Source organism: Xyrauchen texanus, chromosome 34, assembly GCF_025860055.1.
Source record: "Xyrauchen texanus isolate HMW12.3.18 chromosome 34, RBS_HiC_50CHRs, whole genome shotgun sequence".
Classification (NCBI taxonomy): Eukaryota; Metazoa; Chordata; class Actinopteri; order Cypriniformes; family Catostomidae; genus Xyrauchen; species Xyrauchen texanus.
Window position 1 is genome coordinate 20,830,918 of NC_068309.1, and position 144,179 is coordinate 20,975,096.

A 144,179-nucleotide genomic window follows, 5' to 3' on the forward strand; every position below is an offset into this window, starting at 1 on the left:
CACCCTCAAGGTTTATGTTGCTGCCATTGCTGCCCACCGCGATCCTGTAGGCGGCAAGTCTTTGGGCAAGCACGACCTGATCCTCAGGTTCCTGAGAGCGCCGGAGGTTGAATCCCTCCCGGCCAGGCCTAGTTCCCTCCTGGGATCTCTCGGTAGTCTTGGGGACTCCAGAGACCTCCCTTCGAGCAGCTTGAATCAACTGGACACAGGGCCCTCTCTCTTAAGGCGGCCCTGCTGATCGCCTTCGCCTCCATCAAGAGGGTCGGGGGACCTGCAAGCGTTCTCTGTCAGCGACACTTGCCTAGAGTTAGGTCCGGCAGATCGTCTGTGATCCTAAGACCGTGACGGGCTATGTGCCCAAGGTTCCTACCACACCATTCGAGATCAGGTAGTGAACCTGCAAGCTGCCCGGGAGGAGGCAGACCCAGCCCTTTCATTGCTGTGTCCAGTCGCGGCGCCCTGCGCATTTACCTGGACCGCACACAGAGCACCAGGCGCTCTGAGCAGCTCTTTGTCTGCTTTGGGGGCGGCAGAAAGGGAATGCCATCTCCAAACAGAGGCTCGCCCACTGGGTTGTCGATGCCATCACACTGGCTTATCACACCCAGGCGTGCCCCTACCCTTGCGGGTCGAGCTCACTCAACAAGGGGTGTTAGCGTCCTCGTGGGCACTGGCCAAGGGCACCTCCCTAGCAGTCATCTGTAGAGCAGCGGGTTGGGCAACACCCAACACCTTCGCGAGGTTTTACAACCTCCGCGTTGAGTCGGTTAGCGTCTCGTGTTTTCTCAGGTCGAGCCCGTAGAACTTCGGTAACCGCGTGAGACCGACCCGGCGGGTGGATCGCTTGGCCCAGCGCCCTTTCCTGGCGTCAAGGTAAAGTAGTGCGCCTTCTTCCCAGGGCGCCCCACTCCGAGTCGGGACCCTGGTCGATTCCTCCCCAGCCCTCCGGGTCCGCGGTTCAGCGGAGGAACTTCGCCGACCCAAGCCACTCGCGGGTACCCTGGTGGCCACCCTGTACTGGTATAGGGGCTCCACAGGTAAAATAAGAAGGCCTCCTGTTCGGACTCCCCTGTGTGTAATTCCACGGTTCTGTCTCCTTCTGGCGGACCCCGTGTCTCCCTTAGGCAGTTACAGCTGCCCGGTCGCCGTGCTGTAGCAACTCCCCCCTTTCGAGGCTGGATCTACCACCGCGCCATACTTTCCACACGAGCCCTAAGACGGCTGTGTGACGTGTGGAACAAGAAAAAGGGCAGGTGTGGTCTCCGCAGGGTCTGGGTAAGACCCCCTTCCCTATATGCGTGTAAGGGCCCGGCCGTGATTGCTCTATCGCGAGAAACATAGAGAAAAGAGGCCCAGCCAGGCTGGCCCGTTCCCATGTTGGCAAACATCGCCTTGTTCCCCTCCCAGGGTAACTAGAAGGATCCGATGTTCTTATGGGGCATTGGGGAAGAGTGCGTGCAGCCAGGTACAGGCGATCGCGCGGCACTGGATGAAATCCCTGCCCGCCTCTGTATCGGCGGTTCCACGTACGCGGTTCAGCGCATGGCAAGATTGGAATGGGTCCCCTAGTGTCAGCTTCTCCGACACTAGCGTGGAGAGAGCGACAGAAGAGGAACGTTTGGTTACGTATGTAACCTCCGTTCCCCGAGGGAGGGAACGACACGTTGTGTCTTTCCTCCACCATGTCGCTGAACCGAGCCATTTCCGGCTCCTCAGAAAAATCCTGAATGAACTCCCGTATTTGCCCCGCTTAAATACCCGTATGTCCGGGGGCCGGGTATGCAAATACTGACTGCCAACTCCCATTGGCCCTTTTCAATAGATCAGAGGTGAATATCGGCGCTCAAGAGAGACCCCCCTAGTGTCGCTTCTCCGACACAACGTGTCGTTCCCTCCCTCGGTTTACAAAAGTTTACTCATCCTCATCCCAGATGTGTATGCCTTTCATCTACTTCCAAAATTATTTGTTTTAGTTCAGAATATGTCAGCTCTGTTTAATCCATTCTATGCAAGTGAATAGTGGCCAGAAATGTAAAGCTCCCAAAAGTGCATAAGTGCAGCATGGATGTAATCCATAAGACTCCAGTGGTTAAATCCATGTCTTCAAAAATGATATGATAGATGTGGGTGAGAAACAGATCAATATTTAAGTTCTTGCTATAAATGTCCACTTTCACATCTAAAAGAAAAAATAAACATGTGCCAAGTGACTCTCAGATGTGAAAGTGAAGATTTATAGTAAAAAAAGAAAAAAGAAAGAAATAAGGACTTAAATATTGACGTGCTTCTCACTTTTTCACACTTTCACAGACATGTAACCACTGGAACCATATGGATTACTTTTATGCTGCATTTATGTGCTGGTTGAAGCTTCAAAGTTTCAGTCACCAATCAGTTGCATTTTATGGACCTACAGAGCTGAGATATTCCTCTAAACATCTTAATTTGTGTTCTGCAGAAGAAAGAAAGTCATACACATCTGGGATGGCATGAGGGTAAGTAAATGATGAGAAAATATTCAATCACAAATAAAAAGTGAATCTACTGTCATTTGTGTGCCATTATAATGGATGCTACGTCCATCAATGTCCTAATACTTATAAAATGAAAACAAGACTGATAAAAATAGACCATGACAAAAATTTTACAGAGAGTGACAAATAAATAATTTTTTTGGGCAACCTCTGAACATGATGCCACACAAACACATCCCTGTTAAATTAATCTCAGCACAAAACACCACTAAGACATGCACATCCACGTCAAACAGCTCAAGTGACCATGAAAGTAAACCAGAAATATTCAAATTGTGATGTTCAATTAAAATGATGAACAGTACTTAACTAAATCAACCAACCGCACATGTAAGAAGAAAAAAAACTTTGAATACATAGACCTACCTACGCTGGTCTTCATTCAAGTGCGGTAACTTCCGATGTCAACAGTTTGACATAACTATGATCAAAGTTTTTGATTGGCTCAGGGGCAAAGGCAAACTAGCCCCTCAGGCCATCGTTAAACCCTCGTTGCACATGCGCATGACGTTCTCCAGATCTCCGTTGATTTACATTGAGGATGAAGGTCTAGCCCCATGCATTGAAAATGAGAACGAGTAAATGGCTTTTACGCAACATACCTTGATAATAATATCATTTCTCAAAAGAATATATATATATTTTTCTCGTATAATGGACATATAACATGTTTAAGTTGCGTAAAATATGTTTTTCTTAAAATAAATGTGATGATGCCAACAGTGTCAGCTCTGGCGGGGCTCAGCCCCACTTGCCCCTAGAGACGTGGCTGCATGTGAGCTGTCCAGTTCTGATTAGGGAAAGGTATCTTTGGATTTTTTTACAGTAATGATAGTATAGATAAAAACACTGACAAAGTCCGTATTTCACCGAATAAATCTTCCAGTTTGTCAGGGCTGAGAACAGCTAACTACTGAAAATGATCCAAAAAGCCCCGTCAGGTAACTCATCAGCTAGGTTGTCGCTTCGGGGTGGGGGAGGGAGGTGTGTTGCTATAGTTTCAAGTGTCAAGTGAAAATGACCCATCCACTAACCCAGCGGCTGGGTTACACAAAACTACCCAACAGACTGAGAGAAAATAACCCAATAAAATGACCCAACAGGCCCAACCCAACGTTTGGATTGAAAGAATAACCCAGCATCTTTAGAGTGTTCCTTTTCAAGGCTATTTTAATGAGACAATATATTCATGTCGTTTACATCTGCAAGATATTTTCAGCACTGGACAGCACCATCTCCCCATCTGGGGAAGTGTTTTTATTGCTGTTGTCTCATTTACATGCAAGTCCACACGATTCCTTTCTGTGGAGTGTTTACTAGAGGACTTCACTGATTCACTAGCCTTTGGTGCTCCAAATGTTCCCTCTCTCAGGGTTTATTTGGCCGAATGAGGCGTCAGAAGCTCATGCGTCATTAAAAATAAATGATGAAAATAATTAGCGGATCACGCAATTGCTCGTGGATTAATCGGAACGCTCTCTTGGGCCGGTGATTATTTGGCGTCTGAAGGGATACGTGAAGAATACAGCCTACGTCAGACATCTGTGGGAAGTCATGTTTCCAAACCAACACCTTATTCTACACCGACCCATGAACTAACGGGACCGTGCAGTTTTATCAGGTACGGGTTTAACATTTAGTTAGTTTTCCGCTGTTAAGATCTTTATTTTATAAAAACCAATGTCGATTTCTGAAAGTACATTTTTGTTGTATTGTCCGTCATTAGGCTATATACATTAAATCAGATGATTTACATGTGTCATGTTTCGATTTAAGTTGATCACATTTTCTAATTTCTCAATTTTGTAATTATTTTTTAGGATTGTCACAAGAGATGTTCCCCTTGAATGGCTTAAATTAATCCAGCGACAAAAGGTTTTTTTTAGCGGCAATTCGCATGGACTTCTACCCGAGGACCAATCTTAAATTTGTACCGATAATTACATTTCGCGAATAATGAGGTCTAAGACATCCGAGATTCCGTGGGGTGCTTTTAAAGGGGCGCCCGAGATTAATGGGACACGCGTGGAGAAAGTTCAGCACGTGCTCCAGCCTTTCTCATCCACTCTCGCTCTTCTGGTACTCGGGGTGGTCATCATAGGGATTATATTACTTTCACTGACCACATACCACTTTCACAAAATCAAGATGAAGAAGAGGAAAATGCAAAAGGCACAGGAGGAATATGAGCGGGATAACACTGGCCCCTCCATCCCGCCCAGGGTGAAGCCCACACTGGGTCGCTGCGTGATCGCGCGCCCCGCTCCGCCACATCCTCTCAAACAACCTCCTCCGACAAACACTGCCGCTAAACACCGAGAGGGAGCCGAGTTTGAGGGAGTAACTGTGTCTTCATAATGGGACGACTCAAAACGGTGGCTTTTGTAAATATATCTATAAATAAGATGAACGCCATGGAGTGTTGACATTGGGAGAATTTCTCTAGATTATTTTAGGGACCGTTCACAGCAAACGCGTTGTGTTTGCGTCCTTTTTTAAAAGCGTCTCGAGACTCTTGCGTTGTGTTCTGTTTTTTGCCAAGCTTTTTCAGCGCAAAAATGCGTTCAGTCTGAATGACCACGTAAGGTGTACTTTCCTTGGTTTGTGTAGGCTACTTGTGTACTTTCCTTGGTTGGAACGATGTCTCTGAACAATGACTCTTCTTGTAATTTGATAATAGGCGAGCATAATGCATTGTAAGTGGAAATCGATTCATGGATAAACACAACAGTGGAATGAATAAATGGCCAGTGGTTAATAAGACTTTGACAGACTGAGGAAATCTTGGATTGTGATCCAGAGAGAGAGATTTGGACTGCTGTCCAGGGTGCTGATGTTTTTTCTTTACTCATTGAAAGAAATAGTTCACCCAAAAATAATAATAATAATAATAATAACTTTATTTTGTATAGCGCTTTTAAAAGTTAATTCTCAGAGCGCTTTACATAGCAAAATTAAAAAAATTAAAAAAAAAAAAAAAAAAAAATGTATCATCATTTACTCACACTCTGACATCCCAGATGTGTATGACTTTTTTTCTTCTGTAGAACACAATTGAAGATTTTTTGAAAAATGTTTCAGCTCTGTAGGTCCTTACAATGCAAGTGAATGGGTACCAAATCTTTGAAGGTCTAAAAAGCACATTAAAGGCATTATAAAATAAATCCACATGTCTCCAGTGGTTAAATCCATGTCTTCAGAAGCAATATGATAAGTGTGGATGAGAAACAAATCAATATTTAAGTCCTTTTTTGCTATAAATTCTCCTCCCTGCCCAGTAGGTGGCGATATGCATGAAGAATGCAAATCCTCAAAAACAAAAGAAGAATGTGAAAGTGAAAGTGGAGATTTACAGTAATAAAGGATTTAAATATTTATCTGTTTCTAACCCAAACCTATCATGTGGATTACTTTTATGCTGCCTTTGTGCTTTTTGGATTCACTTTCATTGTATGGACCTACAGAGCTGAGATATTCTTCATTCAATTGTGTTCTGCTGATGAAAAAGAAAGTCACACACATCTGGGATGGCATGAGGGTGAATAAATGATGAGAGAATTGTCATTTTTGGGTCAACTATCCCATTAACCTTGTGAGGCACATAAAGATATGAGATTATTACCATTAGTTATTAGTCATTTATAAGACTGTGTATTTATTTGTAAGATAAGGTAATACTGAAACAGTATTACAGAGCTGTATAAAATGATGGACAAGTTTATGTACAATGTAGGCACTCAGTCCACTTTTTGTTTAGCCTATGCATATCCTTAACCAAGTATTCTGCAGAAATGTGTATTAATTATACCAATATAAAAGCACCTTTTTAAGGCTACTTGAAACTATAGATCAAAGGTTGCTTTCAACTTCAAAATTCAGATTCATTTCTATTGTGTTAATAAATCATCATGTATATGTTTCTGGTGGTTCTCCTGTAAAAATAAAGCTTATTTGACTACAAATCCTGCAAATGAATCGAGAATTCCACTCATTCTCTATGACAGTGAGATAAAGATAAAGACAGATCTTGTCAGATCTTGTCAGAGATAAAGACTGTTCTGGCAGTCCCAAAATCTCTGACGATACACATTAACAAACATACAAATCTGTATTTACTACTCCATCGTATCAGGGCTACGTTAGGCATCAGATTACCTCCAAAGATACATAAGAACGATAGCATGTCAGGGTTAACAGCTCTCCTGGGACAATATGCTTTTGGAAATAACTCTTAGTGTGTTCTCAGTCTCAGTCCTTAGGATGCAGCTGGCTCTTACAGACTAATTTTGTTGATGTCATAAAAGGGGCTGCCCTCTATTGTAGCTGTTTACCTGGAAAGCAGGGCCAAAAATTAATTGACCAAGGACATTTGTAAGTGGGCCCCTGTGCTTCCGGGTTTAGTGAGTAGGCTCTACCTGAAGACATTTATGGGCCCTGATGACGACGCAACTTGCAAGTTCATTTTAAGGAGAAGCGTTGAACCCAGATATGAAGGGCTCAACTGATTAAGTAACAGTAAGGGTATTACCTGACCCAGCATTATTCTCTGAACTCTGTTACAGCACGCTGCATACCTGTCAGCAATTGTGCAGAAACTGCTATTTATCCTTTGGGGTAAGAAAAAAATAATTTCACCTGCCTCTCACTGTCACAGTCATCTTGATTGATGAGAGGCTACTCTTGCACATTTGTCAGCTCAGAAACATGAAATTCAGAATTTATCTCCCATGAATGTAAGACTATAAAGAACATTTTTACCTGTCAATCAAAGGGTACTCTCTTTAAATCTTGTTAATGTAGCCGAAGGTTAAGGTTTCTCTCAATTCCACATGCCAAGGCTATTTAATTACCTCTAACATGTTTCAGAGAAATCAGTGCCTGCAGGGGGGACGCTTGCCTGTCTATTCGCCTTGGCATATGACATATGAGCAGCCACAGCAAATCGTCAGCAGCCTGTTTGTCCAGCCCTTCGCAGAGCTGTGTATTTAAAGCACAAAGTTGAAGTAAGGCAGCCTGACTGAGCACCAGGAATCCTCAGCAAAGACCTGTACCACAGTTTTGAGTGCAGACATGACAGAGTCAAGCTTACGTATCAGTGGGGGAGCTGTCAGATTTGGAGCCACCTATGGAGGCAACCGTCTGTTCTCCGGATCCAGGGGCAGTGGAGGTGTTAGTATGGCTCTGTCCCGCTCGCTTGGCTCAGGAAGGGGAGCAGGAGCTGGCTTGGGAGGAGGCCTTGGAGCTGGTTTTGGGGCTGGAGCTGGTGCAGGAGCAGGGCTGGGCTTTGGTCTAGGAGGAGGGCTTGGCTTTGGTGCTGGAGGAGGGCTTGGCTTTGGTGCTGGAGGAGGGCTTGGCTTTGGTGCTGGAGGAGCCAGAGCAGCAGGGCTTAGGGCTGGTGTGGCCCCACTGAGTGCCCGTCTGGGGGGCAGAGTCTTCAAAATTGGAGGCTATGGTTTCAACCCATCCTTCATCAGCTCTACCACCACAGTGGATGCAGGCGTCGGTCCAGTCCCCAGCATCGATCCAACACTCCCGTCCTCAGGCACAGTGCAGGTCACACGCTTGAAGGAGAAGGAGGACCTGCAGGCACTCAATGACAAATTTGCATCTTTCATTGATAAGGTAAGTTAAAACGTTCAGTCACAAGCATTCTAAGGCCACATCCACACTAATACATTTTCGGTTGAAAACACATTGATTTCGATAGGTTTATGCCTCTAATCTACACGAGAACGCAGTTATCCTTACTCGAAATTTGATCATTTACAAAATGCTCATACTTTTGAAAACAATGATTTTAGGAAACGGAAAACTGATTAGTGTTTTAGTTTGAAGTAATCAGTTCTTGATTGAAAACTTTTCAGTTCAGTGACAGTCAAAACATTTTGAGTTTTCAAACGTCATCATTTTCCGAAGTATGCGGCCATGGAGAATGTTTTCGAAATGCTCCATTTTCAATCAATGAAAACTGCATTTTAGCATTGAAAAAAGCATGAACATTGCGGAATCAATGCTTTTCTTTTTTATTAAAATGTATAATTGAATATGTTGCCCACATTTTTTTTTTTTACATTTTGTTTTTTTTAATTACATGTTAATTTGAAGCCACAACTGCCCTCACAAAAAAAATCTAGAGTTCTGGCAAATTTGCAACAAATTAGCTTTTACCCCTCTCATCCACACTTGGCATTTGCTTCCACTGAAAACTAATTATTTTGAATTACTTAAACGGTCTGTATTACTGTACAATTTGGAAAACAATAACATTAGAAACTTAAAATGGATTAGTGTGGATGTGGTCTCAATTAACTCATGCTCAGAAAATAAAACTAAATAGACAAATCCACTGCTTTCATGAACTAGAAACTGAAAACAATTCACAGAGGCATGAACATAGTTCATAAAACCATAATGAAATATAGCAATGGTGCAACAAAATCCTCATCTCTTCCAATAAATCAAGATATTCTATCACTGGATAGAATATCTCTGTTAGGTTTTTCTTACTATGACTTTGACACTGACCACAGGCCCGGTCTCTGGAGCAGCACAATGCAGTGCTTAAAGCCAAAATTTCCATGTTTACCAACCCAGAGCAGAGTGGACCTGCAAGCTCTTCCATCCTTCTTACCTCTGCCATCGGAACATATAAATCCCATATTGATGGCCTCACAGCTACTAAAGAGGCCATCATTGCTGAGATAGAGCACTATAAAGGCATTTTTGATGATGTGCAGGCCAGGTAAGTCCATCTCGCTCTCTGATTCTCTCTACATGGAATAATAAACCTGCACTCATGAATAATGAAGATGTGTTTTTTTGTTTCAGAAACCCCACAATGTTCACCCTAGCCATAAAAGCACATTTTAGAAGCACTTTTATCTATCAATGAAAATTTTCATTACATTCAAGTACATTAGTAATTACATTTGTAATTATATTTCACTAAACTGCTGTACTATTTTATTAGTTCTGGTTTCTTAATGGCACTTTGTGGTTTGATTTTAAGACTCAATATTAATCTAGTGTTAACACCCCATCTGTACTGGAAAAGTAATTTACTGTAATGAGTAAAGCATTTGAAATTTCTCAAATTTGTATTAGTAATTAGTAATATCAAGTGTTGAGTAAGATACTCAAAATAAGTAATCCACTAAAAATGACTACTTCTTAAAACATTTATTTAGATGGCTTTACTGATTACTTGGTTTAAAAAGGAATCACATTACTAATTATTTTACTTTTAAGTTACTTTCTAAATCACTTTTCAGGAAAAAAGTTTTTGGTTTTCTGCTCAAATTCAAAACGTTAATATTTCCTCATTCGTTGTAGCGCACCCTTCAGCGGTCAAAAGCGCTAACAGACATACATATAAATTAATATTTTAAATGTTGTATAAATATTAATTTAATGCAAGTATTGTATTTAAAATAATTACTTTCATTGAAAGTCAGTCAATTTAATCTGATTACAAGTTAAGTTAAAATGTAAATTAAAACATAACTTTTTTGACTAGAAAGTAATTAAATTACAGTAACTAATTACTTTGTTATCGGATACACCCAACATCGGTTATACCACTTGCTTAGGTGGACCAGCCAATAACACATTTATACACGCACCTGCACATTCACTCCTTTTCTATCTCAGGTATGAAGAGGAAACATCTCAAACCAAAAATCTGGAAATGGATTGGACTACATTGAAAGAGGTATGAAAATATGAAACTAATTTCAACCTCACCTTTACAGTTCTAGATTGTTGAGTTTCACAAATTTCCTCCATTAGGATGTGGACAATCTTTACCTTTCCATCTTTGAGTTGCAAACCAGCATTGCCGGGTTGGAGGATCAGATTGCTCTATCCAAGCAGGTGTATGATGCTGTAAGTCAAAAGCTTTTACTGTCTGCAATACCTCCATTTAATACAACATGCTTCCCTTTATTTCTGCAGCATTTTAGTCAGTTTTTAACTTTACCAGTGGCCTAAGCTTGTGTATGTGTGTGTGTGTGTGTGTGTACTTGTGTGTGCTAGAAAGTGAAAGAGGTGAGAACCATTGTGACTGGAGGTATGAAGTCAGCAGTCTCCATCTCTGTGGATAATGCAGCCCAGGCACAGGATCTGACCATAGCGCTGACTGAAGTCAAAGGTCACTATGAAAGCCTAGCTCAGCGCAGCAAACAGGATGCTCTTCTCTCGGTGCAAGACAGTGTATGAAACTTCAACCCTTCAATAAGCAAACTGTGCAAACTCATATTTAGAATGATACCTAATGAATTTAGAAATGCTAATGAACAGAACCTTATTGTAAAGTGTCACCAACTTTTTTAATGATGTAATGCATTCTTTCATGATTATTTGCATGGCTTGGTTACTCAATTCACAAATCTTTTGCACACTGCCTCCTCCAAGTGGAGAGTCGTTGTATGGCAGCTGTGTAGATGCTGGCACATTTGCTTTTGGACATTTTTAGGTCAAACCACAACCTATTTTCTCTTTTTATGGGCAAACAGCTCTCTATGATGTCAGTATCCACTCAGCCTAGTTCTCAGACGCTCACCACAGCCATGGAGGAATTGAGAGTTTACAAACTGCAGATCGACTCTGTGCAGAGGGAGATCGAGAGGCTCAAATCTCTGGTTTGTCAATCCTGTTAATTCATCACGATTGATTCGGTGCAATTAATTATAAGTAAAAGAAACCAAACAATAAAAATGTATGCATTCAGTCACACCCCTGACCCGTTAAACCAGAATGAGTAGAAAAAACAAACAAACTATATAGAGAACTGATTTCAATCGCATTGTGTAATGTCTATTTAATGGTTTACTCATTTACAGGGCCGTAGCCAGGTATTCTGGACCCCATTCTTATTAAAACATAAAGCTTAGAATTTATTGTGGGGCCCTTCTGGACCTTCATTACCACCTTTCACCCCACTAGATACGGTCCTGCTCATTTACCACAATGAAGTCGTAGCCAGATTTAATTTGGTGGATTTTCTGTTTGCAAATGTTGATAGGGCCTATATTTGCAATATCGTGTTCATAATTTTGCTAATGACTTTATTTTAATTTATTGTAATTTTGAAACATATATATACAATTATGACCACACACTATAAGATAAGATGACACCAGTCATATCAATAACCTTTTAAGAGCAGTTTTATTCTATGTGGAAAGGCTCCCTTCAAGGGTACTGCCATGTTAAGATCACATGACCAGCCAAATATCACTAGCTTTATCTCATTTATACTAACTAATTAAATCAATCATTGGTAACTGAAATCCATCCATGCCCCTATGTGCCAGTGTAAGTCCAAGATGACATTAAAAATAATACTATGTGCACCTTTAATAATTACATTTAGTTTTAAACTGTAATTACTCTGGGACATTTGTGGGAGTAATTGATGTTCTCTCCACTGACAGAACTTACAGATGGAGTCTCAGGTGGAAGAAGCAGAGTGCCACTCCAACTCTCACACAGAGACATACCAGGAACAAGTTCTCATTCTCAAGTCTCAGCTTGATGATATCAGAAAGGTAATATATCAATCAATTAAGACAAAGTGGAAATCTCTATAAAATAAATACATTATATTATTATATGGCATATAATCTAATTTAAATGAAAACAGTTTTGTCTTATTAATCTCATATACATGTCACTTACACTCCTCTAAATTTTTCTTCAGCAAATTACTCAGTACGGTCAAGAATATCAGGAACTTCTTGCCAGCAAAATGTCCCTGGATGTTGAAATAACAGCCTATAAGAAACTTCTGGACAGCGAGGAGAACAGGTGAGGAGATTAGAGTTGAGAAAAGTAACCTTTACTGACTCAACAATCACACACTTCAAATGATAAGCATATCTGTTTGGTCGACCAGACTCAAATCTGGAGGTGGCATTACCGTGCACATGTCAAAGACGTCAGTAGGAGGAGGAGCAAGTGGAGGAGGTCTGGGCCTGGGAGCAGGAGGTGCAGGTCTGGGTGGAGGTGCAGGTCTGGGTGGAGGTGCAGGTCTGGGTGGAGGTGCAGGTCTTGGAGGTGGATTTGGCCTAGGAGGAGGTCTTGGTGGAGGCCTAGGACTGGGCCTTGGGGGAGGACTGGTCTTTGGAGCAGGTGCAGGAAGTTCCTTTGGTGCAGGAAGCAGTTACTCCAGCCTGAGCAGCAGTGCTTGTAAGTATTCATGAACTGATGAATGATTAAAATGAATATTTATATCAATGCACAAGGGAAAACAGATCACCATTTTTAATCCCCATAAAGAAATCTGATATATGGCCATACATGGCCAGAGCTAGGGGGACATTGCCCTCAGAAACTTCTGATGCCCCACCCTGACTGACAGTGGAAGGATCAAGGTGCACTCGATCAATGATGCCCCCACTAAACATACTGTACAATTGCCCCACCAAGGAATGCATCCCAGTACCGGCATTGTGGCCATACATGAACATATATGTTTGCGGTTTCACCTATTTGGACATATTAGAACATATTCAAATGCCACTATGTAAACCGCTTTTATTTTTTATTGTATTTTGAAACATATATGAGTCACCTTTTGCCTTCAGTAGTTCAATGGTCCTGCTGTGACATATTATAAAAAGTACAAATATTCGTTGTAGTCTCTCAATTAATATGAGGTCATAAAAGCTAGATGGAGTATAGCAAGTCACATAGCAAGACTTTCCAACCCTTTCCAAAACTATTTTATGTCCACCCATATACCAATGGCTACTGTCCATCACTGGATCAGACTTTAAAGGTATATTCTGGGTTCAATTCAAGTTAAGCTCGACAGCATTTGTATTTTGACTTGTCCCTCCTTTTCTTAGGGATTCCAATGAGGCACTAATAATGGAAGTAAATGGGTCCAATTCATAAATGTTAAAATACCCACTGTTTCTAAAGTATAGCCACAAGACCTAAACAATATGTGTGTTAACACGATTTTAGTGTGATAAAAATGCATACTAAACTTTTCTGTGTAAATTTATAGCCAATTTTTTAACTGTTGCCATAATGTTGATAATGTAATGTCAACATACCCTAAAATGACAGTAAAATGAAAAATTGAACAAATTTACAGTTTAAATCATACATGAGTTTTAACAGAAGATTTAATGTAAGTGCTTTTATAAAAGGATAAGCTTCGCATCATGTCATTTGTAACGTATTCCGTTAGATTACTCAAGGTCAGTAACATATTGTAAATACTTTGGATTACTTCTTCAGCACTGGTAGATTTTTTCACTTGTTTTGACTATAAAAACTCTGCCAGTACAGAAAGACAAATAATTACACATGTTAAAAATACATTCTCTGAAAAACCTAAATATCTTATGCAGTGTTGTTTCTAAAACAAGATCAATCAAATTGATCTTGTTTTAAGAATGTTTAGATATTTTTACAGGAAAACAGTAAAAAAATTATTATCAAGAATACGATTTTTGCCCTAATATCAAAAGTCTTCCTAGAAAAATAGTAATTATGATCCAAAGGTAATTTTCTTGATAAAAAAATATGATTGTGCCTGGTAAGGTGCATGTAAAATGGCTAGAAATAGCATTTTAGCTTAGCGTAATAGTTAACAATTCACTAACAATTCACACAAGGCTTATTAGGGGTCAAGTCCCGAAGGGTCGAAGACCACTATTTTTATTGTTATTGTTACTGTTCCTATTATTATTATTATTATTCCACTCTTGACTCTATGGCAGCCCATAGAACCGCTTGCGGGAAAGTTATGAAATTGGTACACAGATAGAGGACCTTAAACCCTCTAGTGCCACCAAATGTCCAAATTTGCACTCATGTTTGTTAATAATTTTGGAATACTTTTGTTAATAACCCTATGATGGCATTTTCCGTCATGAAAATTTTTCAGCATATTTAATTTTCTGAAAAACCTACTTTTTCTAACTCGTCCTAAGCCATCTGTCCGATTTGCATGAAAATTGGCCTGCATCATCTAGAGGCACACACGACAAAGATAAATTCACTGAATTTTGATAAACCACACCATTTTCGAATGGTGCTTCAATGAATGACATGCAAAATTGAACTTGAGGCTGTATCGCCGCAACGCTTTAAGGGAGATGAAACTTGATACGTGTCATCAACATTAGGGCCTGAGGTTACCTGCAGCATTTTGGCGCACTGTCCCCTATTGGTCACGAGACATGAAAAAAGCAAATTATTGCTAATAACTTCTGAACAGTTTGTCATAAAATAAGTCTCATTAGATTTAGTGGGGTCTAGCGAGTCCAACGATATGAAAAATTCCTATGTCGGCCATTTTGGACGTCGGTCATTTTGAATTTAGTCATAAAATGCTGTATTTTACGAACAACTTGGCGTATTGTTACAAAACTCGGTATGTGTCTTTAGCACCATGCTCTGAAGGAACTCAAAGTTTTGAGACAGTGCCACCTTGTGGTCAAAAATTATAATGCTATTTCCAAAAATGCTAATAGCTATTGACTCCTTTCGTCTATTGTCATAAGACTGGTCTTGATAGATACCATGGTTCATGCCGAGAACAACGATACCAATTATGTCATGATCGACAATTTTTAAATGTTTTGAAAACCTACTTTTTTGAACTCCTCCTAGACTGTTTGTCAGATTTGAACGAAAATTGGCCTGCATCATCTAGATGCACTCATGACAAAAAGTTATTCACAGAATTTTTATAAACTGTACCGTTTTTGAATGGCGCTTCAACTAATTTGACGAAGAATGCGCAAAATTGCACTTGAGGGTGTATCTCCGCAACGCTTTGAGTGATTGAGACGAAACTTGGTACGTGTCATCACCATTAGGCCCTGAGGTTACTTGCAACATTTGGAGATAGAAAAAATTATATGTTGGCTTATAACTATTGAACGCTTTCCTGCATGTTAACCATCATGCCAAGATAGTACCTCAGCAGTTTCAGAACAGTGCCACATACTGAACACAAATTTTAAGAAGTAGCTAAAATGTTTTGTTATTTTTAAAACAAATGGTTTTTTTATGATTGAATGTTTACATTTTCTAACGCCTCACACACTGTTCATCGGACTCTAACCAAAAACATGTCACAAAGCTTCTTTTGCTCCTCATGGTGCCGATAATTGGCTTGAACCTGGTATCACTGCTTGCAGCTATATTTTCTATTTCTTCTTCTCCAAACTTTCTTCAATCTTACTTCTCTGTCTGCTCATATGAATGTAACACATCATAAGAAAGTGTTTCACCACTGTTCAAATGCACTTTGGATCGCATCATTTATCATAAATATTAAATGAAACAAATGACAATAAAATGCTAAATAATCTCTTCGGTTATCAAAATACTTTTTGAATGTAACTGTATTCTAATTACCAATTATTTAGATTGTAACTGTAGTGGAATACAGTTACTTATATTTTGTATTTTAAATACGTAATCCTGTTAAATGTATTCCGTTACTCCCTAACACTGAAATTACTGTCTTTAAAACCTCCAAAAATTGGCCCCATTCATTTTCATTGTAAGTGCCTCACTGTAACCTCGATTTTTGCTTTTTCTAAAGAAATGAAGAGACGAGTTTAAGTAGTTTTTTGTGAAAATCAACATTATGCCACAAATGCTGTCAACTGAGCCTAATTTGTACTAAACCTGAAATAATCCTTTAAATGTGATTCACATCATCACTGGCAAAGATGACGCTCAAAGGAACATAGTGCAGTGAAATGTCACAATCGCTTTTGAAAATGTATATTCACTGTTTCCACTGTTTTCACCCAGTATCCTCCACTGTTTACTGAAGATTCACAACCTCCACTCATCAAGCCACAACATAATGCTGAGCATCAACGTATGGGGCAGTGAGGAAATCAACTACTCAGATTTCACTCATATAGAATTGTGAGAATGATTTTTATTATCTGTATTACCTGTGTTCTATTGTATTGTCTAATGAGGCCCCACATTCTGTTTTATCAAATTCTGTGTACATTTTAAACATCAGTGGAATTGCAAAATTGTTAATTGATATTGTGAGGTTTTGTTTATTTTCATGCACCACTTCCTGCCATAATAAAAATAATTCCATACTGGTCATTTGTGGGGGAAACAGTCATACTGTGGTCTTTAATCTTTATTCTAATAATGAATTAGTGCTTACACTAATTCATACACTAATAACAACAGACAAAAATGTTGTATATTTTACAAAGAGAGTTCCACTACACTTTTTGACCAATGAATTTCCATGACCTCTCCATTAGTTTTTGTGATTACTGGATAAGGACTTTTTTAAATAATTTTGATTCAGATTGAAATTAAATATTAGATTGATTTGAACCGGTTTGGCAGATTAAATGAAAATAACTGGTTCAAAAGAACTCAAATTGGACAGCACTGTGGAATCAGAGAAAGTTTTACTCTACAAAAGAGCACAATATCTTACTGATTGGAAGATTTTAGAGCAGAATTTGCCAAAATGTATATATTCACAAGACATTTCCATGATTTTTAACATTATATTCATATACATAACTTGCCTGGAAAACACTTTCAAATTATTTGATATTTCTAGATTTTCCATGACCATGGGAACTAAATATACTCACCGAGCACTTTATTAGGAACACCATGGTACTAATAAAGTGCCTGACGTGGTGTTCAGCTGTTTTAGCCCATCTGACTCAAGGTTCGACATGTTGTGCATTCTGTGATGCTATTCTACTCTCTACAATTGTACAGAGTGGTTATCTGAGTTACTGTAGACTTTTTGTCCGCTCAAACCAGTCTGGCCATTCTCCGGCCTCTCTCATTTACAAGGCATTTCCATCCGCAGAACCTCAGCTCACTGTATGTTTTTTTACTCACACCATTATCTATACACTAGTGATTGTTGTGTATAAAAATCCCAGGAGATCAGCAGTCACAGAAATACTCAAACCAGCCCGTCTGGAAACAACAATCATGCCACGGTTGAAATAACTGAGATCACATTTTCCCCCATTCTGATAGTTGATATGAACTTTCAGTGAAGCTCCTGACCCATATCTGCATGATTTAAGCATTGCACTGCTGCCACAGGATTGGCTAATTAGATAATCACATGAATAAGTAGGTGTACATGTGTTCCTAATAAAGTGCTCAGTGAGTATATATGCAAAGTTTATATTGTACAAGTAGCTTTATAAAATACATAGATGAACATATATAAAATATATTTTGTATACACTAATTAGCCTATATACTTTCTTTTTAATAAATAATGAATTAAATTAGACCACAGCAATGAATGTCTTAAAATGCTTAGCCTAACATCACTTAAATCTCTAAATAAGATTATTTTCAAATCCAACACCATTGTTGTAATAGGAAAACAATGTTGTCGTTAGTAAATAGCGGAAAAACCTACCCACACAACACCTACATACTCAGACGCCTTAAATGTCATTATATTGAAACATTATCTAAGCATATTGCAAACATTAAACAAGCTTTCACAGTGATTCAATAAACTATTCAACGTAAGTCAGTTAATTATAATGAACAGTTAGAGTTTGTAAGATGCAGCCATTGATTTTACTCTGAAATCACATTCTGCCCTAATTGAGGAAACAATGAGAGAGTTCTACATACTTTCTGTCTAGCTGCAACTTTTTCTGCCAATGTTAATGAAACGGGCTGCATTTCAAAGACTATTGAGTAGGTTTGACATTTAATGTATGACATACACAATACACAATACACATTTAGCAGGTCGACTTTGAACTATGAGATTTCCCCTCTGAGCATTGTGTTACTGTGGGTATGTGGTGGACTCTTTACTGATGTCCGGCGTGTTTCTGCACGGATGTGGTTAGATTTAGTTCGAAACAGGAAACACACAGGTTCAATGTGCTCTCCCATTAGTCCTTCAAATTACTTTTTCATCAGAATGGAAGTGGACTGAGGGCTCGCTCAAGGTAACTGCTCACTTATTTATGTTCCTTTATTCATGTCAATTTGATTGAAAGAGAACTGTGCGACGAGTCTTGTGCTTATGAGTGGAAAACCGTTTCTCTGTGGTCTTAGTAATATGGCTGAAAAGGCTATAATAACAGAATTATTTGCAAGTGACTGTAATGCAACTCACTAAGATGATGGTTTAGAATGTCTAAAATATATATATATTTAAAAAAACAATTCACATTAAAAAACCTGTCATTAAGCAAGACAAGTTACAAAATTAAGGAAGAAAGAAAAGACAAACGTTTGATGATGACATAACTCTCATCCAGTGGTTAAATTAGCTACTGATGAAAAAAAAATGAAAAAAAAAAAACAAAAAACGTATATTTACACATAAATAACAAATTAACCAGTATATACAGACACACAATAGGCTATATGACCAAAAAAAAAAAAACAACAGCAACACAGCTCTCCCAGCATCATAATATATATACAACAATCCAAAATCAAAGAAAATGTCATCAAGACTAATTAATTCCTTTTAAAATTAAAAAAAAAAAAACTTTTTTTAAAACCATGGTTTTTAATCTGACACAATCTTGCTTGTTGATTCATTCCCAGCATTAAATAATTCCTATAACTTGTGCTGAGACTTTGCGCCATTTTGTCATTCATGGTTGTTTCTGTGATAAAACATGATCTGTAAGTGAACATATAACACTACAATTCCTCATTTCCTCACTATCTATGTGCGAGAAGAAAAAAACATTCCAAAAAGTATTTCTTATTTTTCAGGACATGATTGAAGCCAATAGCCAGCAAGGAGCTCTCCTTGCCATCGCTTCCTTGGCCTGCCTTTGTTGTATTTATTCGCTTTGTATGTGTCGTAAAAATAAATCTAGTAAGTGGTCTATCATTACAACCATCAACCCTCAAAATAATCTCTCATTTGTGGGTTTTGAAAGTAACCTTTTACAATTGCTCAGACGTTCATTCTGTAAGACACTATACATTTGTGTCTTTTTTATTTTGAGGAGTAATACAAGAGGACAACATCGTGTATGACCAAGACGTATTGTAAGTAAAATGCTGTTGTTTTTCTTGGAGATATATACTGTAAGGTACTAATTCAAACAAAATTTACTGACTGGTTTCATATTTATTGTTTTTCACTTTCAGCAATCAAGATCACAGCACATATGCTGAAAGACCAGGTAATATTCTTAAAATTAAACTTAATAAAAGTGTGAGCCAATTATCATAATGAGTTCTTATGTATATTACGCACGGTGCTCAACTTTCAGAATATTACTGTTCTACAGTGTTCGAATTGGGGGGGCCCCTTAACGCTTAACCGTGAGGCACACTTGGACGTGTTTACAATTTTCAGACTGAAAAAATGTAATTTGGATTATTTATAAAAACTTGGACAGATAATGGACAATGTTGTGTGGTGTTGCCACAAAAATATGAAGATTTCTAGTTTTCTGAGGAAACACCATGGGACCCCCCAAATCCATTTTTTTTGGCCTTATTGTGGGTCCAGAACCCAGCCCCCTTCTCAATCTGAACAATGGTTTTACAGAATTAATTTTTTTCTTATAAAATATCTTATGTCAGAAGAAGAGTGAAATTAAAAATGCACTCTTCACCAGGCAAAAATGATATTTTATTTGCATTATGTCTGCTTTCCAGTTAAGAAACCAAACCAGATGTCTAAAGAGAGTTCTTCCACCTCAAGGTAAGATACTCTGAGCACTAATCAACCCAATGTTTAGTCATTTTTAGCCTTATTTTCATTATTTCTTCCCAAAGCATCTTTGTCCACTTTATCTAAAATTGTACACAATTGTATACATTGATAGGCTGTGATGCATAAATGCCAAATAGCATAAACTTAAAAAAAAAAAGTTAAACTATTAACTTACTTTTTACAGGCTATCGACATCTATGTTAAATAGGACTCCAAATAGTAAGAATTTTCTTCATTCAAATGTGCATTGCTCAAATTAGTATCTTTATGGTGGTAATTTAAGAAAATTCACTTTAAATGGATGGCTGTTATTTTGCCTGTTTCCCTGGAGGTCATAGCCGTTATCAGAACTATCCAAATGGTAAGTGTCATTGTTAAGGCAATCATTAGACTTTACTTACAATAAGTATTATGTTTTAAATACAATAATATAATGTACCATGTTTTGCTTATGTGGCAGATGGCAGCTTTGAACCGACATACGTGTGAGTATTTTTTTCCACATATGGGTAAAACTAGTCAGATGCTAATCAAACAATTTTGGCACAAAAGCATTATATAAGCTTAATAAAAATAAGTTACATTCCTTTTGACATACAGTAGATGCATTATGTGCATACATTTAGGCCTACCTTACACAACAATACATTTCTTAATATCTATACATGCTTTAAATATAATACACTGTTTTTTCTTTTTTTTCATAGGGACCCAATTCCAGGAAACCATTACGTAAATGAAGACGACCCAGGTAAGCGCATGTGGATAATCGTTACAAAGTTGTCTTAATACTTTTTGCAAACCACTTGCATTTTCAGTTCTGTAAACAGGAAAAAATTATGCCACTTATAATGGGCACATATGAACCTGTGAAGACATAACCCACTAGGTGATGAATACAGAATGTCTATTTAAAAATCTGTTAAAAAAACAAGAGACCACAAGTCACACACTTACAGCTAAAAAACAAAGTGCACAAATGGATGGCAAGGTAAATATATGCAAAGAATTTCTTTTAATGAAATGCTCATTCTCTTACCCCAGATACGGATCCGGGATCATATGAGAATGTATTTCCAACACAAGTTATTCAACATGACTCAGGTTGGTGTTTTAAGTGATTCCGACATCTTTTCCTTGTGGAAATACTTTAGAATAACTTTCATTAATAGGTCAGTATTAACAAATTGTGTATTATGCTTATAAGATCAGTAGTTCATGTACATTCAATTATAACAACATAGATAAAATATATGAATCAAAGTCTCATGACATACTTTTGAAAAAATATTAAATAATCTGTTGTTTCATTTGATTCATGAAAGTTATTATAAATGGATATTATAAATGTTTAATAAATAGCATGGTGTTACTGTAGTTTTTTTTTTTTTTAAGCGACAGCTAATAGTATTATTATAGTTATTTATATTGGTAATAATTTACGTTTAATGCATCTTTAGCACTGCAATTACATGTTATTCATGTAGAAATGTTTTTTCCTCATCAGATTAGCCGTGACAAAGGAATATTCCGGATTAAGTACAAGTAAAGATCAATAGACGGCATTTGTGGCATAATATTGATGACCACAAAATCGAATTTACAGTGAGGCACTTACAATGGAAGTAAATGGGGCCAATTTTATAAGGGTTTAAAAATAGAAATGTCAAGCTTATAATTTTATAAATGTGCTCACATTAATTCTTAAAACTCATGTACTATTTGAGCTGTATATTTATTTAAATAGTCATTTTAGGGTTTGTTGTCGTTACATTGTCATTTCAACAAAGATGTAAAATTGTCTGTTACTTTATACAGAAAAGGTTAGCAAGTGATTTTATCACACTAAAATCATGTTAACACATATATTGTTTGTATCTTGTGGCTATACTTTTGAAACAGTATTTTAATGTTTACAGATTGGCCCACATTCACTTCCATAAGTGCCTCACTGGAACCCAGATTTTTGCCTTTTTTTTTTTTTAAAGGAGAGATGAGTGGAAATGAGTTTTTGTGGTAATCAACATTATGCCACAAATGCTACCGATTGAGCTCAACTTGTACTGAACCTGGTATCCTCCTTTAAACAGCAGCATTTATAACATTTCTTGTATTTAGAATTTTTATACAAATAAAATTCAGTGAATTTGTTGGTTTAATTAAAAAATTTTTTAACTTGTCATTTGATGACATGGAATCTACATATTTGTTTTGTGTATAAAATTAATCACTGACTTATTGTCCGTTATGTTTCCGCAGATAGCTGCGATTATGAAAATGCTGAATTTCTGAATAACAAATCTGATGAAGGTAATTATTCTCTTTGATTAAAAAATTTTGCTATTCATTTATAATGAAACCAAACTGCTCACTTTTTTCTGTCCCTTTTGATACAGATGAATCAGAATATGTGAACGCTTCCACAGAGTGACAATGAATACTTTTTGTATCACGGAATGAATGCTGCCAAAAAACAAGACTGTAGCTGAAATTAGACTCCAGCGGAGTTTAAGTTAAATAATTGGCACACACATTTATGATTTAATACATGTAGTAATAGAAAGAGTTTTGATCATATTTGTATTTTGAGACAAATTTAATAATAGCATGGCTCTGTGTAGACACTTTCCATCAATAAATATTAAGGTTCAAACCAGCTTCAATGAACATTGTAATTTAAAATACATTTTTGATATCCAATGATAACTTTAGCGGTCAAGATATATGGGTTTTTCCTATGGCAGATACCAATATCTGAATAACACCTACACATGCACGCACAGATCTGTTTGTGCTTGGCTAAAATATAAGTGCAATATGACCTACAACAAGACAGTAGAATATAAGTATTTTACTCAACACAAGCATTTCATGTATGGAGGCTGTAAACAAAGAGCTGTACCATAAAAATCATGCAGATATTTTACATAGATTGGAAAACTGAGTCAGAGTAGCAGCCTGCCACTCCCATCATATAGAATTGACCAAAACGTGTGAGGAGGAAGTTTGATTGGGGGAAACATTATATAAGCACAAACCAAAAGGCCAAAACAAGCTCATAAGGCTTCTAAATGTACATCTGGTAGCGTGTCTGTCTCTGCTCTTGATTTCTACCAAATTTGTAGATGCAAGCACTTGGTATAAAACAACAGTGAACAACATTAAACAAAATGTTTAAAATTTTTATTACGGCGGATTCTCATTTTTACAATTATGATTTTTTTATAGCATAAAAAGTCAAAAGTTAATATAAGTACTGGTAGTTTAAGAACAATAAGGAAACAGAAGACGTGTGTAATTATTTGGTAAATCTGCTCTTGACCTTAGCTGACATCAGGTGCTGCAGTCTTGCTGCACAATCGGCCCAGTAGACCAGCCATCTGTAATAGAGAGTTCACCCCTTCGGCCACTTTCATATGGGTGTAGCCAATCTCCTAAGGAATCACAAGTATGATTACAATTACAGTGGATGCTGTTTTTGTTGTTTTTTTAAGATGCAAGAAACGTAATCCAAACCATACTTGTCATGAAAATATTGAGAATATAGAATCAATAGGTGTGCCCAAACTTTTGAGTTGTTGTGTATTTAACAGAAACACTACAACTGCATACCTTAATATATTCTAGCTTCAAATATTCTGGCATCTGCAATGTTTTACAAACTCTAAAGATGTTTCCGATTATATCCTCTGGGGAGTATCCTAGGGACCAAAGCTGTTCAATAATCTGTAAATAGAAGCAATATATTTCAATTTAACCAGTGACTGTTAGTTCTTAGTCTGATTATTACAAGTAAATATTTTGTAGTACCTTGTAGGCTTCCTCAATGTTGGCGTTTACACAGTGTTCTAACATGCCTTTAACCAGCAGAGGATGTGGCTCATCACACACCTGCATAAGGAGCACTGTTTGTATTTCACCAGATAATTTTTTATCTAAATGGTTAGAAAATAAAACAACATATCCAAATATACCTTGAACACATTTTCGCTGTTGATGTAACCAAATCCAGAATTTGTTGACTGCAGGTTGTTCAGAGCCTGGTTAGACAGATTAAATATATTTATATTTGAGCAGATCCTGGCAAGAAACTATAACCATTGGTCAACCAGACTGACCTGTCTCATGTCCCCCTGAGCGGTGAAGATGATAGCCTCCAGGCCGTCATTGGTGACATGCAGGTTCTCCTTCTCCACCACTTCCGTCAGACGCATCATGATCTGATCGTCTCGGAGTTTGCTATAGCGCAGGACGGCGCAGCGGGACTGAATGGGCTCTGCAACCAAAGATCACCGTTTACTCAAAGGATAATCTGAACTCTGCATTACTCATATTTGAGCTGTGCTGGAATGTACTTAACTGCAATGGGTTTAGAGTGGATTTGGAGCATATCATCAAAGATTTAAAGGGGTCATGTCACGCAATGTGTTTAACTTTAATTTTCTTTGAGGTTCACTTATAATGTTAGTAAAGAATATTGGCCCTCTGTCTGAAACACTCAGTTTTCAGTACGGTCTCAAAGTCTTCAATATTTAAAGTGCAAATTCTATTTCTGATTAATTTCGGCCAGAATGCAGGATGTCCTAGCTAATACAGGATAGATGAGACGGTAGCAAATATCGTATACAACACCATTGTCTTTTGTTGCACTCTGCTTTATGCTTCTTACATAATAAAATAATTTAATAGCACATCAATATTTCGTGAGCAATTAATAATTTCTTTGGAAAGTAACCGTGTTTATTTCATGATAAAAACGACTATACAATTTCTTACATATCAAACCAACACACAGAAACAGTAGTCCAATTTGTTATTCAGTGGTACATCTTTCAATATAGGTTTCTTTACAAAGTCATAATAGTTCTTAAAAAATCCATGGAGAAATGTCCACTCATTCCTAACATTGGGATCCTTCGAAATGCTATGCCGAGATGCAGTTTTCCCATAACCAGGAACACATCATCATCTGGAGACCTTTACTTGGCATCATAATATTTTCAATGGTTACAAGAAAACTACAGTAGCAATAGTACCACAGCTGTCAAAGCTGAATACAAAGCTCTATCAGTTCACCACAAAAATTGCGTATGTCCTGGTGGAAGTGCTCTTTAAAACAACACTGCATTGTGACTTCACAATGTAGCCAATTTCAAAACTAGATTTTTTTTCTTTAGAGAAGCAACAATAAAATGCTCTTTTCAAACTGGAGAGGAATTTTTGAGTTCTGAAACTTGCAGTATGTTTTTTAATAGTACAATGACCTCTTATTAAGCGTGGGATCAATGCCTTTCTCATGCATCTATAATCTGAAGATTTCCCCAATGATTATCAATATATATCAGGATATTTTTCAGATATAATTAGGGCTGCTTGTTGCACAACAGTCTTTGTTTTTTCTCATCACAATGTTGGTAAAGTGTGGTAAAGTGGTAAATTAAAGGGGTTGCACATTGGACGCATATTGCGAAAAACATGGGGTGGTCTAAAATTCGAAACAATTATTTCTATGAAGGTAGGTATATACACACATCGCAGTCTCCAAAGGCTGTTAAAAATTATATTAATAATCATGCTCAACTTGCATAGCTTTCCAATAACTTTGACCCAAATCATTATCAAAGGACATAGATTATTTACTCTAGTCATTACTAGATGATATATTGTGTATAAGTATCTTTCATAGAGCCTACACAATGTATTTTCAGTTACAAGTATGACCAGTTCTGTGCTACATATAGGGAAATTACATAATAAACATCGCCATTTCCAATTGTTCAGTTTGCACAATTAGGCCAGTTTCATACACTAATACGCAAACTCCTCAATGTCACTTTGTTCATTTTTGAAGAACTACAAAATCCTTTGTAACTTTGTACTGCCATCAGCTCGTAATATGTGTCAGATCTATATCTTGTCCATGCCGTGACCAGCTTCAAAAAGCACACAAATTAGGCATCTAATATTAATGCTGGCTGATGTTAATATATCGATGCCTCGAATATAACATGCCAATCAATTGATATTTTTATATTTTATGACAAAAGAAAAATTTGACATGGCCTCTTTAAATTACATTATCTATTAAATAGCATTTTCTGTTCCCTGTGCTGGGCAGCTCACCTATTATCTTGTCTGACGCATTACATGCCAGGGCAAATCGTGTGGTTTTTGAATATATCTCCATGGTTCTTCTCAAAGCCTGCTGGGCTCCATCAGTCATGCTGTTTTAGAAATATAATAATAGACTTAACTAAACAGGTATTTTTCTACACAAATACATTTATTGTTTCCATTGTAAATACCCAGTCTCCCCTTACCTGTCAGCCTCATCAAGAATGATGATCTTGTGGCGACCTTTAGGGAGTGTGACTTTTTGCTGGGCAAACATTTTAATCTTGTTTCTCACAACATCTATTCCACTGAAATTAAAAGACATTAGAAGACATCCATGATGGTTCCAGGGGTGCAGTAAACAAAATATTTAGCTGGAAGTACCAAAACAGAGATATTAACCCTTAAATGCATAGGTATTTAACAAAAACATTTTTTTTTTTTACATACTAACGTAAAAGTACTACGAATGGATCTAAAAATAGCGCTAATATACACTCACCTAAAGGATTATTAGGAACACCATACTAATACTATGTTTGACCCCCTTTCGCCTTCAGAACTGCCTTAATTCTACGTGGCATTGATTCAACAAGGTGCTGAAAGCATTCTTTAGAAATGTTGGCACATATTGATAGGATAGCATCTTGCAGTTGATGGAGATTTGTGGGATGCACATCCAGGGCACGAAGCTCCCGTTCCACCACATCCCAAAGATGCTCTATTGGGTTGAGATCTGGTGACTGTGGGGGCCATTTTAGTACAGTGAATTTGAAATGATTCGAGCTTTGTGACATGGTGCATTATCCTGCTGGAAGTAGCCTTCAGAGGATGGGTACATGGTGGCCATAAAGGGATGGACATGGTCAGAAACAATGCTCAGGTAGGCCGTGGCATTTAAACGATGCCCAATTGGCACTAAGGGGCCTAAAGTGTGCCAAGAAAACATCCCCCACACCATTACACCACCACCACCAGCCTGCACAGTGGTAACAAGGCATGATGGATCCATGTTCTCATTCTGTTTACGCCAAATTCTGACTCTACCATCCGAATGTCTCAACAGAAATCGAGACTCATCAGACCAGGCAACATTTTTCCAGTCTTCAACGGTCCAATTTTGGTGAGCTCTTGCAAATTGTAGCCTCTTTTTCCTATTTGTAGTGGAGATGAGTGGTACCCTGTGGGGTCTTCTGCTGTTGTAGCCCATCCGCCTCAAGGTTGTGCGTGTTGTGGCTTCACAAATGCTTTGCTGCATACCTCGGTTGTAACGAGTGGTTATTTCAGGCAAAGTTGCTCTTCTATCAGCTTGAATCAGTCGGCCCATTCTCCTCTGACCTCTAGCATCAACAAGGCATTTTCAGCCCACAGGACTGCCACATACTGGATATTTTTCCTTTTCACACCATTCTTTGTAAACCCTAGAAATGGTTGTGCGTGAAAATCCCAGTAACTGAGCAGATTGTGAAATACTCAGACCGGCCCGTCTGGCACCAACAACCATGCCACGCTCAAAATTGCTTAAATCACCTTTCTTTCCCATTCTGACATTCAGTTTGGAATTCAGGAGATTGTCTTGACCAGGACCACACCCCTAAATGCATTGAAGCAACTGCCATGTGATTGGTTGATTAGATAATTACATTAATGAGAAATTTAACAGGTGTTCCTAATAATCCTTTAGGTGAGTGTGTGTATATATATATATATATATATATATATATATATATATATATATATATATATATATATATATATATATAGATTTATTTATTCTGATGTTTTATTTTTCATCGATCAAAAAGACTGCAACAAATCACAGAACAGGATACATCTACACTGAAACAACTGGCTGTCAAACACATTGAGCTACACATAACACAATCTACACAACAGCTACACGATCTACACAAAAGGCATCTCAGGCATTTTTGAGTTTAAATAGACCCAAATTTTAGTAGTGGATCTAAATGACAATAGCCAAATCATACCATTCATGTGTTATACTTGCTATAGATTACTTCCACATTGCTGCTTCATCAAATAGCAATGTAAAATGTAAATAAATTCAAATCGATGACACAGAGTCACCTTGAATAATATAAAAAAAAATAATAATAATTTAAGTTTAAAAAAAAAAAAAAAAAAAAGCTTTTTTGCTTACACTATTCAGAAGAGAAAGGTTCAGGAATACTAAAGATGTGTGGGGATAACTCAAAAAATGGATAAGCTACAGGAGGTGGAATGAGGTCCCAAGTCACTAAAGACCTGAAGTATGCATTAACTTTAATGCATACTAGTGCATTATTATCGACCGATATTAGCCTTTCAAAGGTACATCGGTATCGGCGTACATGTTTTCCGATATGCTCAGATATAAAAACGTTTTTTTCAGAACATAATGGAGAAAAAATACTTGGAGCGATTTAGAATTGGAGTCATAACATAGTTTGTTTTTTACTCTCAGTGAAAATGAGCTTAAAGCTAACTAGCTAACCACATAAATACTTTCATACCTTGTCAGCTGAGTGGAAGCTAATGTGTAAACATGTATTTACCAAATGTTTTTGTTCGGGATTCACAGTTTGGTACCCCCTTTAACCAAACAATTCCAGTAGTTGCATTTATAAAATGTAATATTTAAAAGTATGGTTTCCACCATTCAAAGTTTCCTCTGATCCTGTAAAGCAGAATATGGTGGAACACCACTGCTGCCGTTTATTTCTTGACTCGGCAGGTGTAAATGTAGGGCTGGGCGATACAGCTAAAAATGTATCACGGAATAATGTTTCATATCATTCGGTATTGATACATTTTAATAACCTTTTTTAAACAAAGAGTAGAAAAAAGGTTTGAATTTATCAACTGTATTTGTAATTTACCCACTCTATTAAGGCAAACTTTAAAATTATTTTAGATTTAACAGTCAAAAACAAAAAATTGTAATAATATCTTCTTATATATTATATGACGCTTAAATAAGTGTTACAGAAACTATTGAACTTAGTAAATAAAATGTTACAAAAATCATTGGAGGATTTCTCACAAGGCATTGTTGACGAGGATCTCTCCATCGTGGGCTGCTTGTTGGTTGTTTGCTGAGGTAGATGTAGGTTGTGGCATACAACATGCTGCATATTCTTTTTTTATACACTTTATATTCCAAAGGGTGGAAGCGGTTAATGCAGAGTTTACACTACATGATTTTAAGCCCGTTTTTTGCTCGCCGACAGTTTTGTGGAGATCGCTGTCAAAAGCGAAATCGTAGGCAAATCGGAGCTCGCTCCTGTGAGCGACGATCGCAATGTATGAACTATCAAAGATGCGCTGACGCATCGCAGATGTCAGTGCGATATCTAGATGGTTAAATATCTGGAACTGTCTATGATTCCAAATCACACAATGTGAAATATGCAGAAAAACTGCAGCGCTGACCTACAGCCAATGAGAGAGAGCAAGAAACGGGGCACGGGAAGTTTCCGTGGGAGGAGTCCTGATGTACCAGTAACAGAACATCAAGTAGCATGGCTGCGGTATCAAGAAAGTCTCATTGGACTGAAGAAATGGAGGAAAAATTGGCAGGAGCACCGGTGCATACTTGAAGTTTCCTCTGAACTGTACCACAATCTCAGTGGTGAAAGAGAAGAGTTGGAGAGAAATTGCCAATTCTCTTGGAAAGGTAAGCAAATAGGTAGATTTTTCAGGAGGTAGGAACTTTTTCAAATTGTAATGAAAAAAATATATGATTAAAAACATACACAGCATATTCTGAAATGCATAACATATGATCATGCATTTGTTTTCGTATCACTTTTCGCATGTACTCTGCCTGGACTCTAAATTACGTTTCACAACAGAGATGTCGGGGATTTGTCAATATTGAAAGGTTTCGTAATGTGTTCACCCCTGTCGCCGATTCGTCGGGTAATTTGAAAACGCTATGACTTCCATGACAAACGGTACCACGATCCGACATCTTTGAAAGTCGTGTAGGAGGCAAAAGGTGATGAAATATGTTGCTTGTATTTCCGTACGTGACCGTGAAGTTTTTTTTTTGCAAAGCTTACACTCAACGGTGTTCTGATGTTGGTAAGATGTAAAGAAACCAAAAAACTGCCACACTGGCAAGTTGACATGTCCTTTTTTATTCATAGTCTCCTCATCACCTGCAGGCATGGTACTCATTTTCGCAATTCGCATGTGTTCGTGTGTTCTGAGGTCACATGGCAATGGCACAACCGAACCCCAAAGCAACGCAACTTGTTATTGGCTTGTGACTCGTAGCATGCTCCTTTATCAAGGGATGATATAATCCAAGGATGGTGCATGCTTGAGGGTTGTTTATGCAACCAAACTTCATGTCTATTTACATTTTAATGCATTTACGTGAAACTATTGGGCATTATATCTAACATTTTTCATATCATTATCGATAAAGGTGTACCGTCGATAAATACAGATACCGTTTTATCGCCCAGCCCTATGTAAATGCTTCTTGTTTTAACAATACTACTGCTGTCTATTAAAATATGTATTTTATTTTTATTTATTCTTTATTGAAATTATCAGAAATTTACTGACACTAAACAGTACTGATGTTTATTGAGCTATTTATTTTATTTTAAATTATTCTTCATTTTCTCAGTGTTCAGTTTTAGAATTTGTTGACAATGTTTAATAATAATGTCAAATATACTTTGATAAAAATATTTGTTTAAGAAAGCAGCCTTCCGAGTACCTTTGCATAGTCATTATCAGTGCACAATCCATATAGAAAAGGTCAGTTTTCATTCCAGCTCAAAAATTAACTATATCGTTAACCTGTGAATTTTCCGTGAAAATCGGTATCTGTCACAAAAATCCCATATCGGTTTGGCTCTAATGCATACCTCAGGTCTTTAGTGGCCTGGGACCACAATGCTTCTAATTCTAACTTAATCAAAAGCATTATATTCACCCAACACAATTTTTTTATGATGAGAAGCATTAGAAAGCATTGCAGTGTGGTACTTACCGGTCATTGGAGGCATTCAGCTCAAGCACAGCATCTTTCATGGCTGGACCCAGAAGAGCTCTTGCCAAACATAAAATGCTGGTAGTTTTTCCAGTGCCAGGAGGACCCTAATACCAAATATGAACATAGCTGTATTGCATACTGGCAGTTTAAATCTGAATTCATATGTCATGTGGCAGTGAAAGCTTGTTTTTACTGCCACGTGACATGTAAATTCACGTAGCAGTGAAAGATTGTTTTAACTTACTGCAATGATGATGTTGGGCACGTTTCCTTCTCTCGCAAACACCTGCAACAAGTAAAAAGGAAATGTGTCAGTATTTCCACAAGTCATTTCGAGAAACATCAACTTTTGCCATACTGACCTCCAGTCTGCTGACAGTCTCCTCATTTCCAACAATTTCATTCAACTTCAGAGGTCTGTATTTTTCAACCCTGAAAGTAATAGCACAATGATGTCATAGATAGTTTGGCATATTAAAGATGCAACTGTTATGTGATTTTGACAAAATTTAATGTAAGAAGTTTGGCATGAATACAATTTTTTTTTAAAAAGATGCAACTTCTCAGGAAAGGAAGTCAGTTAAGTTGCTGCGAAACACTCTATATAGGTTGGAAATAGCTACACATAATTTGTCACCAATGGACATATGAAATATGCTATTTTTAAACGCTGGGAGATTTCAAAACTGAAACCTAGTGAGCTGCATGTCATGGCCATCATAGTACTGCTAAAAATACTGGTTGGTAGCCCACTAGTTTTTGAGACAAACAGCCTATGGCTCGCTAGCTTTAGAGACACTAAATTCACCCACGATAATGCTACAAACAGTACCATGGTAGTTCATATGCAGTCGTTGATTGTTTGAGTGCAGTGTCATCCTTTTTAGGCTGTCCATCGACTTGTTCACTGTCCGTCTCTTTCATTTCAACTTCCATGTTGTCTGCAGTAACGCGTATTCCCGCCACGAGAGGAGCGAATCAGAACCTGAAATGACATAACTTCCGTCAAAATTAGCGTGTTACGACAGTTAGTCAAGGTTTGGGGATACCATATAAATTAATGGGAAGAGCCGTAAACTGACACCTACATGTCGCAATATTGTCCGCGTTTTCTCGGTGAAATGCATTGTAGTAAACTGCACATATAGTTAATTCCAAAGGGATTGTTTATTGTAAAACATGTTTCGGATTAGAGTACAGGTGGTCAATTAATTAAGTGAGAAGGTGTTTTCTCTCAAAACAATTTATTCAGCATACTAAAGCATCTCCTCCATTGACATCTATTTAAATAGAATGGCCTTTTGTCTCCTTGCCCGAGTACCGCACATCGAATGTTGAGTTATCCAGTTTTTTTGCTTACTTTGTAGGCTGACATTGATAGAGGGTCTCTGATTTTGCTTGTAGTTTATGTTTTGTGACGTTTTCAATCAGAATTTGATATAATATTCATACTCATTATATTTTTATAGAACTTTTTTAATGGTTTGACATGTTTGCAGAAAAGCAGTAGAGGTAACATGGAGGCTGCTGCTGTTAAGCAATACTTTTTTTCTCTGTCACATATTTAATTATTGGTCATTCTTTATTTGGGGTGGCAAACAAGAGGCAAAATTGTTAAAAAAAAAAAAAAAAATATTGTTTATTTAAAAATACACTTTTAATTGCTACGAATTTAAAAGTAGCTTAGTATGTTTTATCTAGTAAAATGGAAATTGTATGACTTTTTGGTTTTTAAATAATTTTAATCAAATACTGGTGACACAACCGCTTATGTCTGGGTTGTAGAGGAGGTCAGTAAATGAGTAGGTAAATTAATCTTTAGGAATTTATTAAGAAAATTAAATAACTTTAAGACTTCAATTTATTTGTGGTTTAAATTTATTTATTTATGTATTTTGAATTTTTCAGCTTAGACCCATTTCCATCAAGGAAGAAATGTTAGATAGAATGTAAAATACACCACAGATTTAATGTAACACCACATGAAAAGTTTAAAGAACAAAATCATAAAATTCATACAAATATTACAAAAACAATATACTATATAAAAAAAAGGTAGCATATACAAATAAAAATTGCAGATTCGCAATGAACAGTTTACTGAGCAATATCATGAAATTCATTCAGAGTAAGAATACAAAAACAATCTACTTTGATAAAACAGCAACATTATTATGCAATATTGCAATGAAAACTTTCTTGAACTGTCATTAAATTAACACTCTAAAGGTGTTTTTAAAGATTTCCTGTTTCAGTGGCATGCCCAAAATTAAAAGCTTATAATGCTGGGGATTGTTTTAAAGAAAACTTAAAAAATGTTTAATGGTATAGGATGTGATAAATTATGAGAGTCTCTGCCTAAACAACTGCTGAAAAAAAAAAAAAAAAAAAACAAACCAAAAAAAAAACGTTTTGTCTTATTTTTCTAATTTGACATTATATATCTCAGGGTCAGTGTCACAATCAGAGTTTCACCGAACTTGCAGGTTGTGTATTCAGCACACAATGGTAGAGGTTAAGGGAAAAAAAGGAAATTGTGGCTACAGAAATAAATCCATTGAGACACACAAAGGACATTTCCATGATCGAGATGAAGGACAGTGTGCTCTTAGTGGAGAGACCACTTGGGACACCATGGCAGTTACAGCCGGTGAGTTTCAATGCTCATTCTTGCTTGATAGCTGATGTTTATAAATGATATAAACTCAATATTCTAGATAACTTGTTAACATGATACCTCAGCTTGAGCTTCCTTGCTTGTGAAATGGCGGGGTGTGTGATGTTGGAACCAGGGCGGCATGGTAAGGGTAGGTTTTAGGGCAATGCTCGGGGCTATTGGCCCGATGGTGGGAACGCAGACTGATTTTGGTCTCACGGCTTCAGGTCCGAGGCTGTTGGCTCCGGCTGGCCAGTTGATAGCCCTGTTTTTCCCGGAAGTGCGTGATGAGCTGAAGTCTTCATGGAGGGCACCCCTCTCCACATGTCACAAAGCCACCCGCTCATCCGCTCTTGCTACACTCGACAGTGGAGCGGCCCACGGGTACACGGCGATTCCCCAGGTGGATAGGGCTGTTGCGCTCCACCTGTGCCCCGAGAACCCTACCACCTGGCGGGGTCGCCCTGTGCTACCCTTCAAGGCCTGTAGGACAACGTCTGCACTGACTGCCAAAGCCTACAGCGCCACCGGACACGCCGCTTCCGCCCTGCATGCCACAGCCCTCCTGCAAGTCCACCTGCACCGGGTAGCCCTGATCCCGACGTGCTGTAGGAACTGCGCTCAGCAACCAACCTCGCCCTCAGAGCCACAAAGGTCACAGCGCAGTCACTCGGGCAGGCGATGGCCACACTCGTGGTCCAGGAACGTCATCTGTGGCTGAACTTGTTCGGGATGCGTGAGACCGACAAAGTGCGCTTCCTCAACGCCACTGTCTCCCAGTTCGGCCTCTTCGGCAACAACATTGAGGACATTGCGCAGAAGTTCTCCGCAGTGAAGAAACAGACGGAGGCCATCTCGCACATCCTGCCCCGCCGCAAACCTGCCGCCATGGGCCATGCCCCGTCTGCTCGCCGAGGGTGTCCTACTGCGGCAAAGAAAACGCCCTGCTCCACCTCAACCCGGCCCAGCTCTCAGCCCGTGCGTCGAGCACTCCACAGGAAGCAGACGCCCCCCGTCTCACGGACACCCTCGAGGACCCGGAAGGCTCCCAGGTGCTCCTGAGACGGTCGACTCAGGGACCAAGACGTTCACTCTGGAGCGGGTAAGCAGACCACTCCGTCACCCGGTGGAGGGCCGGGAGGAGAATCTTTTGTTGAATTTATTTAATTTGCCCACATTCTCATTTTCCCACATGCGACTTGAGTGGCCTATGTGATGTATTTTGCCACTTTACCTCCCCCTTCCTGGGCAGGTGTGGTCTCCGCAGGGTCTTTTCCCCCTGAAAGAATAGGAAACTGGGTTGGACCCCCTTCCCACGATGCGTGTTAGGGCCCCAGACGTTTTTTGGCTCTATGCGAGAAACATAGAGAGGAAAGAGGCCCGGCGAGGCAAGCGTCGCCTTGTTCCCCTGTTATGTAACCAGAAGGATTCCGACGACTTTTATGGGGCATTGGGGAAGGGTACGTGCAGTCTGACACAGCTGGTCGCCTTTGCACATTAAATACCTGCCTGCTCCTGTGTCAGCAGTACACGTACACGGCTCACCGCATGGCGTGGTTTAAATTGGACCCCTAGTGTCGCTTCTTCTACACAACGTTGAAGTGAGCGACAGACAGGGAACGTTTAGGTTACGTATGTAACCTCCGTTCCCTGATGGAGGGAACGAGACGTTGTGTCCTCCCGGCCACGTCACTGAGCCGAACCACTGTGGTGGCCAGACCATTTCCGGCTCCTCAGAAAAATCCTGAATGAACTCGACGTATTTCCCCACTTTTATACCCGTATGTCAGGGGGCGGGGTATGCAAATACTGTCTGCCTACTTCTCATTGGCCTTTTTTCATAGATCAGAGGCATATTCAGCACTCAAGAGAGACCTCTAGTGTCGCTTCTTCGACACAACGTCTTGTTCCCTCCATCAGGGAACGGAGGTTACATACGTAACCTAGACGTTCTTTTGGGGGGGAAAATGTTTACGTTAATGTACTCTCAATTGATATTACAGTCATATCAGTAGCCAAATAAAAGTTGATTTATTGTACATGGAGATTTAATATGTGATGTTTTTAACTGAAGAAAAACTTTTTAAACATTTAACTTTTTAAACAATTAATTTCTCACAAATAACAGTAGACCTACTTTCTCAAAGTAATGGATAAGAAGTGGCATGGATAAGAATATTTCCCAATCCTAACAGTGAAAGTGTTGAAACTGTTAACCTTCAGAGCATCTGTTGACCAACCTAAAGTTTCTCACATGGACAAGTGGAATGTATTTTCTCTTTTCATTCAAATCTGGGCTTATGATCCCATTTCACTCAATAGACTGAAAACATGAAGGTGATCATCACTTTTTCAGCTGATATGAGCTTTGAAGGCCTGAATGCACAGTACCCAACCTGAATTGATGGCAAGATGATATTGATTACATCAAGATCTGTGCCTGCATTACATACAAAGCAGTCACAAAGCTGAGCATTAATTTAAAGCTAATTCCAAAAATAAGGTCCTGGCTAGAGCTAATTAGTTAAAAAAAACTGTACTGTAGGTAGAACCAGAAAATGATTAATTATGATATCTGCAGTGAACTCAATAAGCAGTTTTTTGCTTAATTATTCCTGTAATAATAGCTACATGGGTGTCAGAGGGCCAAACACCCAACAGCAGTTTTTTCTTTCTTTGCCTGAGTCACAGTCTGCTGGGGGTGATTCATATCAAAAGTACATGTTAATAATTTTTTGGAGCACGCTCCACTAGTAATTTTTTAGGTGGTGCTGTCAACATTGTATTGATAGATATGGGTAATCTGATAATCTGTTTGTTGAAATGGCAATGCAGAATGTAAATGTGCAATCATGCATATTTTGGTGCCTGGTTTCAATTGTACATCCCCATGTCTAATTTAGGCATGTTTAGAAGAAGGACACATCTAATGATGCCTCTAGAGATGTAATCCTTAAAAATAAAAAAAGAAAAAAGAAGATGAATTAAATTAGATTTCACAGTATAAAACAATTTACACAGTATAATGTCAAAAAAGCATATGTAGACCTACAGTATGTGTTCGCCAAGAATGACAGAATAGAGCCTGTTCTCATATGAAACTTGTTAACTGTTCATTTATTCAGTCAAAGTAAATTAAAGCTTCACCACCTGATAGGCAAAGCTGTTTAAATTCCCAACCTTCAGTACGTCTGTTGGCAAACCTACCGTTTCTCATTTAACATGTATTAACTCTGTGTCAGGGCAAAAGCCTTTCATTTTCTTTCTCTAGCTTTTTTAATTTTATTAAATGCAAAATGTTTCTACTCGTGATACTAAATGAGTTTATTAGGGCCCCAAGTTCTTATTTTGCAAGTGAATAGGACACAACATAGTTACATATGTGTTGTATGTCAGCTATCTAGTTTTGAAAGATAACATTTATTTCTCACTTCAATGTTGGTTAGCAAGGATATGTAAGGTTAAGTACCATTTTTACCAAGTACCAAAAAAAAAAAAAGTTTAGCAATACTGAACATTCACTGGAAATACAGGTGACCTGACCAATGTGATTACTTGTCATTTTTATGGAGCCATAACCTTAAAAATCATTTTAATTTTGTCACAATATAATGTTAGAGTTCATCACAAAACATTTTATTTACAGAGGTATATTTTTTGCTAAGATAGACATCACCAGCTTGAGGTGCTTCACTTCTTTGGTTTGGACAGTTATACTGTTTCTGTAAATCTTGCTAGCTATTCAATATTCCATAAGTTCTTAGACAACAATCTTTGCCCCACCCAAGATATTGGACCGAAAAAAAAGTTTAGGGAATTACTGAAACTTTTTTTTGTTTGGTTTTGGACCACTATCTATACTTTTCTACATTTTAGGAACTGGACAGAAAGTCGATGCTTATTCATGGTTTTAATACATTTAAAATGTGTTTAAATAACTTTTAGGCTATACAAATATTAACAACCCTGGCTCATTGGAAATATGTGACTCTGCCTACATTTCTGCAAAACCTGAAATACGTTGCTCCAGACACAATTCGCTGCACTTTTCAGGTGAAATGTCCACTAGTGGCACTAAGCGATTATCAGTTTTTCTCAGGGTTGAATATTAAAACCTGTAAAAAGGCTTGCTGTGCAATATTGATAAAACTACTCAATCCATTGAGTTGTGCATGAAAGACATTCCCATACATTATAATGGGAAGCTCATGTCAGAACCTTTTAAACCATCTGCAGTGTGATTACAACCTTCAGAGCATCTGTTGGCAAACCTGAAGTTTCTCAGAAGTCATTTAGAGCAGCTTTTATATAATTAGGGCTACTGACCTTAATTCACTCAACATACTGAAAACATGAAGGTGGTCATCGCTCATCTTCTGGCTGCTCTGTGCTTTGAGGGGATGAATGCACAGTGTCCTGACCCAAGCACACTGAAAGATAATGAGGGAAACAAGCTCTGCACCCGTATGTTTGAACACAGCAGTTACTACTATGACATGAGCTGCTATGGCGGGTTCTTGGATGTTTATCCTAATGACGATGAGCCCATCATTCCAAGGGCTTGGAATGACCGTATTTCCTCACTTGTGGTCGGCAAGTCCTGCAGCCTGACAGTGTGGTCTCGATCCAAGAAGCAAGGAACGAAGAAGAAGTTTTCTGCTGGTATTGTGCACCACCTTAAAGAAGTGAAGAAAGGCCTGTTTGGAGACTGGAATTGATTCAGTCTCTGGATACTACTGCACATGCTAGACATGAAACCAGGCCAAGGACAGAAACTCAAAACACATTTACAGTTAATGAAACAATGTTACGGCTGTAAATGCTTGTAAATGTATGTTTTCAGATGTTCAAGTTCTGCACAAGAAGTGTATTAAACCACTCGTTTCTGTGCAAGTGATGCAGAAACCTTTTAAAGTGTATCAGTCTTTTTATTGCATGAAATGTTAGACAAGAGGCTACCACTGACAATGAAGCAATCTCACAGGGGTCTTGCATATCAGTTGAATAGAAACAGAATGCATTTGTTATATTCCAAGTTACAGTAAAGTTTGAAACTCATTTCAAGTTTAAAGAAACGGAAACAACATCATTTCTTGATACTATAAAAACTAAAGAAAATGTAGCCTGATTAGTTTTACTTTAATAAAATAGAAACAGTTTTGTGAAAATATTAAATGTAAATATCAAAACCTTTCCATGCAAATTATTCTGCAAACTTAAAACAAAATAATCAATTGAGTTTAGATTTATCATAGAAACCTGTATTTATTAACACCAGGTGTCCTCTGTAAGAGTATGTACAGTAAGTACCCAACTTTTAAAACTCTCACCTTCAAGAGCATCTGTTATCCAACCTGAAAATGTGCTCACACTTCAGCATGTTTTAACTCAGAGCTAATGTATATTGTTCAGAACAAATTAAGCCTCACTGAAATTAGTTAGCTAGTTAGTTCTTTCTGGTTTCTTTCTTTCTTTCCTTACTTCTTTCAGACAGTGCTATGTTTAAATATTTACCATATATATTGTGTCCTAAATGTTCTATGCATTTTCTGTAACCGATTTAGAGATGTATTTTATATTTCTCACATTTGCACTTGTAGATCAATAAATCATGTCTAAAAACAGCAGCTAATGAGGCAGTTGACATTAAACCCCTGGAGAAGAGCTTTGAACCACCTGCAGAGAACTTAACAACTGGTATTTCCCCAGGTATTAATGATAGGAACCGCAAGAGTGTCAAAAAGCTAAACACTTAACCACAGGTTCAGATGCTCTCCTTGTTTTACACTCCTCTGGGTTTGCTTCATATCAGGAGAAACATGTTACTGGAATCAGGTGTGCAAATATTTATTTTTCACAAAAAAAAGAAAAAAGAAAAGAGAAGCATGCACTAAAATTTTTTAAAACAAGGTGCATGAAACAAGGTAGGATAGTAACAGTCTTGTCACATGTTTCACAGTTTCCAGAAAACATTAGTTGGAGGAGAGCATGAAAAACATCATTGGGTGTCTCTGGTGACTTAAAAACTTATTTATTTATTTATTTCATCTTATCTTCCTCAGATCTATAATTTGTTGATTAAATGAATGATTGTCTGTTGAAATATCATATTTTACTGAACATAAAAGCACAATGCTGCACACTTCGGTGGCAGGTATCACTCATCCGCTATTATGCACGACTGAGATTCATTCAGTAGAAGGTCACACCCCATGATGCCTGTGACTTGCCTCTTCAGCCCAATATGGGGGAGGAATGAAAGCTACTGTAATTATGAGAGGCAGCCTTTCCCATCCCAGCTCTTCACTCCACTTCTTACTTTCTCTTTATTCAGTCCTGCAGGTTGTACTGTATACAACAAACAATTAGGGATAACAAGACGTTTCATCTAATAGCATCCTAGATAAATCTGGATCAACTGAGGTAAGCCATTAAGAACTTGCATATAAAACATACCAGTAGAAGACAGAATTAAATATATGTTTTGCTTGAAATCATTTAGCAAAAAATATTAATATAATACAAATACTATATACATTTATCTAAATTAGCTCTGAAGTACACTTTATTTTAAAAGAGAATTTACATAAGGTGATCATTTATTTTACTGCAATATATATATTCACTGAAGGCATATGATGAAAGGTTACATCATTTGTTATACATCCATATACAACTACATAATAACAATTTTGGTGGAGCTATGTTAGGATTTTAATCTCAACAGAACATCTAAAAAGGCAGTGCCTTGTTTTTCAGCTTTTGAGCCAAAAGTAAAATTAAGAAGAAATATGGTAGTCGAAGTGTCAAGTACATAACATTACTTTATATTTATAAGTGAGCAGATTAGTTCTGCTCTCTAGACAGCGATCCTCTAGAGTCTAGAGGATCTCTGCACTTTCAGCTCTCCCACTGAGCCTCAACCAAAACACCAGCTGAGACCCAGCAAAACAATTACTGCTACTCTGCAACAGAGATGTCTTTAATATCCTAGAGGACATAAGTAACATTGTGTTCTAGAGAACTAGAAACAGCAGACATCTGCAAAACTCGTGTTGAGATGTTATCTACCAGATGCATTTAGCTGGATTCTCATGGGGGTTCACTTTGTGGTTTTCCTGCAGGGTTCATTCGGTAACTACAAGAGAGCAGAATGTCTAACAACATGGCCAAGATTGCAGATGCACGAAAGACCGTGGAACAACTGAAGCTGGAGGTTAATATTGAAAGGATGATGGTAAGACACCTGTATAGAATTTAATTATTCATGAATCAAAGAAAATTATTTAAACCACTTAAGTAACAAGTTACAATAAGTTTATAGGGTGCAACGGGGCTAAAGACACACCTTAAGGAAATGTAATGCTTTCTGATTGTAACCGGTCCCTCAACCGGGGTCTCCGGCATGGGAGGCAGGCGCGCTAACGAGGAGGCTAAAGTCTAACACACACTGCACAACATGTACCTACTGGCTGCCGTTACATGGTCACAAAATGTATCAAGATTGAAAAATATATTTATTTTTATTAAATATTGATGGAGTAATATAATTTGTGTGAAAATAAATCATAACAGAAGATTTTTTTATTACAATTCATAAAAATATAGAAATAATAATAAAAAAGGTGGCGAGGAAGGCCCCCAGGGGGATTAAGGTGATATTGTGTAAATATAGGGACAGTAATGAAACATTAGGAAACATAACAAATAAGGAAACATTTTTCAATTTAGGCAAATACATTTGTGAGAGCAATATACTTTTTTAAAATAACAAATGAAGATAATACTTATTCAAAACAACCACTACAGAAAAGAGTAAACGATTTCATAATCGTATGTATAATACATATATTATATTTATATATTTATGCATTTGGCAGACGCTTTTATCCAAAGCGACTTACAGTGCACTTATTACAGGGACAATCCCGCCGGAGCAACCTGAAGTTAAGTGCCTTGATCAAGGACACAATGGTGGTGGCTGTGGGGCTCAATCCAGTGACCTTCTGATTAACAGATATGTGGTTTAGCCCACTACACCACCACCACTGCTTACTGTGCTACTTTTTGTAGCTTTTTAGTGTTTTAGGAGAAAATGAAATCAAAATGGCCCTTTACACCAGAGGGCCTTTAGAGCCATTGTACCCTATGTGACAGGGGTCGGCAACCTTTTTGACATGAAGAGCCATTTTTTTTCCTGGTCAAAAACGTGCAAATGTATGTGATTTTCCCAAGTATAAGTCCACTTGTGAAAATGTTTCTATTTTGCATTTTTCTAATTGAATCGTTTATTTATCGTGTATTTTCAGCATAACAGTTTGATTTAAATTTTGTGCAAAACCCGATGATTATGATATAATCTTGATCCTGAATGTGAATTTTCACTGAGCATCTTGTGAAAGTTCTTTAATGAAAGAAAAACAGTTCTTTAGTACAAAATGTGTTAACACAAATTTGTCACAAATTTGCTTATTAAATTACTCATCACAAAAGTATGTGGAATCTTAACTATTTCTTATATTAAGACAGACAGTCCGACTGAGCTGATCCACCAATAAGAACATTCATATCAGACGTGATTGGATATATGCTAACAATTATATTTTCCAATTCAGTAAGGGGCAGGACATTTCCAGCATCTAAAGCTAATGCACAACCCTGGAGTAACCATAATTTGCTCTATAAATGTATTTCCCAGCTAAGCATATATATATATACATATATATATATATATATATATATATATATATATATATATATATATATATATATATATAAATTTAACTTATGAAATTAAACTTGAAATTAAAAATAATGCATGTTTTTGCACAAGTGCTAGTTTTGATGCTCTTTGCAGATGCTGGACAACTGTGTCCCTCCCTTATGTAAAATATATTAACTTTTTTTTTTTGCCAATTACTGCTGTCCGTGGTGCCTTTTTCTCGTGATATCAAATCAGATCAATTCATATTTGTAAGTAGAAAAGCATATTATACATAGTAGGCCTACACAAATAAAACATGAATTCTTATGTAGGTTCTATGGTAACGTGTTCACGGGGTCCTTCATAAATTCACAGTATGCCCACCTCTTCAGACATATCTACACCACTGTGTTATTGTAATAATGTAATCACAGCACACAAGCATCAGCACGAGAAGAACAGGCTATTTTTTTACATTACGTTTTTCGCATCCAATCTACATCTTATGTAATCCTTCCTCAAGATCATGCGGCATGATTTCATTAGCTGAATGGGAGACTAAACACTATTAAAGTGTGACGAGATTTAGCCCTTTTCAGTGAATCGCACCTGCAAAATCCTAAAAGGTTATTTACATGTTTAATTAATATCTGAATATACTTCAAAAGATTTTTGAACCCCACGATGTGGGTTTATGTATTCTCTTTTAACCGTTTAATGTAATTTTGAGTGTGACTATGGTTTAAGGACAATGTGCCTGTAGGCCTATGCTGGGTTGGAAATCTCAAGGATTAATATTGGTGTTTTTGTTATTACATCAGGTGTTGTTCTGAAAGCAAAAAGAAACAAATGAAACACGGAATGTAGGAAGTTATCCATGCCTGACCGAAGCAAAGGGAGGCTTTTTGTTTAGCCTCCCATTCAGCTCATGAAAACATGCTGTGTGATCATGAGGAAGGATTACATCAAGATGTAGATTAGAATGCAGTATTAAGTAAGCAGAATTTATATAAATAAAATAGTCCACTCCACTCTTTCTGTTACTGGTGTGCCATTGATTACCCCTCCTCATGACTATGCTGGCACGTGTGCCATAGGTTGCCGACCCATTTTGTTTAACGAGAGAGTGCATGTACTTTTTACTGTAAATTATTGTTAAAATTACCGTTAAAAAATATATAATTGGGCGTTCCCAGAATTCCCTGCTTTACCCATCAAAATTTCATTATATTTTATGAGAATAGTTGTTTCTTCTTATATTTAATATCGCTTATCTACATTGGAGTGTTCTGTGTTAAATTTTATGTAGTTTATTTCATGTTTATTGCATTATTTTAATTTCATATGTGTTACCCTGATGGTGTTTAGTGTTTGTGTGAGTGCAACTGAGCACTGTATCTACATGTTCATTGGTCATTGCTCTTGGAAAGGCCACTATATGAACTTATATCACCATGTGCCTTTCTGTAAATACTACAGTAAGTAACAATACATTATAAAGTAAAAAGCAGATTTTGACAGTTTTATAAGGTTTAAGTATAAAGTTTATATAATTTAATAATATAAACGGTAATGCACCGTAAAATATACAGGCATCAAAATTACATCCTGTAAAGCCTGAAGCATGGTTACTGTATTTTTTTACTGCCAGATTTTTACCATAAATTGAACAGGATTTTTTTTTACAGTGAGTAGTTCACCCTAAAATGAAAATTGTCTTATTATTTACTCACCCTCATGCCATCACAGATGTGTATGACTTTCTTTCTTCCTCTGAACACAAAAACTGATTTTTTTAGAAGAATATCTCCATACAATGCAAGTGAATGGTGACCAAATCTTTTAAGCTCCAAAAAACACATAAAGGCAGCAAAAAAGTAATACATACGACTCCAGTCTTTAAATCTATGTCTTCTGAAGCAATCAAAATATAAATAGTTTTTACATCATGACATCTGCAATGATTTAAAGCTTGATTACACTTCCTAGTGCCATCTAGCTCTCTGTGCACATGTCAAGCACAGAAATGTAATCAAGATTGAAATCATGATCGTGCCAAGAGAATGCAATGGCAAGATACAGTGATAATATTGTTATATTTTGGTCTGTTCTCATCCAAAATTGATTGGATCACTTCAGAAGTCATGGAATAAACCACTGGAGTTGTATGTGTTACTTTTATGCTTTCTTTCTGTACTTTTTGGAGCTTTAAAGTTTTGGACCTCATTCATTTATTGTAGGACATACAGAGCTGAGATATTCTTCTAAAAGTCTTTGTTTGTGTTCTGCAGAAGAAATAAAGTCATTCACATCTGGGATGGCATGATTGTGAGTAAATCATGAGAGAATTATATGTGTATTAATTGTTGCATTACATGAACTAAAAATGAACAATAGTATATTTATAAATTAAATTAAACCAAACGGTAATTAATAAATGATGTGAAAAATATTGTGTATATTGTTTGTTCATGATACCAAATGGAAGACTTTTTATGTCAAAGATTTCATGATGATTTTCAACATGTTAGCTTTATTTGTTGTCTTATATATTTAGAAGGTCCAATTAAAATGTATTCCAGAGTAAAAAACAAAACAAAAACAAGGTACAAAGGTATATGATTGGCGGCTTGTCTCTCTTTGCACAGGTATCTAAAGCAGCAGCTGAGTTGATGGCATACTGTGAGGCCCATGCAAAAGAGGACCCCCTGGTGATGCCCGTACCATCCTCAGAAAACCCTTTCAGGGAGAAAAAGATTTTCTGTACAGTTTTGTAATTTTTTTTCATAGGGCACACATTTTACTGTATTCTTTTTTAGGATAATTCCAAGCAAAATGCTTTGCTGAGTTCCTAAACTTCACACACGTTATTAAATGTGTCACCTACCAGCTGTAAAATGTCGAGCTTCCTTATGTTTGGTGATTTTCATCAGTGTGTGTTATAGAATGTAGTCATAAGCAGCTAAACCGCGTTCAAGCCTCTTCCTTCAAAACTGACAATATATTATTTTACCTCATGGTGGCGCAATTTTTTTTTTTTTTTTAATAACTAACACTATGTCATGAGCTATTCATCCACCACCCGCTCAGCTGCTTTTGAGCGTCATTTCACCTACATACTAACAGCAATAAAATAAGAGAGTGCAAAGTTCGTCCTGCCTGAGGTTGTTTGTTGTATTCTCTTTTGTGTCAGCTTCCGTGAATGGATTATACATTAACTGCCAATAAACTCCCTGTACAATTTCATCAATACATGCATTACCAAAGAACGCCTCAGTAAAACGCTTACAAAACGTGCAATTCATATAGGCACAATCCAACAATTACTTTAAGATCCATATATTTAACAATGTATAAATATTAAAAAGATTGCAGTATATCTGCATACGAAAGTGAAACAATTCCATTTGAAACCAAATATCTAAATACGGATAAATGCACCTCATTAAAGAAAGGGGCGGGGTCATCTTATTAATGTAAGGTTGCAAGCTGCTGTCAGTCAACAACAGTAGGGGCGATGTCTTCTTTTTTACTGTAAATAATGTGATCAGTTGAGCAGGTGTATGCATTGCAGACAGATAACTTTTCCCATCATAAAAGCAAGACGGGAGCTTTGGGTACCCCGCGTGACAACATAGGCCAGCATTCAGGTAGAGTACTCAAACAACATAGACATTGAACTGAAAAAACGTTGATGGTAAATTGCTGTGGAAAATCTTTTGGTAGCCTATACAATGAAATAATGGAAATCCGTATCAAAGGTTACATACTGTAAATGTTAGTTTTTATTATAATATTATATTTATTTTAATATATATATATATATATATAAAACGAGAATAACGTAGTTTGTCAAGTTGTTGATGAACGATTTTTCTCAGGCTTTGCCCAAAATCTACAATGCATTGCTTCCGGTTGCTAGAATTATTATTAGGCTACTACTATAAAACATCATAAACGATCTCCTTCAAACAAGCAAAAAGCTTTGAACATACGTCTCTTTTTTGTTTAATATCTGCTTTTCCTAATGTTGGTGGCTAATACCAGGTTTACCAGAGTTTTATTGCAGTAACGATAACTGTTATAACCATATGGTATATTTGGGCGGTAACTGGTAACCATTGTGAATACTTGTACTGTGCTAGGCAGGCTATTTGTTCCTTAGATAGAACCACTAAAAATGCTGCTCATGAGACTATAAGGGTGGGTAAATAAAAGCGTTTTCTTACTAAGTAAAACTTGATCTCCCTGACAATACCGAGCACAGACATCTCATTTACAGAGACTAACTGAAGCATCAAAACAGGTGGACCACGTGTAGGCTATCTGAATGCTCTTCTTCAGGTTAAAAACTAAATAACATGCTTATTTGGGATCCTCCTACCCTGTATTTCAATAACAAAGTTCAATCAAATTTATTTGAGTGATCTTTAATCAAATAATGATAAAAACTAAATATTTTGTTTTATTAAGTTAATTAAGTTTAACATTACAGTTTAATTTGATGGATTTTTTTTAATTAAATCATAAAATTATTATAAAGCAACTTAACACACTGCCTGACAGCCCCCCCCCCCCAAAAAAAAGAGTTGCTGTTTGTATTTAAATAAGCTGATACTTAAGAGCCTATGATTGGATCATTATTGCAGTGATTAATGTTTCAGCTGACAACAGTTCTTTTAACCCTAACTGATGCAGTGAGTAGCTTCTCATTCTTTAACAACCATGTCGGAAGATGTATCCCATGGTCTTGGAAAAGATGTTACTGTATTTCAGAAGGGGAAAGTGGAATTTGGTAAAGAACTGTCCAACGCATTATTAAAACATGGAAGGATAGTGGTGAACCATCAGCTTCACGGAAAAAATGTGGTTGGAAAAACTCTTAAATGATTGTGATCGGAGATTACTAAAACTCTTTAAGTCACATTGTAAAAAAAATCGACTGTAGAAATTACGGCTATGTTTAAGAGAGAAAGTGAGAGTATTTCCACACACACAATGCGACAAGAACTTAAAGGATTGGGACTAAACAACTGTGTGGCCACAAGAAAGCCACTTGTTAGTGAGGCTAATCGCAAAAAACAACTTAAGTTTGCTAGGGAGCATAAAGATTGGACTGAGGAAACAATGGAAAAAGGTAATGTGGTCTGATCATGTGGTCATGTGGTCCAGATTTACCATATCCCAAAGTCATGGGTGCATCAGGGTAAGAAGGGATGCCCATAAAGCGATGCACACATGCTTAGTGCCCACTGTCCAAGCCTCTGGAGGGAGTGTCATGATCTGGGGTTGCTTCCATTGGTCAGGTCTCAGCTCAACAACATTATGCGACAATAAAATGAAGTCAGCTGACTACCTGAATGTTTATTCTTTTCAATGGATTTTTCCTTCCCTGACCACACAGGCATATTCCAGGTCGCCAATGCCAAGATTCAGCTCAAACTGTGAAAGAGTGGTTCAGGGAGCATGACAAATTATTTTCACACATAAATTGGCAACCACAGAGTCATGACCTTAACCCCATTGAAAGTCTTTGGGATGTCCTGGAGAAGACTTTACAGAGTAGTTCGACTCTCCTGACATCAATACAAGATCTCGGCCGAAAATTAATGCAACTCTGGATGGAAATAAATGTTGTGATGTTGCATAAGATTGTCAAAACAACTGTCAGGACAACAGTGCACCGTAATCAAAGCTAAAGGCGGTCCAACTAATATATACATTTATACAGGGCATTGATCTCCACAGCAGGTCAGACTGGATCTGGGCATGATGGGAGCAATACATCTCAGGATGGGTGTTCCAAGATGTGGGTGGAGATAAAGGAATGGATAGAATGTTGCCTCTAATGTCATAAATACAGCAACACGTTTTGCCCTTACAATGACTCGTTAGTGACTCTTCAGCTGTAACAGAAATGCAAACAAATGAACATATGAACATAATGCATGTTTTAAATATATTCTACATAAATATTATCTTAAAAATATGTGAAACCCAAATAATGTACTTAAAAGTAGTTACCAGTAACTCAATTTAAAGTCAGTAACTGTACCCTGAATACACACAATTTTGTACCACTGCTTTTTTACTTTAAAAGTAATTTGATTACAGTGACACTGCATGCCATATAACATTCATCTTTATGTCTATAGTGCATTTTATTTGTCTTGTTCATGATTTTCAGAGAAACTAATTTCCCCTACTAATAGCTGTTTGTAATAAAGGCTTATCAAACTGAACTTTGGTTTGCACGACACGTTGACTGATATATGATCATAGAGGAGAGTGATATTTGAATCATTATATACTACATTGCCAAAAGTATGTGGACACTTAATTCCAGTGAAGACAAGAAGGTGCTGTGAGTGATTTTAGCCATTCTACTTCCATGACACTGAGCCTTTGGATCAGTCACACCACCTCTTTCCAAAACCCTGCACAACAAATATTCGAAATGAGCTTAATTGAAGCCGACATCATGCAGAAACGGGTTTTAAAAACAAAAGCAGCTAAATAGCGTCCTCAACTGACAAGTGTTATGAACAACATGGCATAAAATGATAGTAATCCTCAATAAATAGCTTCAACTACAATACAATGAGAACGCACAAAATTATAGACCACGACCTGCAGACACATTTTTGTTTGTTGTTTACAGGGTCTAGAGCGGTCACAGAGACTGATGAGATATCTCATGTCAATTATTTCAGTTATATCTCTCAGGGAGTAGGAATATGTTTTGCATACCTTTCCATGAAAAAAATATAGCTTACAGCACACAACTGTGTGCTACAAAATTTGTGGTGAGAATTTGAGCAGGACCCTTATCTGTTCCAGCATGACAATGCCCCTGTGCACAAAGAAAAGGTTTACTTTAGGGTGGAAGAACTTGACTGGCCTGCACAAAGCCCAAACCTGAACCTCACTGAACACATTTGGGATGAATTGGAAACTGTGCACCAGGCCTCATACCATAACCCGACATCAGTTTTTGACCTCGCTAATGGTCTTGGGAATAAAAGCAAATCCACAACACGTTCCAACATCTTGTGGAAAGCCTGCCCAGAAGAGTGGAAGCTGTTAGGGATGGTTAACTCCATTTTATAGCAAATGGTTTTAAAATGTAATGTTCAAGATTCAAGAATTGGTGTTCAGGTGTCCACATACTTTTCTCAAGAGAATTCGTGATGAAATAGTATGTGGCAAATTCATACAAGTTGAGTTTGTGATACACCCACCAATGAGAGACGTTTTCCTTTGTGTCCTTGTGGTTCCAAATGTTCCGTTTGTTCCATGTTTATCCAAAACTGTGTTTTTGTAACTTTAACCCCCAACTCAATCCCCATCCCTAAACCTAACCATAAAGTGTAACACCTTACCCTACTCATAGCGTAAACATAACAATGATATTGATTTAAAAGCCATGATGTTTATATGAAAGAAAGTGACATTTCTGGGTTCCGAACGTGTGTTCGTGAAGCGTATGTGATTAGTTGATGTATAAGTCGTACGAATTTGCAACCTTTTTGTAGTGTAATGAATTCTCATGAGACTGTGTTGTCATTCCATGTATTTGAGTCCCCACCAGGTCATATGAAACCAAGCATATAACAACATTCTTTTGTTGGATTATATTTTGTAGAATCAAATTATTCAGTGCATGGGTTTCATTTACCTAATTTTTGTTTTAAAGTTGCAGAATGGCCAACTTCAAAGGACATGCATTACCTGGTACATTCTTCTTGCTATTTGGCCTGTGGTGGTCGTTAAAGTGCCCTTTAAAACAGATATGGAAGAGAAGAGAAAGACAACATGGAGACAGACAGAACCAGAAGCTGACTCTACATTTAAACAGAATAAACTTAATTGAAGGGGCTCTGAAGATCTTCTTTGCATTTGTTGGTGAGCCACATGCACATAAACAAACTTTAAATCTCTGACTGGTTTCCTATTTGTAAATTGTAGTAGAGTTGAGTAAAACTAAAGAAGTGAATAAGAAAAGAAAAAGAAAAGTAATCTTCTTGAACTTAAAGGTATATTCTGGGCTCAATACAAATTAAGCTTGATCGACAGCATTTGTGATTCATAATGTCGATTACCACAAAAAAGCATTTTGACTTGTCTCTCCTTTTCTTTAAAAAAATAAATAAAAAGCAAAAATCAATGTTACAGTGAGACACTTACAATGGAAGGGCACATTTCTGGAGGGTTTAAAGGCAGAAAAGTGAAGCTTATAATTTTTTTAAAGCACACATTAATTGTTCTGTTAAAACTCATGTATTATTTTAATTGTAAAGTTGTTTAAATCATAATTTTTAAGGTAGTTTTAGGGTTGGTTTAACATCATCATGGCAACGAAGTTGTAAATCTGGCTATAGCTTTACACAGAAAAGTTTAGTAAGCGATTCGATCACACTAAAGTCATATTAGGGTGGGATTAGGGTTAGGTAACTCTAACATGCATATTATTTATGTCTTGTGGCTTTTCTTTTGAAACAGTGAGTATTTTAAAGTTTATAGACTGGCCCCATTCACTTCTATTGTAAGTGGCTCACTGGAACCCAGATTGTTCATTGTTTTAAAGAGAAGTCAAAATGAACTTTTGTGGCAATCAATATTATGCCACAAATTTAACTCGAGCTTTACTTGCATTGAACCCGGAATATTCCTTTTAAACAATAACATAGAGTCTATGGACACTTGGTCAACAATGTGTGAATGTCATCACATTAGATAACAAAATATTAAAAGTGTCATCAGCAAACAAATGCTATAGATTTTCTTAGAACAAACTTTACTTGTCCTAGCAAGTTTTTCATTCACCTTTAACCATCTGATTTCTAGTAGAGGAGCCACAGGTTTAGTTCAGCACATTAACTATGATCACGTTCCACTAACGTTTGCCAACTAGAAAATGGCTTCATTTTGACCAATATATATTGTATTATATGTAAATAGACACATAACAAACTTTATTTTTTTTATAAGATTTCATTTGAAAATTGAGTTTGTGCTAGCTAATTGCCGTTTGATTTGATATTTTGTTAAGGCAATGACATTCATACATTTCTAAACGTGTCTTATGTGCCCAAATACTTTTGGGGACCACTGTATTTTTACTTAAACCAAAATTTTGAAATGTCTCTCCAGGGATCATGGCAGAGCAGTTTGTGCCTGACGGCCCTCATGCCCATCTGTATAAGGATGGCTGGGTGAAACTGATGAATTGGCAGCACAGCACCATGTACTTGTTCTTTGGCATCTCTGGCATCGTAGATGTTCTAACCATGTCCTCTCTTCCTGTCCCTGTTGGTCTTGACCGTCTCTCTCTTTCCTTGGCTCTCTTTGTGGAAGGTATCAACAAAAATGTACTTAATAACATAAATATTTAGTAATTGCTTGCCCTCAAAGGTCTCTGGAGCTTCTGTTTGATATTAAGTTGAAATGTCATGGCCTCTCCCTTCCAGGGTTCCTTTTCTATTTCCATGTGCACAATCGCCCCCCTCTGGACCAGCACATTCACACTCTGCTTCTGGTTGCGGTGTTTGGTGGTTCAGCTAGCACAATGATTGAGGTGTTTATGCGAGATAACACAGCGTTAGAGTTTTTCCGGTGCAGTTTAGCCATCCTACAAGGCACATGGTTCTATCAGGTAAGGGACATCGCATAGTCATAGTAATTCCATTCCATAAAGAGAATTAGCCACTAAAATCACTTTGAATGATCTCATTCATGGAAAAGGAGGAAATGCAAATCATATGTATCCTCTTCAATGCTGCCATTTCTTTCATCAGATTGGGTTTGTGCTGTATCCTCTGAGTGGACCAGAGTGGAATCTGGAGGAACATGGCAACATCATGTTTGTCACCATGTGCTTCTGCTGGCATTATGCTGTTGCTCTTTTGCTTGTGGGCATTTGCTACAGTATGGTTTTCTGGTGAGAACTGCAGATTTTCATAAAGATCTTAGAACATCTACCCTCAGATTTAATTTGGATTACAGTCGTGTGCATTTGCAACTCTGATCTTTGCAGGTTTTCTAAATGGTGTGTAGGGAGGCAGATCGGTGACATGGAGTTGGGCCTCAGGAAGACCACTCTTTCTGACTCCAGCTCCAAGAAGGCTTTGCTCCAGGAATCAGATGAAGAGTAGATGGAGCCTTGAGCTTAGGCTGTAAATGATTTAATGCACTGAATGCAAATGCAGAGTTTTAAGCTTTGCTCTGCTAACAAGCGGCCTTCCAATAGGACTGAATTCATATGCATGATTTAACACAATGATTCAGCATCTATTCAAACAATCTTTTCCTCAATTTAATGATGAAAAATGGAATTGTAAATAAAGTGGTTATCGCAGGTGCTGTGGCACCTTTCTCTTAAAACAGATGCATGCACTTTTGACAAGCCAGCCACGTGTCTGACCTAAATAGAGGTAAAGAAAAGATCAAGATATTCCTCTAGAATTTATGCATGAATGTTATTCACTTCAAAATACTAGCATAGATATATTTTAACGGAATGGAAATTAGGAAACTACAAGGATATTATGTTCTTGTCACTGCATTAGGAAACATGGCTCTAGCATGTAAATGAGGTAACGCATGCAAATGATTAGATCTACATATATGATGTCCAGGGTAAAGCCCTATACGGCATGAAGCATCTTGTGACTTATCAAAACATATTCAAATTAAAAATAACAAAATCAGTTGAGTAAATGTAACAGTTGCTTCTCAAGATTTATATTTATTAGCACAATTCAAACAGTGGCAACTGTATATTAACAGTATTTATTAACTTACATTTCTTTAAGAGAATATAAGATACAGCACAAATAAAAAACTTCTTTCTCTGTGCACATGTCAATATTTTCTAGACAAAGGCCATTCACCATAACAAGCTCATAGGTTTCTGCTCTTATACATGTCATGCACTATTGTTCACTATCTGGGATGTGACATCTCTTGTGATCTTACGTCCATGTTCACAAAATGCTCTATATCAACAAATCAACTTGTTTTAAACTTGCAGTGATCAGCATATTACCGAAATATTTGGAAGAGTGTCAGGTCAAAACCAGTGCTTGGTTGGAATCTGACACCGTTTTGCCCATATGCTACTTCGTGGGAAAGTGGAAAGAACTAGAGCAAGACCTTTCAGAGCAAAATGTAGTACAGATGCTCTCTGCACTTTGCTTTTTTGCACTTTGAGTCTCTCATGATGCTTTCTCCATCAGAAGAGAAGTGACTTGAGCTATTGCCTTTAAGGGATAGTTCACCCAGTAATGAAAATTCTGCCATACTTATTGTTCAAAACCCATATGATTTTCTTTCCTCTGTGGAACACAAAAGAAGATTGCATAAATAAAAATGTTTGGGTGAACTATCCCTTTAACTATGGTACATGTTCATGGCTCTGCTGCTTGCTCAACTCATTGGGGGTCAGGGTTTGTTTTCGGTGAGGGTGCAGTAGAGACCACCACTGTAGATACTGTTGATTTCGCAGAGCTGGCCACCGTGCGCTGTAGCTGCTGAGCTGGTACCGTCTGAATTCGAACCTGGGGAATAGAAATATATTCAGTTAACTCACATCTTGATTCCCCACACGAGTAGTGTATGGTTTGGCTTGCAAAACCAGTTTTAATTTGTTTGGGAAACATGGTAAAGTCTGATCATTCAACCTGTGTGGCCTGCCCCTGCTGCTGGAGCTGCTGCAGCTGTTGAGCAGTTACAAAGCTGACAGGCTTGTTCCCAGCAATCAGCTTTGTGCCTGCTGGCATGGTAGTCAGGATAATGTTTCTCCCCAGACTGCTGATACTACAAGACACATTTGGCAAATCAGACTTTCAGTTCATAGTGACCCTTTTAAAAGTGACATGTGTAATTTTTTTTTACAGTATGTTTAAACGCTTTCTTGTATCGTAATTTAATGTACAGAGTCAACTAAAAGTAAGCATTTCTAGGAATGTAAACACCGTGACTCTGGCACTCTCTAAACATTGCTCTGTTTGAGCATCACAACAAGCTTGACATAGCTCAATTGGTTCAACCAATGGTGTGCAATTGGAATGGGACTATCAATATTTTTGACCAATGAAAGAAATTGACCAAATTCAAAACAGTAATTTTGTTTGGGGATTACACACTTCACTGTTAACAAATTTAAGATTGTGTTTTTTTATTTATTTTTTATAATAATATGATTATTAGGTGATATAGCTGAATTCTTACTTGGTGCTTATGTTTCCCTTAATTATGGGTGTGGTGACCACACTCTTGTTTTTCAATGGTTGACTGAGGACAGATAGAGGGACTGTGATCCTTGTAGGAATCTTTCCCTGAAAACAGAAAACTTGAGTTCAGACAATTATGTTGACATGCATAACAGGCAGTGTGTACTTGATACACTACATTCTTCCACTAAAAGGTTATAAATAAGGATGCCCTTTAAATGCCCTTCTAGGCTTTTCACAAAAACAATAAGCATGGGTTAATGTCTTTTTTAACCCTAGGTTAAGCAAGATTTCACACTTGTATTATTAAACGGGGCTAGCATAACTTTTAAACCTGGATTATGTTGACAAGGCCAGAAAGATTTCCTGTTTTAGTCGCATACCGAAAATTAAAGGCTTATAAAAAAAAATTTTTGAGACTCTCAGCCTAAGAAACTGTTGAAAAAAACAAACTAAACTGAAATTATTTCCTTATTTTTCTAAATATATATATATATTATATATTTATAATAATATATAAATTATATATATTATTCTAATTCATAATTCACAATATATATAAATCTCAGGGTGTAAATAACAGCACCGAAAAGCGGCTTTTGTTTTACTCCCAATCATGTCACCTGTAACGTAGTACAATTTTGTATTGATTTACCAAAGCAATCAAGAGACAAAGCGTTACAAAAATAATTTATCCTAGTTTCCAAAAGCCTCTCCAAACATATGAAACATAATAATTGTACGTAAGAACTAATTACAAATGCAAACACAACAATTATTAAAGGTATGCTCTCTCTCCAAAGCATGCAAGCAGGAGTAACGAGATCTCATTCAGTTCAATTCTGTGTCATTTATTCCAGATTTCATTCTGGATTACCTACTGATCTATGTATCCAATTGCAGTGTGTGTGGGCTCGTTTTAAAGACAATCGCCTCCTCTAAGTAATGATGTGTGCTATTTTAGATTCCGTTTATTGTTTGTGAAGTTATAAGCAAAACAGCTTATAAGCAACACCTGATTATATGTAATGTCAAAGACATATATTTTTGTCTGTGAGTAAAACAAATAGACAGGTTGTATTCTACTCTTTGAGAGCTTTCCAAAAAGCATATGACACATGGCCATTTGATCAGTTTGATGTTTTTACCATCTAGGCCTACAATAAAATGTGCAGTGCAAAATTATCAATAAATTATCAAAACATAACACTTCAGATTTTTCTGCAAATTTCAAAGCACTTGTTCAGTTTTGGTCATAATACCTACATGCATTGTAAAGAAGAGCTTCCCCCCCATTAACGATACCTATTTTGTGTTTTTCAAGTAGTTATTGATATTTTGATATATTTAAAAAAAAAAAAGCTTAAAGGGTTAATTCACAAATTGGAATGCTAAAGATATACAGTGTGGATTAGTAATCCAGGGTAAAGTATGAGCAGTGTTCAGAGGACAATATTAAAAATGACCCTGGATTAATCATTTCGATTTTGAAAAGCCCCTACAAGTCTGTCAGGCTTTTTGAATTTAAAAATCTAAAAGGTAAACTTACTGCTTGTGTGGCTACTACAGTAGCACTGACCGGCACTTGTCTGACTGTGGTTGCTGTGGTTCCCAGAGAGAGCGGAGAGCCTGTGGCAGCAGGCCCAAGTGCCACGCCTTTGGCCCCTGCCACTCCACTGGTTGCTATGGTAACAGTGGCTGCCCCTGACGACACAGTGACAGGCTTTGCAGCTGTGGTGATGGTGCTAATTGCGACAGTCTGACCCTGTTTCTGAGGGATCACACCAAGGTTTGGCACTATTCGAATAGTAGTACCTGCTGCTTTCGAGTCTGAGGATGTGACTGTTGAGAATGTGCGGGCTTTGGGTTCAGCCATAGTGACAGCAAGGGCGGGCATGAGGCGGATGGCTGTGTCACAGGCTGCCTTCAGTTCCGGGTGAACTTTCACTAAGGTGGCAGTGCCTGTGGTGCCTAGAGAGGCAGATGCTTTGGTAGCCAGTGTCTCAGATGCAGTGGGTGGGGCAGTCTTAGAGGCAGGGGGTGAAGGCTGGGGTGAAGACACATGTAGAGTGGCAGAGATGCTCTTGCTGCCTGTGCTGGTGGCACTGGTCAGCATGTCTGAGGTGAGTTTGACGGTGGCCATTGGGGATTTAGTGAGGGTGGCCATCATGTCTGGAGTGATACGGAGCACTGTTTGACCTTTTGCATCAGTGGTAATTGAGGAGGGGGGCAGGCGGAGTACATCCTTTCCCTGGATGCGTAGATTAGTGGCAGTGAGAGGGATTCTTGCCCCACTCTGGGTCTTTACACCTAACTGGCCAGTGATGGCAACCTGTTTGAAACAAAAGCAAGTAACTCATGAAATGAAAATGGGTGCATTGCACAAAAACATGTCCAAGTCACATTTTAAACCAAAATCACACAAAAAAAAAAAAAGAAAAATAAGAAACTGTATTTTGTAAAAAGAAAAAGTGTTTTTCAAATGTGACATTTTTTAATAATTTAGCACATTTCCCCCAAAAATTCTCATTCATTTTGAGTGTTTGGAGATTCTCACTAGATTCTAGAAAATAATAGTTTTTTTCACATTACAGTAAAAAGAATGACCAACTATGTATAAGTACTACATATAAATGCACGGCTAATCCTGATAGAAGGAAAACATTAGAGGTAAAAAGAAAATTTCTCAGTTGTTTCCAAGTCTTCACTGAATTCTTGTTAGATATGGTACATTAATACAGCTTCCGGGTTTGGCTAAGAAGCAGATCTGTAATTAAAATTATACTTAACAATGTTTTTTATGACTCCTATGCTGATGAAACCATCACACAGGAAAAAAATTTAACTGCTCATTTTCATTTATTTTGTTGAGGCAAGCGGCCAATTTTGGGCTTGTTTTTCAAGACCAGGCTGTTTATTTCTGTTGCTAGATCTCGCAACACTGCAATTGGTATTTCACCCACCCCTTAGAGAAGAGTACTGTAATTTTAAAAAGAACGTTATTAACCATTCTTTTATTTTGCTCTTGGAAAGGAGGCATCGGAACTTCTGAACTGGAACGAAAAAATACAGTTTTTGTTCAGACCGAACCGAAAAACATTTAGTTTTTAGTCCCTGGACTTAACCTCCAGTGTGCTGTCTGTCTGCATTGGTCTCAGAACATTTCGAAATGCATTGTATTTTTGTCCTTACTTCATATAAAGCATCTGATCAATCATGTTTAGCCGCATGTGGTTTCGCAATATATCGCTCAAATTGTAAAAATTGCATATCGGATGAAACAAGAGACTAATATTTTGACTCACAGATTTCAATGTAAAAATGTAATGAGGTTTCTTACTAGATATAATTTTGTTGGCATTTCTCCCAAAGACAAACTACACTGTGGTTGGCGCCATGTTGTTTTGTCACATCACTGTGCGTCAAAAGTTTAACCCTTGACTGAGAGCACAGTCTCCTGAACTTAGATCAGTCGGTAAAAATTAATTTATATTATGCGTTGCGCACAGCCAAGCAAAAACACAACATCCACGCATGTGTACGCATGGTCGTTCAAGGTTAAAGCCTGGTGTGATCGCCCCTTCATAATAAAAAAAATTAAAAATCTGACTGGCTCAAAAAATAGGTTTCTGTTTCTTAAAGCAATATATAATTTACTTATTTTTATTTTGGGATGAAATTTGACCTGGACATGCTCTTCACAGGATGACATTTCATTTTAAATAAAAATTATTTTATATATCATCAGACAAAGTCACTCCAAGTCAGTTTGTACCTGTTTGATAATATTCTGGCTGCTGAGTCCCTGCAGTAATGCAGGTGATGCTGGGTTGTGAGCAGGGCTAATGGGGGATCTTGTCTGAGGTTTGGTTACCGTGACAGCCGAGGCAAGACCTGCGACAGTCAGACTGGCCTGACCTTGTGAAGCCTGCACCTGAATGGGACTTCCTGCAGATGGGCCTCTAAGTGGAACAGTCACCACTGCCTGCTCACAGAAATACGAACAATAATTTGAGCAACGTATTTAAACTGGACAGCTCATATATGCTGTGTGTTTATAAGGAAATATTACAATTTACCAACTCTGTGGTAAGATGCTAGGGCAAACCTGCGTGATGCTCTTGCCATGGGCCACAGTGACGGGCACCCTGATGTGATGAGGACTCTGGTGCACTAATGTTGTTGGCTGTCCTGCAGAGGAGACAGGAAGACCAGATTGGGCAGTGACTACTCGCACCTGAGGCAGAGAACCAGAGGCAGCCGAGTGTGCCACTACCCGGGTTGCAGGCTGAGCTGAGGCCTGCTGGGACACCTGTGGACCAGGCTGACTGGCAGACAGCAGTGTTCCTAACTGAGGCATGGAGGGAGGGGACACCAACAGGACACTATGGGCCAAAAGAGAGGATCCGATTAGGACCTTGAAAATCTTGGGACATAAACATAGTAATACAGCTGAACATTGTGTCTTATTTGTAGGTACAAAAGGTTTATGAGAAAAAATGCAAACATTAAATTAATTCACCCAAAAATAAAAAGTCTGTCATCATTTACTCACCATCAGAGATGTGAAGCAGAATGTTAGACTCAATCACATTCACTTATTTGATATTAATTTTATATGATTGATATTGTTATTATTACATCTTTTTCATCCAATGAAAGTGGATGGTGACTGAAATAGGCTAACATTCTGCATAATATTTCCATTTATGTTTCACAGATAGTATTTCAGTGAACTACCCCTTTAATATAAAAGACATAATATCTTCTGGGTTGGTTCTTAAGGGATTTTTTTTTTTTTTTAATTACTTAGGCTAGTTTTCAGTCTACTCACCTGGGACTAGATTTGACAGGCTCTGGTGTGCCTACTTTAGTTGGTGTGGCTGCTGTAGGAGGTAGGGGCAATTTGGGGGTTCCGGGGGTGTTTGGTGTGGGTGGTGGTTGGGGTAAGCTGGCAGCTGCATTGTTGACCCCTTCACTTCCTGAGCTCTGACCCACCTCTGCAGAACCATTCTTACTGCCTGGCTCCTTACCGGCTGCCTTCTATAGTACACACAAACACACCCACAAACATAAACAGCTGATGCAAATCTTCATGAAGTTACAGTGTTTTACATGTCAAATGAGTGTGTGGCAGACCACAGGTGACTAAAGTTTTTGTTGACATGTTGCTGAACTTACAGGTTTGGGTGCCGGTTTTGGCTTCTGTTGCAGAGCTTTCTTGGCTTTGGCAGCTGCTGCCTGGGCCTGGTGTATCCTCTCTGATTAAAGAGAGATTATCACATGTAGTATCTGATTTGTTTAACAGCTAAGGGCTAAGACAGCTAAATCACAGTGTTTCATAATCAAGAACAGCAGCATCATTTTGAAATGTTTAACTGAAAGGCTGTATTGGATGTACAGTACAACAAGATTCTGAGATTCCATATATTTAAAACATACCATCATTTTGCAAACTTCAGTAATGTCGATGAGTAAAAAAGGGTCCTCTTTTAAGTAATAAAGGTCATGCTTCCAAGTTCAGATTTCTCTGTTATTATTAATATTTTTTTATGTCCATAAAAATTTTGTAAGTTATTGTTGTGGTTTTCTTCACCAACATTTATTGTTTATATTCAGGAATATTTTGAGGATATTTTTGGAATTGATGCATACCTTGACTCATGATGAATAGGGGTGGGTAAAAATATCAGTCTTCATATCTTAATTTGAATGATCTCTATATAGATTTTTAAATCCTAAGATTTATCTTTTACTGCGCAAGTTTATGCGCAACCCTCTACTACAATGAGGAAATCTTTCGCATTTTCAACCAAAATTTGCACTATGTGACAAAAATTTATATATTTGGCAACTGGCTGGTAAATGTTTACATTTCACTTACCAGTAATAGTGTAGTATAGTGGTGGAGTATTCAGCAGCGATATCTTTTCACTGTGTGTTAAATGTTGTTCTGTATGTGTCCAAAGACAAGATCCATGCAACCCATTTGTCATTAAATAATGTCTCTTTTAATACCCTATCAGTTCTTTACTACCAGTTGTTGATTAAAAAAAACAACAAAAAAAAAAAACCATGTAATTCTAATCATGCATAACACAAATGAGATAAAGCCATTTGAGTCCTCTCTACAGACACTCTTTACAGAAATGTTGGTTTTTAAAGAGACAGGTTTTAGCATGTGTTCAACAAATCAATGACAATACTTGTAAATGGTATAAATTATGCAATAAACAAGTGATAATACAAAAATAATACAAAAACATAGTACAAAAAATTATATATGAAATATAATATCTTCTTTATTAATTGAATACATTGATTTGTTCATTTTTAATAAGCCAAAATGTGACCTTTTGTACCTAGTTAGAAGGTCTCCTGTATACACTGCCTATCCAAAAAAAAAAAAGTCGCCGTTTGGATTTAAACAAGTAGATACTTAAGAGCCTATGATTGGATCATTATTGCAGTGATTAATGTTTCAGCTGACAACAGTTCTTTTAACCCTAACTGATGCAGTGAGTAGCTTCTCATTTCTTAAAAACTATGTTGGAAGACATATCCCATGGTTGTGGAAAATAGGTTACTGTGTTTCACAAGGGGGAAATGATTGGCCTGCATCAAGCAAAGAAAACAACTAAGGAGATAGCTGAAAGCACTGGAATTTGGTAAAGAACTGTCCAACGCATTATTAAAACCTGGAAGGATTGTGATGAACCATCAGCTTCGTGGAAGAAATGTGGGTAGAAAAAAATCTTGAAAGATCGTGATCGAAGATCACTAAAACGCTTGAAGTCACATTGTTAAAAACATCGACAGTAGAACTCACCACTGTGTTTAATAGTGAAAGTAGCATTTCCACATGCACAATGCGACGAGAATTTACAGGATTAGGACTAAATAGCTGTGTGGCCACAAGAAAGCCACTTGTTAGTGAGGCTAACCAGAAAAAAACTACTTAAATTTGCTAGGGAGCATAAAGATTGGACTGTGAAGCAAATGGAAAAAGATCATGTGGTCTGATGAGTCCAGATTTACCCTATTCCAAAGCAATGGGTGCAACAGGGTAAAAGGGAAGTGCATGAAGCGATGCACGTGTCATGCATAGAACCCACTGTTCAAGCCTCTGGAGGCAGTGTTATGATCTGGGGTTGCTTCAACTGGTCAGGTCTAGGCATAGCAACGGCAATACAATTTAGTAAACTGACTACCTGAATGTACTGAATGACCAGGTTATTCTTTTCAGTGGATTTTTCCTTCCATGACTGCATGGGCTGAATGACAATGCCAAGATTCATCGGGTTCATCAGCACCAGGCCCACATGGTGCAACGAAAGAAGCAGGAACACTATTTGAGGTGCTCCTTCAGGCCCAAGCAGAGGACTGGAGGGTGTTGCGGAGCTTGTTGCCCCAGGAGGGGGCTTCCATTTCGACCCTGGCAGCAGCGAGCACACACGTGATGCTCGCTATAATGGGAGCTCTGGATGACTTGGAAGCATTCCTGGAGCTGTTCGAGTACATGGCCAGAGTGCAGAAATGGCCACCAAAGCAATGGCCGGACCATCTCTTGCCACTGCTGACCGGGGAGACACAACCTGCTGCCCCAGAAGTTCCGGTCGCCAACCTCCTGGACTTTGCCGACTTAAGGAAAGCCATCCTGCAATGGGTCGGCCACAGTCCGGAACAACACAGTCAGTGGTTTCACAACTTGACACTGAGCAAGGCCGGCCATTTGCCTTTGCACAACAGCTCCGTGATGCTTGCCAACAGTGGTTGCTGGCTGAGGAGGTAGGCAAAGCCAACGATGCCATCATCCTCATGGTGCAGGAACGGTTCGTCTCCCGGCAGCCGAGGGAAATTGCGGAGTGGGTCCGGTGCCACCATCTGCCGTTGCTGGATGAAGCAATCCAGCTGGCTGAAGACCATACAGCGGTATATCCAGGGGCCAGCGAGCCCTCTTCTCTCTCTCTCCCATCCCCTTACCATCATTCAGTTCCCCGGAAACAGGGAACTCCCTTACTAAAACTGTTTCCCTGTTCCCAGGGGTTGTTCATCCCATTGGCTTCCCCTAACCCTCTCTGTTCTCCCCCACAAGCTGGTGAATCCACTGTGTCGGAGTGAAGTCTGGGCCGGTCCGCTGGAGCTGCGGGGAACCTGGGCATTTCCAGGACCAATGCCCCACAATGGAGGTGGAGACATTGGTCCAGGTCCCCGACACACTACAGGCTGCCCCCGATCGAGTAGGAGTGTACTGGATACCTGGGAGTATAAAGGGGGTTACATTTCAAGCTTTTTTTGGATTCAGGTTGTAATCAAACCTCCATTCACCAAAGCTTGATTCAGTCCAAGGCTTTGGAAATATTAAGGCATTCACCGGATGTCCGCAGGTGGTTTATCAACTGGTGACTCTGCCGGCCACCCCAAGAGCACCATTGCACCCCCTTCCATTGATCGAGGTCCCCTTCGAATGAATTGGTATGGACCTCGTCGGACCATTAAAGCTCCCATGTCCCATGAAAAAACTGAATTTTCCACACCGTTTGGCTAACGTACAGATACGTTTCAGCGGTTCATGGACAGAATCGCCAGGCCACATTCCGCTGCCTATCTAGATGACATCATTATATACAGTAATGATTGGCAGCAGCACCGGCAGCATCTGAGGACTGTCCTGAAGTCTTTGAGATGGGCGGAACTCATGGCAAACCCTAAGAAGTGTGCAATTGCATAGGTCAAATTATGGTATCAGGGCTTCCACTTGGGTCATAGACAGGCACGGTCACAAATTGATAAGACCACAGCAATTGCAGCTTGCCCGAGACCTAAGACCAAAGAGGTGAGACAGTTCCTGGGGATGGCTGGCTATTATCGTAGGTTTGTGCTTAAGATTCGCCAGTCACTAGCCCGCTGACTGATCTTATTAAAAAGGGGGCACCAGATCCGGTCCAGTTGATGGAGCCATGTCACTCTGCGGCGGGCCATAATTGCACTTTCCTGATTTCTCTCTCCATTTTATCTTGCAGATGGATGCATCAGACAGGGGGTTGGAAACGGCACTGTCCAGATGGTGGAAGGGGAGGAACGCCCTGTGCTGAACTTTCGACGCAAGCTCTCGATGAGAGAGACTAAGCACAGCACAATTGAGAAGGAATGTTTGGCCATCAAGTGGGCTGTCCTCACCCTTCAGTACTATCTGTTGGGATGTGCTTTCACCCTCTGTTCGGACCACACCACGCTCCAGTGGCTCAATCACCCGTTGGTATCTAGCTCTCCAGCAATTTAAGTTTGAGGTATTCCACAGTCCGGGGGGCGCAGATGGCTGTTGCGGATTTCCTCTACAGGAATGGGGGGAGTAAGTGACAGGCCTAATAGCTCCCCGGCCTGAGTCGAGCGATGGGGGTATGTGGTGATGGGGCGTGGCCAAGCAACGTCTGTGGAGATCGAGGCCGAGAGAGTGAGTACAATAAGGATCGACACCAGTGGGAAAATCAACTCTAACAGCTGTTTTGTGTTTGCAGTGAGAGTAGAGGGATCTGAACGGCAATCCAGACCGCCGGAGGGAGAAAGAGAGACATACAAGCCTGACTGTGCATGTGATCAGCAGTGCTGAAAAGCAATTAGTGTATGTATACTGATAAGTATCAAAACTAAAGAATTACAAAAATTGTTCATCTGACCACTGCTCCCTCCTTGAGAGAATAAAATAACTTTTTCACACAGTGAAAACAGTATTAGCTGGGAGATAATTTATCTCATATGCAAGCAAGAAGGACATTATAAATAAAATATACCTAAATTAATAAAAACCGAAATCGAATCGAGCGCTTGTGAATCGAAATCGAATCTGTATCAATACTCAGCCCTAGTGATGACCATTTAATCCTAAATGTTATAATCAATGAATTGATATCTGTTAAAACTACAACCATGCTTGATTCAAATATGGGCCTTATCTGCCCATTATTCAAATATTGGGTAAATTCCTTTTATATGACATGCAAATCTATTGTGCATTTTTAACATTCTTCCCACTTTGTTTGTATTTGTATGCAATTGCATTGAGTTCATTGTCGGAGGCTTAATTAATTTGTTGATTAAAGTATTGATTTTTGTATCAACAAGAGCCACATTTTTATTATTGAGCCAACCCTAGGAACAACTCTTATTTAATCCATCTCATCCTCTTCATAACTTTTCTTAAACATATTTACAAACATCAGCATATATGGAAACCTGATACGGCCTTCTCAGCGCTAAACCTGTCCTACTAGTCTGGCATGTGTACATTACAGCTGTACAAGAGCTACATTAGTGTGCTGTGTCAACACTAACAGGAACTCATTCTTTCTCATGATCTGCTTAATGCTTGTGGCAATGAAACCCTTTTTGTGACAAGACTGACTGTTTGCACAATGCACGTGCAGCACTGTATAGAGTTGCTTACCAAACTCCTCCTGGCACCTGTCCCTGTGGAGGTAGATCCACAGCTTGCGGCCGATGTCGTATTTCACGCAAGGATCTTTCTCGTAATGGAGACGGTCAAGGGCACCACTTACCACCGTGTTTACCTACAAAAAAGACAAAGCGGATGACTATGACAGTGACTAATATGTTATAAGGGTATTTATGACAACATGAATTGTGTGTTTGACCTGTGCACTGGTGACATCAGGGGCTAGGAACTGAGAGTCCTTGAGTAATTCACAGATCTCCGCTCTGGTACCTTCTCCATTAGGCAGCCTGGCAGCAGCATCCCTCACTGTGTGATACAAACAGAAATCACAAGGACAAACCTGTTTTTTCTCTATATGACCTCAATTTAAAAATATGAATACTTTCAGATCTGATATTTCTTTCTGAGAGTTCTTGAATGAATTGATATTATTTAGAGTAGGGTTTCCAAAACTGGAGGTCACGACTCCCACCAAGTCTACTTGATTTTAGGGGAACTGTTTATGATTTCACTTGTAGCCACAATCAATGCATATTTCCTAAAAATTTACTTATGAAAAGTTAACTTTTGTTAGCAGAAAAGAGAAGAATAATGTGTTGTTAAAAAAGGAAACATTCCACACTATTTTTTAATAGTTAGTCAATGTACACATCCCTTAGACAAGCAGTTTTTAGCATCTCATTCCATGTTGTCAAGATGCTGCATTATAAGTTAGAAAAATGTATCGACTCTCCTGTATTCTGTTGTGCTCCGCATAGATTGTTTTAAAAGCAAGAACATGTTGTGTTTTAATGGCCCCTAATACACGCCCAAAGCTAAATAACATACAGAATATTGCTCCTGTATGAAAAAGAAAATCTGCTGTTTGTTTTCAGACTGAAAGAATGCAATGACATTTGCTATCTTTAGAAAGGATTGTTATGTCAGATTTAATTTTAAAGAAATGCACACGGATCCTGGAAAAGATTCAATTCCATTTAATTGAATATGTTAATAATAACATGTCAATGTGCAATTTAAGTACATTTACACGAATATGCTTTGATCTCAAAATATTTTTTTGTTATAAACACATATACAAAAGTTTGCTTGATTCTATTAAATAAAATGTGTGGATGTGTGCATAAAATTAAGTGCCATTTTGAATGGGTGGAGAGGTTGTGAAGCATCTGACTTGTAAAAAAGGGATCCACTGAGAAAAAGGTCGGGAACCACTCGTTTCGAGGAACTGACACCAAAAACAGCAGGAAAACAGGCCCTGATTTACTAAACAAAACTGCATTTCTTAAAGAGCACCCAATAGTTACCAAGAGACAGTATGGTGACATAGGCTGGTCGGTCTGATCGCAGTAAAGAGTGCTCTCGTGCTTTATTGAGTGATGTCTCCTTGTCGAAAACTCCCTTGACTGGTCCCACCACAGACTCAAAGCCATGCATTCGGTAAGTGAAGGCTTTGTGTGGCTGATCATAACGTTGCTGCTCCTGTTACACAGACACACTTCTGAGAAACAGAAATAATAGACTACATTCCACAAGCACTGCAACAATGTGGTTGACAACACGCCTCCTTGGTTAAAAAACAAATACATTTTTCAACTTGTCAGCCAAAACATGGTATGTGCTCAATTGGCACTAACCTGCTCTTGAAAAACATGCCTTTCTTCTCCTGTACTAGGCCTCACCACATAGTCTGTCCAACTAATAAAAAGTAGAACAAACATCATGAAGTAAAAAGAAATATTTGTATTGAAGTTTGATGATAATTGTGTTAAGTAAACACACTGAAGGCCACAGTCAAACTCACACTCTTGGAGTTGGAGGAGTCAGTTCTGCAGTTTCCTCCCCCTCCTGCTGTAAAGCAAACACAGAATGAGAAATGGAGGAGTGTGTCTTGTTACTTAGAAAAGCGTGGAAGCTGTTCAATACCTTGATGACCATGTGATCCTTTGATTCCAGCCACAACTGGCACAAGGCACTCAGATCTTTGTCTCCATCCTGACTTGGGCCTGTACAGAAAATTATAAAGAAAAGCTTTGGACACACTTGAATGAATTTAAGGTTCTCATGATCTTAAAAACTTTTTTGATCTATATTCTTATGCTCTTATGCTTTACTTTTTTAAACAAAGAGAAATTCTGTCTACATATGCAAAATTGTAAGTAGGTGTGTCTAAACTTTTGACCATGTACATAAAATGTGTTTGAGAAAGTATATCTGCTTTGTTTGACCTTTCTGTAAAGCACTTGCAGAATACAATGGAAGACGTCAGACTTGTGAAAGAAAATTACAGTACATGTAACCTTCAATAACTCAGTAGCTGATATTTCAAGGATAAGAAATAATATAGGGATCATCTTACCCAACCATTTCCATTGCTGGGAGAGTTCTATGAATTCCACTAAAGGTGTGAAACCACTGGGCAGAGCAAACACACCAGCTGCAGAAAAATAGAAATATCAATCAAAAATCTGAATCAATACAGATTGGTTGCAGTGAACCATAACCTTTCATCAGAAATTATTCAGGCTCACATTTGCTTTCTCCAGCTAAAAACTGTAGAGCAGGCATGACCAACTCTGACCAGCAGAGGGCCATAGAGAACCAGGAGTTGAGTGTGCTGGCTGGGGATGACTGCCACTGCTGGACTTTCTCCTCCATCTGTATGACACAATAAGGACAATCACAACACCCTGTTCTATCTGGTTGAATAAAATATAGCTGGTGCAATACTAAACCACACACTAGGGCAGAATTATCAAAAATACATGTAAATATATTCAATATACATCAACACTCAATGTAATTCTAAATAGTTAAATATTTGCTCAGATTGCTTAGAGGTTTTTTTCAATTCAAATAAACAGCCATTGTTGCCAAGTAGACTCTAAATATTTCATTGAAGCAGTAAAATAAGGTAATAAATCTTATTAAAAATAATAAATGGATGTTTTCCACACTGTTTTTATTTCTCTCATTAAATTAACATTAAAACAAGAAATACATTTAGCCTAGTACATTTCATTAATATGCAGCAATATAAAAATACATAGCAAAATAAATGCCTTGGCAGAGATTTCCATGAGCTTTTTTGAGTGATGATACAAACAAGTCTGAACAGCCAATTTGAACAAATTAATAGAAATAAATTGAAATTTCCAAACCTATCTGTACTTTTTGCATATGAAGTTTAAATCAGGGATGCTATTAGAACATCTCAGACACAAAACAAGCCAACTGGGATGTTTTTGTTTTTTGGAAACTTAATGCCCAAATAAAAAGCTAAATAAAACCATTGAGATATAAATATATAATTAATGATAATACTTTCTATGAAGCCCATATTTATATGGCATTTTAAAGGCTTTATACATGCATTACACTCTATTCATAATATCTCATAATACACCTTATAATAAGTTATAACTAAAGTAATAATACATTATAAGACTTTCCCTATTCATAATTATACTTGGAGTATAATGCATTAAACACAAGCAACATCCAATGTTAACGCAGCAGAAGCCAATCAAATTATTCTTATAAGTGCTGTATAGTGTAAAAAGGCCTTTTGACTGATGACATGATCATATGGCTTTGCCTGCTTTAAATAAAGTTACCAACGTAAAATCTTCTTATAAACAGCCATAACATAAACTTATTACATACAATACATTACAAGTCAAACTTACAAGTTATTTATTAAATAAGTCTCCAAATAATATGTAATAAATACATACACACACTGGAGGCCAAAAGTTTGGAATAATATACAGATTTTGCTGTTATGAAGGAAATTGGTACTTCAATTCACCAAAGCGGCATTCAACTGATCACAAAGTATAATCAGGATATTACTAATGTAAAAAAACATGGTACTAGAAAATCACTTGACATTATATCACACACAGCTGAAAGCTATTTGGTTTGTTAAATGAAGCTTAACGTTGTCTTTGTGTTTGTTTTTGAGTTGCCACAGTATGCAATAGACTGGCATGTCTAAAGGTCAATAGTAGGTCAAAAACATGTCTTAAGGTCAAAAATTTAAAAAAGAAACCACTTTCTCTAGAAACTCATCAGTCAATAATTTTTTTAAGGAATGAAACCTATGCAATGCTTGAAATTGCCCAAAAACTAAAGATTTCATACAAAGGTGTACACTACATTCTTTAAAGACAAAAGACAAATGGCACTAACAAGGACAGAAAGAGATGTGGAAGGCCAGATGTACAACTAAACAAGAGGAGATGTACATCAGAGTCTCTAGTTTGAGAAATAGACGTCTCACATGTCCTCAATTGACAGCTTCATTGAATTCTACCCGCTCAACACCAGTTTCATGAACAACAGTAAAGAGGAGACTCAGGGGGCAGACCTTATGGGAAGAATTGCATGAAAAAAGACACTTTTGAAAAAAAATTGGGCAAAGAAACAGACATTAGGCAACAGATAATTGGAAAAGAGTCTTATGAATCTTAACCACATTGAGCTTGTGTGGGATCAGCTTGACTGTAAGGTGCGTGAGAAGTGCCTAACAAGACAGCCACATCTATAGTAAGCGCTACAGGAAGCGTGGGGTGAAATGTCACCTGAGTATCTAGACAAACTGACAGCTAGAATGCCAAGAATCTGCCAAGCTGTCATTGCTGCAAGTGGAGGATATTTTGATGAAAACTACTTGAAGTAGTTTTTTTTTTCAAATTGTAATAGTAATGTTTCACGTTATTAATGTCCTGACTATTGTGATCAGTTGAATGTCACTTTGGTGAATAAAAGTACCAATTTCTTTACATAAAGAGGAAAATGTGTACATCTGTACGTGATTGTGTTTGTGTATATGTATATATATATATATATATATATATATATATATATATATATATATATATATATATACACACACACACACACACACACACACACACACACACACACACACACTCACCTAAACGATTATTAGGAACACCTGTTCAATTTCTCATTAATGCAATTATCTAATCAACCAAATCACATGGCAGTTGCTTCAATGCATTTAGGGGTGTGGTCCTGGTCAAGACAATCTCCTGAACTCCAAACTGAATGTCAGAATGGGAAAGAAAGGTGATTTAAGCAATTTTGAGCGTGGCATGGTTGTTGGTGCCAGACGGGCCGGTCTGAGTATTTCACAATCTGCTCAGTTACTGGGATTTTCACGCACAACCATTTCTAGGGTATACAAAGAATGGTGTGAAAAGGGAAAAACATCCAGTATGTGGCAGTCCTGTGGGCTGAAAATGCCTTGTTGATGCTAGAGGTCAGAGGAGAATGGGCCGACTGATTCAAGCTGATAGAAGAGCAACTTTGCCTGAAATAACCACTCGTTACAACCGAGGTATGCAGCAAAGCATTTGTGAAGCCACAACACGCACAACCTTGAGGCGGATGGGCTACAACAGCAGAAGACCCCACCGGGTACCACTCATCTCCACTACAAATAGGAAAAAGAGGCTACAATTTGCAAGAGCTCACCAAAATTGGACAGTTGAAGACCGGAAAAATGTTGCCTGGTCTGATAAGTCTCGATTTCTGTTGAGACATTCAGATGGTAGAGTCAGAATTTGGTGTAAACAGAATAAGAACATGGATCCATCATGCCTTGTTACCACTGTGCAGGCTGGTGCTGATGGTGTAATGGTGTGAGGGATGTTTTCTTGGCACACTTTAGGCCCCTTAGTGCTAATTGGGCATCGTTTAAATGCCACGGCCTACCTGAGCATTGTTTCTGACCATGTCCATCCCTTTATGGCCACCATGTACCCATCCTCTGATGGCTACTTCCAGCAGGATAATGCACCATGTCACAAAGCTCGAATCATTTCAAATTGGTTTCTTGAACATGACAATGAGTTCACTGTACTAAAATGGCCCCCACAGTCACCAGATCTCAACCCAATAGAGCATCTTTGGGATGTGGTGGAACGGGAGCTTCGTGCTCTGGATGTGCATCCCACAAATCTCCATCAACTGCAAGATGCTATCCAATCAATATGGGCCAACATTTCTAAAGAATGCTTTCAGCACCTTGTTGAATCAATGCCACGTAGAATTAAGGCAGTTCTGAAGGCGAAAGGGGGTCAAACACAGTATTAGTATGGTGTTCCTAATAATACTTTAGGTGAGTGTGTATATACAGTGAGGAAAATAAGTATTTGAACACCCTGCTATTTTGCAAGTTCTCCCACTTGGAAATCATGGAGGGGTCTGAAATTGTCATCGTAGGTGCATGTCCACTGTGAGAGACATAATCTAAAAAAAAAAATCCAGAAATCACAATGTATGATTTTTTAACTATTTATTTGTATGATACAGCTGCAAATAAGTATTTGAACACCTGTCTATCAGCTAGAATTCTGACCCTCAAAGACCTGTTAGTCTGCCTTTAAAATGTCCACCTCCACTCCATTTATTATCCTAAATTAGATGCACCTGTTTGAGGTCGTTAGCTGCATAAAGACACCTGTCCACCCCATACAATCAGTAAGAATCCAACTACTAACATGGCCAAGACCAAAGAGCTGTCCAAAGACACTAGAGACAAAATTGTACACCTCCACAAGGCTGGAAAGGGCTACGGGGAAATTGCCAAGCAGCTTGGTGAAAAAAGGTCCACTGTTGGAGCAATCATTATAAAATGGAAGAAGCTAAACATGACTTGTCAATCTCCCTCGGACTGGGTCTCCATGCAAGATCTCACCTCGTGGGGTCTCAATGATCCTAAGAAAGGTGAGAAATCAGCCCAGAACTACACGGGAGGAGCTGGTCAATGAACTGAAAAGAGCTGGGACCACCGTTTCCAAGGTTACTGTTGGTAATACACTAAGACGTCATGGTTTGAAATCAACCATGGTTCCCCTGCTTAAACCAGCACATGTCAAGGCCCGTCTTAAGTTTGCCAATGACCATTTGGATGATCCAGAGGAGTCATGGGTGAAAGTCATGTGGTCAGATGAGACCAAAATAGAACTTTTTGGTCATAATTCCACTAACCGTGTTTGGAGGAAGAAGAATGATGAGTACCATCCCAAGAACATCATCCCTACTGTGAAGCATGGGGGTGGTAGCATCATGCTTTTGGGTGTTTTTCTGCACATGGGACAGGGCGACTGCACTGTATTAAGGAGAGGATGACCGGGGCCATGTATTGCGAGATTTTGGGGAACAACCTCCTTCCCTCAGTAAGAGCATTGAAGATGGGTCGAGGCTGGGTCTTCCAACATGACAATGACCCGAAGCACACAGCCAGGATAACCAAGGAGTGGCTCTGTAAGAAGCATATCAAGGTTCTGGCGTGGCCTAGCCAGTCTCCAGACCTAAACCCAATAGAGAATCTTTGGAGGGAGCTCAAACTCCGTGTTTCTCAGCGACAGCCCAGAAATCTGACTGATCTAGAGAAGATCTGTGTGGAGGAGTGGGCCAAAATCCCTCCTGCAGTGTGTGCAAACCTGGTGAAAAACTACAGGAAACGTTTGACCTCTGTAATTGCAAACAAAGGCTACTGTACCAAATATTAACATTGATTTTCTCAGGTGTTCAAATACTTATTTGCAGCTGTATCATACAAATAAATAGTTAAAAAATCATACATTGTGATTTCTGGATTTTTTTTTTAGATTATGTCTCTCACAGTGGACATGCACCTACGATGACAATTTCAGACCCCTCCATGATTTCTAAGTGGGAGAACTTGCAAAATAGCAGGGTGTTCAAATACTTATTTTCCTCACTGTATATATATATATATATATATATATATATATATATATATATATATATATATATATACACACATACATACATACATATATAAGGCTGTCGATTTAACGCATTGATTCAGTGCGATTCATTTTATTAAAAATAAAGCGTTAAAAAAGTTTACGCAATTAATCGCAATGAAGAAAACAACCATCCAGCAGACAGCACAATACAAACATGCGTTACGTTCTTGCATTCAAAAAACTTGATGGAGAGCAAATTCGAACTTGAAGGAATCTCAAGATGGATTCTAAGTATTAAACTATATTTAACTTGACACAGTGACCTAAAAATGTTATGTTTATACGCAAGGCACCTGAGACGCTACACAAGCATGTCTGACGCAGGTGTAAATTGACGGGTCCTTAAACAAGCCATCATAATAAATCTCGAACTGATTGACAAATTCACTTGCGAAATGGATTGCTGTGAACTGTATGCCAATGATTGGCTTATGATCAATAATATGGTAGTAAACAATACATTGTATTCTAAAGCCGCTTTTTGTATTGTCCTATCAATGATTAACTCTTCTGCCATAAATGTAATACATTTTAATTATCTGAATATTTTTTATATATATACATTTTTTTATATTTAAAGATAACTATGTATAATTTCATCATTATATATTGAATTATTGTTATATGAGGGGCTTTCTCAGCAAATATTTGTTTATGCGATTAATCGCAACACCGTGTAATTAATTTGCTTAAATGTTTTAATCTATTGACAGCTCTAATATATATATATACATATACATACATACACATATACACATATATATATATATATACACACATACATACATACATATATATACACACACACACACTTGAAGTCAGAAGTTTATATAAACTTCGGCTGAAGTCATTAAAAACATTTTTAACCACTCCACAGATTTAATAATAGCAACCTATAGATTTGGTAAGTTGTTAAGGACATCTACTTTGTGCATGGCATGAGTAATTTTACCAACAATTGTTTACAGACAGATAGTTTAACTTTTAATTGACTATATCAAAATTCCAGTGGGTCAGAACTTTACATGCACCAAGTTAACTGTGCCTTTAAGCAGCTTGGAAAATTCCAGAAAATTATGACAAGCCTTAAGACAAGTAGCCAATTAGTTTCTGATAGGAGGTGTGCTGAATTGGAGGTGTACCTGTGGATTAATTTTAAGGCCTGTATTCAAACTCAGCGCCTCTTTGCTTGACATCATGGGAAAATCAAAATAAATCAGCCAAGACCTCATAAAACAAATTAAGGACTCCATTAGTCTGGTTCATCCTTGGGAGCAATTTCCAAATGCCTGAAGGTACCACGTTCATCTGTACAAACAATAGTATGCAAGCATAAACACCATGGAACCATTCAACTATCATACCACTCAGGAAGGAGACACATTCTGTCTCTTAGAGATGAATGTAGTTTGGTACGAGAAGTGCAAATTAATCCCAGAACAACAGCAAAGGACCTTATGAAGATGCTGGATGAAACGGGTAGACAACTATCTATATCCACAGTAAAACGAGACCTATATCGACATAACCTGAAAGGCTGTTCATCAAGGAAGAATCCAATGCTCCAAAATCAGCACTCGGACGCTTCAATGTGTGTATCACTCCACTTGTGTTCGTGCCATTCTAAACTAAAGTGTAAGAGCCATGCAGATGCGTTAAGTGCTATCTGTCTCTTTACATTTAATTTTGTGACATTACATATTTTAGCCAGCAGGTGGAGGAAAAATACCCTTTTTATGTGTAATAAGTTGGTGATGTGAAGTCATCGTCAGCCAGTGTTTATATTCAACAGCGCTCTCTGATTGCTCGTATTACTACTACACTACTGAATCTAGGAAATAACTTTAAACTAAAAACTTCAGCATTAAGGCTCATCACAGCTGCAAGACACAACAGACTGATTACTTACACAAACTCAAGGCGCTTACCTCTTCCCAGACTTTCCACATTGGAAAGAAAATACTGTTCAAAATGGCAGAGGAGATTGCAGTTTCTATAGTGAAAGACTCTTGCGCACCAGCTCCCATGAAATAGAGAGGAATACCCCTGCTTGGATGGCTATATTTCCACTGAGGAAATAGGATGACTTTCACCAAAATGACATTACCTTCAGAAAGCTGACTAACAGACTACAGCATCATCAACAGGCTAACGCACACGCTCCATCGCTCCATCTCTCACACAGACACACATTCTCATTTCTCCAATAACATGTTAGAAACAGACCAGGCCATGGTACTAGTAGCTCTAAAGTGATGTTTTTGAGAGGCTTGGGATACATCATTTGTTTTGAACCAGCAATGGCAGATTCTGATCCATGGTGTAAGCAAGTAGTTCCATGCACATATGCATTTTTTTATGACCATCCTCAGTTTTTCCTCATTTGTTTTAAATGTACTTGTTCATTGAACTTTTGTATAGACAGTAAGCAATATCACACATGCTATATGACCCTATATCAGCACTGGTGTAATCGGCCATATCCATATGTAGGGCCATATCGCACTCTTGCTCGTGTGACATAAAAAAAGAAAAAATATATATATATATAAAACAAAATACATTATAACTTCTGCAGATAAAAGTGGATGTTGCTTGTGTTATAATGCAATATACACTAAGCTATAACTATGAAAAGGTAAGTATCATAATGTATTTTAATTGTGGTTACAATTATTTATGAGAAGTTATAACTTATTATAAGATGTATTGAGACTGTGACAGTGCGGATGGCGGGGCCAGGTCGTGATTTTATACACCCTTATCAGGCTAATTAAGCCTCTGTGGATGGTGGTGAGAGAGAGAGAGAACGTTTACGGGCAGTTGACCATCATGTGTGTGTGTCTTTTGTTTAAGTTTTTCATAACAATATTATTTCTATTGTCAAGCCGGTTCCCGCCTCCTCCTTTCCATTGAATAATTGCATTATAAATATGGGCTTCATAGAAAGTGTTACCAAATTAATATTATAAGTTTACAATATCACTAGCAAAATCATTGAGAGTATATCATGAAAATTGTATATATCTCCCAGCCATATACACATTTTAGCAATAATTTTTATCTTCAATTTTCCCTTCAAAATGTAGCATAACATAAAATGGGGGTAAACGTACCACAGAGCATGTCGCTAGGCCTTCAAGCCTGAGGATGTCTTCAAGCAAATGAAAAAAGCTGATGGCAATCTCCTCCACTGTGTCAGGGCTGTTCTGGGACTCATCCATTGGCCTTGAGTGCAATGCGAGACAGATGAATACAGAATATTTAAAGGCTGAGAGTTCAAAGCAGTGTCTTTGGTACAGTAGAAATACTTACTCTTCTTTAACACATTGTGTAGGAGCAGTGGGGGTTTCAGTAAGCCCCGAGTTCATGGAAGCTGCTGATATCTGAACCTCACAGACCTCCTCCGGTTCCATTTTAATGGGCCGCATCTTTTTCTTCCGCCTCTCCTCCCTCATTTTCTTCTTAGGCAGTGCGAGGTCAAAGACTGCTAGAGCCCGAATAAACAGACACTGAACACATATTTTTTCAGCTGCTGCTATGATACATGCACCCAATTTCTGAGAGGCAACACTGAGAAAGCAGTGAGCTTATCATTCTTACTCGTAATGGATCCTTTTCTTCCAATATTGACTCGTGACATGATATCACCAAGATGGAGGTCGGAGGTCATGAGGTCAGGGTGATCCTAAAAATGACACCAAAAATGACTAATTATTATGACTCATAATATAATAATAATCATTATATACAGTACTGTGCAAAAGTCAAAAGCACATTAGGCGTTTCACAAAAAAATAAAGATGTTTTTTAATATTATTTCTTCGGTTTTATTTTGTCAACAGGATATATAAGCTTTAGATTTCAAAACATTCCTTTCGCAAATTGAAAAGTTTAGAAGTAGAACACAGAGTCTTGCTACAGATGGTAAAGACCCCAATGATCCCGGATCTTATCAACATAAGAGTACGTGTGGGATTAAATGAAGAAGACAGAAGCAATTGAAACATTGAATACATAGAACTCAAAGATGCTTAGAACAGCCTTTCTGCCAACAACCTTGAAAAACTGTGAACAAGTGGTGCTGTTATAAAGGCACAGGGTGGTCACACCAAATATTGATTTCGTTTTTTGTGTTTACTACACTTTGTATGAAGTTAATGGATGGAAAAAAAAAAAAAACTGTTCATAACATTATTTTTGAAAGCATTCTCACAATGCACATTTGTTTCACAACAACCTAAAACTTTTGAACAATACAGTATATATATCATAGTGTATATATATATATATATATATATATATATATATAGCCTTATTACAAAATGGATTAAATTAACTATTTTCCTCAAAATTCTACAAACAATACCCCATAATGACAACGTGAAAGAAGTTTGTTTGAAATCTTTGCAAATTTATCCCAAAAAAAAATGAAAAACAAATCACGTATACATAAGTATTCACAGCCTTTTCTCAATACTTCAAGCACCTTTGGCACCAATTACAGCCTCAATTCATTTTTGTGTATGAAGCTACAAGCTTGGCACACCTATTTTTGGCAGTTTCTCACATTCTTCTTTGCAGGACCTCTCAAGCTCCATCAGGTTGGATGGGGAGCGTCGGTGCACAGCCATTTTCAGATCTCTCCAGAGATGTTCAAAGATGTTTTCATCAAGGATGTCTCTGTACATTGCTGAATTCATCTCTCCCTTGATCCTGACTAGTCTCCCAGTTCCTGCCGCTGAAAAACATCCCCACAGCATGATGCTGCCACCACCATGCTTCACTGTAGGGATGGTATTGGCCAGGTGATGACTGGTGCCTGGTTTCCTCCAGACATGATGCTTGCCATTCAGGCCAAAGAGTTCAATATTTGTTTCTTAAGACCAGAGAATTTTGTTTCTCATGGTCTGAGAGTCCTTCAGGTGCCTTTTGGCAAACTCCAGGTGGGCTATCATGTGCCTTTTACTGAGGACAGTCCTTAATATGCATTCATTTTTCTTAAACACGATTAACACATTTACCGTTAATAGAGCATTAACCAGCACAAATACTTGTTGGAAGGGTGCAAACTTTGCAATGTGTCTGCCCGGAGTCATTATACTGACGCACACTTCACAACACACTCAACATAGCTTCAATGTTAGTGATAAAATTATGAAGAAAGGACCACTTAGTGCTTATTTGAGGTACTAAAGAGGCCAGACAGGACTTGTGATAGAAATCTAGTATTTTTTGTTTTTACTAAAGAAGCACACCAAGTCTTAACTATAACCAAAACGCAGAATAAGAGATTTTTGTCTGCAAGCGCTTTTCATGTGGAGTTGATGCCCTGATCGGAATCATGAACACGGATTCACAAATGTTGTAGAAAAGCGTATAGCCACAGTCTACCGGCAGATTATCATTGTGGAGGATGAGAGTTTACGAAATTTAATGCCCATTGCAATGAAAATGCAACCTATGTGGGGACTAGTTCTTCAAATTATTTAAACTCCCATTTAGACTTTGGGAAACATTTAATATCACTTGAGTTGGTGCTATTTTAGTGCATTTCTATCTATATACTGTGAAAGGCTTTGTTTTCAAAATGTTAATATAGCATTATATTATTACGCATTGCTTTTTGTTTTCTTCCTTAAGAAGAAAGTGTCAAATATGTGCATACGTGTGGTAAGTTAATTAAACACAATGTGATTAAAGTTATGCCTTAAGTCAATGAGTATAAAGCTCAGAAAACTTACTGGTTGTCGTTTTCTCTTCTCTTTGTGTCTGTGCAGCATTCCTCTGAGCTCCTTTTCACCCAGCTCAGGCTTGTCTGCATGGAAAGAAAAACATCATATTATTCTTATAACTTAATAAGTGGAAGAGTATTAAAAAGGTTGTACCGACCTCTGATTTTCATGTCCTGAGTGGAGAGGCTCGGTAGCACCCTGAGAGAGACAGTTGACGTTGAGGAGGAGGGTGACTGAGGGACAGGCAACCAAGAGGGTGTATCTGCTTACATAAATATAAAATTCTCCTTTGTAATCAACAGTAGTATTAACTCCAATCATCATGAATGCATAATTATGCTGTTTTCATGCTTCATCACACCCACCATCTTCATCAGATGACACATTACTGTCACCACACTCTGTCTTAACCTCTGTCATTATGTGACCCACTCGACGTCTGACCCTCTGCTCCAGCATCTCCTTGTGAGAGGGGGCAGGATACCGCCGTTTTACCGCCAGCTCAGGTCCACCACGTGCTGCCAAATCCAACAAATCCTACAATAAAAGACATAAAAAAGATACCATATTTTATAGATGGGTAACTCTGAAGAAGCTCTTCTGTGGTGTCTGTGATTTATTGTACCTTTCTGGAAACCAGGATCTGCTTTAGTAATTTGTGGTAGTACTGCTGAAGGGAGTAGATGTGTCTTTTTTTTTGAGAACTGGCACAAAGTTGTCTGTACTTGACCACCTCTGGGTTGAAGAAACCATCTAAGGAAAGACAAAAACAAAATTTACATTATGCTGTATATATAATGTTTATGAAACCAATTCAGTCCTTGATGCTGGTTGACTGGTCAATACAGTGCTCCAGCTGTGCTAAAATCCACAATAAAGAAACAGCTATGATGCAAAACACCTGTTAACTATATAACAGTGCACTAATATGATGCTTAAAAATCGATAATTTAGTATAAAGGGAAAGAGAGAAACCTCTGAAGAGTTTCTGGGCAATGTGCAAAGGGTTTCCAAAGAAGAAATTCTGGTTGTTAAACAGGTCACTGATGATGCTGTCCTGCTCTGAGGTGCTATTCTCGGAGAACTGGGGCAGGAGTTGACGAAGATGTGTCCGTTGAGCATCTGTCAGAACATCTGTCCATGTGCTCTCACTCATCACAGAGAAGAAAATCTCTGGCTGTGGAGACACATATGGTATACACATCTTAAGAAAGACAAGACAATATTAACTGGGAGGTTTGTATTCCTCATAATTATGATATTAGATGGCACCGCGGATGGCAGCCTCTGTGTTGAGTGCTCCAATTCTTTTGTTGTTTTTGACTGTGTCCTGTGTTTAGTAAAATTTTCCCAATCAGTTTCACCAGGGACAAACTGCTGAACATTCAGCAGCACATACCAGACAATCTTTTCCCGGTTTTTGACTATTCGGATGCTTTGGTGGACGTTTTGGTCAGAGGCGCAGCAGTGCTGTTCAAGAGACGCAGGTGAGGGAGACGAGCTGGCAAGTTGGTCATGCTCTGTCGGAGCGGCTTTCGAACAGCCCTGCCAAGTATTCATCTAGCAAATGCATAAATGTAAATGTAAAGAAGATGTGCTGTCCAAATTTGGAAGTCCTGGTAATCAGAAGGATGCTGGTTCGAGCCCCACAGCCACCACCATTGTGTCCTTGAGCAAGGCACTTAACTCCAGGTTGCTCCAGGGGGATTGTCCCTGTAATAAGGGCTCTGTAAGTCGCTTTGGATAAAAACGTCTGCCAAATGCATAAATGCTCTTTATTAACTGTAAGCCTTTCTACCCGCCGCAGGAGTTTTCTTAGTTTATTCTGGTGAGTGTTTATATCCCACCACACGTGTGTGTCGCGAATGCAGTGCTGCAACAGCTGGCTGATCAAATCACAGACATGGAACAACAATGCCCAGAATCACTTATTATTCTCGCCGATTTTAACAGAGCAAATCTCACCCATGAACTGCACAAATACATGATGGCCAGTCCGCCCCTGATAGGCCCCAAAGTGCGTCGGCCCACTGGGAAAATGCCCGGTATGCCAGATTATCAGTACAACCCTGACTGCAGGGAACCAACAACTGGCTGATGACTTGAATGTGTTCTACTATAGATTTGAAAAGCCCACTCTCACACCCGCTCTAACCTTCACTTCACACAAACACAAACACCTCCTGCAACCCCCCTCCTGCTACTCAAATGCACTTAAGATCTGTAAAGAAGGTGTAACGTGTTTTCTGAAAACCAAAAGACAAGGAAAGCACAGGGCCCAGACAGCATTTTTCACACTTGTCTAAAATCCTGTGTTAACCAGCTGGCCCCCATTTTCAAACCGATCTTCAATAGATTATTGGAGCAGTGTGAAGTCTGATGCTGCTTCAAATGCTCAATCATCATTCCTGTCCCAAAGAAACCAAAAATCACAAGACTTAATGACTACAGACCCATCGCCTTGACGTCTGTGGTCATGAATTCATTTGAGAGACTGGTGTTGGCCCCACTGAAGGACATCACTAGACCATTTCTAGATCCCCTTCAATTTGCTTATCGAACAAGCAGGTCTGTGGATGATGCAGTCAACATGGGATTGCATCATATCCTGCAACATCAGGACAGACCAGGGACATATATGCAAGGATCCTTCTTGTGGACTTCAGTTCAACTTTCAACACCATCATCCCAGCTATTCTCCAGACTAAACTACACCAACTCTGTTCCCACATCTATCTGTCAATGGATTACCAGCTTTCTGAGAGACAGGCAGGAGCTAGTGAGACAGGGGAAATTCACTTCCAGCATATGTACAATCAGCACAGGTGCCCCCCAGGGACATGTGCTCTCCCCACTACAAATAACTATACTGCCAAGTAAACCTCAGTCAAGCTCCTGAAGTTTGCAGAGGACACTACTGTCATCGGCCTCATCCAGGATGACGAGGAGTCTGCATACAGAAGGGAATTTGAACAGCTGGCCGTCTGGTGCAGTCAAAACAACCTGGAGCTGAACATGCTCAAAATGGTGGAGATGATTGTGAACTTAGAGGAACACCCCAACATTAACCCCCCTCACCATTCTCAACAGCACTGTGGCAGCAGTGGAGTCATTCAGGTTCCTGGGCACTACCATCTCACAAGACCTGAAGTGGGAGACCCACATTGACTTTTTCCACATTGTGAAAAAGGCCCAGCAGAGGTTGTACTTCCTTCACCAGTTGAGGAAGTTCAACCCTGCCACAGGCGCTGCTGATGCAGTTCTACTCAGCAGTCACTGAGTCTGTCCTCAGCACTTCAGTAACTGTCTGGTTTGGTGCAGCTACGAAATCGGACATCAGAAGACTGCAGAGGACAATTCGAACTGTTGAGAGGATTATTGGTTTCCCCCTGCCCTCCCTTCAAGAACTGTACACTTCCAAAGTGAGGAAAAAGGCTGGAAAAATCACTCTGGACCCCGCTCACCCTACCACTACCTTTTTTGACCTTCTGGGCAACGCAACAAAGCTCTGAGCACCAGAACCGTCAGGCACAGGAACCGTCCCCCCCTAAATTGTTAGTGTGCCAGGTGAGTTGATGAAGTGGATATTATGGTTTATATAATATTATATAATAATATATTAATATATTTCATGAGTATATACGCTACTTGTGATATGTCGTCAAAAAGACACCAGTCGACATGTCTGGATGTTTTGTGGCCCCTTTAAATATAGTTCACAAAACCTATTCTCAACCGCCTATTTCAAATACGTCAGAGCGTCCACGAATTTTAGATAGCGTTGTTGGCAGAGCAGCCAGAGCGAATTTTGACGGTCTCCAGCCAGAGCGAATTCCCTTGTACTGTAACAAATCTGTATTTGCACACACATACATACATATATATATATATATATATATATATTGTCTTGCTGTGTATTCTACATATACTTTATTTCCTATTAATATATATATATATATATATATATATATATATATATATATATATATATATATTATATATTATATATATATATTATTTTTCTTTCATTATTATCTCTGTCTATTTGCTGTATTTTATTTTTTTGCACTGGAAGCTCCTGTCACCAAGACAAATTCCTTGTATGTGTAAGCAGAATTGGCAATAAAGCTTGATTCTGATATTACTCACATCCTCAAGTAGATCCTCGGGAACCCGAACTCTACAGTTCCCCAACATGCACTCCTCCATTACACGTCCATCACGGTCCATTCCAGACTCCAGTGGGTCTGTTAACATGTGATCTAAAGAATTCATCTTAAATCACCATTCACGACAGCACAAGCGATATCTGCAGGATTTAAAAAACGAAATATTTGACCATGACATGTTAATAGTCTAGATATTGACAAGCTCTTGAAGCATTTTTATTAGTAACTCATCTTTGATAACAGACACATTACTTATATATATATATATATATTGATTACATTTCTGCATTTAACACATTAAATGACAACAAACAAGGAAACTGTCAAAGCACTTAGCATGTTAGCTTCCGTATTATACACGTTGACAACAAACCAGCCGAATTTAAAAATATTTAAAAAAAAACATGCAACAGCTTTTCATTTAATCGTGCAAATATATTGAAAAATGTATGTTTTTATGACAAAAATAATAATATATGCAAGCTAAACTATGGTGATGTCTAACTAACCAGTTAGCCAACTCTCCTGCTAGCTAATGCCAAACTAACATCCTTGTTGTCTCTACATCTATTAATTAACACGACTAATTTACACATAAACTATCCATGTTATGTACATTTTGTAAATATGTTATCTTACCATGTGTGTTAGTGAATATTGGGAATGAATATGCTTGCTAGCTCTTGAAGTAGAGTCACAAGGGTGGTAGGAATAATAACATTGGTGCACATTTCCGGTGTGTCATCAAGGAAACTTAATTTCTGCCATAAGTAAAAGTTCTGTATATATATATATATATATATATATATATATATATATATATATATATATACAGAACTTAAATTATTTTCTTTATATTTCACAACGTATTTCTATAGAGCATCAATTCCTGAATTCACTACATATAAACAAGCAAATGCAAATCAGGTTAGAATGTCACTTTTAACCTAAATGGACATGTTTTTTTTTTTTTCTCGATCATTTTGGCTGTGTTAATGCCAATGGCATACATTTTGTCAGAGGTGTGTATTTTGGGGGGAATTTTGATATTTCAACCTCAGTTCCTATAATACATCTATAATACACTGTGTACACAAAATAGTTACACTCAGGACCTTAAGGACAAGCATGTCCCCATTTAAATAGCAATATTTGATCCCAGTGCCATTAAAGCATAACATCGTGAATTCTGTGATATTATGCTTTCTCCGGAGCCCTGGCTTCAAAAATTTAAGTTTTAATATTTTCCACCAGATAACGCTATTTTTCTCATGTTTAGCTTATGGAGCAATGTTTTTCTCCCTATTTTCTGTTTGCTGTATTATAGAGCACCGCAGGCCAATTGAATACATGATGCAGATAAAATTGTGTGGGTGTGTTGGTATGGATGTCAGATTGTGTATGCATGTATTGAGAAATGTGTGTGTAAAAAAAGCAACCGTGGCATTATGTAAACAAACTGGCATCTAAAGTGTTAAAATACTGAAAATGAATGAATATTTGGTAGGTATGATCAGGACTGTTTTTACTAATTAAAAAAAAAGAATAATTGAAAGTGGAAAATATTTTTTCCTTTTTTTAATTGACGCACAAGGGTTAATGTTTATCAAAGATCCCACTGAAATAGCAAGGCACAATAAGAGAATGCCAATCCTGACTAGGGAATTAAAGGTATAGTTCAACCAAAAATGAAAATCTCTTATCATTTAGTCACTTTTATGCCATCCCAGATGTGTATAACTTGTTTTTTTCTTCTGTTGATCACAAACGAAGATTTCAGAAGTATATCTCAGCTCTGTAGGTCCTTACAATTTGTAGGCCTCCTTGCTGCCCACACATTTTCTATTAGATTGAGGTCAGGGCTTTTCCCTCCAAACATAACAATGGTCATTATGGCCAAACAGTTCAATTTTTGTTTCATTAGACCAGAGGATATTTCTCCAAAAAGTACGATCTTTGTCCCCATATGCACTATCAAACTGTAGTCTGGCTTTTTTGACTTCTTCCTTGCTGAAGAGCTTTTCAAGTTATGTCGATATAGGACTCATTTTACTGTGGATATAGATACTTGTCTACCTGTTTCCACCGGCATCTTCACAAGGTCATTTGCAGTCATTCTGGGATGGATTTGCACCAAACTACGTATCCATATTGCTCCAGTAGTTAAATCAATGTCAGAAGCTATATAATAGGTGTGAGTGAGAAACAGATCAATACTACTTACCACAATGTAATTTAATGTAAACTATCCCTTTAATAGAAATAAAAATATAAATTTTTAATTAAATGCCACAGATAAGGATAACAGCAAAACAATTACCATAATGTAAACAAGACAGCAAAATCCAAATATATACATTGTAAAAATTGTACAAAATGTCTAAACATTACATAAAAAAGTTTTCTTTTATGTCAAAAATGTAAGGCTTCAAAACACAAATTTACATATATATACACACAGTTACACACTGACTGAATAGACACTTATCTGACAAATAAAATAGTCTTTATCTGATGTATGAAGCTTAAAGAAGAAAAAAATATTTTACCAGCATGCAAATGACATTAGAATGATATACAAGCAAACAATTATCAGTCCAGAACAAATGAATAATCTAATATTCTAATATATATATATGTATATAATTTATCCAAAAAATACACTTAAAAACATAAACACATAAAAGCATTACACCTACTATTAAATTACAAAAATGTTCCTGAGAAGCACTTAAAAAGCAAGGTGGCATTTGATTGAGAATAGCTTTTTTCCAAAGCAAGTGCAACAAATTAATTGAGGCTCAAACTATGAATAGTCTATATATATGGCATTTTAAAATGTTTAAAAATACAGAGACAGATAAAAGTATGAAGAAATAATGAGAGGAATGCTCTTTTGTTGTTGTTGATGTCAAAGGTCATATGTCCAATCAAAAGTTACAGTATTTTGGAATAAATTCATTCATTTGGCCCAGTGTTTGTTTCATGTTTTTGGCTGGTAAATTATCACACTTCTGCCATTGTTGATTTTGCATATTGTTGGGAATATGCTATTTGTTTGAGTTCTTTTGTATGATAAACATTTGTGCTACTGTGTTTGGTCCCCACTTAATATCCGATGTAAAATCTGAGTCCTGAGGCAAAAGCAGAGCCTATACCCCTGTCATCTGTCTGATCCAACTGCGGTATTCTGTGACTCGTGTGTAGACACCAGGCCTGTTTCTACGGCCACAGCCATCTCCCCAACTTACCACTCCAGCAAGGAACACACGCCCATTGATCTCAGTAGAAGACATGGGACCACCTGAGTCACCCTGAAAGGGGAATCTATGTGTGTTACTGAGAAACTTAAGGGTAACTGAAATGTAACTGAATCTGTACAAGCAGATCTTTCATCTCACTTGACAGGCATCCACGCCTCCGCTCAGTACGCCTGCACAGATCATCCGGTGTGTTATCCCATCATCCATCAGCTTGTTGCACACAGTGCTGTTAATAATGCGAACCTCAGCCTTTTGCAACACTGATGCAACAGAATCTGCAACAGTGAGAATACATTTCCTCAGCTTACTAACAATTTATTGCCTTATTACCAGCCAAAGACACTGACAATCTTGAGCTAGTACGTACTTTCTTTCATTATCTGGTTTACACAAATAGAACAGCTCACTTCTCCTCATGCACATATACAGAGGGCCCCAAACAGTATTTGGACACTTAAGCCACACTCTATGCCTGTCTTTGCATAATTTAGCAAAATATCATACCAAGTGGCATTTATTTTAAAGTATACACCCTACAAAACAAAACTTGAGTGGAACATATACATAAACATTTATACATAAACAAAAAAAAAATCAATAAAAGTATCAATAAAAGTAATTGCAAAAATGGCTCAGAACAATGAAAGTAATTATGAGGATAAGCTCTAGCACAATTTTTTTGTAATCTGATGCTACTTGGTTTGATATTTCGTTTTTAATGCAATGAAATTCAAACATTTGAACCCTATAATGCTGTAAAAAAATATATTATATATATATATATATCACATTTGATACATGATGTTCTAAATCCTCTACATCATCAACATGATCAAAACTTTGCTGAAAATCTTGTTTTATGCAATGTTCCAGATGTCTACTGCCTCCTGGTGGAACTTTCTGTGCTCTTCAGTAAGTAGAAGGTGGTATTTTTAATGCTATCCCAGATGTGTATGACTTTCTTTCTTCTGCTGAACACAAACAAAGATTTGTAGAAGTACATCTCAGCTCTGTAGGTCCATACAATGCAAGTGAATAATGACCAGAACTCCAAAAGCTCCAAAAAGAAGATAAAGTAAGCATAAAAGTAATCCATAAGACTCCAGAGGTTTAATCAATTTCTTCTGAAGCAATGCAATTGTTTTGGGTGAGAAACAGATCAATACTTCAATCCTTTCTTCTTTTTTTTTTACAATGAATCTCCACTTTAATTTTCAGAATATGAAAGAATATAAAAGTGAAAATGGAGATTTATGGTAAAAAAAAATAACAGATTTGTTATCAAATCTGTATCTCACCCACAAATATCATATCACCTCTGAAGACATGGACTACTAGGGTCATATAGATTACGTTTATGCTGCCTTTATGTGATTTTTGGAGCTTGAAAGGTCTGGTCACCATTCACTTGCATTGTGTGGACCTACAGAGCTGAGATATTTTTCTAAAAAAACTTTTTTGTGTTCAGAAGAAAGCAAGCTATACACATCTGGGATGGCATGAGGGTGACTAAATACTGAGAGAATTTTCTTTTTTGGGTGATCTATCCCTTTAATATTTGATTCATATTGTATTTGATGTGCTGTAATGTCATACATTTCTATAGCCCATATAGAGGAAGTTGTCATGGCCAAACTCCCAAACATTTGTTATCTATAAAAAGCCCAGGGAGTCCTCTTAAGATACCCCAAGAATTACTACAGTGGCATGTTTGGGCTAAGAGAAATGTAAATAACAAATGTCCTGTACAAAAATTATTACTGGGATCAGGAGGATAATAACCTTTAAAGCCTGATTTAATTATTTTGTTTATAGGTTCAAAAACAACTCCATTTCAAAAATTAAAAACTTCTGGCTATTATTTTATTTGTCAGGCTTTTTAAGTTATGTCTTATCACTTACCCATTTCCTCTCTCAGTTTTCCCCATCCAGTTATCCATACAGATTTCCCTGCTGGAAAGTCATGTGTCACTTCGGGTAAGCAGATTGCCCAGACGTTTTGATTGAGAGCCACAGGGCTGTCCAGCTCCATTACAGCAATATCATTGTCATAGGTTGTGGCATCATATTGAGGGTGAGAGATGATGCGCTTCACACGTTTAAGGATTGACTTACTGGTCACACCCTGGGTATGTAAACCTAGATAGACCTCCCACTGGTCAGGCTGGGAATATCTAGCAAAAGAAAATCACTCAGGATCAGCCTTGGACCCCATTTACAACTGGTACTAACATCCATCTCAAGTGATCCAATCACATTGGACAGCACTTAATACAGGTGTAAAAGGGGCCTGGAACGCTTGATTGGATCCCTTAAACCACATTTGTTCATAGTGGAAAACACATGTGGCCACATTCAAATTTGTAGTGGAAACACTTATACTTCCTGATACACCATCTAATCAACCATTGTGCTAAAACAAGGGTTTACACTTTGTGGGTTATGTGCAGCTTTAATAGAAAATAATTATTCAATTGACCTACAACTGGTGCTCCACTACTGCTCTAAACATCTCAGGAAGTGCTTAGATTAAAATTCAAATAAATCCTGGAGACACAGTGTGCGTTTGTTTTTTGTTGTTGTTGTTTTTGTTTTTTTCCAAGCTTTATCTACATGCACACCCTACCCTCAAAATTAGATCATATCTATTCACAGGAGATGCATTTGAGGCACATGTTACAACCAGATATACACTCACTGAGCACTTTATTAGGAACACCTGTACACCTACATATTCATGTGATTACCAATCATGTGGCAGCAGTGCATTGCATAAAATCATGCAGATACGGGTCTGGAGCTTCAGCCATCAGAATGGGGGAAAAAATATGATCTCAGTGATTTCAGATCACTGTGGCATGATTGTTGATGTCAGACGGGCTGGTTTGAACATTTCTGTAACTGCCGATCTCCTGGGATTTTCACGCACAACAATCTCTAATGTTTACTTAGAATGGTGCCAAAAACAAAAAACATCCAGTGAGTGGCAGTTCTTTAGATGGAAACACCTTGTTGATAAGAGAGGTCAACAGACAATGGCCAGACTGTTTCGAACTGACAGAAAGGCTACGGTAACTCAGATAACCACTCTGTACAATTGTAGTGAGCAGAATAGCATCAGAATACTCAACACAACAAACCTTGTGGAGAATGGGCTACAACAGCAGGAGACCACGTCGGAATCTTTATTAGAACTATAGTGTTCCTAATAAAGAGTTCAGTAAGTTAAAATGGCAGTGTGTCATGGACCGCCACTCGTGAACTTAATACCTGGAGTAAAACAGACCTAGGAGAAGAGAACTTACTTGAATTCGTCATTGTCCTGCACACAGTGTGCAGCAGTGACAAGCCAGCGGTTACTGATAACAGATGCCCCACACACATGACCCTGCGTCTTCATGTGGAGGCTGACCTGCCAGGGCCATTCACCCTCATTTGAGTCCTTTCCACCCACAATACGACTGGCCTTGTAAGGTTTAATTCCGCAATCTACAGTGAATAAACACACAGATACATATAACATTAATAATCCCTGCAAAAAGATCATCTTTCCATGCTGGTCCATGGATGGCTCTGCAAATGTAACCCATGTTGGAATTCATGTATAGATGGTATTGTAGGACAGTGGTTCTGTACTTACTACACTCATTCTCATCCGAACCATCTGCACAGTCCATCTCTCCATCACACATAGGGTTCAGCTTGCTAATGCACTGGTTATTCTTGCACTTGTAAGTGGCATCAGAGCAGCGTACAGCTATGGCTGGAAATAAAAGACATACAATTAAGTCCAGTATAGTAACAAATTATTTTGACAGCTGAGGTTTAAATTGTTCTGTGATTAAGAACCTCAATTACTACTAATGTCAGTTAAAGGAATACGTTTCTGCTTTGCATCAACTCATGCCGAAAACACCCCTTGTACTCAATTAATGAAAAATCTTACATTTCTCACACTGGGATTCATCAGAGCCATCACCGCAGTCATTGTAGCCATCACACTGCTTCTGTGCTGGGATGCAGCGCCCATTTCGACAACTGAACTCTAGAGCTTTACACTTTCCTGCCGGAAAAACAAAAACGAACAAACAACCTGAATGTGTCTACATAACTCTAACTCTTTTGTTCTTGATGGTGAATATTGTTATCATCCTTACCACAGTTTTCCTCATCTGTGCTATCCCCACAATCGTTTACCCCATCACAACGCCAGAAACGGGGCTTGCAGAAGCCATTCTTGCATTTGATTTGAGTCTCAGTACATGCTGTATGCATGCATGGGAAAATTAAATAATGCACACCATTTTAATATTTTAAGTGCGTTACTTTTGTGGAAACAACTATGCAGACATTCAAAGACTTGAAGTCTTTGTTAACTTTGTTTAGTATAGGTAATATGGTATTAACTTACTGCAGCCCCTCTCATCACTCATATCTCCACAGTCATTATAGCCATCACAATGTAGATTAGAGGCTACACACAGATCGTTGTCACACTCGAACTTCCCAGGGCAGGCTGTGGAAAAGTGATCAACAAATATAGACTGGATGTGCTTAAAGTATTATGTTGAAATATCAATAGAAAAGACATGTAATCTGACTCACGATTAGTGGGTTCAAAGGCCTCAAAGTCTGCAGAAAAGCCCTCGCCCACCTGAGACATGTCTGAATAAAATTTGACCGTTGCTTGGTTTGATTTGATAGTGTTCACACTGTTGGGTGGCTTCTCTCCACATATCCTAAATAGAAATCCCCAATTCATAGAAAAGAACAGTTTTAGTCTATTGCACTCCACTGAAAATTTAAAGTGAGAAAACTTTTATGCCTCTGTCACCAAATGGAATTCCAAAAATTATTTCAAACAGGTTTCCCAAGCACTCCAATCATCTTTCATTGGCCTGACAAGCATAGTCTAACCCCAAACTCATGCCATTGCTGGAGCCAATGTTGATGTATCGGGCTGGTCAGGATACTCAATCAAACAGTGAAATGTTTTAAAAGCACCATAGTACCCACTGTTCAAAAACATCTTACAAACAGCTTACTAATAGATGTCTTTGCATATTAAGTTGGGATACAAGTCAGGATTTTTTTTCATGGAAACATTATACTCCACCTTTAAAACGCTTTTACAATTACTCTCAGAGTAATTTCTATTCAGAAATTCTAAGAATATTCCATATAAGAATATTTTGAATGTTTACAGTTTTAAATCTGGTTAATTAAGTTTTAGAATAACAAAAACTTGTTGAAAAAAACTGGTTTCCTTATTTATGTACAACAAATATTTTGTGCTCATGGTTAGTAATATCTATTAAATAAGTGGCGATTATATAAAGGGTTAGTTCACCAAAAAATTAAATATTTCTCATCATTTACTCACCATTTACATGCTATCCTATGTGTGTATGACTTTCTTTTGCTGAACACAAACAAAGATTTTTAGGAGAATATTTCAGCTCTATATGTCCTCACAATGAAAGTGAATGGGTACCAACATTTTGAAGCTCCAAAAACGCACATACTGTAACGGAGAATAAAAGTAATCCATATGACTTCAGTGGTTAAATACATATGTTCATAAGCATTATGATAAGTGTGGGTGAGAAATCAATGTTTAAGTCCTTTTTTACCTATAAATTCTCCCTGTCCAGAAGTTGGCAATATGCACGAAGAATACGAATCGCCAAAAACAAAAGTAGAATAATGTGAAAGTGGAGATAGTAAATAAGGACTTAAATATTGATTCTCTCCCACACTTATCATAGCACTTCGGAAAATATGGATTTAACCACTGTGATCATATGGATTACTTTTATGCTACCTTTATACCTTTTGCAGCTTCAAAATTGTGGTCACCATTCACTTGCATTTTATGGACCAACAAAGCTGAGACATTCTTCTTAAAATCTTAATTTGTGTTCTGCAGAAGAAAGAAAGTCATACACATCTGGCATGGCATGAGGGTGAGTAAATGATGAGAGAATATTTATTTTTGGGTGAACTATCCCTTTAAGATTTTTTGAGGCATTAGACTGACAATACTGTTGCCCTTTTGTCTAACCTGTAGTTTAACTCCAAGTAGTCTGTGTGACAGGTGATGGTGTTCTGTTCAGGGCTATGTATAGAGAACTTGTTAAATTTCACCTTGATATGCTTTCCTTTGGGAACCTAAAAGAGATAGCACATTGAAGGACAATATTAGAATACATTGCAGTGAGGGACTAATGTAAACAATAGCACAAAGTAATAATATTTTTACCTCAATGTTCCAGACACACTCAATTTGAGGTGGATAATGAGAGGGATAGCCAGGTGATGTGAAGGTACCACTTATTCCAGTTAGTTTCCCCCCACACTCTAAAGAACAAAAAGACATTTGTCATGCAAATATTGGCCTTTGAATTGTTAAATGAGTTCAAGGGTCTCTCTCTTTATAGTCTTTATAGTTGTTAAACTCTACCTCCAATATTTGCTGGGATCTGGGAGTAAAATGCCCTGAAACCTGGGAAGTTTTTTTCTTCATTTGTAACCAGTGTAACCAGCATGACATTCCCAGATGAGATGAAAATCAATTTCTCACTGGGTAAGCGATATCCACATTTCCTGCATGAACACATTGATTAGATCCCCCACAATATCAAATAGACAATAAAAACATACATGTATTATGTGACACTGACACTATTTGTCCAACAGTACCACTTCACGGAGAGGGATTCACAAGCTGCCATTTAATTGTCATGAGCATTTTAAGCTTATAAGTTAGGAACCATTTTAAATATAATGCCATAAAAAATAAATCACCATCATCATGATGATGATGACCATTCATACATTACAGTTATTAATAAAATATTTATAATGAATATTATGTTTTTATTGTTGTTGTTTAATGATTAGATATTGTTTCAAAAAGCAAATATGAACAAATTATTTAAAATCAGAAATTTAAACCTAAAAATAACAGGTATCAGTCTCAGTCACTAAACACAATACTGGTGGAACACATACTCTGTTATGACCTGGTTCTCTGATGGGGCTAACGAGTCATACACTTTGACGAAGTCATTACGACAGTCTTTCTCTAGGTCTAGGACATCAAACTCCAGTCTAATCCTGTGCTCCGGGTCAGCCCGAATCTGCCACTCAGTATAAAGATTGGCAGTGTAGGAGGAATTAGGGAAACCTGGAGATCGGATAATGTCTGTCTGGTTTTCATGGGCATGATGTGACCTTTTACTGGAACCTGAAATACAGAACAAGCTCATTAAAAACCTGAGAGCTGAACACACGTTAAGTATTTAGTATGTTGAAACCTGTTACTCACGTTTGAGGTTTCTGCCAGCTAGCCGAGCATCCACAGCTGTAATAAAGAACAAAAAAAATAAATCAATAATTTTTACTTTTTCCATTTATAGTGTTCATAAATGGGACTACTGGATAAGGATCATTTTATAGAGAAAAATTTGTTCACTATAGAAATTTCCATAGCTTTTTACATTTTTGCTCTTTTCCATTAAATTTTTTAGGCATTCAAATTCAGGTTTTCCATGGCTATAGGAACCCTGTGATACTCATGTTACTTTGAAGTTTCTGTTTAGATTACAAGATCAGGATACACTGACACAAAGCATGTAACAGGACATTCTTTTTGAATGGATTTACCCCCAGATGTCATTCCGTCAATGATGAGGCTATTATCAGTCTTGCGACCAAACACCCTCCGGATTTTCCTTGCATTTTCTGCCCCATCCATGGATGCAATGGCCTCATCCACAGCAGACACTTGGACCTCCGGCACATTAAACTCAGACAGGTAGTATGCAATGACACCATTACCATTGCCCTCACTAAAGGGGAGGAAGATGTAATGAAACTTACATTACCACAAATACTGTAAAAATACGAAATGCACGATTCAGATGACTAGCATGAAGTGTAGTTTTGTAAAAAAAAAAAAAAAAAGGGTTGAGGACTACTGAAAGCTGAAGTGTGTAATTTCTGCGCCACTAGCGTCACCAAATGGAATTGCAAAAATAAACATTGCTTTCAACTATCCTCACAAATACACAGTTTGTCTACCATTGGTCAAACAAACAGATAGTCTGGCCCAAACACACGCCACCAATGTTACTGTGTCAGGCTGAATGTGCAGCTCAAACAGACAGAGCAATATTGAATATGCCATAACGCCAGTGTTTACAGTTTTTAGGAAATACAACCTAAGAATGGTTACGTCTAGTTGTCTCTGCAAATTAAGCTGGAATAAGTGGAAGTATTTTAACACTGAAAAAGCTACACACATCAACTTTAAAGGTATAGTTGACAAATAACATGATTTTAGGTAAAAATGTATGTACTCTTCTGAGAGCTCCGCGTACCTCTGAACTTGAGAAAAGGCCAATTGTTGGCAGACAGAATTTGCATGTTCCTTTTTTCAAGTTCAGAGGAACGTGAGGCTCTCAGAAGAGACACCTTGTGTCACTACAATCGACACAATGTCGAGTGAGTGACTGAAGGGGAATGTTAATGTTGTGTATATATGTTGGTACTGGTCACCATTTCTTTTTTCACCATTTTCAATCACCTTTAAACTGAAAGGTAGAATTATTATATATCTTAAATCACCTGAAACCTTGCACGCTGGATCCCACATGGTACTTCGACAGCATGCGAACTTGACTGTATATAGTTTTGAGCTGAAAGACATTGAAGCATGTGTAAAGATGTGTCCAAATAAGTCATATTCGCTCAATGTTCCACAAAGTGAACAATTATTTAATCTATTAGAAAGAGAGAATGCATTAAAACAATATAAATAATTGTTTTAAGCTCATTTTGGAATTAGAATACAAAACATACATGGTTAGTACATCCACCACCTCACCTGCTTTGAGACCCTTGAGGCCAAATCTTTATATTCAGTGCAGTTCGAGTTTTCATAAGCATCAGAGAATGTCTGACTGGAGATGGTCAAATAACCACTGAACATCTTCCTCACCCTCCCATTTGATCTGACTGTAACAATGGACACACTGGAGTTATTGTTGTTATCTCACAATAATTCCTATTTCCAGTTTAATGGTTATAGCAGCACAGTGTGTACATTTAAGGGTTACAGAACTTACATTGGAAATGCCACACTAGCAGTCCTGTAACTAATGCAATGATTGCTATGGCTATGAGTAGACCTATTCCAACGAGCAGCCTGCGTGATGTTCTCCTCTTCTCCACCTTATTTTCATCACATTTTGGAAGAAAGTGCTTTGACTGTTCCGAGGCATCATCCTAAGGATTAAAGTAAAATACAAAATGTGTCTTTTAAAGTTTGTTACATGTGACTGCTACACAGAGAGTGAGTTTCCTATTACTCTGTGTAACTACCATGAGGAAAGTCTGCACACAGTGTACATGACTAAGATGCAATTTTGAACCACCCATGTGTAAACCGGTTATTCTTCTTAGGCAGACCAATGTCACTGGTATGAGTTCATAATGCTGTTGCAACTGTTTTCTACATCTTGAACCAACACCTTGCTTGTCAGCATCAACAAACAGAACCCACCCTAATCAAGTATGCAGTGGCAGAAGTGCATGTGACCCTTTGTATAAAGCAAAAAAAGGTTTTATGGTTGGCAATCTTAAAATCAGATCATACATATTTCAGATCTGATATATTCAGATACTGATTTTATAACAAATTGTGTCTTTTTTATGCTAAACATTACTCTCCAAAAGTTAAAGGACAATGATTAATTACATTAACATGAGACAGTGAAACTGCATTGTCATTATAACCAATAATTTGATCAATATAAAACAATGTACATTTGAAACAAAACAGATCAGACTGGTGTAAATACATTAAAACTTGTCTTTCCATTAAGTCTATCAGACTTCTTATATTGAAATCCAAATTCTATCCAAATAAATGTTCAAGATAATGGGGAGCAAATCTATATAATCTAGATAAACCTAGATAATCTGAATTCATTTATCTCAGTTTCTGGTGATTAGGCCCATGGAAATAAGAATCTTTCACATTTGTCATTTGTTAGTCTTTGAGATATGAACAACAGACAAATGCTTCGATCTCTTGATCAAAATAATCAAACTTGATCAATTTAAGTGTTTTGGTATCATAGTATTCTGTATATTACACAGTGCATTTTATCATGTTTAAATATATTTAGATAATTGTACGTGTGTGTGTGTGTACCACTGCACCAAATAAGTTCAAAATTGAGTAAATTGGCTAACACACACACACACACACACACACACACACACACACACACACACACACACACACACACACACACACACACCTGTCGGCTACTACAGGACGTCCTAGACAGAATTGATTTTTCTTTCGGAAAAATTAATTGCCAATAACGCCTGAAACAGGCTGAATATTGATCTTTAGTTTGAAACATACCCGATGTTTTGGATTGTATTTTCCCCCAGACTGAAGTGGATCCATCGTCACACGATGGGTTTTACAGCTTGCTTTCACACCGTGTTCCGTTCAATGCGTCATGAATCCAGCAGTCCTGTTGTCCTCACCTTCAGCTAAACTCGTGAACGTGCATGTCTGCTGCTGGAGAAACTACAACAAATTACTCTTCCATCATATTTTTACATGGTCCTCTAGCAGTAATAAGGGCTATCCCATGTTGATTCGATTTTTATTGTGGATTTTGTATCTGAAAAACAAACATATTTTATGAAGACAGTAAGGTACACTTCCCACGCAGTTTCGAGTAGTTCGAGCATCCTATGCGCAGTAGCCTACTTCCTGTGTCCACAGGTGAGGCGTACAAATGTTGGCTATTTTCAAATAACAGAACCCTTTACTGACATAAAAGAATGGATGAAACGTGTGCATTTTTTGCTTCCGTTTCATCAGCCAAAAATCACTTAAATTAAATGCACTTTTAGCACTGTGCGCATCTAAGAAAATTCTCGTTTTCACACTCTTAATATCTTATTTAATTGGTCTACTACGATGTAGAATAACAGTGTATTTACATGTGCATCACAGGAGATTGATGGCATTTTTTCTTAAAGGGATATTTCACCCAAAAAAGAAAATTCTCTCATTATTTACTCACCCTCATGCCATCCCAGATGTTTATGACTTTCTTTCTTGTCTGCTAAACACAAACAAATATTTTTAGAAGAATGTTTCAGCTCTGTGTGTCCTTTCAATGCAAGTGAACAGTGGCCAGAACTTTGAATCTCCAAAAATCACATAAAGGCAGCGTTTAATTAATCCATATTATTCCAGTGGTTTAATATTAGTCTTCTGAAGCGATGCAATCACTTTGGATAGGAAACAGATCAATATTTCAAACCTTTTACTATAAATTTACATTTTCAGAATTTTTAAAGTTAAAGTAGAGATATAAGGTAAAAAAGGACTTAAATATTCATTTCTCACCCACACCAATTATATAGCTTATGAAGACATGGATTTAACCACTGGAGTCTAATGGATTATTTATATGCTGCCTTTATGTTATTTTTTAAGCTTTTTTGGTCACCATTCACTTTCATTGTATGGAGCACTCAAAGCTGCCATGTCAGCATATTTTAGTAAACTCATAGAAAATAACCACAACATTCCTAGATGTTTATTCTGTACTGTGGCTAAATTGATTAGGAATAAAGCCTCAACCGAACTAGATATTATGTCGTGGCACAAGAGTAATGACTTCTTGAATTTCTTTATAGATAAAATTGAAATAATCAGAAATAAAATTGGAATTATGCAATCATCTGTCATAGCACCTCAGAAAACAGTGTCTATTAATTTTCCTCATGTGCAACTTCAATCCTTCGCTATCATAGGTCATGAAGAGCTAACAAAACTTATCGAAACATCAAAAGCCACAACTTGTTTGTTAGATCCAATACCAACTAAGCTCTTAAAAGAGTTATCGCCTGTAATCTCAGAACCTCTTCTTAATTTCATTAACTCCTCGCTATGCTTAGGACATGTCCCAAGAAACTTTAAAATGGCAATTATCAAACCGCTTATTAAGAAGCCACAACTTGATCCTGGAGAACTTGCTAATTATAGACCGATTTCAAATCTCCCGTTTATGTCAAAAATACTAGAAAAGGTAGTATCCTCCCAACTATGTTCATTTCTACAGAGAAATAGTATATATGAAGAATTTCAATCAGGATTTAGGCCTCATCACAGTTTCCACTGCTATGCTGACGATACACAACTTTATATTTCTTCAAAACCTGATGAGATTTCACAGTTCTCAAAATTAGCAGAGTGTATCAATGAAATAAAAGATTGGATGGCCATAAAATTTCCTTCTACTCAATTCTGACAAAACAGAGGTTCTAATTATTGGACCAAAAAACTAAAAAAATAAGCCGCTAAAATATAATTTGACTCTAGATGGATGTACTGTTACATCATCTTCAACAGCGAAGAACTTGGGTGTTATTTTTGATACCAATCTGTCCTTTGAAAATCAAATTACAAATTGTAAAACAGTTAAAGGATGGGCAAGGAGGAGGCGAGAACCGGCTTGTCAACATAAATAATATTTTAATGAGAAACTTAAACCAAAAGCACAAACATAAACACACATGACGGACATGTCCGTAATTCTCTCTCTCTCGAACCATCGTCACCGGCCGCCTTTATCCCTCGCGCGCCTCATCAGGCCGATTGGGGACCGGGCACACGATATTCCGACCCGGCCCCGCCCCCCTCCGCTCCACACAAATGTTTGTAGAACAGCATTCTTCCACCTAAGAAATATTGCTAAATTAAGGCATATGCTCTCTGTTGCTGATGCCGAAAAACTAATTCATGCGTTCATGACCTCAAGACTAGATTATTGTAATACATTACTGGGAGGATGTCCAGCAAGATCAATAAATAAACTTCAATTGGTTCAAAATGCAGCAGCCAGAGTGCTAACAAGAACCAAGGTATATGATCATATTAGCCCCATTTTATCATCGTCACATTGGCTGCCTATTAAATTCCGTATTAATTAAAAAATTCTGTTAACAACGTACAAAGCTTTGAATGGTCTAGCTCTGCAGTACTTAAGTGATCTTCTACCATGCTATATTCCATCACGTTCATTAAGATCGCAAGATTCTGGCCTGTTAATAGTTCCTAGAATATCAAAATCCACAAAAGGAGGTAGATCCTTTTCATATTTGGCTCCTAAACTATGGAATAGTCTCCCTAACACTGCTCGAGATGCAGACACACACTCTCAGTTTAAGTCTAGACTAAAGACTCATTGTGGCAGCGGGGGCGTGGTCAAGCGCCCGTCCGGGAGAGGAAAGCGGTAAGGGTGCTTGCACCTGAGCTAAATTATGCCTAAACACCTGTCTCTAATTCCAGTGAGCACGAGGAGAGCGGCATAAAAACAGAGCCTCCAGACGGGGAGAGAGGAGAAGCAGACCCAGTGTTTGTGTGTGTTCGTGTATTTGTGTGTGTAAAACATAATTAAAAAGGACGTACCTTGAGAGGAAGACCTGTTTCCTGTCCTCCTTCACTATGTTTTTTTCCCCTAAATATAATCGCCAATGTCACCATGGGATATTTGTGCACATCCCCATGCACACACCTCACCCTCACCAGTTTAGATAAACCCAAAGCCCCGGGTTGAACCAAGCGTTGGTGGATGGTGGTCTGATTGCAGCCGGTATCCAGCAAAGCTTGGTAAATACCCCCCCTGATCCTTACCGGAATCCGGTATGCTCCAGCCCGACAGGGGGCAGCCTGCGGGACGTCGGAGACCCGCACCACCGTCCCCACCTCCATCAGCGGACACTGATCCCGGAAGTGGCCCGGGTCTCCGCACCTCCAACAGGCCGGCCCAGGCGTTGCGGCCGCACTTGTGCTGGCGAGCGCCCCACCTGAGGAGGAGAGCGGCTGAAAGACGGGGAATGGGAGGGCGCATTCTCCCACGGCCAGGGAGCAGGTCTCTGGAAGCCTCCACGCCTGCGCGGGGCAGTAACGGGCCCTGGGGAGAGAACAGAAGGAGAAAACACAGGGAGGGGGCGAGGGCATGGGCAGATACAAGGGAAGGGGAGAGAGAGAGAAGAAGAGGGCTCGTCCGCCCTCGGGATCGCCGCCAAGTGGTCCTCCGCTAGCCGAACAGCTTCCTCCAGCGACGCCGGGCGATGGCACTGGACCCACCCCGCCGTCTTCCGAGGCAGCCGTTGAACGAACTGTTCCAGTACCACCTGGTCGATCACTCCCTCGACGTCGTGGTCCCCCGCGAGCAGCCAGCGCCGACAGGCGTCCGAGCCGTGGCAACGCGACGGCGTCGGATTCTCCAGCTTCATGCCCCAGAAGAGCTGGCGATTCTCTTCCGGGCTCCGACCGACCCGTTGCAGAATGGCCCTCTTCAGGTCAGTGTAAGCCAGGAGATTTTTCGCCGGCAGTTGTTGTGCCGCGAGTTGAGCTTCCCCGGACAGGAGAGGAATTAGACGGGCTGCCCACTGTTCGGGCGGCCAGCCCCAGATTTCGGCCGTCCGCTCGAACAAGTTGAGGAAGGCCTCAGGATCATCTGCTGCCCCCATCTTCTGTAACGTGGGCGGGGGTAGCGTAGCGCGGCTGTCCGGGGTCACGGCTGTGGCCGGCTCCGTCTCCTGGCTGAGGAGGCTCCGGATGGCGAGCCGGTCCTCTGCCTGAGCCCGCATGATCTCAAAAACCGGCGATCTTGGTCCTGCCGGAGCTCAAGCAGGGATTGCTGGTGGCCTTGATGCAGCGTCGCGAGGGATTGGAGGACTTCTGCCAGCTGGGAGGACTCTATGGGGCGACTTTGCTCCATAATTTTCCCGGATTTCGGCACCAGTGTAGCACTATACTAGTGAAGGAGGACAGGAAACAGGTCTTCCTCTCAAGGTACGTCCTTTTTAATTATGTTTTACACACACAAATACACGAACACACACAAACACTGGGTCTGCTTCTCCTCTCTCCCCGTCTGGAGGCTCTGTTTTTATGCCGCTCTCCTCGTGCTCACTGGAATTAGAGACAGGTGTTTAGGCATAATTTAGCTCAGGTGCAAGCGCCCTTACCGCTTTCCTCTCCCGGACGGGCGCTTGACCACGCCCCCGCTGCCACACTCATCTATTTAGCCAAGCATACACCTAATTTATCCTCCAACCCACAATTAGGCTGCTTTAGTTGGGTCTGCCGGAACCAGAAACCGTGATCATGATCTCTAACTCTGCAATAAATGTAATGGCATCTATGCTTACATCTTTTTATTTGTTTCCCTGTCTCTACCTCGGGACTCCTACCCTGAGGTCACCAGAACCGGCTGGATCCAGCTCCATTCCTGCTTCATGTTGGACTCCACTGCTAAATGTCGCTGAATGATGATGACTAAATGCAGCCGGTGCCAGCCAAACATCACTTTAGTCTATTATGATGGACTTCAGAGGATGAACTGATGCCAACTCCAACCTGCATCACCTCTGTCTACTGATGGACTACGATCTTGAAATGGAATGCATATACTAACTATTGCCAACAAAAGCCTTCATCATCCAATTAACAAGGACAATTGCATCCATGTGAACTTCTAGATGGACAAGATGGACTTCAAAGAATGTGGTCATTAATCTTACAGTTCAAACTCAATCGATGTTTAAATGCTGACCCTTAACCCTTACTTAGTTTAATAATTTTAAACCATGACTTGAACTATACATAAGTAATATTTACATTATATTCATGATGTTAGTCAGAGGGGAACTGGCCCCCACAGTGAGTCTGGTTTGTCCCAAGGTTATTTTTCGCCATTAATCTACATCTTATGGAGTTTTGTGTTCCTTGCAACAGTCGCCTACAGCTTGCTCACTGGGGTTATTAATACAATTATTATTTAATTATTTTAAACACAATTAAGAATCGTATTTTATCTAAATTACACAATGATGATTCATCGACTTTATAGACATTACAGTTTTATTGTCTGTTAATGCTGATCTTCTGTAAAGCTGCTTTGAAATGATGTGTATTGTGAAAGGCGCTATACAAATAAAATTTACTTGACTTGACTTGACCTACAGAGCTGAGATATTCTTCTAAAAATCTTTGTTTGTGTTCTGCAGAAGAAAGAATGTCATACGCATCTTGGAAGGCATGAGGGTGAGAAAATGATCTTGATTTTCTATTCATTGAACTATTCATTAAAAGTAATTAATTCCCTCCATAGTCTCATTTCCACCCCACCTGAAATTCTGCATTGTGTTTAATATAATTCCGTAGTGGTAATGGCAGTGTTGGAAATAATTGTTTTAACGATAACGTAAAATGACCGACTCCTTTTGACATTTTATGTGTTCTAAATACACACAATTTAATCATATGTCCACTCTTTTGGTCGACTCTGTTAACAAGTATTATACCGTAACTTTTGAAAAAACAAATGACAGAAATCCTTTTCACACAATAAATAGTCAATTCAATGGTTTAGACCTGATTACTTTACTCTTTGTGATTTATATTTTTATAATGGATTTTTATAGTTTATTGAAAGACTGGTTAATACAAGGCAAAAACGGCTTAAACATAAAATTTATTTTAAAAGTAACAATAATAAATAATGAAGTCATGGCAAAAAGCGTCTAGGTCAGTTTTAATTTGACCTTCATATAACAAAAAGAAAAACACATAACTTAAATGTGTTAAATGTGTTAAAAACACATAAAAAAATCCATCTTTGGGAGAAACAACTATATAGCACACTGTGTATATAAAACTTATAGATTGTCTTATAGATATGTTAAATAGTGCTAAGTATGAAAAGTTCACCACACCATACCTGTTGTTTCATGATTATGGAGAAGATTGACAGACTACATTTCTTTGCTAAAGAGACACAAGTGAGCAGCAAAAATGTCCCTTGAGATCTACTTAAAATTTGTATAATTAAAATACATTAATTATTCAATTCTTTCTGCCACATCAGTCATAAGGCAGCCACATATAACCTCTTTAGAGACAGTTGTTCATGAGGGTCTAGTACTGTCAAGAGAAGGGACAGGTGAGTAAGTGTGATGTAAGTTGATGGATCTGTCCCCTGAGATTGTGAATACTTGAATGATTTGCAAAACAGTACCTCATTACTTTAATACTTACTTAATTATTTTGAATTTGCAATTATTTGTAAGTTTTCCACCTATATTTTGAAGTCTGCATTCTTGTTAGCGATAGCAGTGGCTGTTCAGGGCCCATATTTTACATTGGATATCAAGGGGGCAAAATAGTTTATTGTACAAATAAAAGTTGCAAAAATGTTTACGCAAAATATATTAATTAATATTACTATATAAACATGGTCACATTAATAAAGTAACAAAGAATGGCCTTAAAATGTATATATTAAATTTAATTAATTAATTTGAAGTGTTTTCTCCAGCAGCGGATTTGTTTTATGGTTTCAAATACCTTGTTCACGACTCTTAAAATAGAATATTTTAATTTTCATGCCCAAAAGATGTTGAGTGTGTTTGGGGGGTTAGTTTTAACTGTTGATGGTTTTCGAGTGTTTTTCATTGTTTTTTACAATGTAAATTTAGCTGAAAAGTCTGTAAGTTGACTTGTTTGATGGCAGATTCCATTGTGACAACTTATTGGTATGGAATGATATTAAAATGTGTCCGGAATATCATTCCATATATTGGGGCATTGGTCATAGCTTTCTTTTTTGTTTCTTCAAGGTCAAATTTCTAAATGCATAAACAACACAGGACATATGATTTACCAGCCTAACGTGTAACAAAACTCAGCAAAATACTGTGCAATTAGCCATGTGAATTTGTGCAAAATGCTTTTATTGGATCAAAAGATATGTGAAATGTTTTCTCTTTCCTTAAAAAGTTAAAAGCCAATTTATTTTTCCATCCAAAATATGCATGATTACATGGTAAGTTGAATTGTATTATTTGCATTAGCATTGTTTGTTCCTGTGGCAGCGGGGGCATGGTCAAGCGCCCGTCCGGGAGAGAAAGCGGTAAGGGCGCTTACACCTGAGCCAAATTATGTCTAACATCTGTGTCTAATTTCAGTAAGCATGGGGAGAGCGGCATAAAAAGGCAGCAGCCACAGAGCCTCGAGAGAGAGAGAGCCTTACACCAAAGCCACCAGAAGAAGTGGATGAATTTTTGTATTATAAATTCTAAGAGTGTGTAAATTAAAAGTCTTACCTTGAAGTCAAGAACGCTGTTTCCCGTGTCATCCTTAGTGGAGATCACTGGTGCAGTGACCCGGTTGAAAATTGGATTAATTTTTCCAAGCAATGGAAAAGAGTCGCCCCGTAGAGTCCTCCCAGCTGGCGGAGGTCCTCCAGTCCCTCGCTACATTACACCATAGCCACCAACAATCCCTGCTTGAGCTCCGGCAGGACCAGGACCGTCGCTTCTTTGAGGTTATGCTGGCTCAAGCAGAGGACTGGCATGCCATACGGAGTCTCCTCAGCCAGGAGTCCGCTTCAGCCACAGCCGCGACCCCAAACACCCGTTCCATGCTGCCCCCGCCTGCGTTACAGAAGATGGGAGCGGCAGGGGCAGCGTGAAACGCAGGCGGGGGCAGCGTGGAACGGGTGTCCGGGGTCGCGTTACAGAAGATGGGAGCGGCCGACAACCCAGAAGCATTCCAGGATCTTTTTGAGCGCACCGCTGAAATTTGGGGCTGGCCGCATGACCAATGGGCAGCTCGTCTAGTTCCGCTCTTGTCCGGGGAAGCTCAACTAGAGGAACTAGTCCAACAGCTCCGGGACGCCTGCCGGAGGTGGCTTCTTGTGGGGGACCGCGACGTCGAGGGACTTATCGACCAGGTAAGCAGTTTATCCAGCGCTTGCCCAGGAGAACGGCGGAGTGGGTCCAGTGCCACCACCCGGCGTCCCTGGAGGCAGCTGTCCAACTTGCGGAGGACCACATGGCTGCGATTCCTAGGGCGGATGAGCCCTCTCTCTCTCTCTCCCCTCCCCCTGTGTCTTCCCCTGTTCCCTCCCCCTCCCCTATGTCCTCTTGCTCTGCTCTCTCCCCAGGGCCCATTCCTGCCCCGCGCAGGCATGTAGTGTTCCAGAGACCAACTTCCCGACCGTGGGAGAACACACCTACCCCTTCCCCGTTCTTCAGCCGCTCTCCTCCTCAGCTGGGGGCGCCCGCCAACACAGGTGCGGGCGTGGCGCCTGGGCCGGCCTGCTGGAGGTGCAGAGACCCGTACCACTTCCGGGATCAGTGTCCGCTGATGGAGGTGGGGACGGTAGTGCAGGTCTCCGATGTCCCGCAGGCTGCCCCGGATCGGGCTGGAGCGTACCGGATTCCGGTAAGGATCAAGGGGGGTACTTATCAAGCATTGTTGGATACAGGCTGTAATCAGACCACCATCCACCAACGCTTGGTGTCTAAATTTGACGCGTACCCAATGCCCCGTGTTGATGAACTGCTCGATCGGTTAGGTACTGCTCGGTTTTATTCGACCTTGGATCTAACGAAGGGTTATTGGCATATCCCCTTGACGCCAATATCCCGTGAGAAAACGGCCTTCTCTACGCCGTTCGGATTACACCAATTCGTGACGCTTCCTTTCGGTTTGTTTGGGGCACCAGCCACGTTTCAGCGCCTCATGGATAGGATCCTCAGACCACACACCGCTTACGCCGCTGCCTATTTAGACAAAATCATTATTTATAGCAATGATTGGCAGCGGCACATGCAACATCTGAGGGCCGTCCTGAGATCGCTGCGGCGGGCGGGGCTCATGGCAAACCCTAAGAAGTGCGCGATTGGGCGTGTGGAGGTACGGTATCTGGGGTTCCACTTGGGTCATGGCCAGGTGCGTCCCCAAATTGATAAGACCGCGGTGATTGCGACTTGCCCTAGACCCGAGACCAAAAAGTAGGTGAGGCAGTTCCTGGGGCTGGCTGGCTATTATAGAAGGTTTGTGCCTAATTCTTCGGATGTCACCAGCCCGCTGACTGACCTCACTAAAAAGGGGGCTCCAGATCCGGTCCAATGGTCGGAGCAGTGCCAACAGGCGTTTACACGGGTTAAAGCCGCACTTTGTGGGGGGCCGCTTCTTCATGCACCTGACTTCTCTCTCCCTTTTATATTGCAGACGGATGCTTCAGACAGAGGGCTGGGGGCCGTACTCTTGCAGGTGGTGGAGGGGGAGGAGCGCCCGGTGCTGTACATCAGCCGGAAGCTCTCCTTGAGGGAGACGAAGTACAGCACCGTAGAGAAGGAGTGTCTGGCCATCAAGTGGGTGGTCCTCACGCTCCGATATTACCTGCTGGGGTGGGCCTTCACCCTCTGCTCGGATCACGCCCCACTCCAATGGCTCCACCGCATGAAGGATACTAAAGCCCAGATCAAACGTTGGTATCTGGCCCTCCAGCCCTTTAAGTTCAAGGTGGTCCACAGACCGGGGGTGCAGATGGCTGTCGCCGACTTCCTCTCCAGAAATGGGGTGGAGTGGTGGGCAGGCCGGATGACGCCCCGGCCTGAGTTGGGTGGTGGGGATATGTGGCAGCGGGGGCGTGGTCAAGCGCCCATCCTGGAGAGAAAGTGGTAAGGGCGCTTACACCTGAGCCAAATTATGTCTAACATCTGTGTCTAATTTCAGTAAGCATGGGGAGAGCGGCATAAAAAGGCAGCAGCCACAGAGCCTCGAGAGAGAGAGCCTTACACCAAAGCCACCAGAAGAAGTGGATGAACTTTTGTATTATAAATTCTAAGAGTGTGTAAATTAAAAGTCTTACCTTGAAGTCAAGAACGCTGTTTCCCGTGTCATCCTTAGTGGAGATCATTACAGTTCCCTGCTGTCCACAACCCTTTCAGAACAGACCCAATTTTTTGATTGAGATGAGCTACACTGCAGCTTATCAATGGCTTTTTATCTATAATTTATCTACAAATTTACTAGAGAACAGAACACATATCACTATAAATAAAATGTTACTTCCTTTCTTGTATATTCTAATTGCATTATTGATTGTATGGTATGGACAAAGCAATACTTTTTGAATGTGTTTGTTTAGATGAACTCAAAGGGATGCTCCATGCATGAAGCCACATACACAGAGGCATATATCCCCAAGGGTGAGCTACACTGCAGCTTATCAATGGCTTTTTATCTATAATTTATCTACAAATTTACTAGAGAATAGAACACATATCACTACAAATAAAATGTTACTTCCTTTCTTGTATATTCTAATTGCATTATTGATACTGTATGGTATGGACAAAGCAATACTTTTTGAATGTGTTTGTTTAGACGAACTCAAAGGGATGCTCCATGCATGAAGCCACATACACAGAGGCATATATCCCCAAGGAAGCCATGTTTTCACAAAACAACACACTTGATTAACAGACGGATTATAAATTATTCAAAAATGTAATAATGAGAAGACCAGGGAGACGTTTTGGCACACTTCAACTGTGGCAAAAAAAAAACATTTGTTTGTGTCTGTGCTGCTGTAAAAGCAAACCCCCAAACACACACACACACGTGTGTTTCCATGTTTTATGGGGACTTTCCATAGACGTAATGGCTTTTATACTGTACAAACTTTATATTTAATTTATTTTATATTATAGTCTAAACTTTCTACATTTTTACATTATAAAAAACTAAATTTAGTATGATTTATAAACTGATTTCCTCATGGGGACAGACAAAATGTCCCCACAATGTAAAACATTTCGTGTTTTACTATCCTTATGGGGACATTTGGTCTCCATAAAGTGATAAATACATGCTCACACACACACACACACACACACACACACACACACACACACACACACACACACACACACACACACACACACCTCAAACTTAGCTAGCTCTACACTAGCTCATTTTTCCAATGATTTTCAGGTGCTAGCTACATTAACATAATCACTGGCCAAGTAGAGTGAATGATTGCCGTCTTTTTAAAAATGTCCTTTCGCCTTTGTGCTACTGGGTGTGGCCGTTATATCTCCCCACCGGTTGGCCACAAAATCTGTCTCCAGTGCTTGGGTCGCCAGAATGCCGAGGCAGCTTTTCTCATTGCGAGAACATGCCCATGAGAGCGTTGCCGTCACAGCTCTCTTGCTTCTTTGTGAAACAGAGAGCCACCCTGGCTGCTTCCCGACCCAGTCCATCTTGGGTTGAAACTCAGACGGCGGGGTCTGCGAGCACCGCATCGGCCAGCTCAATCCCTGCAGTCCTCCCAAGCTCCAGCATGCTCATTCTGCCTGGTAGAGTTTATGAGTGATGCAGGCGGTCCACCTCTGGCATCCTCAACCATGCAGCGGATGCCTTCCATGACAGGTAATGCTCCACAAAGAGTGGAGACTCCACCTCCACACAGTCCAGCTGATTTGAGAGAGATTTGGGGAGATGCAGGTGGACCTATTCACCTTCCGAGAGTCCTCTCATTGGCCCCTTTGGTACTCCCTGTGTATTGACTGCTGTAATATGCACTGATTTCTATTACGGTTCTAAATCACCTTTAGATAATTATTTTCCAATTAATGCCCAGTAACTAAGAGAGGAGTAAAGAAGCCAGAGTCATGGATCCAATTCACTCAATGTATTAGTTAGTGAAATGAAAGAATGAATTATTTCTCACAATATCAACAACGTAGGCCTACGTAAAATAACCAAACAATAAACCAATGTGTCTTGATTCAAAATAATACGAAGGCAATGAAAATTATGTTAATAAAGTACTCAATCTTAAGAAGTCCAAGGTGTTTCAGAGGATGATCATTCGATGGCAGAAGGGTACAGATGTCCTCAGACATCGATCATCTGACGCCGGGCAATCCCAGTGAAAGTTGAACAGGTAGTTACATGTCGGCAAGGATCCCGGCCTGGTCAGGATAGGCTTAACGTGATGAAACTCCAACCGTGAGGCTCGTAGCTTCGCGACACTGCAATGCTCAGTATGCGCTAGGTTTGTGTGATAGAGTTCAGCTGGATAATCGTGGATAACTTGTATTTCGGTATAAATGTGTGTGGTTCTACAATAAACAAACATACTCAATTAGTTTTCTGTGACAATTTGTACAACAAAAAAAAAACTCAGTTTCTCGAGAAATATTGAAGTCTTTATGTAAAATGCATTGCAGCTGCACAGCAGACAGCAATGAGCGAGGCAGCTCGGTCATTGGCTGTGCTGCATCAACTTGCTCGAACCAATGACGGGGCGACTCTGAACGCGCAACCAATGGTAGCGCTTGCCTCAGCGGCTCAGAGCCCGCCAAGATGGGCGTGGCTTAGGGCTATATATTAGGCGCCCCGTCATGAGAGTTCTTTAGGTTCAATCGACTGAAGCGAACTGACCAAGCACTAGCACGGCAGCTTACGCAATACTTGTTCCCTCCTCTCAGGGAACCGAGGCCACGCCAGCAACCGAGTCGTTCCCTATCGAGAGGTCTCTCCTATTGCGTAAGTAGCTTACGCTATGGGAACACTATGTAAAACGCCGTGCATGCTGACTTCGCTCTATAAAGCCAGAGGCAGATGCCTGAGCCTTAAAGCAAAGTGATTATTCCACGAGCCGGCCAACGGCGAGCTACATAATGGGATAGTATAGAGCGCCCTTCCAAGGTGGTCCATGGTGGGGCGCTCATAGTACAAACACAAGCACATATCTTATGTACTGAGTTTTCTATGTACTGATATGCATAAAAAATCCTCTAAGTCGGTCAGAGACGGACCTTGTAAGGGAGGATATAATGCTCAGCATATACATACTCCAGTCCATTCTACAGTCAGGCTGATAGAATGTTGGAATGCATTTTTCTTTGTACTGATATGCATAAAAAATCCTCTAAGTCAGTCAGAGACGGACCTTATAAGGGAGGAGATAATGCTCAGCATATACATACTCCAGTCCATTCTACAGTCAGGCTGATAGAATGTTGGAATGCATTTTTTTTTTTTATATACTGATATGCATAAAAAATCCTCTAAGTCAGTCAGAGACGGACCTCCTCGTAGCCTCTTTCTCTTGCGCCGTCCACTGAGGAGAGCGAGGAAGAAAAAGAAGGCTTCAGGCGAGCAGAGTGCGGGCTTTCCACAACTTCGTGAGTTCGTCGTGCACTTCGGGGAAGAAAGGAGAGGGTCTCTGTCGAGGGGCCTGCCGGCGCCCCTGCAGGAACCACTCGTCCAGCTGGCTGCGGGCGGGTTCTTCTGGAGAAGACCAGTCGAGCCTGAGGTCTTCCACGGCTTTGGACAGGATGCGGACGATCTCAGAGTCCATGCTGGTGCCCGTGCTCGTGTCCGCTGAAAGTGGCAAAGCGAGTGCGCAGCTCGGCGAGGCCCTGGGAGTCACATTCGGGGCATCCGCCCTGAATGAGAGCAGCTTCTGCATGGTCCGGTCCCAGGTAGCGAGTGCAAATGATGTGACGATCCCCATCAGGAAGAGGGCCTCTGCACGAGGCACAGGCTGAAGGCATTTGCAACAACGCCTTGGAAAATTACTCTTTTACTAAAAAAGCGTCGCAGAGGCAAGCGCTTGCAGTAAAAGGATATAGCGTTGTGCACCGGATGGCGTAGCAGAAGGTTTCGAAGGCGGCTGAAGGCGCCGGCGTCCTCTTTAGCGGTCCTGCTTTAGGCTTTTCGACGGTGGCGAAAGACTCCAACAATCCGGAGGATCCAGCAAAGAACAGGTCTTTGCTGAAGGAGATTAAATCTAAAGAACTCTCATGACGGGGCGCCTAATATATAGCCCTAAGCCACGCCCATCTTGGCAGGCTCTGAGCCTGTAGCTGGCCGCGCCATTGGTCGCGCGTTCAAAGTCGCCCCGTCATTGGTTCGAGCAAGTTGCTGCAGCACAGCCTCGCTCATTGCTGTCTGCTGTGCAGCTGCAATGCGTTTTACATAAAGACTTCAATATTTCTCGAGAAACTGAGTTTTCCCATAGCGTAAGCTACTTACGCAATAGGAGAGACCTCTCGATAGGGAACTGCGTTATCAATTCACGTGACTGAACGCGAGACATCGCAAATATATAATAATAACATCGTATGTCAGCAATTCTCTTATAACTGAGGAAATACCTTATCGATGCATTCAACAGAATATCAAACAATGATTATTAGATTAATTAATGTTAGATAAACACTTACAATCTGCAATGACGCACATGATGATATTCGCCAGATAATACCAACGACCTCTGTAAATGATCACACAACTTCGACTGCCCATCACATCTGAAATGCAAACTGGTCACCACCTAAGTGCTATAGTGTCGATCAATATCTTTATAATCTTAATTCACCTCACCTCGTTGACTCACGATATAACATGCACAACATTTCTTCTTTCTTTCTTCTATTGCCTCATATCTGATCTCACCTCACTTCACGGAACTCGCGAGACTTCCTAATAACTCTGCCTACTCAGCAGACACAACACTTAACAGAACACTATACAACAACAACTACGACTTAAATGCAACATGACTATGGCCTTTTGCACACCCTGTCCGAGGCTCCCCTCGGCGTGAATGCCTTGGCATACAGCTGGCCTCATTTCCTCCAGTAAGCCTCGCTGCACAGACATTATGCAAAGTCATGGAGGATGGGTAGCAAACCTTATATTCGCACTGTACTGGCCCAACCGGACTTGTTTCTCAGACCTGATGCTCCTGGCAGTAGTGCCTCCCTGGCACATTCCCCTGAGGTAGGACCTTCTCACTCAGGGGCAGGGCACGCTCAGGCACCCGTGGTCATATGTGATTTTGTGTATGTGAGTGGTTCAGCATAATGTCTGGGAATGGAATTTTGGAGGTACATGGACACTCACATATAAATGACTTGCAGATATTTCCTATTTACTTGATAAGGCCCCCTCGTAGTAAAGTGTTTTTACATAGTGTGAAAATTGCTCACAGGATGTAACTGAAGCCTTCTGGTTTGAAGATAAAGAAAATCGGTTGGGGGGCCCCAAAGATGTTTTTCTGCTCAAAACACGATAAAAACAGGATATGAATTGTTTTAGTCATGCCTTGGAAGACCTATATAAGCACTGACAACTCAAGACACAGGAGCTCTGCAGACTGACTCGGCTTGTTATTTCTAATAATAACGTCAAATTTTCTGGCATCAAAACCTACGAATTTGAGAGTGATTCTTCACAGAAAAAGCAGAAACCACAACACTGTATAATCTGAAGTGGCATCTCTTCACAAGTTGGTGTTCTTCCTGCTGGGAATATCCACAGAAGTGCTCGGTCAGGTCTGTGTTGTCATTCCTACAGGAGCGGCTGGAGGGACGGCTGTCTACCTCCATCCTGAAGGTGTACGTGACTGCTATAACAGCGTTTCATAATACACTGGATGGGAGACCCTCATGGCAGCACGACCTGATCACCAGGTTCCTCAAGGGTGTGAGGAGATTGAATCATCCTAGGCCGCGCCTGATTCCCTTTTGGGACCTCTCTGTGGTCCTACCTGCCTTACAGAGAGCCCCATTTGAGCCCATGTAGCAGGCCGATTTCAGCACTTTGTCTCTGAAGAGCCCTCCTGGTGCGCTCACTTCTTACAAGATGGTTGGGGACCTGCAGGTGATCTCTGTCACCTGTGAATGCCTGGAGTTTTGGCCGGCACACTCTCACATGATCTTCAGACCTCGCCCCGGTTACGTGCCCAAAGTTCCCACATCTCCCTTTCGGGATCAGGGGATGAACCTGCAAGTGCTCCCGTCAGAGGAGGAAGACCCGGCGTTGCCGTTGCTGTGTTCAGTTCGCACCCTGCCCATCTATCTGGACTGCACGCAGAATCTGTTTTAGAGGACTGTCTGTTTTGGAGGACAGCAGAAGGGGAAAGCTATCTCCAAAAAGAGACTGGCCCATTGTATTGTGGATGCTATTTCTGTGGCTTACCAATCACAAGACCTGCCCTGCCACTTGGAAGTCCAGGCGCACTCCACTAGAAGTGTTGCATCCTCCTGGGCACTGGCAAGGGGCACCTCTCTAACAGACATATGCAGAGCAGCGGGTTGGGCTACATCCAATACTTTTGTAAGGTTCTACAACCTATGCATAGAACCGGTTTCGACCCGAGTGTTACGGGGTGACAACAGGTAGGCCAGGCAGCCAGTCGTGAGTATCGCTTGCATGTATGCCTTTCCCCTTTCAAGGTGATAATGTGCGCTATCTTGTCCACAACAGCTCCCTGTAACTAGGGAACACTGGACGCCTCTTTAATTTCTTAAGCACTCTTCGGTGACAAACTCGTTGGAGATGGAATGCCGCCAGGCCCAGAACTAGTGGTATGCCCCTTTTCGAGTGAGCCCACGTACTTGGGCTCGGTGCTCAATACGTGGTGACTCCCCCATGGTAATCTCATATGATGTGTTTCCACTGTTCAGTTTACCCTCAGATGAACCCTGTGTTTCCCCTCAACAGAGCTTCGCTCTGCCTCTTGCCACAGCGCTGAACCAACCACTGTCATTGCCGGGACTCTCTCTTGGCTCCTCAGCACTAATCTGAATCAGTGGTGCACGGCATCTCCTTTTATACCCGTATGTCCGGGGTGGAGAGCGGCATGGAAATTCCACTTGCCATTTTACATTGGCCTTTTCTGAATAAAGCAAAGGTGATTGGGGCTGTAAGGCGGGGTGCCAATGTGTTTCCATTCAAAGGCAAAGAGCAAATGTATGATCTTTGAGAAAATCAACATATGAACTTTCTCACAATTAGCAACTCTTCCTGAGGCACCACTCCCCACTATGCGAAGATTGCAAATTCACACCTCATTGTCGCCCTTCCACATCTGTCTTATTCTCTCCCTATCCTCCTCATCCATTCCCCTTCAGCTCAGAATCACCTCAAACTCACCTAAGATCTGTATGTAACAAAATACCATATCTGCTGTATACAAATAATGTAACTAATGTAACATGTTTGGTATCATTTAAAATGTCTCAGTGTGACTGGTATAGTGTTCTTTTTTCCCAGGATTGTAAAACTTCATGACAACAAATTTATAATATATTTCCCAAATACTGAATAATTCTGGAGGTCTATCCCCCTCCTTGAAGGCTAAACACCAGGAAGCCAAGAACCCATTCACCCCCAAATTCTCAGTGTTCAAAGGATAATACCATTTGGTACACAATGTGTATTCTGTCTGGATATTTAAGGAAAGCTGGCCCAGAGCTCAGGGTTCTCTGTAGTCAGATGATCCCACACCTCAATGTGTGTAACTGTTATAACAGATCTGACATTACATGTAGTTTTCTCAACTGCCAGGTATGTTCTTTGACTTGTTTCTGTAACTTATGTTTAAATCCTACCTGGCAAATAAATTGTTACTTTTTGATTTATTCTGTATTCCTCTGAAATAATTTCTATCAACACTGGGTCTTTGAAAAAGGAACCAAGCAGGAGAATACCATTTTAAGAATCATTTATATCATAACTGAAGCTTTAATGTAGGAGTAAGCCACTTAAATACTATCAGTTTGAATTTCAATAGAAAAATAGAAAAGAACTATCTTTAAAATAAGAGAAACCGCTCTGGAGGAACCGAGCAGGAGAATACCATTTTAAGAATAATTGATATCATAACTGAAGCTTTATTGTAGGAGGAAGCCACTTGAAGACTATCAGTTTGAATCTCATTATTAACTGATCAAAAGGTAAATGAACAGAAGAGGATTCAGAGTAATCAATAACTTAAAATATTAATATAAAGGAATGATCAGAAAGTAATTGGAGCCTTAATCTAAATTAGAGGTCAACTTAAAATTGGAGTCAATTTAATATAAAATTGGAGTCAGATAAAATTAATAATGGGATGAATTTGTAAACTGCAAATTATTAACAATAACTGCTTTACTTCAGCACTCTGAAAAGACAGAACAACGCAGAGACCTTCAAGGGGCAAATCTATCTATTTTTAGCAGTTTGCCTGCATTTTTACAAGTTGTGACCTGCCCATGTGATCTCCAACGAGCGATTGACGTCTTTTCAGCATGACATCCTGTTTGGTACAGAGGATGAGTTTTGAGCTCCTTCTACTTCCGTCTTCATCAACCTATTAGAAGTTTTGAGGGAAAGCACAGACACATCCCATATAGACACATTAATAGAATACCCACAGTCGGAATACCCAAACACCAAACACTATGACAAAAACATGGATCAGGGACATGCTAGAGGCAGTGTAGATGAGGAGGTAATGGAAGCTCTTGCCATAAAATTTATGAAATCTTATCATGGTACTCTACGGAGGGTCGGAGACTAGAATCCAAATCTAAATACCGAAAACCCCCCGTTGCTATTGTTTACTTGCTTCGCTGTAACGACATCGACACCATGGCAAAAAATGAGCAAATGATAGTAAACATTAGAGAAATAGAGAAATCGCGATCGGAAGAATTATAAATGTTGAGGGCTCAAGTCGACGTGTTTGTATATAAAAAGCAAAGTTTGGCAAGACGGGATTAATGATCTCCAACAAAAACTCAGATCAGGTTGAAATTATGCATCCGCCTTAGAAGAATGTTGTAACAAAGCAGGCTTCCCAATATCAGCTCTAAAAGAAGCAGCCATAAATTCACCATTTGGTAAACAGGATAGTGATGACGATGATGCAGTAACATTAGCTTACACAAAGTACACAAGAGAGGCTCATAACCGACCCCTGTCGTGGAAAATCGTGATGAATCTCTCTAAGTTGTAAGAAAACTCTCGGAGTCTTGAGTTCCAGATGCCAAAGTTGTAGTTTATCGAACACCAACAAACATGAGACCGGTCAGCTGTCCGTTCTGACTCCATTATCCTAAGTTCTCAGTTATATAACCTTTTTGTTATCTTGTTACACACTATCTCTGACCAACGAGGTCACTGCCTTGTCTCTTTCCCTCGCCACCAACATGTTCTACATCCTTCGTTAATTAAATATTGGTGGGAGATCCCTCGCCTATCTATTAAAAAGAAACATATATCTTTCATATGCTGCCAGTAGCCTCTCATATCTTGACCTCATGTCAGTTCATGGACAGAGTACATCAACTCCTAGAAACACCTGTGTAAGAGACAAACAGCCATGTCCTCATCACATACCTTTTACCTTTGCCCTACATTTCAGTGTACTCTCACAATGAGGCGGCCTTGTTTGCTCATACACATTATCATTTGATTAATGAAAGAAAACACCAACTGCAAAGATATCATACATCCAGCTCATTAGAACAAGACACCATTCATTTAAGCGATATCTAACTGATTAAAAGTATCTTTGTAGGAAATGCCTCCTGTATTTTAATGAGGCACACCACAGCTGCAAAGATACATGCCAGCACAAAGGAAACACACCAAGGACACACGTCTGTAACGAGTAAGCAGCGAGGCAGACGAGGAGGTGCGGATCCAAATGCAGTTAACTTTATTGAATGATTAAAATAAACAAATAAACCCAAAGGAAAAACCCTCAATGGGGAAATAAACATAAAGCTGAACACACGGGAAGGGAAAACATACCAGCTAACAACACTCAACGATAGACAAGGACTGAACCAAAAACCAGGGTTAAAATACATGAACAAAGGAAAAAGGGACCAATGAACAAACAGAACTCAAACAAGATGATAAGGTGATAAACAGAAACCAAAGGGAAACTAAACGAGGGCAGGTGAAAACAATGAACAGTGAACACGAGGGCTGACAGGAAGACTATGGAGGTACAAGGGTGACAAAAGTGAAAACTAAGGAATAACAAAAGTGACAAAAATGACAAACAAAAGGGCAACAGTGAAACAAGACAAGGTAAACATAACAGAGCCCCCCTCAAAAGGATCGGATTCCAGAGGATCCTAAGGGACAAAAAACAAAGGACAGGAAACCCACAAAAAACACACTGAGGGCACCAGGGGCAGACAGGCAGACCAGAGGGGGTACAAAAACAAGAAGGCAGTCCAAGGGGCACAGAGGGCAGGCAGGAAGTCCAAGGGGGGCAACGAGGGGCAGACAGGCAGTCCAAGGGGGCAACAAGGGGCAATGAGACGGTCCACGAGGGCACAAAGGGTAATGAGACAGTCCACGAGGGCACAAAGGGTAATGAGACAGTCCACGAGGGCACAAAGGGTCAGGTTTAGGGGGCCAGGGAGATATCGATCAGGCAGGGACAGGTTTAGATGGCCCGGGGGCTGGCCATAAGGCAAGAGCCGGCTCAGGGGGCCTAGGAGGAGGCCACAGGATAGAGGCCGATCTAGGTGGCCTAGGAGATGGCCATGGGGCAAGGACCGGTTCAGGAGGTCTGGGAGCTGGCCTCAGAGCAAGGACAGGCTTAGGAGGCCCGGGAGCGGGCCACAGGGCAGGGACAGGTTCAGGAGGCCTGGGAGTTGACCACGGGATGTGGGTAGGCTTGGGGGACCTGGGTGGTGGCCGCAGGATAGGGAAGGCGGAGGCGGAGCCAAGGAGGACTTCGGAGGCGGAGCCATAGAAGACTTGGGAGGCGGCGCCGAAGGAGGCGTAGGCAGGACCGTGGGGGGCTTTGGAGGCGGAGCCGAGGGAGGCCCAGGAGGTGGATCCGAGGAAGGTGGCGCCATAGGAGGCTCTAGAGGCGGAGGCCCGGAAGGCTCAGGAGGTGGAGCCAATGGAGGTGGCACCGTGGGAGGCTCTAGAGGCGGAGGCCTGGAAGGCTCTGGAGGCGGAGCCGAAGGAGGCTCAGGAGACGGAATTGAGGAAGGCTCAGGAGGCGGAGCTGAGGGCGGTGGTGCCGTAGGAGGCTTTAGGGGCGAGGACCTGGAAGGTTCTGGAGTCTCTGGGGGCAGAGTCGTAGGAGGCAGAGCCATAGGAGGCCCGGAAGGCTCTGAAGGCTGAGCCGTCGGAGGCTCGGGTGGCCCGAGAGGCGGAGCCGTAGGAGGCCCGGGAGGTGGAGCCATAGGAGGCTCGGGAGGCGGAGCCATAGGAGGCTCAGGAGGCGGAGCCGTAGTAGGCTCGGGAGGTGGAGCCATAGGAGGCGGAGCTGTAGGAGGCTCGGGAGGCAGAGCCGTGGGAGGCTCGGGAGGCGGAGCCGTAGGAGGCTGAGCCATAGGAGGCGGAGCCCTGGAAGGCTCGAGAGGCTTGAGGAGCGGAGCCCTGGTAGGCTCGAGAAGCTTGAGGGGCGGAGCCCTAGAAGACTCGAGAGACTTGGGAGGCGGAGCCCTGGAAGGCTCGAGAGGCTTGAGAGGCGGAGCCCTGGAAGGCTTGAGGGGCTTGAGAGGCAGAGCCCCAGGAGGCTCGGGAGGAGGAGCTCTGGAAAGCTTGGGAGACTTGAGAGACGGAGCCCTAGGAGGCTCGGGAGGAGGAGCCCTGGAAGGCTTGAGAGGCGGAGCCCTGGAAGGCTTGAGAGGCTCAAGAGACTTGAGAGGCGGAGCCTTGGGAGGCTCAGGAGGAGGAGCCCTGGAAGACTCGAGAGACTTGAGAGGTGGAGCCCTAGGAGGCTTGGGAGGAGGAGCCCTTGAAGGCTTGGGAGGCGGAGCCCTGGAAGGCTCGAGAGGCTCAAGAGACTTGAGAGGCGGAGCACTGGAAGGCTCGAGAGGCTCGAGAGACTTGAGAGGCGGAGCCCTGGGAGGCTCGGGAGGAGGAGCCCTGGAAGGCTCGGGCTGCTCGGAAGGCGGAGCTCTGGAAAGCTCGGAAGGCGGAGCTCTGGAAAGCTCGGGTAACTCGGAAGACAGAGCTCTGGAAAGCTCGGGAAACTCTGAAGGCGGAGCTCTGAAAGCTCGGGAAACTCGGAAGGCGGAACTCTGGAAAGCTCGGAAGGCGGAGCTCTGGAAAGCTCCGTGGTGGTCACGCAACTGGGGTTGATGCATATGAGACTTCTTCAGTACTGGCTCCAGACTCAAGTCCCGAGAGGGGAATGGTGCCGTGGCACTGTGTGTTCATCACCCCCGCCTGCCACCAGACTTTCAACCCCTGGGCAGGCCCACGCTGCTATAGCACGCAACGGTAGTGATGGTGTGCGCTCTCGTCAAATCTCGGAGCCAGAAGCAACTCTGGTCGCTGCGCTCCATTCACATCCTGAGCAACCTCAACACGGCAGCAGATGCGCCGTTGCGAAAAGGTACATTCAGCAGAGAGTGGAGGCTCCAACCACTGGCGGTCCAGCTGATTTGGGAGCGGTTTCCCCTGAGGAAGGCCTTCTTTCTCAGGGACGGGGCACCCTCTGGCATTCACGCCAAGACCTCTAGATCCTCCACATCTGGACGGGATGTGGAAGATCTAAGTGGAACGATCAACCAAGCCAGAGCTCCCTCTACCAGGCAACTTTACGCCCTAAAGTGGCACTTGTTCGCGAATTGGTGTTCTTCCCGGTCCGAAGACCCGCAGAAGTGCGCAGTTGGGTCAGTGTTCTCATTTCTGCAGGAGGCTGTCCCCCTCCACCTTGAAGGTGTATGTAGCTGATATAGCGGCCCACCATGACGCAGTGGACGGCAAGTCCTTGGGTAAGCACGACTTGATTATCAGGTTCCTTAGAGGCCCCGGAGATTGAACCCTCCCCGGCCAAGCCTGTTCCCCTCCGAGGATCTCTCAATGGTCCTCTCGGGCCTTCAGAGACCCCCCTTCGAGCCGCTAGAATCAGTCGAGCTAAATGCCCTCTCCTTGAAGATGGCCCTCCTGATTGCGCTGTCTTCCTTCAAGAGGGTTGGGGACATGCATGCGTTCTCTGTCAGCGACACCTGCCAGGAGTTTGGTCCGGCAGACACTCATGTTGTCCTAAGACCCAGCTACGTGCCCAAGGTTCCTACGACCAACTTCAGGGACCAAGTAGTGAACCTGCAAGCTTGTGGGTTCGATCACACTCAACAAGAAGTGTGGTATCCTTGTGGGCACTTCGCTCATTTTTGTGTGTAGTTTACTGCCTTGTGCAACTGCAACAGGGTTTGAAAACTTTGTTGGAAGGTAAAAAATCATGGCACGGAGCCAACAGCAACACAAACAGTGAACACACTGACAGTGTTCTCATTCCCAGCTCATTGTTGATGGGTAAGCAAGAGGGCTGATTTACCTGGCCTTCTTGAGGCCTGCAGAAAGCACTGTGTTCTGATACGCCACCAGCAACAGGTGACCTGCTTCGCCAACCTGTTCCTGGCTCGCAATGGCAGGGAAAGCAAGAATTGGCATAATTTTTTTTAGAAATGTTTCCGTGTTGTGAGTGCCTACGAAGGATACACCTCATGCATCCTCAGAATTCCCGTGAAAAAAGGTCGCATTTGAAGGCTGCATCCGAAGTGTCCTACTCGTTTTTCTAAAACGAGACAGCCTTCCAAACGAGACATGAGTTGGCCTGCGATTCTTCACATAATGACAAAATATGATGCATTATATTTTAATTATACCACCTTTTGTACTTATTGTAACAGATTACATTATAAGTACAGTATAATAATTATGTATTTCTTACATATACAAACATATATGCACATGCAAAAAAACTTTAAACTTTGCTACATTAAGTATTATCCTTCACTAGTCATCAGGTGTCACATCCTGGATGCTCTCGATTGTTCAGGGCACCCAGCTGCAAGAACATTAATTGGCGCATACAGCCCATTTACACCACCTACCAATGTCTTATGAATGGGCTGTTTTCATTTATCTTTTGTGCTTTGCATGCGCTATTTATCCAAACCACTTATGTCTAAGTAAGTACCAAACCTCCTTTTAAATGCCCACTTAAGCTGCTTTGAAACTATGTATGTAGTGAAAAGTGCTGTACAAATAAAAATGAATTAACTTTGCACGTATGACGTATTACATAGCATGCACTTAAAATGTCTCGGTTATAAAATAGAGCCCCATAATTAAAAAAAAAATTCCATAAAAAGAGACTAATAAATAGAGTAAAAAGTATCTAAAAAATGTAAAACAATAGGCCTACAGTATGACAGCCAGTTAACAATTTCAGCACTAGAAGAGATATTTTCAGGGGGGATTAAGGACCCAAATACAAAGTTACTTGAAAAAGAAATGAGCAGAAATGAGCAGAGTAGAAACTGGACTGGAGCACCAAGCTAACAGCTGGGGCACAGACCATTGTGACGGTGTTGGAATGGCCTCCGTGTCCGAGACAGGAAGTTCAGGGATGGCCTCCTTGGCCTCAGCTGGACTGAAGGAAGTAAAAGTCTGCCTTACCATTTTCCTTCTCTTAGGGGTGCAGGCAGGCTCTGACACCTCCAGGAAAGTTGACAACAGGTGCCAATGTGGAAGCTGCAGCGACAACGTGCACCATATGAGAAGCTGGAGTGACAGCGGATGGCTAAAGTGGAGCTGGAGAAAGTTCTGGCCTATTAGGGAAACTGCAACAAATGCTGTCATCAACAGGGAAGCTGCAGCAAGTTCTGGCACCAAAGGGGGAGTTTTAGCAATGGTGGACTTCTCTATGTGAGCTGCAGCAAGTTCTGGTGCCAAAGGGGAAGCTGCAGTGCATTCTGACCTTAACAACAGAGGAGCTGCAGCGATGACAGTAACCTCTGGAGGAGCTGCAGCGAGTTCTGGCACAAACAAGGAAGCTGCAGTGAGAAATGAGGTAACACCATTCTTCTTTCCTCTCTTCCTCCATGACACTGCAGCAGCCTGGGGAAAAACTACATTGACTGGCACCATAGGTGAGGGAGAAAAATCAGGTGGATCAACAGGAGTCTGAGTAGACAGAGAGGGGGAACAAATTGGGCTGCTAATGGAGAGTGAGTGGGGTTAGTGTTTGTCAAAGAAGACATGGCAATGATGGAGGAGAATAAAGAGATTGCAGTGGAGAACTGAAACCAGCCAAGACAGAAAACAAAACACAACAAGCCGGTAACAAGCCAACCAACAGAGTATGATCTATGTAGTGGTCACTAAATGTTGTCACTAAAAAATATTCCTGATCCATGAGCTCATCACATGCAATGTCTAAAGTTTGATTGAGGTAATTTGATCAAATACAAAATAATAATTTTTATGTTTCAAATTTATGTAGCTAATGAGAATCCCTGAAATTATCACATTTATTTGAAGACAAAACACTTATTTGCAATCTTCAGTTTTGTTTAAGGTGATTCAATTAAACGTTTTAAAAAACTGCCCAATAAGTAAAAGGATAGCATTTGCTGCAGAAATTAAAAATGTTCAAAGTGGGCTCACATTGGAGATCCAATTACAAAGGAGATTCATTTGTTTATAGACTACTTAAGATGTTAAGAAATTACAAATGTGCCTATATGAAATGTGAATATCACTATAACCCCCCTGGGGGCCTTTAAAACTGAGCGTGTGGGTGTATATATTTTGAGATAAGCCAAATTGCAAAAGGGGGTTTGAAGTTTACATGTAATAACCAGAAACGCCTAGGTTACTGTTGTAACCCCCCTTTTACCTGGTGGAGGGAACGAGAGGTTGTGTTGATGTAGTGACACTAGGGGTCACTCTTGGGAGCAAACACCTCTGATCTCTGAGAAAAGGCCAATGAAAATTGGCGAGTAGAATTTGCATGCCTCTCCCTTGGATATATGGGTATAAAAGGCACTGCCTTGCAACCACTCATTCAGGTTTTGTGCTGAGGAGCCAAGACAGAGTCCCGGCAATCACAATGGTTAGTTCAGTGTTGTGGTGGGAGGGACACAACATCTCGTTCCCTCCATCAGGGAACAGGGGTTACAACAGTAACCTAGACATTCCCTATCTGTCACTCACTCGAAGTTGTGTCGATGTAGCCCCTGGTGCACCATCCGTGCCCACAATGGGAACAGGCCGCGCTAGCTGGGTCAGCCTTTTCTCTTCTTTCTTCTCCCAGAGAAAGGACTCGCTTGATTCCAGCTGGGGTCAAATGTATTCACGACAGGTTAGGGGTTCCTTGGGCATCGTGGGAACTGCATCGTGGTGTGCTAATATAGCGGCTACATAGACCTTCATGGTGGAGAGGGACAGCCACCCCTCCAACCTCTCCTGCAGTAAGGAAAACACCAACCGACTGCACAACTCTGTGGGTCTTTGCCTTGGGAAGAACACCAATTCGTGACAGGTGCCACTTCAAGGCGTACAGTTGCCTGGTAGAAGGGGCTCTGGCCTGAGTGATAGGGTCTACCACCGCAGGTGCTATGCCACTCAGATCTTCCGTGTCCCATCCAGGGGCCAGACGTGGAGGTTCCAGATGTCTGGTCATGGGTGCCAGATCATGCCTCGACCCTGAGAAAGAAGGTCCGGAAATTTGCCAGGGAGGGGCGTCACAAGGAGCGTGCGTTCCGAGAACCAGTAGGGCCAGTCGGGTGCTACCAACAGGACCTGTTCCTAATCCTCCTGACCTTGCACAACATCTGTGCAAGTAGGCTCACTGGGGGAAACGCATACATTTGCAAACCCTGGGGCCAGCTGTGCACCAGTGGTCCATGCCAAGGGGGGCCTCGGTAAGGGAATATCACAGCGGGCAATAGGGGGATTTCCGGGAGGCAAACAGGTCTACATGTGTCTCGCCGAATTGGCTCCAAATCACATGGACCACCCGGGGGTGGAGCCTCCACTCTCCCCTGAGCATCACCTGCCACGACAGTGTATCTGCAGTGCGATTTAGTTCGCTGGGGATATAAATGACCGCAGTGACTTTAGCCGCTGTTGGCTCCAGAGGACCAACACATGTTTGCCCTGGATCAACAGCCGAAGCCTCCACAGGGCTAGCAATACCAGGAACAACTCAAGGCAGTTGATGTGCCAATGCAGACGAGGGCCTGTCCAGGAACCTGTGACTGTGTGACCATTGCAAATGGTGCCCCAGCCTGACTTGAACGCATCTTTCATGATGACGACTCACCTGGAGATCTGCTCTAGGAGAACCCCTGCCCGTAGAAATGCCAGGTCCGTCCAAGGGATGAACAAGCGGTGGCAAATTGCAATGATAGCATTGTGATGAGTCCCATGGCGCCATACCTATCTCGGGACTCGAGTCTAAAGCCAGTTCTAAAGCGGTCTCATATGCATCAACATGAGGGGCGTGACCACCGCAGAGGATGCCATATGACCCAGGAGCCTCTAAAATTGCTTCAGTGGGACACCTGTTCTCTCCCCGAATGCATTCAGACAATTCAGCACCAACTGAGCATGCTCGTTTGTGAGACGAGCGGTCATAGCGACCGAGCCGATGTGGCTGAGCACCTGGTCTCTGTGTGCACACAACAGATCTCAAGAGTGAGCTAGGATCAGCCAGTCGTTGAGATAGTTGATAATGCGGATGCCTACTTCCCTTAGCGGGGCAAGGGCTGCCTCTGCGACCTTCGTGAAGAAGTGAGGAGACAGGGACAGACCGAAAGGTGTACCTTGTACTGATATGCCTGACCCTTGAAAGCAAACAGAAGGAACGGTCTGTAATGAGGCAGGATCAAGATATGAAAGTAGGTAGGTGTCTTTCAGGTCTACCACCACTAATCAATCTCAGTGCCTGACGCACGATAGAATGTGCTTCTGCGTGAGCATCATGAATGGAAGCCTGTACATGGCCTGATTCAGTGTCCGCAGGTCCAAGATCGGTCGCAACCTACCGCCTTTCTTGGGTACGATGAAGTAGGGGCTGTAGAAGCCGCTCTTCTTCTTGGCTGGAGGGACAGGCTCTATTATGTACTTATACACCTACCAAGGTGAAACGGATGCTGTTGAACCTGGAAAGGTGTCTGGCGAACTGAATTGCGCAGCCGAATCGGATCGTCCTGGCCAGGCATCGCGACGGGTTGGAGAGCATTAACCACGCATCCAAACTCCGGGAAAGGTGCACCAAGGGAACGACCACTGCTGACGTACCCGTGGAATGGCTGTGGCGGCGTGGGGCCTCTAGTTCTGGTACAGGGAGAGACGTTCAAAGCATTTACCTTGCTCCGCGTACCCAATGTAGGACTGGTCAGCGACGGGGGAGGAGTCTGAGCGTCCTCCTATCCTGGTTTAGAGCAAATATTACACAAGTAGATGTACATGGCAATAAGTTATGGTCAATCATTTGTTTTAAACATTTGTTTTAACAGTCATTATATGAGTGTGCATTAAACAGTGATTTTAAACAAATTTACTTAAGACTAGTATAAACAGTACGCATGGCAGTTGCATATAATCTGTGTTGTTCCAAATAATAAAAAATATTTAACCGTTAATTACATTTTTTTTACACTCTGTTCTTTCTTAACACCCCTCTGACTGTGTATACATGATAATACTGTCCGTCAACTTGTCTAGCAGGTGAAGTGTCTTGAAAGTTTTCTTTCTCACTGAGCAAATCAACAACACAATCGTCATCACTGCTGCAGCTTATAGAGAAATGCGTTTTTATTTTTTTGATCTGCTCACTAGAGAATTTTTTGCTTTGTAAACATGTCAAATGGTTCATCTTCATCTCACCCGGCGATGGGTGGAGGGTGGACCAGGCATTGAGTAATTGCTTGTTGATTAGCACCACATATAGTAAAGGCTTGCATGTGCTAATTGCGAACATTCGCTTCGCTTTATATGGGAAAGGGACAATCGCCTCTCATAATTGTGTTGCGTTTGGTGTAAAAAGGATTGTATTCTTGTGAGTGTCTTTTTTTATCCCCTTTTCTCCCAATTTGGAATGCCCAATTCCCACTACTTAGCAGGTCCTTGTGGTGGCGCGGTTACTCACCTCAATCCAGGAGGCAGAGGACAAGTCTCAGTTGCCTACGCTTCTAAGACCATCAATCTGCGCATCCTATCACGTGGCTGATTATGCTTGACACAACGGAGACTCCGCATGTGGAGGCTCATGCTACCCTCCGTGATACACGCACAACTTACCATGAGCCCCAATGAGAGTGATAACCACTAATCATGACCACAAGGAGGTTACCATGTGTAACTCTACCTTCCTTAGCAACCAGGCCAATTTGGTTGCTTAGGAGACCTGGCTGGAATCACAGTATATCACAGTATGTCAAAAGTTATGATGAACTTCAGGGCTAGCTGGAAAAATGAGAAGTCTTTGCTGGGTTGAGTTGGAGGTGTTGTTCTTTCATCCAACACAAAATGTCTACCAGACAACTCTTAAGTTGTTACATGATTAAACTTCTTTTTTACTTTTTTATAGCATTGTTATTAAATGCATGAAATTAATAATTTTAAGATTGTCAGATCCATATCAGCTCAATGGAAGATATCATGACTTTTCAGACCGAAAAGTAAAAGTTGACCTATAACTATATTCAAGGGTTAAGTAACAAAATGTATTGAGGGTTAACCCAGTGCTCCAGAGTAAATGGAGAAGATATACACATGAAATGTAAATTATGAGTTGAAATGAATATATTATAAATTATATCAGCACTCTAACCAAAACAAACACACACACACACACACACACACACACACACACACACACACACACACCTCGTACACCCGGTCAGACACACCCATGTGGATGCCACGTGTGCTTCTAGCTGCCACTGGGTATATAGGTAGCCTTTACATTGGAGGAGAACAAGGAGCTGTATACTTTGTAGGATCTGCATCGAGAGCAGAGTGAAGGTTGATGTCTATGCTTTTCATTGCAGAAGAAGAACACATTTGTGTCTGAGGTCTGTTCCATGTTGTTCATACTTTTTAAACTGTAACATAAAAAAAAAAAACATAACTTCATATTTGACTATACTGTAGTCTGTTCTTGTTTCTGTTTCTTGTGTTTCAGCTTATGGCCAGGGCCAATATCACAAGTGAGAGTCTGTCTTTAACTAATATGCAAATCTTTAAGGTAGACCTACTAGATGCTATAACCATTTCTAAAAATATAGTGGGTGTGCTAATGCCCCTGTTCTTCATCTATGTAAACTGTGTCATGGTCTTTGCTCTAAGAAGGAAGCCCATATTCCACGAGACATCACGCTACATACTTTTTGGCCACATGCTATTGAATGACTCTGTACTTTTACTGGTGACAACCATCATGTATGCCATTTCTCTGTCAGTTATACAAATAACCACAGCCATCTGCACTCTTTTACAGTTTGTATCCAACTGCACTTTGCGTAATGCTCCTCTGACTCTGGCAGTGATGTCCCTGGAGCGATATGTGGCCATCTGCTTTCCTTTAAGGCATTGCAACATCGCAACACCAAAAATAACTTACATTGCATTAGGAATCATATGGTTACTTAGTTCTCTAGATTTCATTATAGACTTTATTTATGCATTCTTCATTAACTCATATCATTTAGCAGAGATTATGCATTGCTCGCGAGATAGATTGTTTCCAGCCAAATGGCAGATGGATAAATCACAAGGGTTTGATGCTTTTTATTTTGTGTCTGTTGCAGTGATCATTATTTTCACTTACATTAGCATTATGGTGACAGCCAAGTCTGTTTCATCTGATAAAGGTTCTGCTAGGAAAGCCCATAGAACAGTGTTATTGCACTTGATTCAGCTGGGCCTGTGTCTCACCTCTATCCTATATGTTATAATAGAAAAATCACTGAACCTCATAGTAGGAAACCTCAGAATTCTGAATTATATTATTGTTCTTGTTCTGCCACGCTGTCTTAGCCCTCTGATCTATGGTTTGAGAGATGATGCCGTGAGGCCCTTATTCAAATATTACTTCAGCTGTCGTTCAGGCAAATTCAGGCCCTCTGTTAATGTGCATTAACAGTGTGGAGGAAAGCTGATCAAGAATTTGAGGTGATGTCAAATAAAAATGAAACATTAAAATGTTGTGTCTTACAAGTAAAACCAATTTGATCATGATGAATGCCATATTAAAAAAACATGTTCAATTAGTTCATACATATACATTTTCATTTAAACACGTTGATCTTAAAAAAAGAAAATATTTAGTACTGATTTGTAAAACTATGTTTTGTTTAGTTTTGTTTTGGTTCATGGACATGTTTCCTGAATCTGGGGGCTGTTCCAGAAAGCAAATTGATTAAACCAAGCATTAATTGCTTACTTGCAGTTTTTGGTTCACTCAACCCTGAGTTTGATGTTATTTGTTTTAACTGAAATTCATAATGGGTATTAACATTCATATTCTATTTCTCATATTCTTCATATTCTATTAATATTGTAATAATGGCATATGTAGGTTTAGTATATTTTTATCATAAGTTTAATTATATTTTACCATGTGCTATACATGCTTATTGTATTATACTGTATGTTATGTGTAGCCTACTGTATGTAATTATTTTATTTAAAAAAACATTTGATGTACCCAGTTTAAAAACTTTGCGTCATATCCTCTTCCATTTCCCACAATTGCCGATCTTGTCATTGTATTAATAGACCCAATTTCAATTGTAGGATCTTCCACAGTTGTCATTATTTTCCATGGATTAAATGCAATGCATTTCAGCAGGCCACACATAATTATTCATGAGCATTATAACTATAGATGAAGATGAAGAACTGCTGTAAAAGAGGTGAAGAATTATAGGAGGCCCATATAGTTATATTTCCTTTTCTTATTTAGTGTGGCATTAAAACTTGCTTGTTGTCTTGTCACCTAAAAGGCTGAGCATTCTCATGTACTGAAACGATGTCTTAATTGGAAATTGTGTGTCGTATTATTATACATTATGGATGTTTATGACCTCAACATTACGGAAAAGTAACTCTCATCTCTTCCTAGTGGTGAAGGAAGCTGTAAAAGGTCCATATTGAAAGGCAGATTAAAAATGTAAATTAGAGAACAACCATTTACAGCTCCAAATGGAGTAGAGGAGGCTAAGCTTTAGAAAGATACATCTTTTCATTGAATCACTTGACCACACCAGCTAATAGAGCACTGTAGGTTATATATGACATGTCTTATTTATATTTTTCAGATAATAATGTGAGTACAATGAACAAGTCTGGAAATTTGTGCATTTCTTTATGTACATGAATTAAAGTAATCAAAACAAATTAAATCTCTAACCTCTGATATCTTTGGTCCATGAAATTATCACATATTATCTAGTTAGAGAAGAAGAATAATGAGTGATTAATTTTATTGCTTAATCTTTGATTTGGCAGACATTACCTGAATATTGATACTGTAGAATGTACGTTTATAGTTAACATGTAAATATTCACTGACTGAAGGAACTGTCAAATGAATGTGGTTTGTGTCATTTCTTTCTATGATATTTGTAGATATATTAATAATATTAATATCATATAAAATATTTATAAATACATAAAAACCTCTCTTAACAGTGATGAGTATGGGAGCCTTTCCAATGAGATCTACGTTCACAATTTTTAATATTACTATATATATATATATATATATATATATATATATATATATATATATATATATATATATATATATATATATGTGTGTGTATGTATATATACACATATATACACACAAACACACACACAAAAAATCTGTTCACTTTTTTTTTTTTATATAAACGGTTTTTATTGTACAGACAAAACAAAAGTGTACATTGAATCATTAAAGAGACAGGCATAAAAGATAAAACATTGTCTGCACATTTATCTTTTATACATTCCCTAACAACATATAACTAAATAAAGAAAGGAAAAAGAAAAGGAACCACCACCCCAAACCCCTCCCCCACCCAAGAGGATTAGAAATATCGGCAGTCTCTACATGCGATTATACTATACAATAAAAATAAATAAATAAAAAATAAAAAAATTAATAAATCTTGTATACCCATGATATATTTAGTCAGAATCTAGTGAGGATACAGAGTCATAAAGATTTAAAATAGGGTTCCATAATTTATAAAACTTATGAGTTGAGCCCCGGGTCGAGTATTTCAACTTTTCAAGTGAAAGGAATGACATCAGATCCTTTAACCAAGATGTAGTTGGAAACTACAATTTCATTCCAGTGTAACAAAATACACCTTCTAGCAATAAGAGAAGCAAAAGCAATAACCTCTGCTTTCTGTCTCGTGATGGATGAAGAGTGAGACACGCCAAAAATGGCGACTAGAGGGCATGGAGATAGAGAAACGTGGAGAGTTCTAGACATGAAGTCAAAAAAAGAAGCCCAATACGAGTCCAGTTTTGGGCAGCTAAAAAATGTGTGGGTGTGATCGGCAGGAGAAAAGGAGCATCTGTTACAGTAGTCCCAACAATTTATGAAGTTTAGCCTTGGTAAGATGAATTCGATGAAAGACTTTTAGCTGAATAAGACTCAGCCGAGCACATATAGAAGTAGAATTAACTCTAGCAAGGGCCTCAGACCATAGCTCCTCCGATAACTTGATTCGCAGCTCATTTTCCCAAGTCATCTTTAGGCAGGAGAGAGAGGACGTATTAGAAGAAAGTAACATGGAGTAGACATAGGATATACGACTACCACCTGTAGAAGCTGACAATAAGTTCTCAACCAGAGATTTTTCTGGTAATTGAGGGAAACTAGGGAAGTTCGTCTTAACAAAACCGCGGAGTTGAAAATACCTGAATAAGCCTGTAACTATGCAGGTTAAATTTGGACAAAAGACTGATGAATGAAGCAAAAGAATTATCAATAAAAAGATCTGAAAAACAGGCCATCTCCTTATCTTTCCATCTTTTAAAACTGTGATCAATAACTGGTGGTAAAAACAGGTGATTATTGCAAATAGGACTTAAAACAGATAGTGACTCCAACCGAAAATGTTGTCGAAATTGTTTCCAGATTTTTAAAGTTGATAACACAATAGGATTTCTAGTATAATTAGAGGGATGCAGAGACAGAGGAGCAAAGACAAGTGCAGGAAGAGAAGAAGAAAGACAAGTAGCAGCTTCTAGAGTACACCAGTTGACCTGCGGCGCATTACACCACAAGAAAATCGTAGAAATGTTGGCGGACCAGTAATAAAAAAGAACATTTGGTAAAGCTAGACCTCCATCGCGTTTATGTCATTGCAGGATAGTTTTATTCACTTTAGGAATTTTACCAACCCAAATAAATGAGGAGATGGTTTTATCTACACATTTAAAGAAAGATTTAGGTAGAAAAAGAGGGAGAGACTGGAAGAGAAATAAAAGTCGCGGCAAAACATTCATTTTAATGGTCTCCACTCTCCCAACAAGAGAAAGGGGTAGGCTGTCCCATCGTTTTAAGTCTAGTTTAATTTGATCAACCAAATTTGTAAAGTTATTCTTAAAGATAGAACTGAAAGAATGTGAAATGTTTACACCTAAATATCGAAACCCTGAAGGAGCAAAATTCAAAGGTAGTGTACCTTTAGAAATCTTTTTAGCCACGTAATTTATGGGGAAACATTCACTTTTGGTGAAATTTAATTTGTAACCTGAAAAGGAGCCAAAGGTGTCGAGCAAGTGCATAATCTCGTTGGCGCAGCCAACTGGATCTTGTATATATAACAACAAGTCGTCGGCATAAAGAGAAACACGGTGTTCTGTGCCTCCCCTATGGATCCCGCATATAGACGAGGATGCTTTTAAGGCGATAGAAAGTGGCTCAATAGCTAAAGCAAAGAGCAAAGGAGACAGAGGGCAAAGAATGATGAACTGTCAGCATTAGTTTTAACACTAGCAGAGGGAGCCGAATATAGAAGGCGAATCCATGAGATAATATTGTGACCAAAGCCAAACTTTTTTAATACAGTAAATAAATAATTCCATTCCACACGGTCAAATGCTTTTTCGGCATCAAGAGAAATGATCATTTCAGAGGTCTTAGACAGAGAAGGACTAAAGAGTATATTTAGCAATCGCCGGATATTAGATGACATCTGACGTCCCCCAATAAACCCGGTCTGATCCTCAGAAATAATATCAGGGAGACATGCATCGATGCACTTTGCCAGCACCTTTGCTAGAATTTTATTGTCAGCGTTCAATAAACTAATAGGTCTATAACTACTACATAAAGTTGGGTCTTTATTTTTTTTTAATAAAAGAGAGATAGATGCTTGATTTAATGAGGCTGGGAGAAAACCCTGCTCAAATGACTCCTTATACATATCAAACAATAAGGGCGCTAACTGTGCTGAAAATTTCTTATAAAAGTCTAACTGTACGTTCACACCAGAAGCAGCGAGAGCGTCCAAATTCGCTCTGGCTGCCCTGCCTTCGACGCTCAAGGACGCTCGTGGACGCTCTGACGTAGTTGAAATAGGCGGCAACGTTTGTTCAGAATGCTTTGTTTTGTGAACTATATTTAAAGGGGGCCGCAATTTACAAATCCAGACATGTCAACCATTTACTTTTTGCCGACCGATCACAAGTAGCGTATATACTCATGAACTCTTTAAAATGTGAAAATAAGAAATCGATCGATGGCAGAAAGTAATTAAAATTACAGTTGTTTGTTATCAAAATAAAATACATTTGTAATAAAAACTGTGGTCTTGGTCATATATTACAGGGAAACCCGTCACGGCAATAATTCGTTTATCCATTTTATCTTCGGAACGAATGTTTGGTGGGAACCAAAGTTTACACGGTTATGTTCTCTAGACTTTGCTACAGCGGAGCACTTCTATATTCCAATAGGTTGCCGCCGAACCGCGTCACAGCTCATTACCATAATGTTGACTGCACTTGAACTTCCATCTGACGCCCACGCCGCCCAAGATTCGCCGCGCCGCTTCTCGCCGCCGAGAGACGCTGGCTGTCATTGAAAATGAATGACTTCCGGTCGATTTGACGCTCTCGCCGCCTCTGGTGTGAACGTACGGTAAGGGGAAGCCGTCAGGCCCTGGAGCCTTGTTACATTGCATGAGACCGATGCAGGTGGTAATTTCATCTAGCCTGAGAGGTACATCTAATGTCTCCTCTGTTAATGTGTTAATAGTGGGTATACTTAAATTGTGCAGAAAAGATTCCATTAAGGAAGCATCAGAAGGAGGTTGAGAAGTATAAAGACTGGAGTAAAAGGAGGAAAAGACAGAGTTAATTTTTTGAGGTTCAGTAACGAGCTCGTTAGAATGGTTATCATAAATCTGCGTGATGTAGCGTGATGCTGACTGATGTTTAAGCTGGGAGGCAAGAAGACGGCCTGCTCTATCTCCATGTTATAGGTGGCTCTAGTTCTTTTAATCAAATATTCGGCTTTATTTGTTGAAAGCAAATCAAATTCAGTTTGTAACCTCGAACGTTTTAGCTTAAGATCAGGATTGGGATCACTTGAATACTGTCCATCAATCTCTAAAATTGAACGGATAAGCTCTTGTTGCCGAGATTTTCTTGTCTTGGCTATGTGAGCACTAAAGCAAATGATTCGACCACGAATAAACGCTTTAAATGTCTCCCACAGAAGAGAAGCAGACACGGTCTCCGTTTTGTTAGTCTCAATGAAAAAGTCTATATTTTTGGATAGAAATTTGCAGAAGTCAGTTCTGGTAAGAAGCCCTACATCGAATTTCCACTGAGGTCGGCTCTTAAAAGCTGGCCTAAAGGAAATATCTAACACATGCGGGGCATGATCAGAAATAACAATGGCAGAGTAATCTGAAGAAATAACCGAAGAGAGAAGGGCTTTATCGAGGAAAAAATAATCAATCCGGGAGTAAACATGGTGCACACCAGAGAAGAAAGAAAATACCTTGTCAGAGGGATGAAAAAAGCGCCAGTGATCTATGCAGCCTATTTGAGTTGTTAGCGAAATTAGGGACCTGGACATAGCAGAGAGAGAAGAAGATTTAGGCGAAGATTTATCAAGATTATTATCGATAACACAGTTAAAGTTCCCTCCAAAAATAAGGTGATGAGTGTCAAGATTTGGGATTTTTGAGAAAAGCATAGACATAAATGTAGGGTTATCCCAATTTGGGGCATATACGTTTACTAAGACAACTGGAGATTGAAAAAGAATACCACTGACGATTACAAAGCGGCCTTCAGGATCTGAAAGTACTTGCTCTGCTAGAAACATGACTCTTTTATGTATCAGAACTGCAGTGCCCCTGGATTTGCTATTAAAACTTGAATGAAATACTTGACCAACCCATTGTTTATGCAGTCTGGTGTGATCACCTGTACGCAAATGTGTCTCCTGAAGAAACATAATATCAGAGGACAGTGATTTTAAATGAGAAAAAACTCTGGAGCGTTTAATTTGGCCACCCATCCCACGTACGTTCCATGTAACGATTCTAACATTGTGTCCAACCCCTACCCCCTTAGAATTCACAGGTGGTTTAATCATAAAACTGCAAAGTAGAGCATAATAATCTAAATTGGGTACAAAAGAAAAAAACAATGCTTTTTTAAGCTCAATCATGATAGCATGTGTAAGAGACATCATTAAAAGCCAAATAAGACAAAATAATCCTCCATCGGACATAACTCCCGAACATACCCAGAACCTAGATAACAAAAATACAAATATGCTCAAAAATAGCAAAATAAGATCCCTTCTGATACTCGACCACTTAGACATGACGAGTTGCCAGAAAAACGTTATCACAACCGATTGTGTAGTGAAGTTGACTCCAACAAACAAAGAATTTAACACTAGTAAGAAAATTTACTCCAGAAGAAAAAAAAAAAAAAAAAAGGGGGCTGACAGGGTCTCCTTATCGCCAACACCACTAGTAACGATTCTAAGCAAAGTTCCTGTTAGCCACCGAAGCGCAGAAGTCCTCATAGAATTTGATTCTGTGACCCTTGAAAGTAATTTCTTTTGAAGATTTCACGAATTTGAGGACAGCCTCATTCTCGATGTAACGATGAAATCTCACTATAATCGGACGGGGATTTTGACCCTGACGGGGTTTGGGTCTTAAGCTCCGATGGGCGCGATCAAGCTCCGGTGGGGAGGGAAGAGCGACGCCGGCGACCTCGATGAACAAATCTGCCATAAACTGCCTTGCGTCCCTTCCCTCAATATCCTCCGGAAGACCAACCGCACGAATATTCTGCCGTTTGGACCGTGAAACGAGGTCTTCCACATTAGGTCTTAAAGCGATATTCTCCTCCGTCGCCGACAACAACTTCGACTGAAGAATAGAGACCTCCTGTTCGAGATGTGTGATCCTGTCGCTGTGGTCTGATAGGCTAGTTTCCATGTCAGTGATGGTTGTCGCTTGAGTTGCCAAAGTAGACCCAATAGAGGCAATGGATGAGTGAATGGACTCCAGCGACGAATTCAGCAGCGCGATGAGTTCACCAGTTATGTTTCTCCTTAGTTTATCAAGTTCGTTCACTAGTGTGTCAGTCGTTAGCGGGTTTGAGGTGTCGTCCGACATCTTGCCGCTTTCATGCCCAGAATTAGGCACCTTGATTTTACCACCAGCTCGCGTACCTGTCACGAACCCCGCTCCTCTGCCCCATCCCCGCGTCGTCGCACACACACTCACTCCTCAAGCTCGCACGCTCGTTCCGCCCCCTCGAGCTCGCACGCTCGTTCCGCCCCCCTCAAGCTCACGCTCGTTTTGCTCCCTCGAGCTCTCACGCTCGTTTTGCTCCCTCGAGATCTCCTGCTCGTTAGCAGGTCTCTCTCCTCGGGCTCACATGCACGCTCCTATGGCCAGAACATTATGACCACCTGCACTCGTCCCAATCACCCCTTTATTAGTTTCACCTGCACTCGTCTCATCACCTTTCATTGTTTACACCTGCACCTTCCCCTATAAATACCACAGCACATCTGTTTCACGGGGGTTGGTTATTGTATTTAGTTTCCCGTGTCTTTGCCCCCGCTAGTCTCATCTAGTTTTGATCTCCTCTTGAACTCCTCTTGATTACCCCCTTAGCTTGCCAGCTCCTCGTTCCCTTAGTACCCCTGTCTACTCCCTTTGTTAGTTTACCCGCCTCTCGATCCTGTTTACCCCGGCTTTGACCCTCGCTCCCCTCGACTACTCTCCCGGATTTGCCCCCTTTACTCTCTTTGATTCCCCGGCTTTTGACCCTACGCTTCCCTCGACAACTCTTCACTGGATTTGCCCGTTTGTACTTTTGCCTGCTTTTATTGTTAACAATAAAAGCAGTTTTTGACTTACATTGTGACTGTCTCATCTTGTGTGTGTGTGTCCGGGTTACAGAATAACCAACCTCACCGAAGACAGTCACAATGCATCACGCGGAGAATTCGCGCAGCTCACTAGAGCGGATGTTTTCAGCGCACTCTGCCCCAGGATCTACCGGTGGGAGTCATGATCGCGCGCTCACAGCCCAGGGCCAGCAGGTACGTGCGATTTTTGATTTTTGTCACCCTGCTTCACCTGTGTCTGCCCCTGAGCCCGTTTATGCTTCCCATGCATATTTGAGCACCGTGAACTCTCCACCCCCGGAGAGGTTTTTGGCTCTTCGGACGCTGACCAAGGGGTTTTGATGCGAGGCAGCGGTTGTGTAACTCATAACCCCGCCCTCGACATTAAGGAGCCAGCGGCCCGACTCTTGGGGTTGCGTCAGGGGAGTCAACCCTTGGAGGTTTTTGTTATGGATTTTTGTGCCCTGGCGTACCAGGTGAATTTTGATGAGGTGGCTCTGAAAGACATTTTTCAATGTGGACTGAATGAGCCAACCTCATCATTCATGCCAGGTAGTCGCTGCTCTCTCAACCTGGCTCAGTTTATTGACCTCGCCCTACTGTACGCTGGTTCCTCGTTTACTGTGGGGGAGGCAGAAACTGAACCAGCGCTCCATACCACGGCCCCTGTCTTGAAGCCTACCATGGCCCCCGTCTTGAAGCCTACCACGGCCCCCGTCTTGAAGCCTTACACGGCCCTAGTCCCGAAGCCTGACACGGCCCCAGTCCCGAGGCCTGTCACGGCCCCAGTCCCGAAGCCTGTCACGGCCCCAGTCCCGAAGCCTGTCACGGCCCCAGTCTCGAAGCCTGTCACGGCCCTCGTCCCGAAGCCTGTCACGGCCCCAGTCCCGAAGCCTGTCACGGCCCCAGTCCCGAAGCCTGACGCAAGAGAAGGAAGAGGGCCCCTTCTCCCCAGTCTCGTCTTGTGCTCAAGACTGCAGAGGTTCCCTCAGAGTCTTCCACAGCTCTACCGACTTCTGCTCTGCCCTCAGAGTCTTCCACGGCTCTGCCGGGTTCTGCTCCGCCCCCAGAGTCTTCCACAGCTCTGCCGAGTTCTGCTCCGCCCCCAGAGTCTTCCATGGCTCTGCCGGGTTCTGCTCCGCCCCCAAGGTCTTCCACGGCTCTGTCGGGTTCTGCTCCACCCCCAGGGTCTTCCACGGCTCTGCCGGGTTCTGCTCCGCCCCCAGAGTCTTCCACGGCTCTGCCGGGTTCTGCTCCGCCCCCAGAGTCTTCCACGGCTCTGCCAGGTTCTGCTCCGCCCCCAGAGTCTTCCACGGCTCTGCCGGGCTCTGCTCTGCCCCCAGAGTCTTCCACGGCTCTGCCGGGTTCTGCTCCACCCCCAGAATCTTCCACGGCTCTGCCGGGTTCTGCTCCGCCCCAGAGTCTTCCACGGCTCTGCTGGGTTCTGCTCCACCCCCAGAGTCTTCCACGGCTCTGCCAGCCTCTGCTCCGCTCTCAGAGTCTTCCACGGCTCTGCCAGCCTCTGCTCGCCCCTCAGAGCCCTCGCGGCCTCCGCCTCTCGAGTCTCCCAAGGCTCCTCCTCCCAAGCCTCCCAGGGCTCCTCTCAAGCCTCCCAGGGCTCTTCCTCTCGAGCCTCCTAAGGCTCCTCCTCTCGAGCCTCCCAGAGCTCTACCTCCCAAGCCCCCCAGGGTTCTGCCTTTCAAGTCTCCCGAGCCTCCCAGAGCGCTGCCTCTCAGGGCTTCTCCTCCCGAGTCTTTCAAGGCTCCTCCTCCCAAGCCTCCCAGGGCTCCTCTTCTCAAGCCTTCCAAGGCTCCTCCTCCCAAGCCTCCCAGCGCTCCTCCTCCCAAGACTCCCAGGGCTCCTCCTCTGGAGCCTCTCAGAGCTTCTCCTCTCGAGTCTTTCAGGGCTCCCCCTCCCAAGCCTCTCAGGGCTTCTCCTCTCGAGTCTTTCATGGCTCCACCCCTCAAGCCTCTCACGGCTTCGCCTCTCGAGTCTCTCAGGGCTCCTCCCCCTCTCAAGCCTCTCAGGGCTTCCCCTCTCGAGTCTCTCAGGGATCCTCCTTCCCTCAAGCCTCTCAGGGCTTCCCCTCTCGAGTCTTTCAGGGCTCCTTCTCCCCTCGAGCCTCTCAGGGCTCCATCCCTCGAGTCTTTCATGGCTCCACCCCTCAAGCCTCTCACGGCTTCGCCTCTTGAGTCTCTCAGGGCTCCTCCTCCCCTCAAGCCTCTCAGGGCTCCGTCCCTCGAGTCTTTCATGGCTCCACCCCTCAAGCCTCTCATGGCTTCGCCTCTCGAGTCTCTCAGGGCTCCTCCCCCTCTCAAGCCTCTCAGGGCTTCTCCTCTCGAGTCTCTCAGGGCTCCTCCTCCCCTCAAGCCTCTCAGGGCTTTTCCTCTCGAGTCTTTCAGGGCTCCACCCCCTTCCAAGCCTCTCAGGGCTTCGTCTCTCGAGTCTTCCAGGGCTCCTCCTCCTCCCGAGCCTCTCGGGGCTCCGTCTCTCGAGTCTTTCATGGCTCCCCCCCTCGAGCCTCTCGAGCCTTCCAGGGCCCCACCTCTAGAGCCTCTCGAGTCTTCCACGACCTTTTTCCCCGAGCCTCTCACGGCTCTACTCCCAGAGACTCCAGAGCTTCCTAGGGCTCCGCCTCCCGAGCCTCCTACAGCTCCACCTCCCAAGCCTCCTACGGCTCTACCCCCCCGAGACTACAGAGCCTGCCAGGTCGTCGCCTCGGGGACCTCCCACGGCGCCACCTCCATTGGCTCCACCTCCTGAGCCTTCCAGGCCTTCCCCCCTAAAGCCTCCTTCGGCTCCACCTCCAGAGCCTTCCAGGCCTCCGCCTCTAGAGCCTCCCACGGCGCCACCGTCATTGGCTCCACCTCCAGAGCCTTTCAGGCCTTCGCCCCTAAAGCCTCCTTCGGCTCCACCTCCAGAGGCGCCTACAGTGCCGCCTCTGATGGCACCGCCTTTCACGGCTCTTCCCTGGCCCCCTGACCCTGTCCGGTGGCCCCCTGACACTCTCCCTGTCCTGTGGCCTCTTCCCTGGCATCCTGACCCTGTTCCTGTCCGGTGGTCACCTTCCAGACCCCCGGACCCAGTCCCTGTCCTCCAGTCGCCTTCCAGACCCCCTGACCCAGCCTCTGCCCTATGGCTGCCCCCTAGATCTCCCGACCACCCGCCTGTCCGCTATGTTCCCCCTGACCTTGCCTTGAAACTGCCCATTGACCCCATGGACTGTCTCATTTCCCTCTGTGCCCCTTGGACTGCCCTCAATTTTGTTTGTGTGTTTTGTGGGTTGTCTGTTCAGGGTTTTTTTGGTTGTTGGGATCATCCAGCACCACTTCCTCGCAACCGAGCGCGGCCGTCAGGAGCCTTCGGTTTTAGAGGGGGGATTACTGTCACGAACCCCGCTCCTCTGCCCCATCCCCGCTTCGTCGCACAAACACACTCACTCCTCAAGCTCGCACGCTCGTTCCGCCCCCTCGAGCTCGCACGCTCGTTCCGCCCCCCTCGAGCTCACACTCGTTTTGCTCCCTCGAGCTCTCACGCTCGTTTTGCTCCCTCGAGATCTCCTGCTCGTTAGCAGGTCTCTCTCCTCGGGCTCACATGCATGCTCCTATGGCCAGAACATTATGACCGCCTGCACTCGTCTCAATCACCCCTTTATTCGTTTCACCTGCACTCGTCTCATCACCTTTCATTGTTTACACCTGCACCTTCCCCTATAAATACCACAGCACATCCGTTTCACGGGGGTTGGTTTTTGTATTTAGTTTCCCGTGTCTTTGCCCCCGCTAGTCTCATCTAGTTTTGATCTCCTCTTGAACTCCTCTTGATTACCCCTTTAGCTTGCCAGCTCCTCGTTCCCCTAGTACCCCTGTCTACTCCCTTTGATAGTTTACCCGCCTCTCGATCCTGTTTACCCCGGCTTTGACCCTCGCTCCCCTCGACTACTCTCCCGGATTTGCCCTCTTTACTCTCTTTGATTCCCCGGCTTTTGACCCTACGCTTCCCTCGACAACTCTTCACTGGATTTGCCCATTTGTACTTTTGCCTGCTTTTATTGTTAACAATAAAAGCAGTTTTTGACTTACATTGTGACTGTCTCATCTTGTGTGTGTGTGTCCGGGTTACAGTACCCTTACTCCTCTGGATCATATAACTTTAACAAAGATCATCTGTAGTACAAAAATAGCTAAAAAGCCCCAAAAGTACTGTTATGAGATTTACGTCGGAGCGCTAACACCACGCGTCTCTCCACTACATAGCAAAACCGGAAGTCGTCCAATTTGTTCACTTTTAAATGTAAATCCGCATTGTGTGAGGCTGGAAATGCCTGGCAGAAAAAGATTTGTGAGATAAAGTAAAGATCAAGGATCTGTTAATCAAGTTTTCACAACCACTCTGTTGCTATCAAAAGGGCATGGATGCAAAGACAACCTCTGAAACTTAATGACATTTACCTGAAATAAACTAACTCCAGAACATAACCTACTCCGGAACAGGTTAGTTCACTGAGATATGTGCTATGGTTACTAACATACTCTGAAAGATACTTTGGTTTTTGGAACTGAAAATTGCAGTTAAATACCCCGTGAAATACAAATGAAAGTTTTGCTGCTTTTAGTCCATATCTATTAGCTATCTATATGCTATTATACTTTCTAATGTTGACAAAATTTGTTTTCAGTAGATATAAACATTTCAAATCTGCAGCCTCTCTCTTTTGGGTGAAAAGACTTATGCATGATGTCACATTGAAATTGACAAACCTTGTCCAATAAAATTCTTTCTTGAAAGAGAATGCACCTTTCCTCTACAACTGGATGTGTTCCAACATGATTATGTCCTTTGCAGGGCAATTCGAAGTGAGCACAATCCATGTTGAAGGTTGTTCCAATAAGAATTGCTTAAAAAGGGATTTCTGACTGACTGTTATCACATTTCATTAATCTGAAACTCAGTGGAGCTTTCCCGTAAAGCAGCTCTGACACAAGAAGCATGGAAGATATGTGGGTGTGTGTGTGGCTGTAAACTAAAGCCTATTGGCTATTTTTAAAAATGGGACAATTGTCCTGCCCCCACTTCCTGTTTCAGTAGGAAATAAGTCAAAACACCAAATCGAACTGCGCTCATCAAGGCACTTCACAGGGACTGTATCCGCGTATTCTGAATAAACTTTTTTTTTGGAACAGCCTCTTGGTCTTTTCAAGAAATACTGTAAAATACATGAATTTGGAACACCTGGGTCAATTAGATAAATGCATTTAACCCTCTTGTGGTGTTTAGGTCATTTTTGACCCATTAAAATTTTCTTTCTTTGATATAAAATGTTATCCACATGCACACACACACACACACACACACACACAAATACAGGTTTATTTGATTATATTAATGATCTCTCGTTGACTTCCATTGATTTCATATCAGGCTAATGATATTTCAGAGCTTTTGGGTTTTTTTACTAATAAGGGCATTTGTCCCTCACATGTGTAGAAAATTCTATCTATATATATACCAAACAAACCACACAGGTCGAAGTCTGAGTCTGACCCCTGTGTGACAAAGTAACAGACAAAACAAAAATAAACTTTTTCTAGAAACTTTCAGTCAATCGTTGTTTTGAGGAATGAATGCTATACAAAAAACTGATGATTTCACACAAAGGTGTACATCACTGTCTTCAAAGACAAAGGACATATGGCTCTAACAAGGACAGAAAGAGATGTGGAAGGCCAGATGTACAACTAAACAAGAGGATAAGTACATAAGAGACTCTAGTTTTAGAAATAGACGCCTCACATGGCCTCAGCTGACAGCTTTATTGAATTCTATCCGCTCAACATCATATGCATCAACATGAGGGGCGTGACCGCCGCAGAGGATGCCATATGACCCAGGAGCCTCTGAAATTGCTTCAGTGGGACCGCTGTTCTCCCCCCAAATGCCTTCAGACAATTCAGCACCAACTGAGCATGCTCGTTTGTGAGATGAACGGTCATAGCGACCGAGTCTAACTCCATTCCGAGAAGTTTCTGTGTACCTGGGCGAGCTTACACTTTTCCCAGTTGACCTGAAGCCCAAATTGGCTGATGTGGCTGAGCACCTGGTCTCTGTGTGCACACAACAGCTCTTAAGAGTGAGCTAGGATCAGCCAGTCGTCGAGATAGTTGAGAATGCGGATGCTACTTCCCTTAGCGGGGCAAGGGCTGCCTCTGTGACCTTCGTGAAGACGTGAGGAGACAGGGACAGACCGAAGGGGCGTACCCAATGTAGGACTGGTCAGCGACGGGGGAGGAGTCTGAGCGTCCTCCTATCCTGGTTTAGAGCAAATATTACACAAGTAGATGTACATGGCAATAAGTTATGGTCAATCATTTGTTTTAAACATTTGTTTTAACAGTCATTATATGAGTGTGCATTTCACAGTGATTTTAAACAAATTTACTTAAGACTAGTATATACAGTATGCATGGCAGTTGCATATAATCTGTGTTGTTCCAAATAATAAAAAATGTTTAACCGTTAATTACATTTTTTTTACACTCTGTTCTTTCTTAACACCCCTCTGACTGTGTATACATGATAATACTGTCCGTCAACTTGTCTAGCAGGTGAAGTGTCTTGAAAGTTTTCTTTCTCACTGAGCAAATCAACAACACAATCGTCATCGCTGCTGCAGCTTATAGAGAAATGCGTTTTTATTTTTTTGATCTGCTCACTAGAGAATTTTTTGCTTTGTAAACATGTCAAATGGTTCATCTTCATCTCACCCGGCGATGGGTGGAGGGTGGACCAGGCATTGAGTAATTGCTTGTTGATTAGCACCACATATAGTAAAGGCTTGCATGTGATAATTGCAAACATTCACTTCGCTTTATATGACAAAGGGACAATCGCCTCTCATAATTGTGTTGCGTTTGGTGTGAAAAGGATTGTATTCTTGTGAGTGTCTTTTTTTATCCCCTTTTCTCCCAATTTGGAATGCCCAATTCCCACTACTTAGCAAGTCCTTGTGGTGGCGCGGTTACTCACCTCAATCCAGGAGGCAGAGGACAAGTCTCAGTTGCCTACGCTTCTAAGACCATCAATCTGCGCATCCTATCACGTGGCTGATTATGCTTGACATAACGGAGACTCCGCATGTGCAGGCTCATGCTACCCTCCGTGATACACGCACAACTTACCATGAGCCCCAATGAGAGTGATAACCACTAATCATGACCACAAGGAGGTTACCATGTGTAACTCTACCTTCCTTAGCAACCAGGCCAATTTGTTTGCTTAGGAGACCTGGCTGGAATCACAGTATATCACAGTATGTCAAAAGTTATGATGAACTGCAGGGCTAGCTGGAAAAATGAGAAGTCTTTGCTGGGTTGAGTTGGAGGTGTTGTTCTTTCATCCAACACAAAATGTCCACCAGACAACTCTTAAGTTGTTACATGATTAAACTTCTTTTTTACTTTTTTATAGCATTGTTATTAAATGCATGAAATTAATAATTTTAAGATTGTCAGATCCATATCAGCTCAATGGAAGATATCATGACTTTTCAGACCGAAAAGTAAAAGTTGACCTATAACTATATTCAAGGGTTAAGTAACAAAATGTATTGAGGGTTAAATCAGTGCTCCAGAGTAAATGGAGAAGATATACACATGAAATGTAAATTATGAGTTGAAATTAATATATTATAAATAATTTCAGAACTCTAACCAAAACACAAACACACACACACAACCCCCCACCCCCCCCCCCCACCCCCCCACCATACACCCGGTCAGACACACCCATGTGGATGCCACGTGTGCTTCTAGCTGCCACTGGGTATATAGGTAGCCTTTACATTGGAGGAGAACAAGGAGCTGTATACTTTGTAGGATCTGCATCGAGAGCAGAG

The 144,179-nt window shown here is 40.4% G+C and overlaps 9 protein-coding genes across 12 annotated transcripts; 6 read left to right on the plus strand and 3 right to left on the minus strand.

Moving 5' to 3' along the window:
- Window positions 1-7,600: 7,600 nt before the first annotated feature.
- Window positions 7,601-16,397, plus strand: si:dkey-183i3.5 (uncharacterized protein LOC566445 homolog). The gene is made up of 10 exons (XM_052104866.1): window positions 7,601-8,156; window positions 9,065-9,276; window positions 10,185-10,245; window positions 10,323-10,418; window positions 10,569-10,745; window positions 11,048-11,173; window positions 11,969-12,082; window positions 12,235-12,341; window positions 12,430-12,722; window positions 16,323-16,397. The coding sequence occupies exons 1-10, from the start codon at window positions 7,605-7,607 to the stop codon at window positions 16,340-16,342; spliced, it is 1,758 nt and encodes a 585-aa protein (XP_051960826.1). The 5' UTR covers window positions 7,601-7,604; the 3' UTR covers window positions 16,343-16,397.
- Window positions 16,398-18,350: 1,953 nt separating this feature from the next.
- si:dkey-183i3.6 (LAT2 domain-containing protein) lies at window positions 18,351-22,916 on the plus strand. Of its 2 annotated transcripts, none has more exons than XM_052104334.1 (12): window positions 18,351-18,499; window positions 19,284-19,389; window positions 19,523-19,565; window positions 19,668-19,702; window positions 20,184-20,229; window positions 20,426-20,460; window positions 20,573-20,602; window positions 20,702-20,726; window positions 20,949-20,992; window positions 21,286-21,345; window positions 22,501-22,551; window positions 22,638-22,916. In XM_052104334.1, the coding sequence occupies exons 2-12, from the start codon at window positions 19,287-19,289 to the stop codon at window positions 22,670-22,672; spliced, it is 507 nt and encodes a 168-aa protein (XP_051960294.1). In that variant the 5' UTR covers window positions 18,351-18,499; window positions 19,284-19,286; the 3' UTR covers window positions 22,673-22,916. The 2 variants fall into 2 exon arrangements, with proteins under 2 accessions (XP_051960294.1, XP_051960295.1); XM_052104335.1 differs by having other exon boundaries at window positions 22,505-22,551; window positions 22,638-22,774.
- Window positions 22,917-23,534: 618 nt separating this feature from the next.
- On the minus strand, window positions 23,535-38,445 carry rfc2 (replication factor C (activator 1) 2). Its single transcript, XM_052104333.1, has 12 exons — window positions 38,355-38,445; window positions 32,205-32,357; window positions 31,735-31,804; window positions 31,617-31,658; window positions 31,370-31,476; window positions 26,562-26,663; window positions 26,365-26,465; window positions 24,360-24,517; window positions 24,216-24,281; window positions 24,052-24,132; window positions 23,854-23,967; window positions 23,535-23,675 (listed from the first exon to the last, which is right to left on the minus strand). The coding sequence occupies exons 2-12, from the start codon at window positions 32,306-32,308 to the stop codon at window positions 23,565-23,567; spliced, it is 1,056 nt and encodes a 351-aa protein (XP_051960293.1). The 5' UTR covers window positions 32,309-32,357; window positions 38,355-38,445; the 3' UTR covers window positions 23,535-23,564.
- Window positions 38,368-38,942, plus strand: LOC127627789 (syncollin-like). The gene has a single exon (XM_052104336.1). The coding sequence runs from the start codon at window positions 38,381-38,383 to the stop codon at window positions 38,744-38,746; it is 366 nt and encodes a 121-aa protein (XP_051960296.1). The 5' UTR covers window positions 38,368-38,380; the 3' UTR covers window positions 38,747-38,942.
- A 1,380-nt stretch (window positions 38,943-40,322) lies between these two features.
- On the plus strand, window positions 40,323-45,871 carry gng8 (guanine nucleotide binding protein (G protein), gamma 8). The gene is made up of 3 exons (XM_052104590.1): window positions 40,323-40,451; window positions 41,153-41,265; window positions 45,381-45,871. Exons 2-3 carry the CDS (start codon window positions 41,182-41,184, stop codon window positions 45,507-45,509), a joined length of 213 nt encoding a protein of 70 aa, XP_051960550.1. The 5' UTR covers window positions 40,323-40,451; window positions 41,153-41,181; the 3' UTR covers window positions 45,510-45,871.
- Window positions 45,872-46,216: 345 nt separating this feature from the next.
- Window positions 46,217-54,056, plus strand: tmem45b (transmembrane protein 45B). Its single transcript, XM_052104578.1, has 6 exons — window positions 46,217-46,382; window positions 50,429-50,637; window positions 51,886-52,089; window positions 52,203-52,387; window positions 52,530-52,672; window positions 52,769-54,056. Exons 2-6 carry the CDS (start codon window positions 50,436-50,438, stop codon window positions 52,884-52,886), a joined length of 852 nt encoding a protein of 283 aa, XP_051960538.1. The 5' UTR covers window positions 46,217-46,382; window positions 50,429-50,435; the 3' UTR covers window positions 52,887-54,056.
- An 85-nt stretch (window positions 54,057-54,141) lies between these two features.
- On the minus strand, window positions 54,142-83,846 carry nfrkb (nuclear factor related to kappaB binding protein). 3 transcript variants are annotated; one of them, XM_052104577.1, is made up of 26 exons: window positions 83,773-83,846; window positions 83,114-83,273; window positions 79,940-80,141; window positions 79,590-79,717; window positions 79,330-79,501; window positions 79,122-79,226; window positions 78,974-79,047; window positions 76,833-76,917; window positions 76,545-76,716; window positions 76,346-76,457; window positions 67,950-68,076; window positions 67,778-67,855; window positions 67,345-67,424; window positions 67,223-67,269; window positions 67,056-67,116; window positions 66,726-66,900; window positions 65,618-65,724; window positions 65,410-65,533; window positions 60,147-60,226; window positions 59,800-60,008; window positions 59,074-59,350; window positions 58,741-58,950; window positions 56,515-57,297; window positions 54,964-55,070; window positions 54,414-54,549; window positions 54,142-54,290 (listed from the first exon to the last, which is right to left on the minus strand). In XM_052104577.1, exons 2-26 carry the CDS (start codon window positions 83,237-83,239, stop codon window positions 54,165-54,167), a joined length of 3,903 nt encoding a protein of 1,300 aa, XP_051960537.1. In that variant the 5' UTR covers window positions 83,240-83,273; window positions 83,773-83,846; the 3' UTR covers window positions 54,142-54,164. The 3 variants fall into 3 exon arrangements, with proteins under 3 accessions (XP_051960537.1, XP_051960536.1, XP_051960535.1); XM_052104576.1 differs by having other exon boundaries at window positions 76,545-76,719; XM_052104575.1 differs by having other exon boundaries at window positions 76,545-76,719; window positions 79,122-79,229.
- Window positions 83,847-85,429: 1,583 nt separating this feature from the next.
- Window positions 85,430-97,146, minus strand: st14b (ST14 transmembrane serine protease matriptase b). Its single transcript, XM_052104510.1, has 19 exons — window positions 96,838-97,146; window positions 95,528-95,687; window positions 95,287-95,417; window positions 95,028-95,098; window positions 94,065-94,249; window positions 93,727-93,762; window positions 93,411-93,645; window positions 92,860-93,002; window positions 92,659-92,756; window positions 92,461-92,567; window positions 91,002-91,135; window positions 90,808-90,912; window positions 90,554-90,661; window positions 90,343-90,459; window positions 90,037-90,159; window positions 89,702-89,885; window positions 88,299-88,570; window positions 86,535-86,671; window positions 85,430-86,447 (listed from the first exon to the last, which is right to left on the minus strand). The coding sequence occupies exons 1-19, from the start codon at window positions 96,880-96,882 to the stop codon at window positions 86,286-86,288; spliced, it is 2,553 nt and encodes an 850-aa protein (XP_051960470.1). The 5' UTR covers window positions 96,883-97,146; the 3' UTR covers window positions 85,430-86,285.
- Window positions 97,147-126,932: 29,786 nt separating this feature from the next.
- LOC127628252 (odorant receptor 131-2-like) lies at window positions 126,933-128,020 on the plus strand. Its single transcript, XM_052105037.1, has 2 exons — window positions 126,933-126,953; window positions 127,064-128,020. Exon 2 carries the CDS (start codon window positions 127,067-127,069, stop codon window positions 128,018-128,020), a length of 954 nt encoding a protein of 317 aa, XP_051960997.1. The 5' UTR covers window positions 126,933-126,953; window positions 127,064-127,066.
- Window positions 128,021-144,179: the final 16,159 nt, after the last annotated feature.

What these genes read in the sequence shown, in the direction of transcription:
- st14b (XM_052104510.1), bottom strand. Translation starts at nt 96,882, where the DNA reads ATGGATCCACTTCAGTCTGGGGGAAAATACAATCCAAAACATCGG. An exon ending in CCTCAAGGGTCTCAAAGCAG is followed by an intron (nt 95,099 to 95,286) that starts GTGAGGTGGTGG and finishes AATGTCTTTCAG; the next exon opens with CTCAAAACTATATACAGTCA. An exon ending in TCCAGCGTGCAAGGTTTCAG is followed by an intron (nt 94,250 to 95,027) that starts GTGATTTAAGAT and finishes CCTCCCCTTTAG; the next exon opens with TGAGGGCAATGGTAATGGTG.
- LOC127628252 (XM_052105037.1), top strand. Translation starts at nt 127,067, where the DNA reads ATGGCCAGGGCCAATATCACAAGTGAGAGTCTGTCTTTAACTAATATG.
- tmem45b (XM_052104578.1), top strand. Translation starts at nt 50,436, where the DNA reads ATGGCCAACTTCAAAGGACATGCATTACCTGGTACATTCTTCTTGCTA. An exon ending in CTTGGCTCTCTTTGTGGAAG is followed by an intron (nt 52,090 to 52,202) that starts GTATCAACAAAA and finishes TCTCCCTTCCAG; the next exon opens with GGTTCCTTTTCTATTTCCAT. An exon ending in AAGGCACATGGTTCTATCAG is followed by an intron (nt 52,388 to 52,529) that starts GTAAGGGACATC and finishes TTCTTTCATCAG; the next exon opens with ATTGGGTTTGTGCTGTATCC.
- LOC127627789 (XM_052104336.1), top strand. Translation starts at nt 38,381, where the DNA reads ATGAAGGTGGTCATCGCTCATCTTCTGGCTGCTCTGTGCTTTGAGGGG.
- rfc2 (XM_052104333.1), bottom strand. Translation starts at nt 32,308, where the DNA reads ATGGAAGTTGAAATGAAAGAGACGGACAGTGAACAAGTCGATGGACAG. An exon ending in ACATTGAGGAAGCCTACAAG is followed by an intron (nt 23,968 to 24,051) that starts GTACTACAAAAT and finishes TTCTATTTACAG; the next exon opens with ATTATTGAACAGCTTTGGTC. An exon ending in TGAAGCTAGAATATATTAAG is followed by an intron (nt 23,676 to 23,853) that starts GTATGCAGTTGT and finishes GTGATTCCTTAG; the next exon opens with GAGATTGGCTACACCCATAT.
- nfrkb (XM_052104575.1), bottom strand. Translation starts at nt 83,239, where the DNA reads ATGAATTCTTTAGATCACATGTTAACAGACCCACTGGAGTCTGGAATG. An exon ending in ACACAATGTGTTAAAGAAGA is followed by an intron (nt 76,458 to 76,544) that starts GTAAGTATTTCT and finishes ATTGCACTCAAG; the next exon opens with GCCAATGGATGAGTCCCAGA. An exon ending in CCTGTCAAATCTAGTCCCAG is followed by an intron (nt 59,351 to 59,799) that starts GTGAGTAGACTG and finishes TTTGGCCCATAG; the next exon opens with TGTCCTGTTGGTGTCCCCTC.
- si:dkey-183i3.5 (XM_052104866.1), top strand. Translation starts at nt 7,605, where the DNA reads ATGACAGAGTCAAGCTTACGTATCAGTGGGGGAGCTGTCAGATTTGGA. An exon ending in CCAAGCAGGTGTATGATGCT is followed by an intron (nt 10,419 to 10,568) that starts GTAAGTCAAAAG and finishes TGTGTGTGCTAG; the next exon opens with AAAGTGAAAGAGGTGAGAAC. An exon ending in AGCTTGATGATATCAGAAAG is followed by an intron (nt 12,083 to 12,234) that starts GTAATATATCAA and finishes ATTTTTCTTCAG; the next exon opens with CAAATTACTCAGTACGGTCA.
- gng8 (XM_052104590.1), top strand. Translation starts at nt 41,182, where the DNA reads ATGTCTAACAACATGGCCAAGATTGCAGATGCACGAAAGACCGTGGAA. An exon ending in TTAATATTGAAAGGATGATG is followed by an intron (nt 41,266 to 45,380) that starts GTAAGACACCTG and finishes CTCTTTGCACAG; the next exon opens with GTATCTAAAGCAGCAGCTGA.
- si:dkey-183i3.6 (XM_052104334.1), top strand. Translation starts at nt 19,287, where the DNA reads ATGATTGAAGCCAATAGCCAGCAAGGAGCTCTCCTTGCCATCGCTTCC. An exon ending in CACATATGCTGAAAGACCAG is followed by an intron (nt 19,703 to 20,183) that starts GTAATATTCTTA and finishes TCTGCTTTCCAG; the next exon opens with TTAAGAAACCAAACCAGATG. An exon ending in AGTTATTCAACATGACTCAG is followed by an intron (nt 21,346 to 22,500) that starts GTTGGTGTTTTA and finishes ATGTTTCCGCAG; the next exon opens with ATAGCTGCGATTATGAAAAT.